General features: G+C 47.7%; 10 protein-coding genes across 14 annotated transcripts in view; 9 read left to right on the forward strand and 1 right to left on the reverse strand.

Moving 5' to 3' along the window:
- The first annotated feature begins 485 nt into the window (after window positions 1–485).
- Window positions 486–3,405, forward strand: RAB34 (RAB34, member RAS oncogene family). 2 transcript variants are annotated; one of them, XM_082678975.1, is made up of 10 exons: window positions 486–633; window positions 846–937; window positions 1,776–1,844; window positions 1,947–2,048; window positions 2,165–2,229; window positions 2,355–2,406; window positions 2,596–2,677; window positions 2,757–2,847; window positions 2,961–3,068; window positions 3,151–3,405. In XM_082678975.1, the coding sequence occupies exons 1-10, from the start codon at window positions 580–582 to the stop codon at window positions 3,216–3,218; spliced, it is 783 nt and encodes a 260-aa protein (XP_082535101.1). In that variant the 5' UTR covers window positions 486–579; the 3' UTR covers window positions 3,219–3,405. The 2 variants fall into 2 exon arrangements, with proteins under 2 accessions (XP_082535101.1, XP_082535102.1); XM_082678976.1 differs by having other exon boundaries at window positions 1,779–1,844.
- Window positions 3,406–10,506: 7,101 nt separating this feature from the next.
- On the forward strand, window positions 10,507–14,664 carry PROCA1 (protein interacting with cyclin A1). Its single transcript, XM_082679109.1, has 5 exons — window positions 10,507–10,702; window positions 10,979–11,065; window positions 13,207–13,342; window positions 13,623–13,778; window positions 13,866–14,664. Exons 1-5 carry the CDS (start codon window positions 10,642–10,644, stop codon window positions 14,533–14,535), a joined length of 1,110 nt encoding a protein of 369 aa, XP_082535235.1. The 5' UTR covers window positions 10,507–10,641; the 3' UTR covers window positions 14,536–14,664.
- Window positions 14,665–15,933: 1,269 nt separating this feature from the next.
- On the reverse strand, window positions 15,934–47,425 carry SUPT6H (SPT6 homolog, histone chaperone and transcription elongation factor). The gene is made up of 37 exons (XM_082679224.1): window positions 47,291–47,425; window positions 38,641–38,782; window positions 37,704–37,862; window positions 37,529–37,605; window positions 37,007–37,199; window positions 36,683–36,767; window positions 35,565–35,838; window positions 34,988–35,089; window positions 34,624–34,740; window positions 34,185–34,274; window positions 33,841–33,983; window positions 33,024–33,172; window positions 32,769–32,867; window positions 32,177–32,306; window positions 31,940–32,090; window positions 31,613–31,767; window positions 31,217–31,412; window positions 30,667–30,806; window positions 30,437–30,554; window positions 29,448–29,524; window positions 29,053–29,188; window positions 28,623–28,760; window positions 28,377–28,544; window positions 27,221–27,348; window positions 25,887–26,094; window positions 25,210–25,357; window positions 24,629–24,771; window positions 23,566–23,706; window positions 21,819–22,014; window positions 21,180–21,418; window positions 20,511–20,624; window positions 20,214–20,338; window positions 18,367–18,479; window positions 17,888–17,965; window positions 17,625–17,791; window positions 16,967–17,154; window positions 15,934–16,707 (listed from the first exon to the last, which is right to left on the reverse strand). Exons 2-37 carry the CDS (start codon window positions 38,747–38,749, stop codon window positions 16,521–16,523), a joined length of 5,181 nt encoding a protein of 1,726 aa, XP_082535350.1. The 5' UTR covers window positions 38,750–38,782; window positions 47,291–47,425; the 3' UTR covers window positions 15,934–16,520.
- Window positions 47,426–47,742: 317 nt separating this feature from the next.
- On the forward strand, window positions 47,743–55,870 carry SDF2 (stromal cell derived factor 2). The gene is made up of 3 exons (XM_082679336.1): window positions 47,743–47,960; window positions 51,622–51,818; window positions 54,955–55,870. The coding sequence occupies exons 1-3, from the start codon at window positions 47,810–47,812 to the stop codon at window positions 55,240–55,242; spliced, it is 636 nt and encodes a 211-aa protein (XP_082535462.1). The 5' UTR covers window positions 47,743–47,809; the 3' UTR covers window positions 55,243–55,870.
- Window positions 55,871–57,962: 2,092 nt separating this feature from the next.
- Window positions 57,963–84,244, forward strand: BLTP2 (bridge-like lipid transfer protein family member 2). Of its 4 annotated transcripts, XM_082678402.1 has the most exons (39): window positions 57,963–58,093; window positions 58,954–59,077; window positions 59,597–59,646; window positions 59,944–60,091; window positions 60,275–60,393; window positions 60,626–60,686; window positions 60,870–61,059; window positions 61,653–61,776; window positions 61,937–62,061; window positions 62,301–62,368; window positions 62,475–62,620; window positions 63,583–63,701; window positions 63,813–63,976; window positions 64,136–64,394; window positions 64,902–65,107; window positions 67,036–68,128; window positions 68,562–68,753; window positions 68,895–69,097; window positions 69,244–69,362; window positions 69,484–69,704; window positions 70,021–70,211; window positions 70,345–70,444; window positions 70,576–70,778; window positions 71,662–71,956; window positions 74,613–74,770; window positions 75,046–75,252; window positions 78,422–78,521; window positions 78,755–78,937; window positions 79,431–79,552; window positions 80,029–80,184; window positions 80,267–80,388; window positions 80,964–81,144; window positions 81,716–81,802; window positions 82,001–82,111; window positions 82,246–82,381; window positions 82,486–82,616; window positions 82,802–82,903; window positions 83,485–83,619; window positions 84,053–84,244. In XM_082678402.1, the coding sequence occupies exons 1-39, from the start codon at window positions 58,026–58,028 to the stop codon at window positions 84,233–84,235; spliced, it is 6,702 nt and encodes a 2,233-aa protein (XP_082534528.1). In that variant the 5' UTR covers window positions 57,963–58,025; the 3' UTR covers window positions 84,236–84,244. The 4 variants fall into 4 exon arrangements, 3 of the variants coding, with proteins under 3 accessions (XP_082534528.1, XP_082534530.1, XP_082534529.1); XM_082678403.1 differs by lacking the exons at window positions 57,963–58,093; window positions 58,954–59,077 and having other exon boundaries at window positions 59,596–59,646; window positions 60,029–60,091; XR_014298285.1 differs by lacking the exons at window positions 82,802–82,903; window positions 83,485–83,619; window positions 84,053–84,244 and having other exon boundaries at window positions 82,230–82,381.
- A 1,011-nt stretch (window positions 84,245–85,255) lies between these two features.
- On the forward strand, window positions 85,256–92,154 carry RSKR (ribosomal protein S6 kinase related). Its single transcript, XM_082678405.1, is given in 13 exon segments — window positions 85,256–85,325; window positions 85,695–85,741; window positions 85,743–85,956; window positions 86,052–86,135; window positions 86,268–86,336; window positions 86,681–86,750; window positions 86,986–87,090; window positions 87,272–87,312; window positions 87,569–87,596; window positions 87,707–87,796; window positions 87,884–87,972; window positions 88,099–88,209; window positions 88,647–92,154. Coding segments are annotated over 13 exon segments (1,230 nt in total). The 5' UTR covers window positions 85,256–85,268; the 3' UTR covers window positions 88,872–92,154.
- Window positions 92,155–96,224: 4,070 nt separating this feature from the next.
- Window positions 96,225–115,306, forward strand: SPAG5 (sperm associated antigen 5; the record flags this gene model as incomplete). The annotated part of the gene is made up of 24 exons (XM_082679799.1): window positions 96,225–96,275; window positions 96,535–96,660; window positions 100,384–101,474; window positions 101,564–101,738; window positions 106,972–107,046; window positions 107,295–107,387; window positions 107,483–107,617; window positions 107,830–107,949; window positions 108,072–108,164; window positions 108,267–108,380; window positions 108,726–108,819; window positions 108,979–109,126; window positions 109,206–109,308; window positions 109,496–109,629; window positions 109,838–109,976; window positions 112,810–112,921; window positions 113,089–113,175; window positions 113,437–113,557; window positions 113,674–113,785; window positions 114,167–114,247; window positions 114,409–114,564; window positions 114,645–114,719; window positions 114,850–114,930; window positions 115,169–115,306. The coding sequence occupies 24 exons, from the start codon at window positions 96,225–96,227 to the stop codon at window positions 115,238–115,240; spliced, it is 3,588 nt and encodes a 1,195-aa protein (XP_082535925.1). The 3' UTR covers window positions 115,241–115,306.
- A 684-nt stretch (window positions 115,307–115,990) lies between these two features.
- On the forward strand, window positions 115,991–119,595 carry ALDOC (aldolase, fructose-bisphosphate C). Its single transcript, XM_082679896.1, has 9 exons — window positions 115,991–116,101; window positions 117,193–117,314; window positions 117,401–117,612; window positions 117,726–117,780; window positions 117,875–118,035; window positions 118,156–118,239; window positions 118,481–118,655; window positions 118,796–118,995; window positions 119,125–119,595. Exons 2-9 carry the CDS (start codon window positions 117,203–117,205, stop codon window positions 119,218–119,220), a joined length of 1,095 nt encoding a protein of 364 aa, XP_082536022.1. The 5' UTR covers window positions 115,991–116,101; window positions 117,193–117,202; the 3' UTR covers window positions 119,221–119,595.
- A 1,772-nt stretch (window positions 119,596–121,367) lies between these two features.
- PIGS (phosphatidylinositol glycan anchor biosynthesis class S) lies at window positions 121,368–132,755 on the forward strand. Its single transcript, XM_082680020.1, has 12 exons — window positions 121,368–121,420; window positions 121,701–121,840; window positions 121,925–122,036; window positions 125,246–125,335; window positions 125,747–125,838; window positions 127,306–127,513; window positions 127,796–127,938; window positions 128,656–128,770; window positions 129,666–129,811; window positions 130,367–130,467; window positions 131,255–131,465; window positions 131,824–132,755. The coding sequence occupies exons 1-12, from the start codon at window positions 121,387–121,389 to the stop codon at window positions 132,097–132,099; spliced, it is 1,668 nt and encodes a 555-aa protein (XP_082536146.1). The 5' UTR covers window positions 121,368–121,386; the 3' UTR covers window positions 132,100–132,755.
- A 1,202-nt stretch (window positions 132,756–133,957) lies between these two features.
- Window positions 133,958–137,174, forward strand: part of UNC119 (unc-119 lipid binding chaperone) — a 5,738-nt gene continuing 2,521 nt past the window's right edge. Inside the window, exon 1 of the mRNA XM_082678342.1 lies at window positions 133,958–134,213. Coding sequence (XP_082534468.1) covers window positions 133,991–134,213 — 223 coding nt within the window. The 5' untranslated portion in view covers window positions 133,958–133,990. The remainder of the gene's footprint in view (window positions 134,214–137,174) is intronic.

Consider the following 137,174-nt stretch of genomic DNA (forward strand, 5'->3'; position numbering starts at 1 on the left):
CAAGTTACAGCGCTTGCGAAGGGAGAGCCGAGTGGGACGCGAGGCCCTGCAGCGCACTGGGCCCCTCGCCCCCTCCTCCAGCAGTCCACCGGCCGTGCTGTGCCGTCCCTGCCCACACTGACCCCGTGTGGCGGGGCCGCTCCGCGCCCCCGGGCTTCTCTGTTATGGTAGGGTCGCCTCAACCCCGAGTTGTCGTCGGGTCTTCACGGCCTCGAGTTATTGTAGGAACTATCCGGCCCCGGGTTATTGTAGGGTCAGCGCGGGCTCGGGTCCCCCCAGACGGGACTCCACGCCCCAACTTGGCGGCCGAGGGGTCTCCTCGCCCCCGAGTCGTCCTGGGGACGCCCCGGGCCCGGGTGATTGTGGGTTCGCCCCGGCCCCGGGTGATTGTCTCATCCCCGTGGCCCGCGGTGGTTGTAGCGTCCCCGAGGCCACGGGCTCCCGTAGGCTCCCCGTGGCCCCGAGTTATAGTCGGGACCCCTCGGTCGCGGGTGATTGTTGGGTCTCCACGGGCCCGGGTCGCTGGGGCGGATCAGGCCTCCGCGCCTTCTCAGGGCGCCCCGCAAGGCCGCAGGCAAGATGAACATTCTGGCGCCGGTGCGGAGGGACCGCGTCCTGACGGAGCTGCCCCAGGTAGGCGCCAGGGCCACGTCGGGCTTCTGGCTGCGGTGGGTGTGGGCGGGGAGTAGGCGGCACCAGACCAGTTACAGGCTTGGGCCCAGCCCTGCCGCCCAGCTAGGCCTGCTGCTTCTGGGTGGTCTCCTCCCCATCCCCCGCCGCGGGCTGCTTGGTTGCGGGAAGAGGGCCAGGAATGGGTGAGTCTCGTTCTCTTCCCTCCCTCTCAGTACCTGAGGAAGGAGGCCGCTTTGCACGTGCACAAAGACTTCCACCCCCGCGTCACCTGCGCCTGCCAGGAGCACCGGACAGGCACCGTGGGGTGAGTTAGAGACACCCGGAACGAAGAAAGGAAGTCCCAGGAAACCTGTAGTCAAAGCAAGGGTACAGAGCCAACATCTGGAGGCTTCGTTTCAGCTTTTACCAGCTATATGGTTATTCCCGCTTTTCATGCCCCTGTGTGCTCCTGTTTCTTCCAGCTAGGTTGAGGCGAGTCCTAAGAGATGGGGTGGGGTAGGAAGGTGGCAGTTTAATTCCTGACAGAGAGAAGGTGTCCAACATGAGGGCGTGGTCGCCAGCTCAGCTTCCCACACACCATCTATTTGAGCTCCAGGGTAGGGAGCAGTCCTAGAGGGATGAGTCCTATTGTGGGTAAAAAAAGGTAACACTGTTAACAGTTGCCACCAGTAATTGAGCATTTACTGTGTGCCCAAGCAGTGTGTTGTATACTATTATTGTCTATTATTAAATGGAAAACACCACCACTTTTAAGATGTATCCTGATTTCAGAGATGTTAGAATGTATGTTTGTGTGTGTGTGTGTATGTCTCAGAATATAGGACATTTATCTCATTTTAACCTTCACAACAACCCAGTAAAATGTATGTTAAATCCCCACTTAACAAAGGTTGAAACTGAGGCTCAGAGAAGCTGAGAAACTTGTCCTAAGTCACACAGCTAGTAAGTGAGAGCTGGAATTCAAAATCATGTCTCTCTGATACTAAAACAAAAACACTCCTCCCCAGCATATCTGTCCAGGCCTGGTGTCTATGGTAACCTCAGCCTGGGTGCAGCTACCTTTGTGGACCTACTAGGGAGCATTGGGACTCCTCTGAGTGAAAGAGCTAGCGCTCACTTTTCCTGCCCACTCTTGTGTCCAGCAGATTTAAGATCTCCAAGGTCATTGTGGTGGGGGACCTGTCAGTGGGGAAGACTTGTCTCATTAATAGGTAAGAGGGTGCTGCAGCTGAGCTGGTCTGGGCTGGGCAGAGTGGGCCCAGGTCTAGCCAGGTGGGCTGGGCTCAGGACCAGAGCATCTGGTGCCCCCTCAGGTTCTGCAAAGACACCTTTGATAAGAACTACAAGGCCACCATCGGAGTGGACTTTGAGATGGAACGATTTGAGGTGTTGGGCGTCCCCTTCAGTCTGCAGCTGTGAGTTCTTCCTCCACTCCTTCCTGCCGTTCCTTCTCCCAGCACCTATCTCCCACCGCAGCCACCAGCACCACCCTGCCCCACACATACCTGTGTTCCCCCCTCTTTCCTCCCAGCTGGGACACCGCTGGACAGGAGAGGTTCAAATGCATTGCATCGACCTACTACCGAGGAGCTCAAGGTAAGGGCCACGGTTAAGTGAGGTAGGTGGGAGCACCTGGCCTCTAGTCTAGGGCTGGAGGGATTGTGGAAATGAACCAGTAGTGTCTTCCCCAACAATCTGCATGTTTTCTTCCACTCTTCCAGCCATCATCATCGTTTTCAACCTGAATGATGTGGCCTCCCTGGAACATACCAAGTACGTGCGCATGCTGAACTATAATGGGGGCTCTGGGAAGAGAAGGTTCAGAAAAGAGAGGGGTCAGGAGCATGGAAGGGAAGGAGAAGAATGTATCCAGGACCAGAGAGAGGGTCCCTGGGCATATAAGTGTCAGCGGGGGGAGCCTGTCTAGCTCCCTCATCCCTTGCTGTCCACTGTCTATGGCAGGCAGTGGCTAGCTGATGCACTCAAGGAGAATGACCCTTCCAGTGTGCTTCTCTTCCTCGTGGGTTCCAAGAAGGACCTGAGTGTGAGTGTGCCAGTGGGGGGAGTTCCCACCTTGACAAGGGAAACCCCACCCCCAGCATCTGACTCTGGCTTTCCCTCAGACTCCTGCTCAGTATATGCTAATGGAGAAAGATGCACTCAAGGTGGCCCAAGAGATGAAGGCCGAGTACTGGGCAGTCTCATCTCTCACTGGTGAGTCAGAGGCGTCCCGCCTTCTGCTGTGGCATTCCTGCCTACCTTGCCTCTCACTCCTACACTCCAGCTGTGCTCATTGACCCCAGGCCTGAAACTGCTCCCTGTGTCAGGTGAAAATGTCCGGGAATTCTTCTTTCGTGTGACGGCACTGACCTTTGAGGCCAACGTGCTGGCTGAGCTGGAGAAATCGGGGTCCCGGCGTATTGGGGATGTTATCCGTGAGTGCCCGCCTGGATGAGGGTGGCAGAGGGCACAGGGACCCTCCAATCCCTGCTTCACATGTTTCTCACCCTTCTTCAGGCATCAACAGTGATGACAGCAACCTCTACCTAACTGCCAGCAAGAAGAAGCCCATGTGTTGCCCGTGACGGGTGAGGGTACTGTCCAGAGACTGCCCAGCCCTGGGGCAGTGTGCCACCTTTACTCCCCCAGAGCTCAACCCCTGGACATTTGCACTGACTGTTTTTCCAGACCAAAGAGCTGCCCTTGGTGGCAGTATCCCCAGAGGTGTAGCTGGGACCATGCTAGTCACTTCCTGCTCCCAGGCACCGTGCCAAAAACTGGATGCCCCTCTCCTCCAGGGTCCTCCAGGTTGCCCAGTGGTAGGGAGGTGGGTGGGCCCTGCTGCTCTTACTCAGCCTGCTGGGCCCTCTGGGTTTGAGGATGCTTAATGGTCCCAGCCTCACACTATGCCTTATGCATTAAAATATCTGTTATTAGCAGGTTAGGTGCTGGAGTCCTTTGTTGGGGATCAGGGATGTGGAATGGGCAGGGCTGTATGGTGATCTTGGGACTGGAGCCTTCTGGGATTCTGGCCATTCCTGGCCTCTGGGCAGGCCTCAGGCAGGCTAGGAGCTCAGGGACCACGTTTGGGGGATGCACCGAACCCTTACTGGATGACATCTGAATAATTTTTGAGATCTTTGAGAGCTCTTTTCCTTCGGTTCCTTCCCCCCAAATGTCTCCTGCTACTTTGTGCTTATACCCAAGTCCACCATTGGATAATATTTTTATTTTTTTTCACCTTCCTCCTGCCTGTCCTTTAAAAAATACTTCTCTGAGGGGAACACAGTGAGAAGTGAATGAGTTTTGGGTGCTTTTTGGGTTGACCAGAAGGCCCAGGAAGGTAAAGGCAGGGCTCTTACTCAGAAGATGTGCTATCTGATAACATCTAACTATATTAGTTAACAAAATTATCAGTAGCATATTCTTATATTTTAAAACAATTAAAAAACTAAATTGGATAAAAAATAAGACATACGGGGACTTCCCTGGTGGTCCAGTGGTAAAGAATCCACCTTACAATGCAGGGGACGCGGGTTCGATCCCTGGTCAGGGAACTAAGATCCCACATGTTGTGGGGCAACTAAGCCCGCGCGCCACAACTACTGGGCTCACGCGACTCAACTAGAGCCCGCGTGCCACAAACTACCGAGCCCACAGGCCCTGGAGCCTGAGAGCCACAACTAGAGAAAAACCTGCACACCACAACCAGAGAGAAGCCCGCGTGCCAGAACAAAAGATCCCGCATGCCTCAACGAAGATCCCGCGTGCTGCAACTAAGACCCAATGCAGCCAAAAAAAAAAAGACATACATTTTTCCCTCTTCAAAAAAAAAACACGTGCTCCAAGTCAGGAGGATCTGCATTTGAATCCTTGCTGTCCATCCTGGGACACTCAGACAAATCACTTATCCTCTGTGACTTAGTTTCTTCATCTCTATTATTATTTTCGGGGGGGCATGCCATGCAGCTTATGGGATTTCAGTTCCCTGACCATCCCTGAGCGATGGCAGTGAAAGCCTAGAATCCTAACCACCAGGCCACCAGGGAACTCCCAGTTGCCTCATCTGTAAAATGAGGTTTCATGGATGAAATAAGATAAATCACTAACATACACAGGAAGAGCTCAAAAACCTTAACTATTATAACAGTTTGGATGAAGAGTGACCGAGAACCTGGCTCACTGTTGGCATCCAGAAAGCCAGAGATTGGCTAGAAGTGTCTCAGATATCTGGGCCAACAATGGAGGGACACATGTGGCCTGGTGTCATCCTGGGAGGTCATGGAGGGTCAAGATTAGAACACAGATCCTCGTTCCCAGTCAGCAGATATTTCTTTGCTTCCATTTTTTTTTTTTAATTTAAATTGGAGTATAGTTGCTTTACACTGCTGTGTCAGTTTCTGCTATACAGCAAAGTGAATCAGCCATACATATACATATATCCCCTCTGTTTTGGATTTCCTTCCCATTTAGGTCACCACAGAGCACTTGAGTAGAGTTCTCTGTGCTATACAGTAGGTTCTCATTAGTTATCTGTTTTGTACATAGTAGTGTATATATGTCAATCCCGATCTTTTGCTTCCATTCTTACCCACTACTCTATTCTGGAAGAGTTGACTTTTCTGCACTCTCCCCCTTCTCCTGGCTTCCCCTCCCCTGCTGTTCTTATTTATTTTTTAAAACTTTTATTTATTTTTATTTTTGGCTGTGTGTGTCTTTGTTGCTGCACACGGGCTTTCTCCAGTTGCGGTGAGCGGGGCTTCTCTTGTTGTGGAGCATGGGCTCTAGGCACGTGGGCTTCAGTAGTTGTGGCACATGGGCTCAGTAGTTATGGCTCACGGGCTCTAGAGCGCAGGCTCAGTAGTTGTGGCACACGGGCTTAGTTGCTCTGCGGCATGTGGGATCTTCCCAGACTAGGGCTCGAACCTGTGTCCCTTGCATTAGCAGGCGGATTCTGAACCACTGCGCCATCAGGGAAGTCCTCCCTGCTGTTCTTAGAGTTCTCTAAAGCTACAGTGGGTCTGGGTGGTGATCCTGCACTCCAGCTGCTGGGTCTTGAGGAAGGTGGAGGTTGAGATCATGCAGAGCAGCAACAGGAGAGGCCCTTGATGGCTCTGGAGAAAACAAAGTTTAAGCAACATCCTTTTCCCTTCTCTCCATCCTTTGAGGCATATCCTGGCTTTGGAGCCTGGTACCAAGAGAAATTGAGAGGTGTGATGTGTGGAAAGTTAGTGATGTGGCTGTAACACTTTTTTCATACTCTCCTGGAATTGTTTTTCCATCTCTGTTCCCTTACAGGACTGTGATCCCCAACTCTTGCCTTACACAGAGTGTATATGTGTGTGTGTGTGTGTGTGTGTGTGTGTGTGTCCTGCACCATAGTACTGTGGAGTGTTTGTGTTGTGTGAAGTGTGGGCAGCAGGAGTATGGGTCTGTGTTCTGGGTGGTGTATGTGAGGGGCGTGTGCATGTGTGCGTGTTGCATTGGTCCGTGTGTGGTGAGTAGATTTTTTTACCTGCGCTATGAGTGTGATACATGCATGTGCAGTGTGTATACTATACTTAAGGGTGAGAGGGCTGTGCGCTGTGAGGGGCGTGTGTAGTAGGTGACTATGCGTGCAGCTTGCCCTGCTCCCCGCATGGGGCAAGCCTATGGAGATACGACATGAGGTTGCAAGAGTGAAATAAAGCACTAACGCACAGGAAGAGCTCAAAAACCTTAACTATTATACTAAATATTTGGGGGAAGAGTGACCACGATTCTTTGGCTCTATGTTGACGTCTATATTGGGCAGTATTGTCTCAATACAGGGTGCCCCATGGGGGCTAGGAGGGGGCGCCGTGGGTGGGCGCCGCACGGGGGGGGCTGCGAGCCGACATCACGTCTTCATTAGCTGGGCTCCAGTGGAGGGGCCTGCGGACGGGGAGAGAGCGAGAGCGAGCCCGGCCTCCCGCCAGGGAAGGAGGGACCTTGGAAGAGCCAGGATGGCTGGTTGGAGTTTAGTGGGAGTAGCTCCCTAGGCAAGCGGGCAGGGGCCCGAGTGTAGATTGGGGGCGGGGCTAAGGGCAGCTGCTGGGTTCCGAAGGATTGGGAGGGGCCCGGAGTTTGCGAGAATGGCTGGGGCGGGGCTAAGAACGGGGTTAGGGGCGGGGCTAGGGTCTGGGGGTAGGACTAAACCTGGAGCAGATCTGGAGAGGAACTAGGGATGGGATTGAGGGCTGGGCCTCAGCGGCCGAGCTAAAGTTTAGACCTGAGATAACGGGGAGGTGCTAAGGTTAAAGTGGAACAAAGAGGGAGAGGCCCGGAATGAACTGGGAGGACCCGGATGAAGAGCGCAGCGGAAGCTCAGACTTGGGCTAAGACAACGCAGCCTAGAGCGGAGGGAGGCGGGAGACTGGGCAAGCACGAGGCGGAGTTAAGGGCTGGACTGGGGCGAAGCTGAGATTGGGGTTTACGTTGGACTCGGCCAAGCTGAGGTTCAGGGTTGGACTTCTGCGAGGAAGAGTCTTGTAGAGACGAAGAACTAGGCTGAGAGATATGTCGGTTAGGACGACACTGAGGACTGAAAGGTGGACTAAGGAAAAAACTGAGGACGATGCCACCTGATGGGACGACAGCAGCACCGGTAAGGAGGGGACGTGGCAGCAGATTAGGGGAGGGCTTCCAGCTGGGGGCGTGGCATGGGGGCTGGCTTGAGAACCCAAGGTGGATGTGGAACCTGAGAGAGCCCGACGAAGGAGGCGGGGTCAAGGACTGGCTGGGGCGGAGTTAGGATCTGGGGGTGGGCTCACGTCGAGACATGGACCAATGATTGAGGACTGGGGTTCTGAGGACCTAGAGAACCGCCTGCGCGTTCAGTTGGGGTGGTCCGGTTGAAGCCAGAGCTGAGGCCTCTGGTTGTAAGGCTGGAAGGCATTGCTGTGCCGCACCGGGGGCCCAAGCCGCTGCCCAAGAAGTGCGGGGCTTGGCTGGAGCCCATGGTCCAGCGGCCAACTAGTCGCCGGGGCTGGGGCGGGAGGTTTCATTGACTCTGGGGCAGGAAAAAGGCTGGAAGTTCCACAGGTGACATCACAATCGCCTCCAGATGTGGGCGGGGCCAGGGAGGCATTTCCAAGGAAACGGGAGCTGCCCTGCCTTGCTCCGTCCTCTTTCCTCCTTCCCTTCCTTGGTTACTCCCTTCCTTCCTCCCTCTCTCCCTCCTTCCCCAGTTCTGCTGCCCGGGTACCCCACCTGAAACCCTACCCCTTGTGCCGCAAGGTCGGGGGGAGCGCCTCAGCTCTCCAGACTGGGAGGATTCTGTACAAATGAGCATCACCTGTGAGTTTTGAGTTAGGCCCCTGCGCCCAGAATAATGCCCTACTGAGAAAGAGACCACAAGCCTCCCTCTTCCTTTTAAGCTATCACTCTCATTCATTATGAAGTCGCCCCTGTGTCCAACTTCAATCACTTCTGCTGAGGAGCTCTGGACTCTGCTTCAGTCGGAAACTCCGACTGAAGATCTGAGGAGAGTTATTAAATCCCTCCCCTTGGCAGAACTGTAATTGTCAGGGCTTCTTGGGGGTGTCAGGGGAGTTAGTCAGTGGACCCTGCATATAAGCCTCTTCCATGGTGACTGGAGAGAGCAAGCAGAGTTTGAATCCTGACTCTGGCTCGCACTCCTCTGGCCTGACCTTAGGGTCCAGGCTGGATATGGGAGGCTGTGGAGTCAGGACTGAGTAAAACCAGAGAGTGAGGAATTGGCTATATTAGAGTTGAAAAGCCGGCGTAATGGTAAGTGATAGCTGGCAGGGCAGGTTTTGGATAGGACCATAAGTAGACAGGCTGAAAGAGCATAGACTATGGAGCCAGGAAAACAGGATTTGAATCCTACCTCTGTCATCTGTTAACTTGTGTCTTTGGACAGGTTACTTACTGTAAGTCTCTGTCCCCACCCATAAAATGGGCTTTGGTGAGGATTTAAAATCAAAGGCATATTTTAAAAGCACCCCCCCCGCCCCGAAATAAAGCCCAGCACAGTGCCTGATATTAGGAAGATGCTCATCCAAGGTCAATTCTCCTTCCCTAGAAAAGTCCCCAGGTTTGAACCCTGAGCAGAATCTCCAATGCCATAGCTTCTTTGTGGCTCCAATAGGGGCTTTATTCTCTTCTACTCATGTGTTCATTCAATCAACCAACATTTACTGAGCACTTTCCATGTTCCAGGATCTATAGATACAGAGGTGGATTAAATATAGGCCTTTTTCTCAAGTTGCTATAAACACATGAAGTACATTGGCGTAGGGTAAAGGGGCAAAAGAGAAGTGTGACCCATTCTACTTGGATAGCATTGTTCTTTCCAAGATGAGCAGGTGTTCCTGGGGAGTGGGAGGCAGGAGAGAAGGAATGGAAAAGGGAGGGGTGGGAAGAGGGATGGATGGACAAGAGGAACTTATAACTGAAGAACAAGGGCCTGGGTCCTGGGGACCAGTTCTGTCCTGATAAGGAGTTCTTACCTCATCCTGAAGGCAGTGGAATGCTATTAAAGAGGAGGAATGTGCTGAACCGGTTTGGCTGCATTGTGAGGGCTGGATATGGGTAGTGAGACAGAAGTCAAGGAGGCCAGGCAGAAGGTTACTCCAGCTGTCTTGGTCAGAGATAATGAAGGTCTAAACCAAGACAGAGGCAGATATGGGGGCAGGTAGGCATGGCAAGACTTGGTCATCAGGTTGGTGAGAAGTGAGGGAAGGAATGATCCCTAGATTTCTAGCTGAGGTGTCTGTTGCTCTCTGAAATGGAAGATACAAGAGGAGGTGGTTCATGAAGGGTAGGGAGAAGATGGTGGGTTCATATGGGACATGCTGGTTTGATGTTTTGGGAATGTCCAAGAGGACATTGGCTACATGCTCAGGAAAGCAGTCTGAATTGGAGACCCAGATTTATGTCATTTTATTAGTGGATGTTGAAACCATGGAAGTGGATAACATCCAAGACAAGCCTGTAGCTTCTTCTGAGAAGGAGACCAAAGACAGAACCTTGGTAATCACCAATTTAAGGGGTACAGCAGAGAAACAGGGGACAGCAAAGGAGTTAGGAAAGAACTAAAAAGCTGGGAAGGAAGAGAGATGAGAGGCGTCTGTCATGGGAGCCAAAGGAACAGTTTGCAGAAGAAAGAGATTGGTCAACAGGGTCAAATGAGATGAGACTAAAAGAAGGCCACTGGGTTTGGCTATTAGATCACTGGTGGCCTTTGCCTGGGCTATTCTGCTAGAGGGGCTGGGATGGCTGCCATGCTGTAGGTGGCTGGAGTAGAAGAGAGAGGTAGAGACTCTGAGCTCACTAAAGTAGGGACTAGGCTTCCTTCACTGGTGCCTAGTAAAGCTAATACATCCGTTAAATGAGGGAGTGAATAAACTTCGATTGAAAAGGAAGAGGGGTGGGATATGCAGTGGCAGAGTGAGAAACAGAGTTCATAGAGTGTTTTGTTTGAAGATGTTCATAACCTGTAGGGAGGAAAAAAACCCCGAACACTAAAGAGGCAGAAGGCGAGAATTCTGGCTGGGACCTAGAGTTCAGGTGCTTGGGCAGGAGGAAGGAGGGCCACTTCCCCAGGCTGGAAGTTGATGAGGGTGGGGACAGCCATAGATAATGCTGGTGAAATTTTGTGCTGAGAGGAACAGAAGCAGGGTAGGAGTTTCCAGGAAAGTGCTTGGAGTTTCATTCATTCATTCCATTAATTTTGAGTACTTCCTGTGCTGTGGAAAACAGAAGGAGCTCACCAGGGACCAGTAGAAGGATGACCGAGTGCCACTGAAAGCCCAGCTGAAGTCCCCAAGCAGTCAGCTACCTTCCTTAAGCAGGATTCAGCTCCAGTACCCCAAAGGACAAAGCTAAGTGGCAGAAAAAGGAAGCGGCAGAGTCTACCCTGTGGTTGCTGATGGAGCTGCTGCCGGTTGGAGTTGTCTTTGGGAACACCCTGGGACAATTCCTGGAACCGTCCCTTCTTGCCTAGACTCTGGCTCACTCCTATTCATGACTCCAGATTCAGCTCCTATTATGCTTCTTCCAAGAAGGTCACCCCATCCCCATCTCAGTAGGTGTCCTTGTTCTGTCCTCCCACAGGCCTTTGTCCCCACCATTTCCCTCCCTATCAGTGTCTGCCGCACACTACTGTCATGCACTGTTCCACAGACCTCTCCTGCCTCTCCCCTCCTCATGCCCTCCCCCAGCCCCTTGACAGCAGGGACTGTTGTGTCGTTCTTTTAATCTCTGCATCTTCTGGGGACTGCACCTGGAGCTTCTCAGGAAATGTTTTTTGAATGAATGGTATGGGGAGGGGGGCTGCTGTTACCTCTCTGTACTCTCTCAGATATAAACAGGTTACCCAGCTGGGAGAGAGGACATCTGCTGGCTGGTGTAGCGTCCAGCACTGACGCATCTACCTTCTCCTCTGAAGGTGGGTCTGTCTGGGGGATCTCTGGCCCCAGGGGTCCCCACCACCCCTCACCTGGTGGTAGGCAGGAGGGAGGGAAGTGTTTGGTCCTGAAGGGGTCACCCAGCTGCCCTACCCTGAGACCCCTCCTTGTGCCAGACAGAGAGGGCCACCCCTTCCTGGAAGCCACAATCACCCCTTTCCTTTGTATGGCACTTTATGTATGGTGCACCAATATCTTTGACACATGTAAACTGAGTCCTCCCAACAACCCTGCAAAATAGGTATTACCGTCATCCCCATTTTGTGAATAAGGAAATGAAGGCTCAGAGAAGTAAAGTAACTTGCCCTAGGTCACCCAGCTAGACTTGGACCCAGGCCTGACTACAAGTTCAGAGCAGTTGCCACCCTGCTGCCCTTTGCTCCAGTTCAGCCGTGCTGGAGAAAGCCCGAGGTGGTGGTGCAGGACTCTTACTCCCCCTGCCTCTTATTTCCCTGAGATGGAGAAAGGGCATGGGAGGAAAGGAAGCAGAAAGGGAGGCCACTAAGTGGATCTGGGGTGTATGGGGGACCCAGGCCCCCCAGAGCCTGGTGGCGGGGGAGGGAAGGGGAGGAAGAATGTAGGGAAGGCTCAGACCAAGCTGCTGTCTCATCTCTCAAGAACTTTAAGGCCACTTGGAGTAACACACCCCCAGCCTGATTAGCTACTAGCTGGTGGCCAGTATGAGGTCTTGCCCCAGTTCCACCCCTTGTAGTGGCTGGATAAAGGCACAGTCCTCCTGGCCTGTTTGGAGGGAGTTAGCCAGCCATAGCACCCCAAGCTGGGCTGGCCTGGAACTTGGGAGTGCCCGCCCCCTTTCTCCAGAGCCCCCTTCCTCCTCTGGGAGCGGGCGGAGCTGGAGTTCAGGGGGAACCTCCAGGAAGGTGCCTTGTCCTCTCGGCACAGGGAATCACTTCCTGGGCTTGTTTTAGATGGTGGCCCAAGGGGAGAGCCATTGGTAGACTGGGGCCTTAGGCAGGGTCAGAGGTGAGGCAGTGAGGGTGGAGGCTGGGAGACACCAGTGTGTGCACAGGGCTTGCATTCAGCTGAGCAGAAGAGGTAGGAACCTTTCTTCAGGCCTTTCCCCTAATCCCCAGGCCTCTCCCCAGCAGCTTCTCCCCTGTGCCCTGGGACACGGTATCTGTGTCGCCTACAAGGGGTGGACTGTTTGAGTCTGTGGCTCTAAGACTGGGGAGAGAGAATGGATGGGGAATGGGAACTTGATGAGTAAAGAGAAGGGAAAGAAACAAGAGTGAGCTTGGGAAAGGGGAGAGAAGTGAGAGTGAGAAAGGTGTCAGAGGGAGAAGAGAGAAGGAGGGAAAGGGAAGAGTCAGCGGGAGCAGCCAAGGAACATGACGCACTGGAGGCTCAGGCCTAGCTCCCCTCCAGGCTTGAGCTGTCATGCTGCAGCAGGCCCTGGGGATGGAGTGGCTTCAGAGGCTGTGAGCGGTCGGACACTGGCCTCCTGGGCCTGTGTGGGGCAGGCGTAGGAACTGAGGATGCTGCTGCTGCCAGGTTTAACTGCTGGGGACTCTGAAGTGGTGCTCCCGTCTGCCATGGCAAGAGGGCCCTCCCTTACCCAGGTACTCTGTGCAGTGGGGTAGCTGACAACTCCGAGCACGGGGTGAGGGGCAGGCAGGAGTCAGCAGAGGGCCCTGGGAAGGAAGGTAGGCTCCCACAGAAGGCAGGGGAGGGGAAGAGGCAGGTGTCACAGGACAGCAAGGGGGACTTGGTGAGACACTGTCCTGGGAGTCTGCGAGGGGCAGGCAGAGTCACACGCAGTGGACTGGGGAGAGGAGAGCGCTGGGCTGAGTTGTTACTACTCAGCAGTAGAAGCAGCTGTGGGGGGAATCCTGGCGGTCCAATGGTTAGGACTTGGCACTTTCACTGTCGGGGCCCAGGTTCAATCCCTTGTTGGGGGAACTGAGATCCCACAAGCTGCATGGTGCGGCCAAAAAAAAAAGAAAGAAAAAAAAAAGAAACAGCTCTGGGGGAGGGAGGGACGATGGTGGCAGCGGGTGAACCTGGTGAAGCCTTTGTATTGAGCTGTGGGAAGGGAGATCCAGGTATGTTGCTGCTGCTGCGCAGTACGACCCACTCTTACCCCAGACTCCTACCCTGTCAGGTGAATTCAAGGACACTGACAGGTGCTGCTGGAAACACAGAAAGTGCACCGGGCACATCATCCATCCCTTCACCTCTGACTATGGCCACCACGACGTGCACCTGCACTGTATCAGCCACTGTGACTGTGATTCTAGGTAAGGGCCCTCCTCCTTGGGAGACCCACAGCCCAGGAGAGACTCCTGGGTAGAGCCAGATCCAAAATTTTCACTGTGGTTCCCTGCTTCAGCTCTGAGCTGGTGCTGCCAGCCCGGCCCCAGCTTCTGTAAACCTGGCTTGTGTTCCAGGAGCCACGGGGAGGTCTTTTGGCAGACTGGGCTGAACCCAGTGCAAGCCTGCTGTCCCTCAGGCTTCTTGCTCTGGGCCCCTGGGGAGTCGTGGAGGCAGGGGAGCCAGCCTGAGTCCCCTGTGTGGCAGGCTGAAGGACTGCTCAGAGAAGACATATAGCAGTTCCGGAGATGTGGGCCTAACCTGCTCCCAAGATGTGGACTCGGCCTGTTTCAACATCATCCAGTGCCCATGCTTTGAGCTCATCCCAGAGGGAGAGTGTGTGGAGCGGTTCTGGTGTGGCTGGTGAGTGCCGGCGGGCCGATGGGGGTCACTGGCCCCCACACTCCGTCAACCATCTTTCCCTGTTCTCCTCTCCCCCGGGTACAAAAGCTACAGGCCTCTCTCTGTGGCAGTGATCCACCATCCCATCCACCGTGAGTGTGGGGCAGATGACCTAAACCAAGAAGAGGAAGAGAAGGAGGAGGAGGAGGAGGAGGAGGAGGAGGAGGAGGAAGAAAGCAAGCCTCCCATCCCGACCCAGGTGGGGCCCCCTGCCCTCCTCACCAACACAGGTATGGGCATGGTCACAGGTACCCCTGACTTAGCAACTCCCATCACCATCTGGCGTTCCGAAAGCCCCACAGGGAAGTCCCAGGGCAATAAGATGATCAAGAAGATAAAGAAGAAAAAGGGAAAAGAGAAAGACAAGGAGGAGGAGACGGATGAAAAAGCAAAGGTGAAGAAAAAAGTCAAGAAGGGCAAGTTGACTAAGAAGAAAAGCCCAGTTAAATCAGAATCACCTCCAGACTTAAGCCAATCGTTAAGCCCAAGAGAGTTGGCCAGGATGTCAGAGTCCAGCCCAGACAGCTGGCGAGATCTGGACAGTTACAATGACCCTGGGCGGGAGGAACCCTCCAGTAAGGATATTGTGGAGTCTTTATCACCCAGGAAGAGAGAGAAGAACGGGGTCCAGGCCACGAAGCCCAGGATGAAGACCTCACCAGTCAAGAAGGTCAACATGAGGAAATATCCCCCAGCATCAAACCCCAATCTCAGCTGAGGCCAGGGCGACCAGGGCGAAGAATAAATACGATCAAACCTGTAGCTGACCCCCTGCTTCTCTCTCCCTCCAACCTATTTCTGGGGGGCGGGGGGGCAGCGTCTGGGCATAACTGGAGCCAAGGGGCTAAGGAGCTGCAGGTGTTTCTGAAGGGCAATCCGTCTTTCAAGAGGAAGCCCAGAGAAGGCAGGTGGGAGGGCAGGGAAGGGGCACAGCCCGTTTCTCTGTAACATCTTAGGTCCAGGGCAGGAGAAGAGCACCTCTGGGTGGGAAGGAGGCTTCCTGTCTACTGGGAGACAGGTCTGTGCAAAATCCACTTGGTGATAGGCATTGTGTGCAGTGATACCACTAATAAATTGAACCTTTTAACCCACTCTGTGCTGCCTTGCCTGGCCTTTCCCTACTCTAAGTGGCCCTGGGGCAGGTGCTGGTGGCATCAAAAGGAACATGATGAACCTTCTCAGCTGGTGTGGCCCTGCTCCTGCTAGGCCCTTCTAGGCCTTTTGTGCTGAATTCCTGTCAGAAGGCCAGCCCCTTCCCCCAACTCTTGCCAACAAACAGCCAAAGGGATCTTGAATGAAGGAAAGCAAGGCGGGAAGCTCTCCAAGTTTGGGCAGCAGTGGCCTTTTCTGACTTCTCTGCTGAGCCCCAAGCAGAGGAAAGGAAGGGGGAAAGCTTTGCTTTCCCAGAGCTGACAGGCAAAGCTCTGAGGTGAAGCCCTAGTGAAGAAACACAGGGAGATCAGTCCAGAACAAAAGAGGCAATGGGGCTGGGGGAAGCGACTAGTCAGCTCTCTTCGTCAGGGCTTTGTGTGTGTGTGGGACCAGGTGAGTGGGGCGCCCATCCTGGGGGAGATACACTTGACTCACGTGGAGGTACTGTCAGAGACCAAGGCCCAGCCGGCAAAAAGGGGAGAGAGAGGTGCAGGGTTCAAGTGGAGACACCCAGATTGACTTGTGGCCTTTCTCCCATGTGCCAGAAAAGACTAGAAGGCACAGTGGATGGGGTGGCTGTGTGTGAGTGTAATAGCAGCTGCTAACATTTCCTGAGGCCTGATGAGGTCCCAGGCACTGGACTTAGCACTTCACACATTCTTTCTTAGTCCTCACAGCTGCCCTGCTGAGCTAGGTATCATCATCTCCATTTTACAGATAAGAAAGCTGGCTTAGAGACAACAGGAACTCGCTCAAGGTCACAGGGCTGGGAAGTGGAACAGGGATGTGACCCTAGGCAACATGGTACAGAAGCCACCTGCTCCTCTCTAAGTCCCTGCCTCTCTGATGGCCTGGAAGAGGGAGTCAAGGGAGCCCTCAGAGCTCCAAACACTGCTTTGAAAGCTCCCCCTCAAGAGCTGGAGACTTGGAGAGAGGCTTTGCCAAGTGCTCTGTAGAAACACTGTTTATTCAAATGACGGGCAGGAAGCGTGGCAGCAGGGGGTAGGGGCAGCCAGGTGGGGCTGGGCAGGTTAGCACTGCTCCCCTACGTCCCTTGTGATCCTGCTTTGATAGCCACCCAAGCTGTTGGTATCGGTCAGAAATACCTTTCCTCCTCTCTCCTGTCCCAAACTGAATAAATAGCATTCATCTCCCCACGAGAGCTGGGGGAGACTCACGTGCTGAGCTGGTGCTCCGTCACAGCCCAGAGTCAGGTGAGAGCAGAAGCTCAAAATGGCTTGTAGGGAGTAGAATACAAAACTGTTCCACTCTCATTTTCTTCTTCCTCTTCTTCCTCCCTGCCACACTCCCTTCCCAGCCTGGTCCCAGGACAGGTGGTCGGTGAGGACCTGGAGTGGGAGTATTGTTGCCTAGCGTACACTGAGCTCAAGTGTGCAAGGTCATCCAGACTGTCACCCATCCAGGCTGACCACCAAGAGAACGTCAATTCACTCCACTTTATGGACAGAAAAGGAGGGGCAAGGAGTGAGGCAATGGGCAGCCAGGCCTCTCCCAGCCTCAGAGGTAACCAGAGTCCTAGGAGCAGGCCCCCTACCGATCCATCTCGTCCAGGAGTGGGGTGGCGTCGCCAGCAATAGACATGGGGGTGCTTTCGATCATAGGGCTGGGGGAGGGCCGAGGTGTCAGCCGCTGCTTCTGTTTCCGCCGTTCTGCCTCCTTCTCCTGCAGCCACTGTTCCGCCATCTTCCCCCAGTCGATGGCTGCATGGCTGTTGGACCTGGGAGGGAGAACAAGGGCCTTTGAGACTGGGACTCTCTAGAAGAAAGCCTTCCCAGCAATCACTGGTGAGCATCCATTCTTGCAGAAATGGACCTCGCCTCTATGGACAGCAGCCATGGCCTGCTGCCACACTGTGTTCTTCCCTCTTCTCCCAGAAAGTAGTCCTCCTGGGACATCACCTGGGCCATGGCTGTCAGAAGATCCAGAGCACCTCCCTCTACTAATAACCTGTTCTGTGCCACCATCTGTATACTTACTTTGGCTGCTGCTGCCGTTGCCGGGAGCTGGAGGAGGGCTGGGGCTGGGGCTGGGCAGACTGAGGGGTGGTGCTGGCCTGTAGCTGGTGGTACTGTGGTGTGGTGATGGGCTGGCTTGGGGTTGTGTAGGAGTAGCTGGGGGTCATTAGTGGCGTGGCCACCGGCTGCTGGGCTGGCGTCGGGAACACCTGGAGAAAGGTGAACAGTTGAATCGGGACGGGTTTTGTGCTTATTTGGTTTTTCTGTGAATTTCTGGCAAGCTGAAAATTTGGGCTCCATCCAGAGCCTTCCAGCTGACCCTCTCCTGAGCAGTGTGTGGTTCTGAGCAGCAGAGGCAGGCCAACACGATGGGACCTGGCACAACAACACAGTGCACCCCTGACCACTTGAGGTTGCTAGAGGCTTGAGGATTCTAAAGATCCCAAAAGACTCTGGAAAGGTCAGAACTTCTCTCATTCCCGTTCCCCTTAAATGGGCCTGAGAAAAAGGAACATCTGCTGGAGACAGTTCCTAATGCTGTGGTAGCATCCTCTCCTTAGGAAGGCCCTCGTGGTGGGCACTGCAGAGGCCAGTCTATGGACACAGGCTGGTAAAGGATGACCGTTCCCTTTCACCCTTCCCCACCCTCTGCAGGGAGCCTCCTCCCCAAGCCACGTACGTGGTAAGCGCTGCTGCCCCCTCCACTGCCGCCATAGCCATACTGGCTGGAGGCCCACTGCGCCGGGGTGGCATTAGGGTTCTGGCCTTGTCCTGTCACGGCAGCAATGGCACTGAACACCTGTGAGGTCATGTTCTGGGGCAGGGCGTTCACAGCCCGTGTCAGATCTGTAAGCACACAGAGGTGGGAGATGGGCATGTTAGAGGTGACAGTCCTTCTAGCTCCATCCCTCTTACCCCCAGTCCCCGGCACGAGCTCCTTACCTGCAAGGTTGATATTGGCTGGGGTAGCATTGATAGAGGCAGGTGTCCGGGTCCTGCTGCTGCTACTGGGGGTGATGCCTGTAAGAAATGGCCCAAATTATGTCTCACCAGAAACCTACTTCTGGTTTTACAACTGGGGGGCTGGGAGAGGTACTGAGGTGGGTGGAAAGAAGGGAAGCTGGGGGGATTCCCTGGCGGTCCAGTGGTTAGGACTCTGTGCTCTCACTGCTGAGGGCATGGGTTCAACCCCTGGTCGGGGAACTAATATCCCACAAGCCACGTGGTGTGGCCAAATAAATACATAAATTAAAAAAAAATAGGGAAGCTGTACAGGCAAAGTGGAAGATGGAATAGGAATTAAGAGAACTACAATGACAGCCTAGGCCCCAGCCCCTCCTGTAGAAGGCTAGTGATTATCTTGACTCAGCACTTAGGTGTCCCTCAACCACACTCCACAAGTCAGAGAGAGTAGAACTCACCTGGTACAGGATCCTGATAATGATCCTTAAACCATCTGAAAAGGCCATTCACAGTTGGGAAGATTTGGCCCCGGTACCGGAATCCTTCTGGAGTCACTGTTACATATTCTATCCTGGGATTTTGGGAGGAAACGTGCATCAGATACCACTTGTGGCCAGCTGTAAGAGAGCGGCCAGAGCAGATTTCCACCATGTGAAGTAGCCACACTGGGTGCTGGGGGAAAGGAGAGATAAAAGAGCCAGTCCCTGACCCTGTAAAAGGAGGCTGCACTCTGGGTGAGGTGAGGAGGGCACAGCAGAGTCCAGGCAACGCCAGGAGTCAGCAGCCCCTGGTGTGCTATGTTCAGGCTGCCGGAAGAAGCCTTGCTGGGGGCTGGGCCACCGTCCTGCGCTGCAGTATGTTGGCAGCACACTGCAGGTGAGGGTTACTGAGATCACAGAGTGTCAGGGTTGGGAGGGGCCTCCCAGGGCAGCAAAGCACAGCTCCCCACGAGCTGGAATCTGGAAGTGCTTCTTGACGGTGGTTGGTCTGCCCTTATTTAACACTTTGCCAGAGCAGAGAGTGGATCAGAGGATGGGCTCTGGGTTCAGACCCAGTCCTTGTTCCAGTTTTGTCTCTGCCACTCATCACCTATATGGCTTTGTACCAAGTTACTAAACCTGAATCTCGGCCTCATTTGTAAAATGAGGATAACAGCACTTAAACCTATAGCGTGGGTATGAGGAATAAATGAGACAACACATAAAGCACTTATCACAACACTTAAAACAGGTTGTGCTCAATAAAGGACAGCTGTCAACAGCCAACAGTCAACGCTAATAAGTACGGCAATGTGCTGACTCATATTAAGCTGGAACCTGCTTCCTAGATCCTCTACCCAACTGCTGTTCATTCTGCACCACAAGGAGTTTGTACCCCTTTCCAAGGGACGCTATCATGTTGCCTCTGCTCCTGGTTAAAGTCCCCTGTTTGTTCAACTGTTGCTCATGGGATAGTTTCCAACCGCCACATGGCCCTGGCTGCCATCTTCTGGAAGCATGCTGGTGAGTCAGAAAAGGCTTCTCAGAAACAAGCACAATATTCCAGAAATGCCCACGATGGTGCAGGGTCCAGAGTCTAGAGCTTCTTGTCCTCTGGCCTCTGAGCCCCTCCTAATAGAGCCCACACTGTGCATCATGTGCGAGCAGTACAGGACTAAGAGCAGAAAGGCACAAGCTGTGGCCAAGGACCAAAGGGAGGATCGGGGAGTAGAGAAGGCTAGTATGGCTATCAGTCTGGGTAAGGGACACAAAGAAAGCAGGCCTAAGGAAATCAGACTTTGTCTGATGCAGGGTGAACAAAGGAGGGACTCCTTTGGGATAGAGGAATACCTAGGAAGGCCAGCCTGTCAGTCATACACAGAAGGGAGCGGAGCAGGTTGATGACTGGAAGAGATGCTTTCCTGACCTATCCCCGTTCAGCACAGGCTCACCACAGCAACAGTGAGCCACCGTGTGCTGAAAAGCCCTGGTGAGGGTGAAGCAGAGAGTGGAAGGAGTGACCAGTGTGTTGGCCCCCATCTTTGCCAGTCAGGTGGAGAGAGTGTCTGGTAATTTCTATCACTCTCTGGGAGGGAGAAGAGGTGAAGGGAACTCCTTTTCACAGGGTTGATTAAAGAACCTTTCTTATTCAGTCTGCCTTTTGCCTCTAAATCATCACCCTCTTTCCCCACCTCCAACCTCCACCTCCACTCTGAACAGATAAGAGGAGAAAGGCAGTCAAGCAGAACCAGAGAGAGTACTGTTTGGGGGCCTGCTAGCCTATCTGTGGACCCCAGTGGCAGCACCTTCTCAGCACCAGTGCTCACCTGGGTTTACCCCGGGGCTGGTATCCCAGTAGGAACTTGCCGGGCAGTTCCTTGCAGGCACAGATGAAATAGGGAATGAAGGTGGGCTTCTCCTTCTTAGTTTTGATGAGCAGCTCCTCTAATTTCTGGGGGTAGAATGAGGGGGAGAGGTTGGGATAGCAGCATGCTTGGTACACAATGTCTGGCTCACACATGATGTACACCTCCTTCACCAGCTGAGCATCCCCTACACTGAAGGGAAACCATACATCCGTAAGTGACTGGGAGGTGTCATCCCTTGCAGGGCCCTGGGCTCACCTTACGGTCCCCACCACTGCAGTCCTGATAATACTTGTGGTTCAGAAGGTCCCGGGCAAAGGACGCCATAGGCTGAACATAGCGGGCAACAATCTCATCCAAGTCTTCAAATTCCTGTGGGAAGAAAAAGGCCCCGACTGTCATATCCAGAGCTGAGATTCAGCCTTTCATCAAATCCACTTGGAAGAGAACCCACTGGAGGGGAGGAACTTCCCAGCCCTGCTGCAGCCTCACTCTGCTGCAAAGTCCCCTCAATTTATCTATCTGTCTGAGTCATGCCCAGATTTATTAGCTTACAAGGCACAAAATCCTTTAATTCATAACTTTAGTTCTCCCTTAGTGCTTGGGAACAATAGGGGGCTTCATAAAATTTCTCTCCACTGAAAACAGGACAAAGAAATTTGGTGTGTGTGTGTCGTGCACAAAGCGCTTGCATGTGTATTTTCTCCTCTTCCTCCAGCGGTTCTCTAGTCTATTTTAAAATCTGGAGAACAGGGAAAGAAGTGCAAAATATACAAAACTGATATCAAATTACTCATTTCATAACCAACCTCCTGTTTTGTTGCTCTGTGTAGCTAAAATACAATGCATACCAGTAACTAAGGTGAAAGTGGTTTGTTTCTGGAAGCAGGAGTGGGGATGCTAGTGCAGGCAGGGGCTGCCTCTCACCTCACTGTTGATCCACAGGGTGGCTCCCAGGCTGAAGGCATTTTCCTTGCCCTCTTCCCGCACATCCACGTGCTGGTATATGCCGTCACTGACCTTCCAGGTCACTGTCAGGTGATTTTCACCCTTGCTGCTCGGTCGGATGATCACGTCACCCTGGTCCATGGTCTCCATCATTTTTTCTGCTTGCTTAAAATTTATATTATGGAAGGACGGGTGTGCAATCACTCGCTTGATATATGCTGAAGAGAGCAGGAAAGAAGTATAGATCAGGTGATGGGACTGGGAGCCAACATCAATGGGACAGGCCATGGCTTAATCTCTGACCCACTACTGAATTCTGAGACTCTTTCACCCTCTCTGGGCCTGGATTCTCTGATATGAACGATATGTTAACCTGGGCCCCTGGGTGCTGAGAGAATGAAGCTTTAAGAGTCACAGTGCATTAGCAAAGAAAATGTGACCCAAGAAGACCCCAGCTTCCAGCCCTGCCAATGGCTCCCTTTTATGATGCCTCTGGGTCTCAGCACCTCAGAGCTGAGCACTCACTCCCACTGGGAAGCTGAGCAGTCAGCAGTGCATCCTGCAGAGGGAGAGCTGCCAGGACTTGGGGTGCACAGGCATGGTCATGGGCACACTCACTGGTCCGCTGCTGCTTCCGTTTCATGTCCTCTTCCTGCTTGTGGTCTGCTGCTTCAGCGTCAAAGTCATAGTAGGTGTCCTTGGGCAGTTTCCACTCGTTGTTCCTGTCCATGAGGTCTGAGGTGCGGCAGGTCAGGTCTGCACTAAACTTCTCGATGTCAATCTTCATGATGCGGCAGTGAACAGTCATTCCCACCTAGATCCACAGAACATTTGAGCTGGAAGGGACAAAGATGGTCTAGCCCGATGCCCTATTTTACATGTGAGAAAAGCAAAGTCCAGGCAGAAAGGTGGAGTGACTGCCCAAAGTCAGCCAGCTACTGAGTGGCAGATTAGCAGGAGTTCAGAGTTCAGTTTCGTCTGCAGACTATAGTCTGTGCTCTGTACTGATGCCTCCCACTCTAGGCAGAAAAACCAACTGAAGCCTCCTGGGACATATTCTGTCACTGGTAATATTCCCTTTTTCTCATAAAGCTGCCTAATTATTGCTGCTAGGATGTGATCCAAGTCTGGCTGCCCTTTCTGGAGGGAAAGCAAAGTAGTAGCTATTTTCTGTACTTTACCCCTGATTTGAGCCCTTCTGTCTAAAGAGTGACAAAACCCAGTCATCTGCATGGCTCTCCTTCTGAAAATCTCCCTAGCTTCATTTACAGGCATACCTTGGAGATATTGCAGGCTCAGTTCCAGACCACCGCAATAAAGCAGATATCACAATAAAGTGAGTCACAAGAATTTTTTAGTTTCCCGGTACATATAAAAGTTATGTTCACACTGTAGTCTACTAAGGGTGCAACACTATTATGTTTTAAAAAATGTACATACCTTCGTTAAAAAATACTTTATTGCTTAAAAATGTTAACCATCACCTGAGCCTTTAGTGAGTCCTAATCTTTTTGCAAGACTAACATCAAAGACTACTGTTCACAAATCACCCTAACAAATATAATGAAAAAGTTTGAAATACTGTGAGAATTACCACACATAAATGTGACACAGAGACACGAAGTGATCAAATGCTGTTGGGAAAATGGTACTGATAGACTTGCTCGATGCAGGGTTACTACCAACCTTAAATTTGTAAAAACAAACAAACAAACAAACAGTATCTGCAAAGGTCAATAAAATCAGGTATGCCTGTATTCGGAATGTCTTTCTCCAGCCTTCCTAAGTCCATAGGCTCAGGGGTTCACAACACTTAGAACCAGAGAATTTGGCAGATGTGGTACCAGCTGTATCACTAACAAACCAGCTGATCCTGGAAAAGGCACTCAAATTTCTCTGAAAAGAGAAAGTAGTATTTCCTTCCCCATCAGGCTGTGAGATTTGAGTCAACATATGTAAATGTCAAGGGCTGGTATCTAGTGTGTGCAGAATAAATGGCAGCTCTGACAAGAGAATACTAGAACAGAAAGGGAGCTTAGCCTTTCTGCTTCACAGCATGTAATGCTGGGCCCTGCTTCCTGCCCGCCGGACTAAACCACAGCTTCCCACGCAGGAAGAGAGAGCCCTCTCTCAAAGGGCCGGCAATTTGATGAAATTTCACAAAGGCAGGGCACAAAAGCTGCTCCTCATTCAGACAGACGGTTCTCGCCCTGACTTCACTCAACTGGTTATAAATCCTCCTGAAATGCTCCCCACCAGGAGCCACTGGGAACAGAGCCTAACTGCTGGTGGGGACAGCCCAAAGCCAGCCTGATTTGGGCAGCTGAAAACTGCACCAGGGGCCTTACCCCAGTCATTCACCTACCTTCACTCGTTCCTCCGGCCGCTTTACCACTTTGTCGCTGAGGAATTTGGTGGGGATGAAGCCAGTGACACCATTGTCTAGCCTTGTTTTGACACCGATGGCCTGGCCTGGGCATGAACCACTGTCAAAGTGGTTCCAGACCTAAAGAGGGCATCAGGAGAGGAGCTTGATCATTAAGATTCTGGAGATCACACATTCAGAAAAGAGCTGCCAGGAGTGCTGTAATTCATTTTACCATTGACACTGGCATCATGATGTGAGAACACAACGACTTAGTCACCCAGCAACACAGAATTTGAATATTCCCAAAGTTCCTTGACTCATAACTCATGTTTGGCACCACTGGCCATCAGACCAATTTTTTATGTTAATCTAATTTATATGTCCCTCCAGCTACAACTGAAGCCCCTCCCTCCCATTCTGTTCTGACCTAGTGGGCATCTCTGTGAAATATCTCTGTCAGTCTCCTCAGAACAACTCATTTCAGTGAACCAGGCACACCTTGGCTCTTTTATAACCTGGACAAATCTCACCAGCTTCTTTTATTGGGTAAAGTTAAGAAACTGTCTACTTTACAGTCTGCCTAAATAACATTTGAGGATCCAGAACAAGCTTTCAGGATGGCTTTTATGAGTTCTAACCATGAGAAAAGCAGATGATGTCTAGAAGAATGTGGGAAAAATTAAGATGTGTGTGGACAATGAAAAAATTGAAGGGAGCCTTACAGATACCTTCTAACTAGCATAGGGACACAGTGCCTAACTACACTGTATGTGAGAAATGCATATATCCTCTTGTCTCTACTCTGGTTGAGCTACATCCTCAGAGAATGGGAAACAAGGATTAAGGGTTGAGCGAGAACAGAAAAAAACACATAGATCATTTCTGACTAGCATACAGAGGGACTTCATGTTAGGCCTATATGCATTCCAGCCCTCTTCCTTTGTGTATTCACTTGGTAAAGTGTCATCTAAACTATCCCCATTCTTGGTTCCTTTCTAGGGCACTGAGACCATTCAATAGAGGAAATTCAGAGTTACCATGGTAACAATGCAGCACGTACCTCGCTTAGTTCAGGGAAATTGTCCTGTTGACAGAAGGGGCACTGCCATAGCCCTGTCTCATCGTTGCGGATTGCCTGGTCATAGCTCTCACCCTGTGGACGCCTATGGGCGATGCCAGTGACATTGCAGATAATGAGCTTTCCTGGAGGAAGGGGAGAGGGGAGAGGAGAGGGAAGGGAAGAAGAGAACAGGAAGCAGGCTAAGAGAACGGGAGAGGTAACTCCTTCCCACCAGCCGTTTAATGACAGAACTTCTGTCCTAGAGCATCTCCACTGATTTCCTTCACATCCTCAAAAAGGGAGATCTTCCCCTCATTTGATGACAGGAAAATGAGGCCATAAGACTGACCCCATGAAGACCCCACAGCAGCAGGTTAAAAGCATAATCTGACCTTGAACTCAGCTTTGACTTCCAGCTCAGGGCGCTATAATCTTCTTAAAAGTTTCCCTGGTCTTTCCCACCTACAGTACAAACCTGCCTCATTCTGCTGGAACTGTTGCTTGGTATGAATGTGTACAGTAAACGCATCCCCTCACCCCTATGTATCCTCCTCCGGCTAAAAAACAGACACAGAATTTACCAATGTAGAAGGTCTCTGGTGTTTCTTTGGTTAACATATTGAAGATTTCCTCTGTGTTGGGAGAGCGATAGGCTGTCCGGAGGTCCTTATACCGACAGCTCAGCTCTGCTCGGATGTCATACAGAGTGATGTGTTTGTCACCATAGCCCTGGGGAAGAAGCCCCCGTCAAGAAGAGCCTTGCAACTGCTCCCCAACTGAGCCATCAGGGGTTTCAATGAAAGAAGTAGGCCAGTTGGCTCCTGTCAGGGTTTCTCTTCTATCCCCCCAACATTTACTAAAGGACTAAAGGAGGTTTTCAAACTTTTTCTTAGCCACGGAACACTGTTCTGATAAAAATGCCTCACGGAACCCCAATGTGTAAAACAGACAAATGCAAAACCGCACCACTGGAAAGGAGGAAAGAGGGCCTAGAAGGAAACCCCGCTACTCACCCCCTCCCAGCTCCCTCGCAATGTGCCCCCAACAATGACTACAGCAGTCTCCGAGACGTCCTCGGCTCCTTAATAAGCAGACTGAAAACTTCCTTGAGAAACCCAGTACAGCACGGGGAGGGAGAAGGATCAGGTCTCCTACACTAACACTATTAGGGCTTCTCTGAGGACTTGCTGCCTAAGTCTCCTCTCAACTAGGCCACTTGGGATAGTTTCTGTGCCAGGCCTTCTACACTGTCACCCACCTGCCTCTCCAGTTCTTCTGCAAAGGCATCCAAGTCCAGGTCCTTGAGTCGCTCTGGGTTTTCCAAGATCTCCTCAAGGGCCCCTGCAGGGTTGGCATCCTCGGCTGATTCATCATATTCCAGAGCATCCACTGCCATCTTCCTGGCCCACTCATAGGTCTCGGGGTGAACTCGGGAACCATCAAGGACTTCAATATATGAGTCAGTGCTGAAGGAAAGGCAGAAAAGGGGCAGGATATATAACGAGAAGCTTCTAGTAACAACCCAGATGTCCACCAATGGGGAACTGGTTAAATAAATTAGGGTACCTCCATACAATGGAATACTATACAGCCATTAAAAAGAATGAGGTAGATCTATGTGTGCTGACATGGAAAGATGGCCACAATATATTGATACGTGAAAAATGCACTGCAAAACACTATGAACCGTATGATCCCATTTTTGTAGTAAATGGGTAGTTAGTAAATGCATAGCAAAAATAAAATTTAGAAAAGTTGTAGTATACATCAACTTGTTATGGTAATTATCTCTGGGGGGTGGGATTATGGGGGACTTCCACTTTCTGCATAATATTTCTATATGTTGAATTTTATATCATGAACTTATATAAGTCTTATAATAAGATAAAACAAGAAGGGGGAAGAAGACCTTTGAGAATTTGCTGACAGCTACTTTCCCCCATAAAGCCTTCCCAGGCTGGTCTTGCCCGTGCACTCACATGGACCTATGTTATTCGTGGAGTGTTACAGCAAAGCTGGGTGGAAAATGAAGTTTTAGAACTTGAAGCCTATTTCCCCACTGATTTCCATTACTGAATGAGGAGCTATGTGCCCGTGGAAAAGATCCTCCAAAGACTGAGTTGATAACTTCTGGAGAGGAAGAGGTCAATAGTGAAGTCCAAAGTCCAAGTGAATAGAACTTTCTCTCAATAACATCATCTCAAAACATACCAAATCTCTCTCCCCCTTCCTTATGCCTCAGACCCCCACACTGCTTCTCCACTGCCCCTTCTATTCCCACCCTTATCTAGCCACAACAAACCATTAACAACAGAACAAGTATGTGTTTACTGAACCAAGTCTTATGTTTTCTGTCCTTAATTTATAAACTAAGTTGGTTCTTTTTATGTTTCTCTCACAAAAAAGCTTCACATAATTGAACTGATCTTTTCCATAGGTCAGAGGCTCTTGACTAAATAAAGGTTCCTCACCTTTGCTTTAAAACATTTCCTAATTTAAACAGCTTGTGGCCCTTTGACAGCCCTAATCCCTGAATCCCCAAAGCAAAGCCCAAGAGAATTCCTCTTGGCCCACCCAGGCAGAGGGCATCACCTGTCCCCCAGGGAGGCCGTGTCGATCTTGAGGAAGCCAGCGCAATTCATGAAGACTTTGGGACCCATGTGGCACATGGTGACCAGCTGGGTCCGGCTCTCCAGCCTGGTGTTGTTCTGTTTCAGGATCTAGAAGAGCAGACTGGAGTAAGCTGGAGCAGTAGGCAGGCCCCACCTCCCAGCCTGCTTTCAGGTCTCTGGGAAACCCTCCATGATGGAAATTTTGCCGCCACACCCCGATATCTAACTGAGCACTACACCATACTAACTGCTACTAAAAAAATTATGTTAAAAGACTACACTATGCCAAGCGAAGATATTACATACCTAACGTATTGCTTCAAAGTTAATGATACAGTCAAGTAGCCACCCCATATTAAGAAAAAAAAAATTACAAATACTCTTGAAGATCACTACATACCCTCCTCTGTATTGAAATCTTTTTTCCACTAGGGAAAAACCCCCCACTATCCTGGGCTTCCCTGGTGGCACCGTGGTTAAGAATTTGCCTGCCAATGCAGGGAACACGGGTTCGAGCCCTGGTTTGGGAAGATCCCATATGCCACGGAGCAACAAAGCCCATGCACCACAACTATTGAGCCTGCGCTCTAGAGCCCGCGTGCCACAACTACTGAGCCCGCGCGCCTAGAGCCCGAGCTCTGGAACAAGAGAAGCCACTGCAATGAGAAGCCCGCGCACCACAACGAAGAGTAGCTCCTGCTCGCCACAACTAAAGAAAGCCTGCATGAAGCAACAAAGACCCAATGCAGCCAAAAATAAATAAATAATACACACACACACACACACACACACACACACACACACACACACACACGTATATACACACACACACATATAAAAAAACAAATAACCCCCACTATCCTGAGGTCTGTGTCTAGTACACTCTCGCTTTCCTCCATCTCTTTTAAATCATGGCTCAGGTTATCTTTTCCATGAGCCACCACTGTACAGTAGTGAAGACCATGACTGTGGCCACCTGGTTTGAAGTCTCTTGACTCTCTCTAGCTTCATGACTCTAGGCAAGAGGTAAAGTGCCTTTACCTCTCTGACCTTGGTCTGCCTGTCAAAGCATATTGGCAAAGTAAAGTTTCAATGAAATAGAACTTTTCTTTTTTTCTGATTCAACCCAATCCTACCTTTAGGAGATGGGTCCCTTTTCGAGGTCCCAGGCCACAGACATACTGAATTAAGGCCTGGCTGTAGGGGTGGGCAATGGCACGGTTGACATCAACTCCAACCTCATTGACTCGGTTGATAAATTCACAGTACAAGGCATTGAGCAGCTCTTCTTTCACCACGTGCTCCTGTCGACACACAGCAGGCAGGGATAAGGTTACTGTGCCACTCTGTCCACTTGGGCCTATCTGTCAAATTCTACTCACCTGCAAGGGGTGAAACTTGAGGCACAGAATGTCTTCATCAGAGCTGCAAACCTGGGCAAATTCAATCAGAGGGTCCTGGATACGCCGGGCCAGGGAGACTGCCTGTCTCAGCACAGGAGGGTAATCCCGGAACTCTGCCTAGAGTCAAACAAGGGTCAGCAGGGCCATAAAGTCTCCTCAGCTCTAACAGCAAGAGGAAATCCAAACCGCCTGGCTTTTTAAGTCAATTTCTCTTCTCTGGGACCATTTTTCCTGGGACCAATTTAATCTCTGGGGCTCCCCATCTGAACCATGACTGGCACAATGGAGAGCCTCTGCATAGGTAAGTGAACAGGTGCAATCCTGTGCCCCCATAATCTTTGTTTCCCCAACTCTCTGGGATTGATAGCTCTTGCCTGTGCAGGGCCTAAGGGTGGGGCTCCAGCATTACCTCTGATTTCTTGCTGTTCATATAGAGAATGGCCAATTCATTGTCAATCAGCTCCACCCCAATAGAGGACAGCTGTTGACCTTGGTCGAGCTCATGCACAATGCGCTTCACATCCTCAATCAACATCTGGGCATCCCTGGAGGAATGAGGGGTGCTGGTCAGGGATATTTCTGGACAGTTTCTCAGGGATGAACAATCTCATGGCTGGGAGTGGGGGAGGAGAGAGCTTTGAAGACAAAGAGGTGCAATATCCCCAGGGATATCCCCTGGGGATGGGGATATTACCAAGGCTCTACACAGGCGCATGCCTACTCTGTAACAGGGACAGAGCAGATTCAACAATAAAGGATGAGTGACTTTAAGCCAGGCCTGGCCCAATCCCCTGGTACCCCTACCTGTTCTCTCCTGCAACTGTCACCACATGAGGCTTTTTGTTCAGGAGGAATTTCTTTAGCGTTTCAATGTCTTGAGCCTGGAGTGAAAGAAAATTGGAGCTGAAGGACTTTGAGGATAGGGAGATTTCAAGCACTTCTCTCTCCCTAAGTAGCTTGAGACCTTACAAGACCACAGAACAATGATGCATCACACTTTGTCAAACTGGAAGACAAAACGAGGGGACTAGGACCTCTAGTTTGAACATTGTACTTCTGTTAATATTTCCTAAGATTATTACACTTCTGGCTTATACTTGAGTTGTGGTTAACTAAACATACTTAGGTCTTTTTTTAACATAAACCACTGCCTGGCAGTCAAGACTATTCTAATCTCCACTTTAAGATTTTTCTTTCTTTTTTTAAAGAGCTGTTTGTTGAAAATTATTTTTTAGAATGGAGCTCTGTCAATAAAATTGAAAGATACCTTTATGCTAAAAAAAAATCAGAAGCATATACACGAGATGAATTCAAATTTCACTTTCCCTGGTAGAAACACAAATGCTAAAGCAGAGAAAAGATTGGCTTAATGCCACAGTGGCTTTCAGCTCCTGGAACAAGCTGACCCAGATGCTGGTAAAAACAGAGGCAGTTATGGCAGCTCCCAGAAGCACATAAGGCCTAGGAACTGGCTTCAAGCCAGAAGGAAATTCTGCACTAGAACTTGAGTGCCATCTACTGCCTACGGAAGTGAGACTTATCCCAGGACTTAAGAGGTCAGGGACCAAGTCAGAGATAATCAGGGTCTTGCACGGGACGTTGCTTAGGCCATAAACTCTTTTTTTTTTTTTAACATCTTTATTGGGATATATTTGCTTTACAATGGTGTGTTAGTTTCTGCTTTATAACAAAGTGAATCAGTTATACATATACATAGACCATAAACTCTTATCCCCACTGAATTATAAGATGTGCTCAAGATGTACACTTGGTAACCTGTCCTAGTCACTTGCCTTCTTCTCCCGTTCTTCCTCTCTCCATGCAGTTCGCCGTTTGGTAAAATGAGGCAGCCGGAGGAAGTCTGTCACTTCTCCTTCACCGTTGACCAAGGCGCAGAACACAGGGTGATCTCTGCCAGCCCAACAGAAAAAGAACCGTGTGATAATCAGCAATATGAGGATATGAGTAAGAGAAGAACGAGACTAGGGAGACAGATAAGGGGTGATGCCAGACAGAAAGTTACCTGGCAGAGGAGAAAGCAATGCCTAGGACTCGGATGCCCTTCCCTTGGTTCTCATCCATAAAGTCATCATCTTCCTCTACCTGTTGATCCGGCCGGTAGGGTGCCACCCTCAACCAGTTGTAGAGCTTCCGACTACAGGCCTGGGGAGGAGGCACACCAGTCACTATGTACAGCAGGCCCGCCAAGTAGGTTAAGGAAACAGATGCAGGCACACATTTGCAAAGGTCATATTTATATGCATGCACATTCCTAGCCCTCAGCACGCTTACAACCTGAAGGCGTACTTTGCTTTTAGAAATAGGAGAGTACACAGAGGCCAGTCGTATAAACAAAGAGTATGTGTATGCAGTGGGGGAGGGAGGGAAGAGGCTCTTCAAGTGGGGAGGTCTTGGAGTGACCCGTGACCTTGTTTGCACTCCCTCTCAGGTTACACTAAGCCTGCCCCCAGTGTTTCCCCATTAGCTACAGGACAGATATTAAGGGGTGCCTTCACTCTCAGCTCTAGCTTGGGGAAATCATGGGACTAAAGATCACGAGCTCCTCTCCTCACCTTTATGACATATTCTTTGGCTTCGGCCAGCAGCTTGTTCTTGAGCTCTTTGGCCATCTGCACGTACAGGAACTGCTGCAAAGCTCGCTCAATGGCCATGGTCCGCTGCCGATTCCACTCCTGCACCTGGTGGCTGAACTCATCTCGGTAGTAAAATTGTTTGATTTCTTCAAAATACGTCTGGTCATTGCCATAGCTGAGGAGAGACAACACTGTGGTGTCAGGGACAGAGAAAAGGTGACGGCCAAATGCCCTTGAACACTGGGAGTGACTGAGCCAGGGACGGTGGCTTGCTCAGTTCTGAAAGTGTGGTTCACATTCCTGAGGGACCCCTCCTTCCAACAGACTACTGACCAAGCCCTTCCCAAAGAGCCCCCAGCCCAGAGCTTTGCTTACCCTTCCACCCCCTTCATGTCTATGCTGATGTCAATGGTGAGCAGCCCTTCATCTTCAGCCAGGCATATCTTGAGGAACTGGTCATCTCTCAGTTCCTTAACAGGCTTGTTCTTTAAGTACTTGAAGGAGTAAGCGTAGTGGGCTTCATCCACATCCTGTACACAAGAGGGAATCATCAGTCAACAGACAGACTGGGCTTGACCCTTGGAAAAAAGACTGACTCTCTGCTCTCAGGCAGACAGCTCAGCTAAGTGTGAAGGCAAGAAACTCAGTTCAATCAAACAGAGCTGGACCACATGCTAGATCAAAGCCCCTCAACTGGCTTACCTTTCTGCCTTTCTTGGTGGGGGTTATATTGAGCTTGGCTCTCTCCTGGAAAGTTTGCCTCAGCACCTGCCGGACAAGGGGCTCTCGGGCAATCTGCAGGGCTACCATGTAGCGGGCACCTTCCAGCACAGCTTCTGATGTAGGGAACTGGCTGTAGGGAAAATGGAGGAGCTGCAGGATGACGACATCTTTGCCCTCAGGTCCCTCCTCCTGCCAGCCACCTACTGCAACGCCTACCTGCAAACATAATCCTTGGCCAGCTCCAAGGGCTCTGCAGGAAACTGCTCTGTCTCGTGCCTCTGGTAACTGTCCCGGAGGTTTTCCCCAAATTGCTCAGGAGTAAGCCCAAACTTTTTGGCCAAGCCATCTAAAGCAAACCAGGAGGGTGGAAGGTGAGCCAACAGCTGGGCCCAGTAACCTCTTGGCTTTCAGTCTAGAGCAGCAATTCTGGGCATTAGACTTTAAAGGGATCACAAATGAGCAGGAGCAGGATGTCTTACAGTGAACAGTGAAAACGCTGACTTTAAATACCTAACAGGCTGTCACAAAGCAGAAAAAGTAGAAATTTTCTATGTGACTACTGGGGTCAGAACTAAGGTGGAAGTTACCGTTTAGTAAAAGAACTTCTCAAAGATAGGATGAACTCCCTCTCTCTGATCGTGTGTTTCCCACTCCTTCAGAAATTATGGGAGGCTGGACCATTCCTGTGGCGTGGGTGTGGGTCATGGTAGCAAGTGTTAAAAGTGGACTGGTGACTCACTCAGAGGTCCTTTAGGTCCTCTTCCTACCTACCAGTGACTACTGGGGAACGTATACAGCTCGTTTTTACCTAGCCCAGCGCTCTGGCAGATGGTGTACATATCTCGGCGGGAAGCCTGCTTGAGCTCTGGCCCTCTCTGTTCCTCATCTTCTGCCTCCTCACCATCACCTGGGAAGAAAACGTGAGTTAGTCTTCTGGTTTCCGGTTTCCAATCACTCCCAAGGATCTGACACATGTAGAGAAGCCCCGAAGTGTAATCGGCCAAGGGGATCCTTGGAAAGGCCATGGCCACCAAGCCTCTAGGTTTTCTTTTCCAACACTCACCTTCCTCATCTCCCTCTTCTCTTACACGCTTTAGCTTCTTGCGGCTGGCCTTGGCGGCATTCTGCATCTTGGGGATGTCACGACCATAATAAAGCAGGAAATGATTGTAGACATCTTTCAGTTCATCCATTGATTGTACATCCTTGAGCCTGGAGGGAAGGGACATAAGACCTCAACTGTCACAGAGGAAGGGTATACCCCAGTTTTGCTACAAGAGGTCCAATTCCCATGAGGCAAGATCCCAACTAGGATGAGTACCTATATTCTCCAATTATTAAAGACATGCATTGGCCCCAGACCATGACTTAACTGCAATCAAGGTATCTTAAAGGAGGAATATGTCAAATAAGTGGTGGCTGGTGGTTGTTAGAAATGGCAACAAAAAGGGAGAGGCAGATGAGGCAGCATGTCTCCGGTTCAGAGTCCTTGAGACAGTCCTTGTCCTTCTTTCCCAGGTTCATGCCGCTGGCCACTAAAATCATCTGCTCCTCTCCCACACCCCTCTCTGATTCCAGGCTCACCAAGTTACTTTCTGGTTGTAGTTTGGTTTCCCATGTAGCTTTTCACACGGGGAACATATAAATAAGCAAACATGACTATCTGATCCTCTTAACCTTTTATACCAAGATGGATAAGTAACAGGAATTTCCCTGTCAGAAAGATCACTTTTGACTTGTTGCTAAGTTGGGATTCTAAGGAACGGGTCCCGTGCTGAGAATTTTGCAAGGTTATGCTGCTCTGGGGTGGGGGTGGAAGGGCAGGGGCCTGGCTTTGGTGTGAGGGCTCCCTGTAATGGAATAAATCCTGCATATGCTACCTCTCCATGTCGGTGGTGTCCAGAGCCCGGATGCCATCAGCAAGGGGCTTGTCAGGGTCAGCAGAGATTTGCTCATACTGATAAGCCTGCATCTTCTCAAACAGCCGTGTTAGGTTCTCCTTACGGATCCTCAGCTGGGTCCACTAGGACAAGACAAAGCAGGAGTAAGGGATGGTATTCAGCCTTGGACACCCAAGACCATGCTGTTCCTTACCAGGAGACCCTGGGGGAAGCCTGACAGGGTCTGGGCTGCCACCTGATATGTACAGGAGAACTTGGGTGCCAGTAGTGGTAGTACCCAGTCCAGCCCTCAACCCCTTGAGGGGCATGGATCCCTATATTACCTTTTCATCCCACTGCCACACCCTCCACAGGTCATTGATATGCAACTCGGGCTCCACGTACTCCTTCCGGTAGAAAGCAATGAAAGGCACCTAGAGGGGCAAGGAGGTGGCAGTCAGCCAGAGAGGAAAGATCTGCAAGGACCCCCTTTGTTAGAGGAATAAACAGCTCCAGGAAATTCAACAGTAGGAAGCTTGGCCTCCCTCACAGCCCCATCAGGACACATGCTCTCCCCCACCCACCCCCAACAGGAGAAGATAATGCTGCAAACGGGGTAGCACTGTTCTCTGGATCGCTAGAGTCTATGGTCCTCACGCTTCTTGAGTCAAGGGACCACTGCTGTGGACAGAAGGGGGCTCCCCACCTGACTTAGGTAGCCACCTTTTCCATCACCCCCAGTTGAAATTCTAACCAGTGGGCGACTAGAGCTTGAGGTGCTACCTCAAAATGCTGATTTCTCATGAAGCCCAGGGCCTCTTTAATCTTCTGAATTGTGCTGGGTCCTTTTCGACTGAAGCTGCTGGTTGGCTGCCCTCGGTCTAGGTAATCACAGCTTTCCTACAGTCAGAAGAAAAAAGAAACAGCAACGACACCATTACTTGCTCTGTCTTACCACACACAAAACTGCTTCTTGTCACAGGATGACCTTCTCAGATTAAATCTAGAAAAATCTCCCTCACATACCCGCACACACATGCTATTCTATACTAGGCCCACAGATGTTTGGAGCAGGGGAGAAGCAGCTCCCCATCCTAATGAAGTAGCTTCTGGTTCATGTCAAAATACAGCATCTTTTTTGGGGTACCTGCAGAGAAATGGTTGGTGTGGCAAAGGCATTCCTGTAGATCCAGTCAGCCTCTTCTTCCAGTTCATCATCTTCAGCCCCCTTGACGGAGATGGAACGGAGCTGCAGGGGATAAGGCATCAGCATGAGACTGACTTTATCTTGTATCTCACGTAGCAAAAACATGCACTACTTCTGGACAAAAACGTGTGCTCCAGAGGCACACGTTTCTAGTACCCGGAAGAGTGTTGTCTGGCAAGAAGTAGGCATGTCGTGTATTTGCTCAAGAAACCATAAGCCACTGGAGAGTCTATGTTGAGCTAGACTTCCTGTACGCCTGGTCAGATGGGGTTCAAAGCCGACTTGCTGTATACCATTTTTTGGTGTTTTTTGGCTGCGCTGCCCCAACGAGGGATTGAACCCGCGCTCCCTGCAGTGGAAGCATGGAGTCTTAACCAGTGGACCGCCAGGGAAGTCCCCCTATATACCATTGTTGTTAAGATTGTTGCTAGATTGTTTCTCTGCTATAACTCTTGTACCAAGGAGGCTCAGGGCAGTTGATGACAGTTCAGCAGGACAGACACTGGTGCTTCCTTACCTGGAACCTCTCAGGCAGGTCAGTAGCTCGGATTTCATTGTCCTGATCTGTGAGGTGGCTGCTTTCCAGCTCACTGGGCTCATACATCTCGAAGATGCTCCTGCGGCTCACACGTTTCTTGGTGGTCTTCTTGGGGCGCACTCGGATCTCGCCCTCAGCCTCATCGTCCTCATACTCATACTCTTCCTCCAGTTCTTCATCATACTCATTATATTTCTCAAATTCGTCATAGTCAAAGTCCACACCAAAAATCTCCTGGGCTTCTTGCAGGGCACTGTGGGTGAGAGCAAAAGGCAGTTGGCCCAGATTCCAGTGAGAGGAGACAAATGCAGCCCCTGCAGAGATCCTGTACCTACCCCAAGGGGACTAAAAAGGTTAAGAGAAATGTAAACAAAAAAAGCATATTCACTGTGGAGGAAAGGCTTAGCTGGGGGATATTTCTGGGGAAACTTTTTTTTTTTTGCGGTACGCGGGCCTCTCTCCGTTATGGCCTCTCCCGTTGAGGAGCACAGGCTCCAGACGCACAGGCTCAGAGGCCATGGCCCACTGGCCCAGCTGCTCCGCGGCACGTGGGATCTTCCCGGACCGGCGTATGAACCCGTGTCCCCTGCATCGGCAGGCGGACTCTCAACCACTGCGCCACCAAGGAAGCCCGGGGAAACTATTATTTATTGAGATTAAAAAGCCCATCTTTGGCACGTGCCAGTGACAAGGATCAAACAGCAACAGGCACATGGTTTCATGTCACACTCAGTAGATCCATCTTCTGCTAAGACATTATAGTATTCCCTCAGGGCAAAAGCCTTCTTCTAACAAAATTATATTTAGAAGACTAATAAATAAACAAATGAACATGGAGCTGCAGGTGGAAGAGAGAGGCTGGATCCTTGCCTGTGTGTGCCTCCACCTTCATCCCACCACGGCCCTTGAATGCTGAGAGAGCTATCAAAGCTTCTAGAAACAGTCCGACATCACTGCCTGGTAAAGGATATTACGGGCAGGGAAGTAAAATGCTGAGAGCTGACTGTTCCATTTTTAGCAGAGGCCTCTGACCTCCTCCTTCCTGCCCGGGTCCACTCAGATGCCCTTATCACCACCTCGCACCAGACCCCACTCACGCATCAGTGTATCCAGGAAGCTTTTTCCGCCACTTAGGTTTTTTCAGTGGTTGTCCATCGTCATCCACAATGAAGTCATCAATGTCTGGATAGGGAAGGGAAAGGTTAGTGCCCAGAGGCAGGGGATGAGCCAGGACTGAATGGCTTTAGTTCCTACTGTAGGAGTGGTCGGTAAGGAGAAGGGGAGACAGATTCCTGAAAAGGACCTTCTTTGTGTCAAATGCTGGGGGCCAGTAGCTGAACAATGGTCTCCCATTCTATTGTTCGGGGTAGGAAATCCCAACACCCCGCCCCAAACTGGCTTCCCTGCCTAATGCCACATACCTGACTCTTCATCATCTTCTTCCTCCTCCTCTGGAGGAGCCATGGGGGCCTCCACGGCCTCCTGCCCTTCTTCCCCTTCCCCATCCTGAAAGATCTCCTCTGCAATAGCTTCTTTTTCATGTTCCTCCTTGCCATATTCCTCTTCGTCATCGTCCTCATCATCTGACATTTTTTTGACACGTCGGTATTTTTGCTAGGGGTGGAAAACCTGCCTCATCAGGGTCTGAGGGAACTGGCATAAGGATCCCTACTCTCCAGTCTCACTCCTATTTTCCCACCCCAGCTATACTGACAAGGGAGATGGGAAAGAACACATCAAGTACGCCCCAAGGCCCACCCTTGAAACTTTGACAAGCCTTTAACAGGCACCCAGAACTGGCTCTACAGCACAGTGATACTGAGCCACTTTCTCCCCGCTGACATTCCCCAAACTGTTCTGGATATGCCTCCTCCCCCCAGAGTCGCTGAATTTCAAGGGCTTCTTCCTTCACCCCCAAGGACAGAGACAAAAAGGGCACTTACTCCTCTTTTGACTTTGACACCCAAATTCTCCTCAATGAGATCAAAATCATCATCCTCCAAGCGGTCGTCAAAAGATGCTAGAGAAGACAGAGTGGTTGCCCATGGTGATGGGGAGGCCCCTTCTCCACTATGACTTAAACCCCATCCTCACCTGACCTAAGGAGAGGCTACTCACTGCGTTTTCTCTTCTTGTGGCCAACATCATCTTCTGAATCACCAGAGTCACTACCCTCATCCTCCTCCCCTTCATCTTCATCGTCATCGTCATTGATAAAGCCCTTCAGGTTTCCTTGTTCATCCTGATCATCCAGGTTCTCCTCCTCCTCCTCCTCATCTGGAAAACATGCATGTTTGAGGCATGCAGTTTGGGAAATAGGCTGGGGCTGGGGCAGGGCCACCTGCTTAACTGTTATTTCTCATCTGCTCTGAACCTAATGACCTGGATGCCATGTTAACTCTTCTGCCTCATCTAAAGATACAAAAAACATGACCACTGACTTAGAGCGGCTTCTGGAAAAGAATATCTCTTTTCCACATTCACCATCTGTATTTAGGCAAGATGAGCTTCCTAATTACTTTGGCTTGTCAAAATCATTACTAGAGGCTTTACAGCCACCAGTAACCTTTGTTTTCCTCTCAGTTTATAAACTCAGTAGCTATATTCCTTCTTTCATCCATAATGCTTTTCATGAAGCTTGCATTTTCCTTTCTGTCTCTAGAGCAATTTCATGGTTGCACTCTGCTGATGATCCTAATGGTTGGATTTGGACAGAGAACTTGGAAAGTGGGTACATAAATACCAACACTGCTAAGTCTCTAAAAGAGCGAAACATTACCTATGTATTTATTTATTGGTTTACTGTCTGTCCCCTCCCACTAATATAAGCTCTACGATAGCTGGGACTTTATGTTGTATTCCTAGTTCTAGGTACAGTGCCTGGCATACAGCAGACAGATGTTCAGTAAATATTTTCTATGAATGACTGAAAATTCTCAAGCTGGTACCTCATGTGTGATAACTTCTGTGCTCAGCCTGAGCCTCTCATCAGCAAGAATCCAACTATCCAAAGCTTAGCAATACTGGGGAGAAGCTTGAGCTGGGGCTTCCTCACCGTCATCCTCCTCTTCTACAAATTTCTTGGTGACCCGGGGCACCACCTCGCCTTCATCATTGTACTCTTCCTCTGACTCCTCGGCCTCGCTTTCCACAAAATCAGACATTGCTGCAGCTTCTCACGGCCTGCCTGAAGATGACTAGGGAAGGAAAGGAGTTGGGGATAAAAAATGAGACAGAGGACCTTTAAACATTGCCACAAAAAGCATTCAGCTACGTGCCACTGATCTGCCCAATCATTTCTACCTGGGAGGAGAGAGTAAGAATCAGATGGCTCCATCTCTTCCATTATCCATTCCTCTCACAATTGCCCCTCTCATGTGTACCTTAAAAAAAGCAATTATACTGGACTGCTCTGTATATACCATCTTGCTTGTCCAAAGAGTTTTACTGCACTTACCATCTGGGGACAGAAATAGGCAAATGAAGAAATTAGTGTAGGAATAATTATATAGGTAGGGATACAGTGTAGTGAGTTTATATGACTCACTCATAAGTTTGGGAAACAATAACTAAACGCCAACTTAATGACAGGAACTTTCATATACACTATCAAAAGGAAAATCCTTTCCGACAGATTAAACAACGTTTCATGAAGTTGAGCCCACTTGTGTGAGTAGTGGTTGGGAGCATTTGGGCAGAGAAGGGGCCTCTTCAGAAACATTAGAACCACAACTCTATTGTGACCATTTACCTCCCCAGCAAAACAAAAACCAAAAACCAAAAATACAAAAAACACTTTGAAAGAGACTTCCATGGCCTACAAATTAAATGCAACATAGCTAAATACAAAAACTGCTGGGCCTAAGAGTAGAGATCAAATCCTGGCCCCACCACCTACTAGGTATATAAACTTAAGCATATTATTGAACGTGCCTGAATATCAATTTCTTCATCTGGAAAATGGCAACAGCACTACCTACCTCGCAGGATAGTTAAGAATATTACATGACGTAGGAGAAAGAACCTAGTCTACTATTTCAAAAAATGCTAACTGAGTTTAAATTTGAATCCTGGGCATAATTTTCCTCAGCATTCTGTAATTTTGTACCAACCAATCCCAACTTTGTCTTCTACTTTCCCGCTGTCAGATGCATCCAAAGTCTGGAAATGGCAGTGGACAACCACAGAACCATGAAATGGAGTTTCCTGGGCTTTAAAACACAGCACTGGGACTTCCCTAGTGGTGCAGTGGTTACGAATCTGCCTGCCAATGCAGGGGACACAGGTTTGAGCCCTGGTCCGGGAAGATCCCACATGCCGCGGAGCAACTAAGCCCGTGCACCACAGCTACCGAGCCTGTGCTCTAGAGCCCGCGAGCCACAACTACTGAGCCCATGTGCCACAACTACTGAAGCCTGCACGCCTAGAGCCCGTGCTCCGCAACAAGAGAAGCCACTGCAATGAGAAGCCCGCGCACCACAACGAAGAGTAGCCCCCACTCGCCGCAATTAGAGAAAGCCCGCACGCAGCAACGAAGACCCCACGCAGCCAAAAATATAAAAAACAAAACAAAGCAAAAAAAACACACAGCACTGATCACACAAACCATAGCATCAAGATTCCACTCTGGAATCCTGAAGCTGGCTGCTGATCAACAGCACCACTCCTCATGTCCTGAATTACGGTCCACTGCATATGTCCATTTTCCCCACTTAGACTATAAGCTTCTGGAAGTCAAAGATGATATCCAATTGAAGGGCTAATAAAAACCATGAAAACATAAACGGCAATATAAGAGGCATTACGTGGTACTTTATTCTGTACCAGATAAGCTGTTTCCCACTAGGTGCTCTATACAAAATAGAAACTGCTAAGTATCTGTTAAATAGATTACTTATTGTTTCATGTCTTCCCAGTTAAAGATGGCAGTGGAACTGGAGAGAGAGGAGGGTGGCTAATGGCTACCTCTAGTGGTCTAAGCTCTAGAAGGAGGCTTAAGTTCTGTGGCTCTAATTCTCCTGAAAATTACCCTTACTGGTATCAACTGATACCATAACCAGTTAAGATTAACTGAGCTCAAGGAAATAAAACTGAAGGTACTAAGTTCTGGTGGAAAGGGAGGGTCAATGACATGGTCTTATGTTCAATTTTAGGCTGAGGTTTCAGATGCCATTCTTTTCAAACTGTACTGAATGCCTACCAAGTACAAACACTCTGCTAGGAGCTGGGGATTTGAAGAGAAACAGGACTGTATGTTCTCAAGGAGCTGATGTCTAGTAGAGGGCCAAATAAGAACCTTAAAATAATTTTATGTATTTTGACATATATGTAGAGCAGACACAGGAAGTGAACTGGAAAATGAACAAACCCCAAAAACCCACCCAAAACTAATATAGGCCTTTCCTGGGTACTTTACGCAATTAAAAAAAATGTGCCCTGAGGAATATTTTTTGCACACCTACCAAGTTCCAGACACTTAATAAATAACCTATTAACCCCTACATTGTCCTAGGAGTTATAGCACACTTCTCTCTCCATTCAGCAAAGGAGGAAATAGACTCAGAGATTAAGTCACTTGTTCAAGGCGACACAACTGTCAACTGCAAGAGGTGAGATCTGAGTTAAGGTCTGTCTGACTCCACAGAAACAGTTGTTTCTATCATATCAGTAGTTCTCAAAGTGTGGTCCAGGGATCACCCCCTCCTTTCTCTCATGAGCGTACAGTGGAGTTTTCCAGAGGTTATACGGCAGACATGTAGTATCACAACAGACTGAATGCAGAAGCAGGTAGGAGAATCCAGCATTCCTCTATTAAGGCAGACATTAAAAGGATTTGCCAAAACCAAAACAAAGCAAAACAACTCAAACCCAAAACCAAAACAACCCCCCCTCCAAAAACCCAAAACCCAAAACAACCCCCCAAACAAAAAAAACCCCCCAAACCAAAAAAAAAAACCCAAACAACGTCACTCTTCTTACTACGTTTTTTATTTTGAAGATTATACTTGTTTTTCATAAAATGTGTTATTTATGCTAAAATGTAGTGGGCTTACATTTTTTCTCAGCTTTATTCATGTACAATTGACCCTTGAACAACATGGGTTTGAACTGCGTGGGTCCACTTATATGCGGATTTTTTACCCAGTAAATATAGTAGTATCTGTATTTTCATTTTACAGATCTTTAAATTAAATGTGGGAAACCGTTTGTGTTTGATTAGAGATCACAATATGTGGAATCAAAAGAATCAGGGTTTGAGTTTTTTTTTGTTTTTTTTTTGCGGTATGTGAGCCTCTCACTGTTGTGGTCTCTCCCGTTGCAGAGCACAGGCTCCGGATGCGCAGGCTCGGCGGCCATGGCCCAGCCGCTCCGCGTCATGTGGGATCTTCCCGGACCGGGGCACGAACCCGTGTCCCCTGCAGCGGCAGGCGGACTCTCAACCACTGCGCCACCAGGGAAGCCCAGGGTTTGAGTTTTGATTCTATCCAAATTGTTTCAGTTTCCTGCCCTTGGGTGAGTCATTCATCAATTCCTTTGTTTTTGAGGCAGAGATAGCCGTATGGGATTGTGAGGGGAAGAGAGGTGGGTCAGCACATCAACCCTGTGTTACCCAAGGGTCAATTGTAATTGGCATATAACATTGTGTAAGGTTAAGGTCTATAATGTGTTGATTTGATATACTTGTATATTGCAAACAGGCTTATTATTATGTTAAAATGAATTAACATTCATCTATTTATTTAGTCATTATTAATTTAGTTTAGAAATTAATTTTAATTTCTAATCTGGTTAACATCTATATGTATAAATCTCAAACATCAATAGATATAACTCACATTAACAAAATGTCTTTGGAATCTTAAATTATCTTTGAGTATAAAGGGGTCCTGAGTTCAAAAAGTTTGAGAGCCACTATACTACACCATTGTATAGGTCCCACAGGGTGGTGATACAGGAAGCCTTGGGTTAGACTGATGCCCTTTCCCCCCCAGGATCTGTATCCTTAAGGTCATTCAGCCCGAGTACAGCCAAAAGTAAATATCTAAAACTTCTGCCGATTAAATGTGGTGCTCTAATTTTAATACTGCTGTCTTTCAGCCCTGAACTAAGTCATTAAAAATAGATTTGGGTACAGCAGCCCCCACAGATAGCTTGCTTTAATTATAGGCTATCAGACCCACAAATTCAGTCTTGTAAGGCCTCAACATCTTCACACTAAATGCCAGTTCCTCCAGACCAGATGCCCTACAGCCTACTTAGCAGAGAGAAACAGACAGCCTACCTGATGAAAGCACAGCTTTATTCTGTTCTGCGGGCAGCTGGTGCTCTGTGCTGCAGGCAGCTTTCTTCCCATTCCCTAGGTTAGCAATGAAGTACATGCTGTGCTATATCTGGGGAATGCCTCCGATCTAACTCATTGCCAAGACTTCTAGTTAAAACAGATTGTGCAAGAAGCAATCCTGATTTGCTGCAACTTGGGGGAGCTAGATGTGCAGAGGGTGCTGCAGCAGCACTGCAGGCTGAGGTTGGCAAACAGCAACTATTCCAGAACAAAACCACTATTTATTAGTATGTGATTATCATTAATATATGATATCTGAGTCTGATGTCATTTGTATTTTGTATTTAGGACTTATGCTCTTGAATTTTCCCCATATTCAGATTGTACGTTAAATTTGCTACTGAAATAGATCCAGAAGGGGAGTGGGGTGGTGAAAAGAGAAGGTTTCTCCAGGCGGAAGCACAGCTGCAGTACAAGATGTGGCTCAAAGGGACAGGCTGGTGGTTACCATGACATTCTCTGGAAGAGCAATGGAGCTGGGATCAGATTGCCACAGGGGAGGCCCTCCACAGTCCCTCCCTTTGAACAAGATGATGTAGGAAGCAATTACAAGGAGACCAGAGCAAAAAGGATGTCTGTTAATTCCCTCCACTGGCAGCTTCAATTAACATTTACAGTTTTGTATTTTTAGGGTAAAGCTCTGTGCTGGGACTTGGGTATATAAAAATAAGTAAAACATGCTTTTGACCCTAGTGTTCATATTCATCTCACAAAAAACTTGTAAATAAAGTTACGACAGGGGCTTCCCTGGTGGTGCAGTGGTTAAGAATCCGCCTGCCAATGCAGGGGACACAGGTTCGAGCCCTGGTCCGGGAAGATCTCACATGCCGTGGAGCAACTAAGCCCGTGCGCCACAACTACTGAGCCTGTGCTCTAGAGCCTGCGAGCCACAACTGCTGAGTCCGTGTGCCACAACTACTGAAGCCCGAACATGAGCAAAGGCTTAGAGGTCTGACAGGGCCTAGTGATTTGGAGAATAGCCCTAGAAGTCTGGTGTGGAGTTTAAACTATAAGATGTTCTGCATTTGATGAGCAAGAGCCTAGGACTACTCCAAAGGTGTTCACAAATGACTACCCAACTTGGAATACAAAATCCTAAGAGTTTAATAAACAAAAGTATTCAGAGTCCACTCAAGACAAGTTCTTTTAAATTTGGGATTCAGAACTCTGTTAGGAAAATCTTAATCACATCAAGTCAAGATGTTAGAATACAGAAAATGTTAATTATACCTATAACTATTTTAACATGCACACTGTATTTATAAGAAATAACAGTCTTAGAATCTTTTCAAGAATCTTTTCAATGCCTGGGCGTAAAAAGCACTATTGTTAATGGTTAACATAATAAGTAATTTTAAAATATTAGTTTTTTCTTCTCTTTCCATGTTTCCTTGGGGGACAAGGGCAAACGAGGTGCAGGAACAACTAAAATATGTAACCAGATTCAGTATCCCTGCAACAGTTACTGAGCCTTGTGCATCACACACTGGGGGAGCAGACAGTTCCTGCTCTAGCACAGAGGGGCTGATCTGCCATTGTAGTACAAAAACAGACATAGACAGTATGTAAATGAATGGGAGTGGCCTAATTTCTTAGTTTAGTAATCCCAGATCTAGAAGTACAGAAGGTCTTTAAAGAATTGATGGCATGGGCTTCCCTGATGCAGTGGTTAAGAATCCACCTGCCAATGCAGGGGACATGGGTTCAAGCCCTGGTCCAGGAAGATCCCACATACCATGGAGCAATTAAGCCCGTGTGCCACAACTACTGAGCCTGCGCTCTAGAGCCCCTGAGCCACAGCTACTGAGCCCGTGCGCGCCTAGAGCCCATGCTCTGCAACAAGAGGAGCCAACACAATAAGAAGCCTGCGCTTGCCGCAACTAGAGAAAAGCCCGTGCACAGCAACAAAGTCCCAACGCAGCCAAAAATAAAATTTTAAAAATTATTAAATAAATGTTAAAAGAAAAAAAAATTGATGGCAAAGGTACCATGGGAGCCTGTAATAGAGGATTCTAACCTGGTTTTGAGAAAGTGACTTTAAATAAAGACCTTAAATAGTGAGGCAGAACTAACTAAGTGGAGGAGCTGGCTTCTTTGGAGATGGTTCGAGAAGTGGTGTTGTTGGAGAAAAGTGCTCCTAGCGCAAGGCCCAGAATATGCTGTAGCAGGAACAGTGAGGGTCAGTTTGACTGGAGAGAGGGTTCATGAGGAGTTAGAGGTGAGGCCACAAGGATCTTGATAGGACAACTTAAGGATTTTGGATTCTATCTGAAAGGTGCTGGGAAGCCCCTACAGGGTTTTAAACCAAGAACTGACTTAGTAATTTACTTGTTAATTAAATAAATATTTATTTAATGAGTGCCTACTACACGCCAGGCACATACAAGACAAACTCCCTGCCCCTAGGATACCTGTATTCTGTAATTTGCTAGGAGACAAACCACAAACAAATAAAATAAAGCTTGCTGTAAGTGCTAGGAAGGAAGTAAACACCCTTACCTTTGAGAGGGTTAGTTTAGGCCAAGAGGTCAAGAATGGGCAGGCTGTGGTATGCAGAGCCAGGGGAGGAGGTTCCTAGCTGAAAAGGTGGGCAAGGACTTGGCATACTGTAGGCAACGTCCTATGGCCAGTGTGACCAAAGAATGGTAAAGGCAGCAGAATGCGAGAGGGAGAAGGGGGCTGCTCAAGTCAGGTTGCGAAGGTCACGGAAAGCCACTGGAAAAGGAAATGACATGATCTGACCTGACCTGATCCTGCTAATGTGGAAAATGGACTGGGAGGGGTTCTGGGTGGAAGCAGAGAAAACTGAAGATACTATTGTGGTAGCTTGGGCAAAAGATGCTGGTGGCTTGGAATAGGGTAGCAGCAGTTGAGATGGAGAATAGAAGAGAGATTTGAAATATATTTTGCAGGTAGAAATGACAGGACTTAATGAAAGACTTGGCGGGGGGGTGAGGGGGGTGTGGATAGTAAAAAAGAATCCAAGATGATTTTCAGAGGTCTGGCTTTGGTAAGCATGTGGATGAGAGTACCACTTAGTAACGTAGGGAAGACCAGGTTTAGGATGATGGGAAAAACCAAAATTTTCTTTTTCTTATGTCAGGTTTGGGATATCTAAGAGACATCCAAATGGAGCTGTTAAATAGGCATTCTGTGTGATTCTTAAACATAGAGGAGAGAAGGCTGGGCTAGAGACTTAAACTCGGGAGTTGCCAACTTTCAGATGGTTATTAAAGCCACAGGACTGGGTCATCTGAAGGAAGCATGCCGAAAACCCAGGATTAAACTCTGAAGGAAATTCAACTGTAATATGTGACTGCACCACTTTCCGATGTGATTAATCCCAGGATGAGATTTAAATCTCTTCGGGAGTAGCAATACCATGCTAATCTGATCTAGTAGCCGCCCAAACCAACTAAATAAGCTTTCAGATGTTTCAGACTTGTACTGGTTGGAGGAACACAAGTCATGCAAAAGGGCTCTAAATTCACAGTTGATGGGGGAGCAATCATACTTTTGTAATCAATACATAAGACTTAAAAATCAGTAACTTTCATATAAAGTTAAACTAAAAAAGATCGAACAAAGCTTTTTTTGTCCCAAGAAATGAAATTCAAAAGTCTTTACACTCTCCATGTTCATTAATAACAGCAGTGTAACTTAATACTCCCTTGCTACTTCTGATATTACAGTGAAGTATTTTAAGAGAGCTGAGGCCTCCTCTATCAGAAAAATAAGTATCAGCACTTGTAACAAACACGGGAAATGAACCGCTCCAGCTGGTTCAAGAGAGTCCCTGGAGAGAAAGGCAGAAACTGGAAGAATATAAAGTTTTTGTCTTAATAGCCCATTCTCATGTGTGTGGTAAGCGTTTGATGAATGTAGCCATCTACAAAAAGTTCTAATTATATTATTCAACAATATGGAAAAAGACGGAATTTGGCATCGCGCTCTAGCCTGATGGCCGAGTTGCTGGAAGCTCCGTAGGTTTCACATCCCCAGGACAAACAATTCGATCACCTGATCCTGACTCGGAAGCCCCAGGTCCCTTCCATTCCAAACCCTACCGCGCGGCCCAGTTTTCAGAAGCTGCGAGAGAAGGACGGCATCCCAGGAAGCCTGTTGACACAACAGGCCACCCAATTCATGGGTTCTGGGTGGCAGAGGGTTGGGAAGAGCCTTGAGACTCTGAGCAACTACCCCGCTTTCTTCCTCCTTCTCTCTCATAGAGCAGGGCAGGCCGGAGGCCCCCTTCTTCCCGCATACGGCTCCCCAGTACCTCGCCCCTTACGGGACCAGGCCCTAGGAGCCTGGCTCCCCACCTGACCCATTCGAGGAACACGCTTTCCAGTCCAAACTTTACCTGCCTGAGGCCCGTCGCTTCTCCGGTGCGCTAAGCCCCCAACGAGGAAAATGGAGTCCTCAAACCGAGACTGGGAAAAGATAGTACGGACCCACGGCACGGTTCCTCCGCCACCACCACCGCCGCCGCCGCCGCTGCTGCTGCTGCGTCAACGTACTACGTCACTTCCGGCCCCCTGTCACTGGGAGTTGGCGGACCAGTGCTTGCTCTCTTCTCCCAACCCGGTCTCCGGGCTTCGCCGGGGGCGGGGGTAGGGTGGGGAGGAAGGGATGGGGGTAGCTGGGCTGGCCGAAGCAGTTCAGGAAAGCAACTCTCATAGGGCCCCCGGAACAGAATAAGCTGAACGAGGAGGTCGGAAGCAACCAGACCTAGCCTGTTCCTCAGGCCGCTCTAGCCAAAGGAACCATAAAGACCAGACTAGAGCTCCTTTCCGTCCTCTCTCTGGTTCCACCCGCGGCTTCCGGTTCCGGGGAGGGGCCGAGTTTTCTTCGAAGATTGGGGCTCCGCGCTACAGATAGGATGGCTGTGGTGTCGCTGCTGTTGTTCGGGGGTTTGTGGAGTGCTGTGGGATCGTCCAGTCTGGCTGTCGTTACATGCGGTTCTGTGGTGAAGCTGCTCAATACGCGCCACAACGTGCGACTGCACTCACACGACGTGCGCTACGGGTCAGGTACGGCCACCCGGGTTCGGGTGGGCTGGGAAGGCCTGGTAGGCTCCGGAGGGGGCGGGGCCTAGAGAAACTCTGAGGGGTGTGGTCTGGGAAAGTTAGTGGAGCCCGGGGGAGGTTCCTGAGGTCTGGAGGCGGAAAGTCCGAGAGTTGAGTGGTCCTTAAGCATCTTAATCGTAATTTTAGTTTCTATGTGGTGAGCTTCGTGCCAGGCACATTACATATTTGTTTTTTTAAGACTTACAACATTCCGACGACGCATAGACTATTATTATCCCCATTTTACAGGTGAGGAAACAGACTCAAATAAATCGCATACTCAAAACCTTGGCAGCTAGTGAATGACAGTGATGGGGTTCGATCCACATCTGTCCAGGGTCAAAGTCTGCTTTCAGTTACTGCAGGCTGGTACTACTCAGTGCAGGAGAGACAGACATGTAGAAAATTACAGTAAGTGCTGTTATTTCTGAAGTCTTCCAAGACCTCATTCTTTGATTATAATCCTCTGTTCTAGCTCTTCTCCATCTTACACTTGCTCTTCAACTCTTTACCTTTGGCCTCTTTTCACTCAGACCTTATCCTTTTTGTAAAGAAGAACTGAAGCACTCACTGGAATTGGAGAGGAAACTGTTTAGGGGGCTTTTTAACGTATGAAACTAAAATGCTTAGCTTGTGGGTTCATTTATAATTCAGCAATTATTTGTGGATTCATTCGTTCAGTATAAATTTAAGGAATCTACTGTGTGTCTAATATTGTTCTAGATACAGGAAATACAGTAGTGAGCCAGTGAGCAAGTTACAAGAAAATGAAAACAGACAGAAAGGAGAGGAAAAAAGTTCAGGTAGTGAGATGTGAGAGACATCTAAGATGACTGCTGGATTTCTGTCTTAGATAACTGATGATGCTATTAGCTAAGAGAGGAAGGAGTTCTCTTAGATGGAGACTGGTCTGTGGTTTATGATACCCAAAACCTGTCTGGCCAGGTAGACTAGGAGAGGAACTGAATTGTCATTGTTGGGACGTCTTAATAATCCTAGCGGTGGGCTTCCCTGGTGGCGCAGTGGTTAAGAATCTGCCTGCCAATGCAGGGGACACGGGTTCGAGCCCTGGTCCGGGAAGATCCCACATGCCGCGGAGCAACTAAGCCCGTGCGCCACAACTACTGAACCTGCGCTCTAGAGCCCGTGAGCCATTAATGCTGAGCCCACGTGTCACAGCTACTGAAGCCCGCGCGCCTAGAGCCTGTGCTCCACAACAGGAGAAGGCACCGCAATGAGAATCCCGCACACCGCAATGAAGAGTAGTCCCCACTCGCTGCAACTAGAGAAAGCCTGCGCGCAGCAACGAAGACCCAATGCATCCAAAAATAAAGTAAAATAATCCTAGCGGCCATTCAGTGAATACTTACTATGTGTCAGACTTATTATATTTTAATATGATCTAGTTTCCTATTTTGGATCTACTGAATCAGAATGTGGGTGGAGAGAGGCTGCCAGTAGGAATCTATAGGTTTAAAAAGCTCTTCAGGTGCTTCTGATGGGCATCCAGATTTGAGAACCAGGTTCAGTCTGGAGCTCAGAGAGAGATCTGTGCTGAGCCTGAGATACAGAGTTAAGTACAACATCATTGTCTGGGTGGTGGTTGAAGATGTGGGGAGAGTAAATGAAATTGCCCAGGATGAACTGTGGTTTGCAATCTGGTGTCAATTTGAGTCACTTGAAAAACTTGTTGAAGCACTTGTAAATGCTTCTGTCTTGATCTCCAACCAGTATTTAAGAATGTATAAGGGCCAAGGATGGAACTCTGGGTAATCCTAAAGTTGAAGAATGGGAAAGGAAGGGAGGGTTGAATAGAAAGTGAAAAGTAGGAGACAGAAAGTGTAGACCATGATTTAGTGAGGCATGGAAGTGAGGACCAAGAGAACTGTAAGGCAGTAACCAGAAGTGAGGAGGGAGGGTTGGTTAGCCTTTTTTTTTTTTTTAAGATATAACAAAATCATTGAGTAGAAGAAGCAAGAGAGAGACACTGGTAGTTTAGTCATAAACATTCACCCAGATAACTGGTACACCGCAGTTATGTTAAGTGGTAAAAGGGAAGTGTCATCAAAAGTTTGTGGTCAGGCAGGGCCAGGGGACTGAAGGGAAAGCTAGGAGGAATAGGCAAGAGTGACTGAGGAAAGTGTCTGGGAAATATGGAGTGCCTTCAAAGAATTGAGTAGTGAATGAGGCCTAGGGAAGAGAATATCCCTTGAGTTTATATGAGTGGCCTATTTGGGGGGACTTAACAGAAAATAAAGCTTTGTAGGAGGCCAGGTGGTAGAGTGGTTAAGAGTGTGAGTTCTAGAGTTGGCCCACTTAGGTTCAAACCCTGCATTGTCTCTTAAGATTATGTGATCTTGGGCATATTATTCAGCCTTTTTAACACTCCAGTGTAAAATGGGGGTGATAATAATAATAGCTATCTCAGAGAGTAGATGAATGTATCAATTAAGAATATTCAAGTAAAAAGCCTGGGTTTGTATCTGATACTCAGTAATTGCTCAAGTACACGTTAGCTGGTTAGCAATTATTATTTGTATATATCCACTTTTTTCCAAGCCTGTAGCTACATGTTTAACCTAGTACCTTGTAACCTGCAAAATCGCACCATTTGTAAGTAGTATGAACCAAATTTAGATGACTTAAGAATACTTTTGTGGGACTTCCCTGGTGGTGCAGTGGTTAAGAATCCGCCTGCCAGTGCAGGGGACACGGGTTCGAGCCCTGGTCCAGGAAGATCCTGCATGCTGCGGAGCAACTAAGCCCGTGTGCCATAGCTACTGAAGCCTGCGCACTTAGAGCTTGTGCTCCGTAACTAGAGAAGCCACTGCAGTGAGAAGCCTGCGCACTGCAATGAAGAGTAGCCGCAGCTCACCACAACTAGAGAAAGCCCGTGCACAGCAACAAAGACCCAATGCAGCCAAGTTAAAAAAAAAAAAATGTTGAAATTGTAAATTAAAAAAAAAAACTTGTAATATGTTGGATATATCACTTACAGGAATTGGAGAGCTGTAATGGCTTGTTGGATTAAAGCTGACAGCAAAAAACGGTCTCATTTTATTTTATTTTTAATTAATTTATTTTTGGCTGCATTGGGTCTTCATTGCTGTGTGCGGGCTTTCTCTAGTTGCGGTGAATGGGGGCTACTGTTCATTGCAGTGTGCGGGTTTCTCATTGCGGTGACTTCTCTTGTTGCAGAGCATGGGCTCTAGGTGCGCAGGCTTCAGTAGTTGTGGCACGCAGGCTCAGTAGTTGTGGCACGCAGGCTCAGTAGCTGTGGTGCATGGGCTTAGTTGCTCCACGGCATGTGGGATCTTCCCGGACCAGGGCTCAAACCCGTGTTCCCTGCATTGACAGGCGGATTGGATTCTTAACCACTGTGCTACCAGGGAAGCCCTGATATGGTACACTCTTAAACATAGTTTGTCATATAATAACTAATACCATATAAATACATTTAGCATTTTTCATATATATTTTAATGTCATAGAAGAAAAAAATATGAAGCATGGGGTTTTCTTCCCAGCCTCAAAACCTATTTTATGACACAGGGCACGTTATTAGCCATAGGAAAGAGAGGGGTCAGGTTGAGCTCACCCTCTTTTCTTTTTCTTTTTGACTGCAGGTAGTGGGCAGCAGTCAGTGACAGGTGTAACCTCTGTGGATGACAGCAATAGTTACTGGAGGATACGGGGGAAGACGGCCACAGTGTGTGAGAGGGGAACCCCCATCAGATGTGGTCAGCCCATCCGGCTGACACATGTCAACACTGGCCGAAACCTCCATAGTCACCACTTCACCTCACCTCTTTCTGGAAACCAGGTGAGGTGGCATCCTGTGGGTCATTGCTGCTCATTACTCAGTTGAGTTGTTTGATATCTTGGTTCTTAGCCCTTTCTCTTCCAGGTATAGATCTTCTCTTTTGTGCAGACCTGAAGAATTGCCTCTGTCTCATAAGTGTGAAGGAAGTTGTTTCTGGTCAAAATGGAGACTACATTTAGATCAAATCAAGAAATGAGGAAAGAGAGAATAGGTATATGTTAGTGTATCATAAGTTATCTTGATAAATCTTGCAATAAAGAAACCCAGTGTTTTCCAAACTTGCGATAAAAATTATTATTTTTTAATGATGCCAACTAACCACATTAGGAAAATGAATTAGGTGTTGTGCCATTTATTTTAAGCCTTGAACTTCTGAAGGATGTGGATCCTTTAATGACTGCTTCCCTCCCACTCCCCCTCTGTACATATTTTTCCCTATTAACATCTTAACATTAGTATGGTAAATTTGCTACAGTTAATAAAGCAATACTGATACGTTGTTATCAACTAAAGTCTATAGTTCATTCTGATTTCCTTAGTTTTTACCTACTGTCTTTTTTCTGTTCCAGGATCCCATCCACATCACATTTAGTCGTCTCCTTAGACTCCTCTTGGCTGTGACAGTTTCTCAGATTCTCCTTGTTTTTGTTGACCTTAATAGTTTATTTTTTATTTTTTATTTTTTTGGCGGTACGCGGGCCTCTCACTGTTGTGGCCTCTCCCGTTGCGGAGCACAGGCTCCGGACGCGCAGGCTCAGTGGCCATGGCTCACGGGCCCAGCCGCTCCGCGGCATGTGGGATCTTCCCGAACCGGGGCACGAACCCGTGTCCCCTGCATCGGCAGGTGGACTCTCAACCACTGCGCCACCAGGGAAGCCCTGATAGTTTATTTTTTATAAATTTATCTATTTATTCATTTTTGGCTGCGTTGGGTCTTTGTTGCTGCATGCATGCTTTCTCTAGTTGTGGCGAGTGGCGGCTATTCTTCGTTGCGGTGCGCAGGCTGTTTATTGCGGTGGCTTCTCTTGTTGCGGAGCACGGGCTCTAGGTGCATAGGCTTTAGTAGTTGCGGCACGCAGGGTCAGTAGTTGTGGCTCGCGGGCTCTAGAGCGCAGGCTTAGTGGTTGTGGTGCACAGCTTAGTTGCTCCGTGGCACGTCGGATCTTCCTGGACCAGGGCTTGAACCCATGTACCCTGCATTGGCAGGTGGATTCCTAACCACTGTGCCACCAGGGAAGTCCTGACCTTGATAGTTTTGAGGAGTGCTAGTCAGGTATATTATAGGATGCTCCTCTGTTGGAATTTGTCTGATCTTTTTCTTATGATTAAACTGGATTTATAAAGGTTTTGGGGAGAAGACCACAGAGGTGCCATTTTCATCCCATCTATAAAGGGTACATAGTATCTTATGATTGTTGATATTGATTACTTGGCTGAAGTAGTGTTTTTCAGGTTTCTCTTGTAAAGTTATTCTTTTCATTTTTTCCCTTTACATACTGTACTCTTTGGAAGGAAGTCACTGTGCACAGCTCATACTTGAGTTGGGAGTTATGCGCCTCTTCCTTTAGGGTAGAATAGTTACATAATTTATTTGGAATTCTTCTGCATGGAAGATTTGTCTTTTCTCTATTCAGTCATTTATTTTCATTGGTATGGACTCCTGGATATTTATTTTATACGTTGAGTTATAATCCAATATCACTGTCTTCATTATGTTGCTCACATTTTTCCAACTTTGGCTGTTGGGAGCTCTTTCAGTTGTCTCCTGTGTCCATTTGACCTGCTCCCATCATTGTGTATGCGTGTGGCTGTGTTTTAACACTTCCTTACTTTCTGGCAGTAAAAGATATTCCAGGCTCATCTTGAATATTTCTTGCCCCAGTCCTAGAATCAGCTATTTGCCTATGGAGTCCTGCTTCCTTTTATTGGAAAAGGGTATTCTTAAACCAAGATCTAGGCCTTTCATGAGCTTGTTGCTAGGGGGTTTTGTTTCTTTTAGGCCCTCTCACCTGACAGAGCAAAGAAATATATGTATGTATGTGTATATACTCATATTTATTGTAAGTGTTCACATATGTAACCATCTATATCTATATTAAGTTAAACATGAGTTCTTACTGATGCCTCCAATTCTAATCCATTGCCACATAGACCATTTTAGCCTCCTCCCTTTGCTTATTTGTGAATTCCCATTCTGACAGTGAGACACCAGGCTGCTCACACTGTCATCCATTTACTTACTTGTTCAGTTCCAGTGTACAAGTATTAGTAGTAGAATTGTTAATTATGTGCAGTTTCTTTTGCCTTTAGTCTTACAGACTTTATTTCCAAATGACTGATTTTTATCATCTAAAATTTTATAGCTCTTAATGTATATTTAAATTGTATGTGTCTGGTAGTGGTCATTTTGTAACGTATAGAAATATTGAGTCACTGTGTTGTGCACCTGGAACTAACATAGTGTTGTAGGTCAATTATACTTCAATTAAAAAAAATTATGTATGTCTGAAATAATCAGTTACTTTTAAAATTGTGATAGAAACTCTGAATTTTTGGCCTTATGGGGAATGGGATTAGAATACGAGTGGAAGATAGAATCTGCTATACTCTGCTCAGTTAATATTTATTATTTTACTTAATTCTCACAATTATTTTGTAAGGTATTATTGTCATCATTTTATAGAGGAGAAAATGAAAGCCCAAAGGAGTTACACAGGAAGGGACAAAGCTGACATTCAAGGTTTGCCTTTTTCCAGAGCCCATCCCCTTTCCAACTTGTGTTTCTCACCACGTCACTTAATGTCTAGTTAAGGGAATGAGGCAGGAATATTTAAAGTCAAATAACAAGAGGTAAAGTATTTTAAGACTATAATAGAAAATATAAGGCAAATATAGGAATATTTTCAAAGTAAACGTTTGGACCATAATCTTATGGCAAGTGATTTCATGTCTTTGGTGTCTTTTTATCTTTTTTCCACAGTTTTATTTTATTTTATTTTATTTATTTTTAAACAACACTGGAAAGCCTCTTATTTATCACTTTTGGATAGTCTTAGTTTTATTCCCATTGCCTCCCTCCCCTTTTCAGGCCTATGTGTCAGCTATACTAATGTCGCTACCTATCTGTGTCTTCCAGGAAGTGAGTGCTTTTGGTGAGGAAGGTGAAGGCGACTATCTGGATGACTGGACAGTGCTCTGTAATGGGCCCTACTGGGTGAGGGATGGTGAGGTGCGGTTCAAGCATTCTTCCACTGAGGTTCTGCTGTCTGTCACAGGAGAACAATATGGTCGACCCATCAGTGGGCAAAAAGAGGTGCATGGCATGGCCCAGCCAAGCCAGAACAATTACTGGAAAGCCATGGAAGGCATCTTCATGAAGCCCAGTGAGTTGTTGAAGGCAGAAGGCCATCACACAGAGCTATGAGTCTGGAGGCTGTGAGCCACTGTCACCACACAGTGTTCATAGACATCTGCTGCTCCTTCACCCTTTGGATCCCTGCCACAGGTGACCATGTCACCACTGAGATGAAGATACATGATAGGAAACAGTGGATGTGTTTGGAAGCCTCAGCCCTTCACACTTGAATTGGTTGTTCTCCCAGACTTGGGTCAGTTATTTCTGAGTACAAGACTTGTTGGTGAAGGAGCAGATGCTTTTTATTCATATTAATAAAACAAAAACGGAGGGAGGCAGCCCTCCTAGCTGGGAAATTTTTATTCCTCAGAATCTTGGCATCATGGATTATTAATGTGTGTGACTTTTCTCCCACTTTCTCCAGAATGATAAAAAAAATTTCACTGTTAGTCACTGTATTGTCATTTATTAGGCATGCTATGTCATAATCTGATTAATCCTTGAGTCCTAAGAGTCATTGCTAGCACTCTTTTGAGATGATGGGAACCTTTGGTGTGGGCCCTTTTGAAAGCCTTACTTGCATCCCACTTTTTCTATCTTTACTTTTACTTCTCCCTCAGCACCTCATCTTTATTAGTTTTTTGACTAATTATGGCTATAGACCCTTAATAAATAGCCAATAAAATGTTTTACTTTGGATATGTTAATTGTACTTGAGAGAAAAAAGGGTAGGGGTGGAAAGTGGAACCAACATTTATTTACTGCTTGCTAAATACTAGGCACCATATTATAGATCTTACCTCATTTAATCTTCACAGATATGTTACTGGGTATATACTACGATTTTACCAATGCAGAACAGAAAAGTTGAGTAACCGCCTGAATTCTTAAAGCTAGTAAATAATTTGAAGACAAGAATTCATTTTTTTACTGCAGTACAACTGTGTTTAGTTCTTGGATGATAACTATACTTTTTGGACAAATGTAGATATCTTTCTCTGAAAAGGGGATTAGAAAGCTTTTGTCCTCTACTCACCTCACTTCTTCCTTTCCTCTGCTTGGCAGTTCCAGGAAGTTTGCTTCTGTCCTTCAAGGATGGTAGTGGTGAACAGAAGTGTTTGTCATCTGCTGGAATTTCAGTGACTAGCAGGCCTTTTTATTTTTAGAAACTTCTGGATTTTTTCCTTACTTGCTTTAGGGAGTTAATGTTGAACATTTGGGGGTACCAGGTCTGTGCCAGACGTGACCTGTAACATTAAAAGACTTGATCTCTTTTACAAGGGCTTGTCTCAGTAAGCTGAGACCAGGAACTAGTTGAGCTCCATCTCTGCCTTCTTCCCTCTTTTTCCACTTCAGTTGTATTGCTCCATTGAGAGCTCTCCAGAAAGAAGTAGACAAGTGATAAAATCAACATTTCATGCCATTGAGATAGTTGGGAGTAGGGTGGTTAACAGTCTGGGGAGAAAGAAAGGAAGTGATAGAAACAGCTGAGTAAAGGGATCAGCTTTCACAACATGAATGAGAGTAGGGAGTTGTGTTGCAAGTACCCCTTCGTGGCTTGGTCAGAGTTTTTACTCAGTTGTTGGGCCTTCTCTGAAGGTTCACAGACAGAACATACCTTGAAGCTGCAGATTACAAGGTGGATGGCGGAACTATAGCGCCCGAGAGATAAGTACGAACTTGAAAAAAACAGTGGTGGAGCCCTTGGGAAGATTTCGTGAAATGACCAATAAGAGGCTTAGATGAGGAAGGAAACCAGCTGGAGGGGTAAAAGCAACTCTGGGTAACCTAGGCGAAAGCTGAAATGGTGCTTTATCTGAAGAAGTGAAAAAAGTCTCCAAGAGAAATCCTGAAGGATGTTTATGGAGATTAGGATGTCAGAGCAAAGGGATATGAAGTACTTATTTTGAAATAAGTATGTCAAAGAATCTGAAGCTAAAGAATTCTTTTAGCTTATACTGTATTAACATCACTGTACTAGGGTTGGAAGGAATCTTTGTCCAATGACTTCACAGAGAAGGAAATAGGCAAAATAAAGTTGGCCCTGAATTCTCTATTTCATATAATTATGTTTGCTTCCTAGATAAATTGTTGCTGAAGAGCAAGAACAATATTCTTTACTTCTGTAATACCCCCTGGCCCAGTGCCTGGATTGTGCTATTCACAGTAGAAACTGAAAACTGCAATGAGGGGTCCAGAATGGTGCAACTCATTCCTTTGTGGATGGAATGAGGTGGGATTTTTGAGGCCTTTTAATTACCGCTTGGTTTCCTCCTTAATGATGTTCAGACAAGACTCGAATAAGACATGATTACTTCGTGTGACCCAAGGGTATAACTTCCGCAGTAGCCTCAGCATGAGCCCTAGGTGGCCAAGCAGACTCTATACTCCGGGAAACTGCTTTGAAAGTGGAACTCTCCGTGGCCCAAACGACCCAGCCAAGTCCACTGCCAGCCAGGCAGCGGGCTCAGGCCCAGGTCACTGACAAACCCCAGGTTCCCTTTTCCGGGTCCCGAAGGGTGCGCCCGGGGGCGGGGCCTGTGTGTCAGTCCGCTTGAGGGCCGCTCCCCATCGCTCCCCATCGCTCTCCTTCCGGAGCCACGCCTTCACTTCGCGCACGCAGCCGGTCGGCCCCACTGGATCGCGGGCGCCGGGCGGGGCGCGGCAGGGAGACAGCTGGCTGGCTGGCGGGCTGTGGGGGGGGCGGGGCGCACGCGCGCCAACGCTTCCTCGCCCAGCGCCATCCCTGCGCGTGCTGCCGGTCGGCCCGCGGCGGCCCAGCTCGGAGCCGGCGGGGCGGGAGGGGCGCCCCGGCAGGGCGGGGGCCGGAGCCAGGCTGGGCCGGGGCCGGAATGCCCCTGTTCTTCTCTGCGCTGTTGGCCTTGCTGTTGGTTACGCTTAGCGCCCTCTTCTTAGGCCGGTGAGGGGATCCCGGCTACGGCGTGTGTGGGGGGGATGGCGGGAAGGGAAGGAAAAGAGACTGAGGGGTGGGCGCGCGCTGGAAAGAGGCGCGCGGGAGGGGGAGGGGTCTTGGGGGAGGTGGGCGGGCAGCGGAGGGGGAGGGGCCGAGGAGGGGGCGCGCAACGCGGGGAGGGGTCGAGCCGGGGCGTACGACCGGAGCTGGCGCGGAGGAACCGAGAGTGGGGGGAGACTGAGCAAGCGGGCGAGGCCTGAGAAGATGCTGAGATTGGGGAGCGGATAGGGGTGTGAATGAGGGGGGCCCCGGCTGGCTGGTTTTTCTTTCCCCATCCACATGCCCCTGAACGTCCCCTTCCCCGAGCGCGAAGGGCACCTGCAGCCTCGCCCTGGGGAGCCGGAACAGGTTTGGCTGCCCAGGGAGAGCGGCATTTGAGCCGGGCTGGTGTGAGCCCGCACTGCCTTCCCGCAGACACCTGTCTGGAGGGCGGAGAAGGAGACCTTTTGCGGGTTATGTGATGGCACATCTGGCACGGATGCCTGTACTTCGACTCCTGTTGGGGCCTCTTCTCTCTACCTCTGGGGTTCCTGAGGATTTGAGGGGTTGCCTTCTTTTGTCTCCAACTTAAAAGGTGGAGTTTAGTTCGGCTCGTTTCATCTGGGTGGAGGGGACACTCTGGGGCTACGGTCCTGATCAGCGTGGCTGAATGTATGTGACAGAGTGGTGTTTTGGGAGACAGGAGGGTTGCCAAGAAGATCCACCTCCAGTTCATGTCCCTTTGCATGGCCTTCTAGGACCCGCAGGGGGTGAGGGAGGCAATAATTGGGAGAGGGTCCTATGAACTCACAAGGATTTTTCTGCAGGTGGCTTGTGGTCCGGTTGGCCACCAAGTGGTGTCAGCGGAAGCTGCAGGCAGAACTAAAGATTGGCTCCTTTTTTTGGATTCAAAATGTCAGTCTTAAGTTTCAGCAGCACCAGCAAACAGTGGTGAGTCCTAGGAAACTTCCTGGGAATGTATTTGGGTTGATCCAACTGAATTTCAACTTTTAATTTCCTTTTTTAAAATATTCTGGTGGCTTTCCTAGTTAACCCCGGCCTTGCCATCCCTTTGCCAAGATGATTTTAGAGCTAGTTTAGGAACACTGGAATTGATGCAAGTTCTTTTATAAATGCTTATAAGGCACAGGGTGTCCAGGGCATGTAAGAAAGATACAGAAGTAAAGCACAGAACAAAGATAACAGAAAGTAGAAGAGCTTACTGTTCTAATGTAAGAGGGGAAACAGGACAACATATCCATAAAAGAGAAATACTAAACAAGTTCAATCAGTGTCATTAGAGGAACAGGATATAGTGTCGAGGAGAGAAGCTGGTGGAAATGGGATAGAGAATATTTAGTGGAAGGGCTATAGCACGTCCTCCTCTCCTTAGACCCCTTCCTATCTTGTCACGCTGCTCTTGGCTTGCCTAGCCGCTAGTGTACAAAGCTTCTTCCCACACTGTTTTAGGAAATTGATAGCCTGTGGATTTCCAGCAAACTCCTTAGCCATGATCTGCCGTGAGTACCCTATCACCTCACTCTCCTCCTGGGGAATATTTTGGGATTGTGGTTTGCAAAATGAGATTCTGTTACAGAGGCCTCACAGCCCAAGGAGGGAAGTGGGTTCTTGCTGATGTCTCTGGATTAGCCTTGAAGCTATTGTTTTGTGGGACAGATATTGATAACTACTATGAGACTATCTTCCATGATTTGAGCTACATTTTTAGGGAGGATGGGAAGGTGAATGTGAGGGAGGGGAAGAGACTGCTATGGAAGGGATGGACATGATGGCAGTGAGATTTCTCTTCTGGGCAGACACTATGTGGCCTTGTGCTTCGGCGAAGTACGTATCAGAACAGACCTACAGAAGGTTTCTGGCCTGTTTGCCCCATTCTCCCAGAGTACTGGGGTGCACCAAAAGGAGCTGTCCTTCAGCCCATCCTTATTGAAGATCTTCTGCCAGGTGAGACTACTTTCCCACTTTGCTGGACTGAAGTAGGAATGGCTGGCTGTGGAGTCATGGGTGGATTTTTTTTTGCTGTATTTGAGGCATAATACTAAGAGCTGCCTCTTATTCTTTTTCCACTGGAAAGGAAGGACGTTGCCTTGATGTTAATTATCGTTCATTTTTGCATCTTTTTTTCAGCTGTTCTCCATTCATGTAGATTCTATAAACATCATGGTTCTCAAGGTGGCTACTTCTGAATCCTTGTGGCATATTCAGATCAGAGATAGCAGTTTTCTTTTGGATTGTGATGGGAAGAGGTAAGCACTGGGTAGAAGGTTTGCTAGTCCCTTTCTTGCCTTATAGTTGTTTTAGGGTGGGTGGATGTCAGGGCTTTCTTATCAAGGTGTCAAGTTCTCATTCTGTGTAATTTGAGGAGAGAGTAAGATTAGGCACTTAATGCTTGCCTTGTGCCTTCCAGCCCACAAAGCCTGATTGAAGGTAAATGGTGAGGAAAGGGGCCAAGTGCTGTTAATCTTTTTCCTTTCCCAGGCTGAAATGTGAGGTGAGCCTAAGTCAGATCAACAGCAAAGTTCTAAAGAGTGGCCAGTTGGTGAGTATGCCATGGTCATTCAGATGCCTTGTTTTCTTCTGGGCATGAGGTATGAAGGAGCTTAGGGCTTACATTCCAGATTCTGTGTGCTATGGGGTTCCCTCAAGGATGTGTTCCAGATCACAGCATTTTGATCCCAAGCTCCCTACGCGTTCACACCTTAGAGGAGTATCTTCCCTATAGGAGAACACCTGTCTAGCGGAGCTCTCACTTACCCTAAAGCTGTGTCTAGAGGTGGGCATCAGAAGCCGGCAGCTGAAGGCGATCACTGTGGATGTGTGGACACTCCATGCTGAACTGCATGAGGGCCTCTTCCATAGTCAGCTGCTGCGCCAGGGCCCAGGCCTGGCATCCAAGCCTGTTCCCTGTTCAGGTAAAGCCCCAGTCAGTGAGCTTCTTAGCTTCCCTGTTCTCGGGTTAGTTTGGAAGTAGAAAAGAAATAGTGGTCTCACCGCTTGTTCAGGTGTGATTTGTTAGTGCCTTGGCCTTTGACCCTGGCCTTTGAGGATAGCTAGAGGAAATAGGGCATTTGCTTGTGGTGCGTGAAAGAACTAACATTTAGTGGGTAATTATCATGAATTAGACCTGTACTTTGTGTTTTGTGTATGTTCCTGTACTAACTCCTTAACATTTCACAAATGAGGAAACTGAAGCGTAGGAAGATTAGATAGGTTACTTGACTGAGATCACCTAGCTAGTCAGTAGTGAAAATGGGGTTTAAATTATTTGGCCCGAAAGTCCATATTCTTTTCATTGTAACAACCTGCTTTCCATACTGTTTTTTAGACTCTGGGGAAGGAAGTACAGCAAGTCCCTGGATCTCTGGGATCTTTGTGTTATGACCTAAGATTGGGTGTTTGCTTAGCCTACTTTATATGGGAGGATTTGGCCAAAGAGGGCACAGCGTGTTGGGAGACTTGAGTGTTAAGGATTGATGACTCTTGTCTTATTCATTCATGTTTTCAGAGGTGATAGAGAACTTGGCTGAGCCAACTCTGCCTGGCCTGTACCTCCTTCAGCAGCTGCCAGACCAAATCAAGGTGAAGATGGAGATCACAAGTGTGGTGCTGTCCATGAATAGTCAAAAGAGGTGAGATCTCTCCTGACAGAAGTGTGGAGAGAGATAGTCGGAGCTATGTGCTGGGGTCTCCATAACCAGCCTAGTAGCTGCACTGAGCTTGTCTGAGGGGATAAAGGGAGTAGGAATAGCATCCCACATATTTCTAAGCCAGAGTCTGTCTCTGGTCCAGGCACCTCAATTGGACACTGAAGCTGCTGCATTTCCTGTACCACCGTGATGAGGATCAGCTGCCCCTTCGAAGCTTCACAGCAAACTCTGATATGGCACAGATGAGCACTGAACTCCTTCTGAAAGGTCCATGGGTGGGGATACTGGTACTGAGAGAGAATGGGAGGACCAGACACACTCTTCCCCAATGCCCCACTTGGTCTTCTTAATTTAATATCACTGTAACCGAGGAAGGGGAGGTGGCAACATACTGAAAGAAAATAGTGTTGGTGACCTGTTCATCTCCTTGCCTGCCTCTTACTCTCTCCTAGTCTTACCTCTTGCCCTTCCAGTGTTTCCTTCTGATCTGCCCTTTGCCCTTACAGATGGGTTGTTGCTGTCCCAGAGCCGCCAGCGCATTGTCTGCCTCAACTCCCTCAAAGCTAGTGTGCAGGTGTGTTGACCAAGAATCATTCCTTTTCTTCTTTCTCTGTGCATCATCGCATCATGAGCTAATGAAATTAAACCTAAGCCCACAGTTCTGGTGTTCTTATTTCCAGGTGACCACCATTGACCTCGCAGCCTCCCTGGTTCTGAACACTTGTATTATTCATTACCGGCATCTGGAATTCTCTCACTGGCTGCACATGCTAGCCCTGGAGACCCAAGAGTCTAGTTCATCTGTTATTAAGCAAACGAAAAAAAGGTCAGTGTAATCTTTTTCAGCCACCATTTTATCAGGTGGATTCCTGGATTTTTTGGTCTAAAGTGGCATTTTGTGTTAAATATGTATTTGATTGTTTGATCTTTTTATTTTTTATTTTTGGCTGCGTTGGGTCTTTGCTGCGCTTGAGCTTTCTCTAGTTGCGGCGAGTGGCGGCTACTCTTCGTTGCGGTGTGCGGGCTTCTCATTGCGGTGGCTTCTCTTGTTGCGGAGCACGGGCTCTAGGCGCACGGGCTTCAGTAGTTGTGGTGCGTGGGCTTATTTGCTCTGTGGCATGTAGGATCTTCGTGGACCAGGGCTCGAACCCGTGTCCCCTGCATTGGCAGGCGGATTCTTAACCACTGTGCCACCAGGGAAGTCCCTGATTGTTTGAGCTTTTTAAATCTCAGTTTCAGTAGCTCAGACTCGGTAGCAAACCTATTTTATATATCTTCCCTGTTAGACTAGACTCTGGTGGTAGAATGACATCCTCTTTGCTTTTATGTCCTCAATGCCCAGCACAGTTCCTTGTTATACGAATTGAACATTTGTTGAACTGAACTTAAATGATAACAGTATCTCGTCTGCCTTAGATTATAAGGTGACAGATCATGTCAGCAGTGCCATGACTCTGTGTAGTACTTGCATTGTGTTGGCATAGAGAACTTAAGGTCAGTTCGGAAGCGATGCTTTTGATTGTAGTAAGTTAAATCATAAGATATACTGATTTCATCACATTCGATCTACGAAAATGGCAGTTTCATCTGGTTCAACCTAATAAGTCTCTGGATTATCACTGGGAGTGGGAGCGAACTGATGAATTCAGTCTGTTTTTTTCTAGTTGCCTCCCATCCTGAGAATCACAACAAAACTCACCCTGTCTTTTGAGAGATTCAGGAGTCTGTTACATAGTAGGAAGTTGCAATTCTTTCCTTATCAAACAGTGATGTCTTATCCCTATGCAGAACCTTCCCTCAAATCCTGGCTCCTATCATCTTTAGCACCTCCATCTCCAATGTCAACGTTTCCATTCAGCTTGGAGATACACCACCCTTTGCCTTGGGATTCAATTCCATCTCTCTGGGTAAGGCTGTGCAATGGAAGAGGAACAAGAATCTGTTCATTAGTGGAGCTCGGCCCAATTGATGGCCACTGTGGCTCCAAAGAACTCCTCTCTCCCACCTTCTTTTTTCAGATTACCAACACCTGAGACCACAAAGTATCCATCAGCGGGGTGTCCTGACTGTGGACCACCTCTGCTGGCGGGTGGGCAGTGACTCCCACATTCAGCGGGCACCCCACCCACCCAATATGCATGTTTGGGGTGAGGCGCTTGTCCTGGACTCCTTCACACTACAGGTAGGTGGGGACTTTGGTGAATAGTAGCCGGTGAAGTTTCCTCATCCTACCATGCTTTAGAGCACTGAGCATCTTTTTTTGGCAGCAGACGATGCATCAGTGCGTTACAGAACTGTGTGTTGGCATGCTTCTGATGGAGTCCTTCTGCTTCTTTTCTAGGGTAGCTATAACCAGCCTCTGGGCCTGTCCAGCACTCAGTCAGACACCCTGTTTCTTGATTGTACCATCCGAGGACTGCAGGTAGAAGTATCAGATACCTGTGCTCAGTGTCTTTCTCGGATATTGTCCTTGATGGGCCCACAATCTGGGAAGTCAGCTGTCTCTAGGGAATCTTCATTTGGGGAATCTGTGTCGTTACTGTGGAAGGTGGACTTGAAGGTGGAGGACATGAACTTGTTCACCCTTTCTGCCCTGGTCGGTAAGTGGGACAGGAAATCTGTACTGAAGTGGGTGGCTTGTAACCTAAGCAGATTATGCTGCTCCTTCTCACTTAATAAGACCAATTATATGAAAATTTTCTAAATTAGAGGCATGAAATGTTGGAAGGTCTTGCATAACTATTGGGCTTCTTGATGTTTCTTAAGGGTTTACAAATAGCAAGGTGCATGAGAAAAAGACAGCTTTGATATCTGATCAAGAGAATGAGATGCAGTTAGTTTTTTATTTCTTTGTGTATCTAGTTCTAGAGAGTAACTGATATACCTCTGGGGAATTGGTAGGAGTTTGGGAACTTCTTTGGCCCTGCCAGATCTAGTTAGGTTAAAATGGGAGAGGAAAAACTTCCCTAAAACATGAGAAATGAGGTTAGGAAGGTGTGGGGAGTAAGGATAGCTAGAGTGAAAGGAATAAGGAAGGAGGGAGAGTGAGGACTAAAGTTGCCATTTGAGAGCTGAGAACCAAGCCTGACATGGTTTCTGGATGTTAGGTGCTTCAGAGATCCGACTGGACACACTGACCGTCCTGGGAAGTGCTGAAACCTCCACCTTGGGTGTTCAAGGACTTGTGCTTGCGCTGGTAAAGTCGGTCACAGAGAAGATGCAACCCTGTTGTAAGGCTCCTGACATCCCCACTCCAGTGCTCAGCCTCTCCATGCTCTCCATCACCTATCACAGCAGCATCCGCTCTCTAGAGGTAATGCTTCTGTGGGGAGGTGGAGTCAGGTTGGTTTTTTCCTAGGCTTAGAGCATTTTCCAGTCTTGAGTCATGTTGTGAAACTCACCTATGAGAAATATAACACCTCGTGTTGGGTGTTGGGTGTTCGTAGCTGCGCGTGGGCTTTCTCTAGTTGTGGTGAGCAGAGGCTACTCTTCGTTTCAGTGCGTGGGCTTCTTATTGCAGTGGTTTCTCTCGTTGTGGAGCACGGGCTCTAGGCGCGTGGACTTCAGTAGTTGTGGCATGCGGCCTCAGTAGTTGTGGCTCACAGGCTCTAGAGCACAGGCTTAGTAGTTGTAGCACACAGGCTTAGTTGCTCCGCTGCACGTGGGATCTTCCCAGACCAGGGATTGAACTCATGCCCCCTGCATTGGCAGGTGGATTCTCAACCACTGCGCCACCAGGGAAGCCCTTGTTCTGTACATTTTTAACTGTTAATGTGGAGTTTAAAATATATATAAAACTAGAGAGAATATACGAACTTCCATGCATCCATATCCAGCCTCAATAATTACCAACTTACGACGAGCTTCATTTAGCTAAACTCTGAGCAGTCATCCCTGCCTTCTTCTCTGGGATTATTTTGAAGCAGAAACCAGACATATAATTTCAACTGTAAAGATTTCAGTGCATATATCTGAAAAATATAGGGCTTTTAAAGGTCACGATCTGGTATCATTTTACTGAAGCACTCAGCTCATCAAAAGACTGGAAGAGATCTGAAGATGGGGGCACTGGAAAGTTTTGAGAGGCTTCCCAATATCTTTCTCCTCAGAGTATCAGACAGATGTAAGGCCCTCTTGAGGGGAGAGTGGGATATGTTCCTGTTCATCAGACTTCAGCTTCCTTTGGAAACTGAAGAGTTTCCTTTTCAGAGATTGGAACTCAAAGGAATTTTTTTGTCTGGGGATTTAAATTTTCTCTGCTTAACTATTGAGAATTGACTTTGTTTTTCAAGCTGACAAGGTCTTTACTCCCTTGTTTGAGGCATACTTTCCCATAGGTCAATTGCTGTATTAACTTGTGTGACCAGTACTCTTTATACATTTTAAGAATTAAGTCAAGGTGCAATCAATGCATGAAACATTTTCCAGTTGATTGTTGCAATGGTTATTTTACAGAGTGTGGTTGTTATAGAAAGATAACTCATGAGCAGAAACATAAAGCCAAATAACTTATTGAGTACATGTATATATACTGGATGTACTGTGGTAGATACCAGAATTAAAATATGTGGCCTCGGGACTTCTCTGGAAGTCCAGTGGTTAAGACTTCACCTTCCAATGCAGGAGGTGTGGGTTTGATCCCTGCTAAGATCCCACATGCCTTACAGCCAAAAAACCAAAACATAAAACAGAAGCAGTATTGTAATAAATTCAATAAAGACTTTAAAAATGGTCCACATCCAAAAAAAAATGTTAAAAAAAAATAATAAAATACATGGCCTCTACTCTCAGACAATTTAGAATCCAGTTGAGGAGGACTTAAAAAGTGTAAGTGGGGCTTCCCTGGTGGCGCAGTGGTTGAGAGTCCGCCTGCCGATGCAGGGGACATGGGTTCGTGCCTCGGTCCAGGAAGATCCCACATACCGCAGAGCGGCTAGGCCCGTGAGCCATGGCTGCTGAGCCTGCGCGTCCAGAGCCTGTGCTCCGCAACGGGAGAGGCCACAACAGTGAGAGGCCCGCGTACCGCAAAAAAAAAAAAAAAAAAAAAAAAGTGTAAGTGCTTGTAAGTATAAGTTAAGAACTGTTAGCTCAGTTTATTAGTGCAAAGAGGAGCAAAACAAGGGGGTAATTAATGTGATGACTCAGGAGAGACTTCTGAGTGGAGATGGTTCTTGAGCCAGGTGTGTCTCTTGTGTTCTGGGACATTGTAATTGATAGATCCTTTTCTCTTGCTCTCTAAAGGTTCAGTGTGGTGCAGGGCTGACCTTACTCTGGAGCCCTCCAGATCACATGTACCTGTACCAGCATATCCTGGCCACCCTGCAGTGCCGAGACCTACTAAGAGCTACTCTGTTTCCTGAGACTGTTCCACTTGTTGCACTAGAGACTCCAGAGACTGCCTGTGAGCCAGAAGGCTGTCCCCCTGAGCCCTCTCCCCCAAAGCGGCTGCTAAACCTGACTCTAGAGGTGAGCACAGCTAAGCTGACAGCTTTTGTAGCTGAGGACAGGTTCATTACCCTGGCTGCAGAGAGTGTGTCTCTGAGCCGGCACGGGGGTTCACTGCAGGCTTACTGCCCAGAGCTGGCTGCTGGGTTCGATGGCAATAGCATCTTCAACTTCAAGGAGGTGGAGGTGCAGCTGCTGCCTGAGCTGGAGGAGATGATCCTCCACCGGAACCCCTTCCCTGTGCTGCAGACCCTCCGGAACCGTGTTTGGCTCCTCTCCGTGGGTTCAGTCTCAGTGGAGTTTCCTTATCAGTATGATTTTTCTCGAACTCTGGATGAGGCTGTGGGAGTTCAGAAATGGCTGAAGGGACTGCATGGAGGAACTCGTTCTCAGGCTTCTCCAAGCTCTGCCCACCTCCCACCTGATCTACTCTTGAAGGTTCAGCACTTCTCATGGGTTTTCCTGGATGATATTTTTGAGGTGAAACTTCGTGATAACTATGAACTGATGAAGGATGAAAGTAAGGAGAGTGCCAAAAGGCTGCAGTTGCTGGATGCCAAAGTGGCTGCTCTTCGGAAGCAGCATGGGGAGTTATTGCCTGCCCGCAAAATTGAGGAACTCTATGCCTCTTTGGAACATAAAAACATCGAAATCTACATCCAGCGCTCCCGTCGTCTCTATGGCAACACACCCATGCGCCGGGCACTGCTCACTTGGAGCCTGGCAGGGCTAGAGCTGGTGGCTCTGGCAGATGCCTCCTTCCACGGGCCTGAGCGTGTGGTAGAGCAGGTTCGAGAGCTTGATCCAGGCAGCCCTTTTCCTGCGGAGGGGGTAGATCTTGTCATCCAGTGGTGTCGTATGCTCAAGTGCAGTGTCAAGACATTTCTGGGTAAGTAGTACTTCCCTATTTGCAGGGCCTAGTGTTTGCCCTTGTCCAGGGAGGTCTTTGAGTGATTACAGAGGAGCTCAGTTATATTGGGAAATGTGGCTGTTTTGAGGTGGGTGGAGTGGGATGGGTGGACTCCTCTTCCCTTTCTTTGTTCCTGAATTTCACCCTGAAACCGCTTGGCTAAACACAAAGGTACTAACACAGTCATCTTCAGGGTTAGTGCGGCTCTTGGGTCTCAGTGTTATTCCCCTCACTGTCTGCTCAGGGTCTCCGTGCACTTTTTCAGTCTTGCTGCCGACTGCCAACTCTTATTCTCTCAGTTGATCTTGTAAAATATCAATAGATGGGTAAAAATAGTAGCGGGGGGGAAAGTGCCCGAGAGTGCTAAGACAGTTTCCTGAGTAGCTGGTGTGTATCCTCCCTATAATAACAGTTCGGATAAGAGACTATCCCCGGTACTTGTTTGAGATCCGTGACTGGCGGCTGATGGGTCGACTTGTGGGCACCGAGCAGAGCGGTCAGCCTTGCTCGCGTCGGCGTCAAATCCTGCACTTGGGGCTTCCATGGGGTAACGTGGCAGTGGAGAGGAACATGCCCCCACTCAAATTCTATCACGACTTTCACTGTGAGTAGAGGAGGGCAAATGATTTGACTGAGATGTTGGTGATGGCTGGGGTGGGAGATGAGCTGAAGCCTTTCTGGAGTGAAGGGAGAAGAGAGGGATGAAGTTGTATAGCAGGCTGTGCCCTTTGCTCCTCTACCCCAGCGGAAATCTTCCAGTACACAGTGGTATGGGGCCCGTGTTGGGATCCAGCCTGGACACTGATTGGCCAGTCTGTGGACCTCTTGACCAAGCCCTCAGCTGACCCCAGCCCACCCTTGCCCTGGTGGGACAAGAGCCGTCTTCTGTTCCATGGGGACTGGCACATGGACATTGAACAGGCAAACCTGCACCAGCTGGCTACTGAGGTGAGGGGTCCAGAGGAACTGTTTTCTTATTAGGATGGTATGGTTGGGGCTTGTACAGCACATGGGGGAAGAGAGAAAGGTACTGATTTGGGAGGTGAAGGTGATATGTTTATTCATATCTGACCAAGTTTTTGGGGTGGTTATAGGATCCATACAACACAACTGAAAATATGCACTGGGAGTGGAACCAGCTGTCTTTTCATTGGAAACCTGGTCAGTTTGTGTTCAAGGGTGACTTGGATGTCAACGTGAGAACAGCCTCTAAGTGAGTGGGGTGATAGATGGGGCCTCAACAGGGTGTGGGACTCAGGGTGGGGGGAGAGGGGAAGAGCCGAGGGGCTGCAAGTGACCAGGGCACTAAGGGCCAGGGCTCTGTTGTGAGCCAGGTATGATGACTGCTGCTTCCTTCACCTGCCTGACCTCTGCATGACACTGGACCTGCAGTGGCTATGTCATGGGAACCCCCATGATCACCATGGTGTCACTCTACGGGCCCCAGAGTTCCTGCCTGAGGTGCCCTTGGGCCAGCTTCATGACTCCTACCGGGCCTTTCGCTCTGAGAACCTCAATCTCTCCATCAAGATGGATCTGACTCGGCACAGTGGAAGTGAGGCTTGGATCTGGGGCAGCGGGGAGGAAGGGCTTGGGAGGATGAACTTTAGACACCAAGGACTTCAGCTGACCCTCTGGAGAGGGGATAGGAAAAGAGCAAAGGAGGGTTTGGGTCAAGATGTTTTTTTGGAAGAGGATTGGTGAAAGTAGGGAGCTTGGGTCTTTGAAAGGAGAGGGTGTTGGGGATATTGAGTGTGAGGCTTGAGTGCTGTTTGGGTTTTTAAATCTCTAAAACCTGAAGCTAGGGAAGGATTTAGCTTCATCTCTGTGTTTTAACCACAGCTAGGAAATGTCTGTCGTTTCCTTTGCAGCAATATCCCAGCCCCGAATTCTGCTGTATAGTAGCACCCTGCGCTGGATGCAGAACTTCTGGGCAACTTGGACTAGTGTCACAAGGCCTATTTGTAGGGGAAAGCTCTTCAATAACCTGAAACCCAGCAAGAAGAAACTTGGCCAGCACTACAAGCAGCTTTCCTATACTGCACTCTTTCCCCAGCTGCAGGTCAGCTTTGACGGTGCTGCTGACATCTGCAGTTCTGTTCCCCTTCTCTAGTTTTCTTGTTTTCTCTTACTGGGTCTCTGAATCGTCTCTCTGATGCCATCCTTCATTCAGTGTTATGCTGTCTTGTTGCCAGGTGCATTATTGGGCCTCATTCGCCCAGCAACGTGGCATCCAAATTGAGTGCAGTCAGGGCCACGTCTTCACTCGGGGAACTCAGCGGCTTATGCCTCAAGGTAAGATCAAAGGCTCCCACCACTTGTCCTTGCCTATTCCTTGTCCTCTTTCTCAGTTCCCTTCCCTCCTCTTTCTGTCCCACACTGTTCTGTACTGGTTTGCATGGGCTCTTTATGCCTCTTTTTCTCAGCGGGCACGGTGATGCGGCGCCTCATCTCTGACTGGAGTGTGACCCAGATGGTTAGTGACTTAAGTCAGGTGACTGTTTACCTGATGGCCTCGCCCACTGAAGAGAATGCTGACCACTGCCTTGATCCCTTGGTAACAAAGACCCACCTACTGAGCCTGTCCTCCCTTACCTACCAACGGCACAGCAATCGCACAGCTGAGGAGGTACCGCCTGACACATTCTCTTTACTGCCTTTTCTGTATCAGTAGGTGTCTTAGTCGGCTCACGCTTCCATAACAAAATACCATAAACTGAGTGGCTTAAACAACAGAAATTTCTCACACTTCTGGAGGCTGGGCAGTCCAAAATCAGGTGCCAGCATGGTCCTGGTGAGGACCAGGTTCCTCCAGTGAGGGCTCTCTTTCTGGCTTGCAGATGGCTGCCTTCTCACTGTGACCTCACCTGGCAGGAAAAGCAGGAAGCTTTCTTATGTCTTTTCTTATGATGACACTAATCCTGTCATGAGGGCCCCACCCTCATGACCTCATCTAAACCTAATTACTCCTAAAGGCCCTATCTCCAAATACCGTCACATTGGGGATTATGGCCTCAACATACGAATTTGGTGTGGGTACACAATTCAGTCCATAGCAGTAGGTTTCAGGCTAAGTCCCTGGTGATGTTCCTAAACTACACTCTAATTATATATGTTGTTACTTTATGATGCACTCACTAGTATCACCATCCCTCTTTTTGAAAATTCCTTTCTTTCCCTCTCCTTGTAAAGATAGTCTCTTGCTCTTCAGGAAATAGAGTGAAACTTTTTGCTTCTAGTGCCTTATTTGGTGGTCCCCCCACCCCCACACACACAATTAAGGAAGGATTTTAGTTGAAATTCTCTGAGTCATTTAAAATACAGTGGATATAGTCAGAGTGTAATCTAGTGCACACACTAAGACCACTTAGGTTTTCTTTCTCTAGGGTTGTCTTGTATCCCTCAGAACAGGTCTGTTACTCAACAAGCATGTTTTTTATCTCTGCATTTGTGGTCTAGGAGGAATGTTGGGAATTTCCATGCTACTCTGAGGTTCTTTTCCTGTTTCTTAGGAGCTCTCTACTCGAGTTGGGGATCCTGCTTTTCACACACATCAGCTGCACTTGGTAGATTTACGGGCTTCTTGGACAACCACCAATCGGGACATTGCCTTTGGTTTATATGATGGCTACAAAAAGGCAGCTGTACTCAAACGTAATCTCTCTACTGAGGCTCTGAAGGGGTTAAAGATTGATCCCCAGATGCCAGCCAAAAAGCCAAAGCAGAGTGTTCCGACCAGCGCCCCAGCCCCACCTCCTGTCAACACTCCCAGCTTTAGTGGACAGCCTGATAAGGCGTCTTCAGGAGGTAAGCTGGGGGAGACGAGACTCCATAGGGTTAGGTTTAGAATATGTATGTGGGCTCGGACAGGAGTTTGAGAAGGACTAAATTATGACTGGTTCGATCTGTGTGTAAAGATGAAACTTGTTTTTCCATATTAGGCCACCTAAGTCTTATATAGCAGTGATGGGGGGCATTAAAGGGTCTGGTCCATGGGACTTCCCTGGCGCTCCAGTGGTTAAGACTCCACGCTTCCACTGCAGGGGACACGGGTTCAGTCCCTGGTTGGGGAACTAAGATCCCACATGCTGCGCTGTGTGGCCAAAAAAAAAAAAAAATTGTCTGGTCCTTTGGCCAGGAGAAGAGGATCAGGAAGGAGTGATGACTTACAATGACTAGGGAAAAGAAACAAAGGATTAGAGAATTGTTTTGTGTTTTGATGAATTAATTTGTTCAGTCAATAAGTGTTTATGGCGTACTTAATAGGCACAGAGCACTGTGCTGGGTTTAGTGAGAGATACAGAATATATGATATTTTACTTGACTCAACAAGTTTATCGTCTCTGGATGAGCTAAGATTAGTTCATTCATTCACTGACTCAATCACTCCAATTCATTCATAGATTCACTTTTTAGCTTTACTGAGGGTTTATAATGTACCAGACATGACCGTAGACATTAGGGATGTAAAGATGAGGGGGAAGCTCTGAAACTAAGAGTCATGAGGGACTTCCGTGGTGCTCCAGTGGTTAAGACTCTGTGTTTCCACTGCAGGAGGCACGGGTTCGATCCCTGATCAGGGAACTACGATCCTGCATGCTGTGCAGCACAGTTGGGGGTGTGTGTGGGGAGAGTCATGAAGACGCTTTATAAGAATGTTCAAGAAGAAAGTATTTAAATCAGCATAGGGAAGTCTAGAAAGGCTTCACAGAGAAGATAATATAATTGAGATGGGTCTTAAAAGATGAGTAAGAGTTTGATAGACAAAGAAAAGAGGGCGTTTTAGGGAGAGGGAACAACAAGTACAGAGGAATGCAAGTTCATGGTGAATTTAAGAACAAGGTGAAAAATGATAAATGCCGCTAGAGAGAAATTAAAGAATATGTGAGCTGTTCTTGACTGTAGTGAAGGAGGGACTATAATCAGAGAAGGGTTTATTGAGGAAGTAGCATTTGAGCTGGACTTTGAAGGCTTAGTATGGTTTGAACATGTGGAAATGAGGAGCAAGGGCATTAAAAGCAAAGGGAACATCCTGAAAAGGAGTGGAGTTGGTCAAGCTCAATGTGTTCAGAGCAGAGTGAACAGTCTGTTTGGGTTGGCATAGAGTAGAGCTACAGGTGAAGATGCTGGAAGGGAAAACTGCAGGTAGACCATCAAAAATACAAGGCTAAGGAGTTTTTGTTCTTTATTCAGTAAACAGTGGTGAACTACTGAAGGTTTTTGAATAGAGGTGTGTCATTAGAATCTTACTTTTAGGAAGATAAATCTGGCAATGGAAAGACGACTGGAAAGAAACTGGAGGTGGGGGAGACAAATTAGGAAGCTATTATGGTGTCTCAGCAAGAGGAAAGGAGAGCCTGAATTAGGTAGAGGCAGTGGGAATAGAGATGAGGGGATGAATAGAAATGTTATTATGTGTATAAGAGATTTGGCAGCTGGTGGGAAGAGGGAGTTAAAATAGGGATAAAGTGATAATGATTGAGGTTTTGAGCCTGGTGACTGGCCTGATGGTAACTAGGAGAGCCAGAGGCTAATAAACAGGTTTGGGGAGGTATAGGTTTGTTAAGTTCGTATTTGGACATGCTAAGTTTGTGGTGTAAGTAGTACCTCTAGGTAATGTCTAAAAAACAGGTGGAAATGAGGATCTAAAAGCTTAGGGCTAGAGGTAGAGACTTAGGAGTTTCAGCATAGAACTAAGAGTTAATGCCAAGGAGATAATAGTTGCTTACTGTGTGGCAGGTACCCTGCGAAATACTTTATGTATTATTATTCCATTTAATTCTCTCAACAACCATATTAGATAGTTAGTGTTATTTTACACACGAGGAAACTGAGACAGAGGTTAAAGCAAGCAAAGTTACAATCAAGTAACTGGCAGAGATAGGATCTTGAACATAGGCAGACTAGTCTAATTCTGTGCTCTTAACCACAACACTGTTGGACAAACTCTAGAAAAAAGAAAAGGGAACAGGCCAAGGACAGACCTTAGGGGATATACTTATCTCTAAAACCTGGGAGAAGGTAGAGGATCTAAAGTCATAATCAGAGAAAGCAGTAGAGCTAGAACAGTGACACTGATGGCAAGGGAGTGGTTTATGTGGAAAGGAGTGGTCAACAAACAAATAGCATTTAAAACAATATGAAATGAAAAGGAGAAGGAACAAAATGGAAGGAAAAAAGATCCTAGAGTAATTCAGAGGTGGATATGCCTAAGAGAAAGGATTGCTACCACTTAGATAGCATTTCTAAGTCTCTCTTGGGAATCTGTTACTTTTATTAAAATTGAAGGACAGTGAAATGACAACCCTTACCCAGGGGTCAAGGGGTGGAGTGGGCTGGGCTGGAGTTGCAGGTTGGGGAGAATACATTCTAGAGAAATTGAAGGAAGATCAGTTTGGCCCTGGATGTGTTCTCTATCCCTTTGACTCTGTGGCTTTTCCCCCACTTCATATTTCTCTGCCAGGTGCCTACATGTTGCAGAAGCTGATTGAAGAGACAGATAGGTTTGTAGTGTTCACAGAAGAGGAGTCAGGTGTGAGTGACCAGTTGTGTGGCATTGCTGCCTGCCAGACGGATGACATATATAACCGAAACTGCCTTATTGAACTGGTCAACTGCCAGGTACCTTCTCTTTACTAGAGCACCTAAAGATAGGGCTAGATCATAGTCATATGTGTTTACCTTCTCCCACCTCTAAATAAGAATAGGTGGGTAGAGCTCCAAAAAATTGTTCTAACAGGTATCATGGATAATCACTTCCATTACTAAAAACCAGTAGCGTGCACTCAGTAAGCCAGAATTAGACCCAGCTGCAGTCATTGGTACAGGCCCTTTCACTAACCTTCCATATTCTTTGTGGCCCTGGTGCTGTGACTCTGCTTCTGTCTCTGGCGTAGATGGTTCTTCGTGGAGCGGAGACAGAAGGCTGTGTCATTGTGTCAGCTGCCAAAGCCCAGCTGCTGCAGTGCCAACACCATCCAGCCTGGTATGGTGACACATTGAAGCAAAAGACATCCTGGACTTGCCTACTGGATGGCATGCAGTACTTTGCCACCACTGAAAGCAGCCCCACTGAGCAGGATGGCCGACAGCTCTGGTTAGAGGTTAGTCAGCAGGGCTGGGAAGGCCCGTTGTATCTCCAGTTTTCCATAGTTGGCCCCTTTCGCCAAAATAGCTTGCAAGATCCTTGACAGTACCTGTTGCTACCAGGTTGGCAGAATAATGAGGCTGATGATAACACTTGAATGGAGAAACTGTTGGCAGTCTCTGGCCTGTGATCTGTGAACACATAGTGCTTTTTCTGTTTTTTAAATCTCATACTATTCTATTTCATTGCAAGGGAGATTCTCAGTTCCCTACATGAGAATAAAATGGGTTAGAACTTTTTTATTTTTGAGATTGCTGACCCCTATTAATAAGATCACACTAATCAGCAGGCAGCCGAAAAAACAGGCAGTAAGTCAGAATTTTAGATAAGCTCTCTATCTGCCCTTTCTCTCATCTCTCTGATGAAGATGATTGGTCATTTCAGCAAATCGGTAAGGTTGAGTAGAAAGACTGCTTGTCTAGGAGGCAGGTTATTATGTGAGTTCTGATTTCACCTTTGCTGTTTTAGTAGCCATGAGCCCTTGGGAAGTCACCTTTATTTGTAAAATTGAGTTAATACTTCACTCTCAGAAAACTGTTGAAAGGATCAAATGAGAACGTACTTTGAAAAATACAAAGCTTCATTCAGATGGAAAGTAGTCTTATTTGTTTTTTTTAATTTATTTATTATTTATTTTTGGCTGTGTTGGGTCTTTGTTGCTGCGCGCGGGCTTTCTTTAGTTGCGGCGAGTGTGGGCTTCTCATTGTGGTGGCTTCTCTTGTTGCGGAGCACGGGCTCTAGGCGCGCGGGCTTAGTAGTTGTGGTTTGCGGGCTCTAGAGCACAGGCTCAGTAGTTGTGGTGCACGGGCTTAGTTGCTCTGCGGCATGTGGGATCTTCCCAGACCAGGGCTCGAACCCGAGTCCCCTACATTGGCAGGCGGATTCTTAACCTCTGCGCCACCAGGGAAGTCCCAGTTTTATTCTTTTAAGTCAGTATGTTTGAGGAAGCCTTAGTGTATGTCAAGATAATGTTTTTGTTAGAAGGTGAGATTGTGAGCAGTTGGCAGGGACTAAGCTATAAATTTTCTTTTCAGCATCTTGGTAAAACTAAATTTGTACTATAATTTCTGTGATATAATTGCATCAGATTTATTGGGAGATCTAATGGTTATGAGATGTACCTAGCCAATATTCTGCATTGTGGTTACTTATTTAACAGGTGTTAAGTGTCCGCATTGTGCTGGGCATGGTACATTCAGATGAGTTACTGGATCCAGCTACATCCGATTAGGACCAATGTGAATACTTCATTTTTCATCCTACTCAATGGGGATAAAGCTAATCCCTCTTCCCTCCTCCCTGGCTGGTACTTCTTACTCCAATGACCTTAAGGCTCAACCCCAAGTATAAGTTATATGAGTTATATAAGTAATAAGCATTTAATCAGATGTCAAGCCAAGTAAGGGTCAGGTTGTTGGTAATATGAAAGGTCCTGCTGGTATATTACAGTTGTAGTTCAGGCAAGCAGTACCCTTTACCAGTAGTCTCAGGAGATAGGCACAGAAGGTGGTAACTACTCACGCAAAGATAGGCAGGATGAACTATAGAAGATCTGACATTTTCTGGGCCTCTGCTTCTTTTAGGCATGCGTTCTTTTGCAAGTGAACTCGTTTTTTCTCAGGCTGTGATATTAGCATTAGAGTGGAATGTCCTTGGCTTAGGTGGGAAAGACTTTGATCTTGCCTTTCCTATATGAATTTTTTTGTGACTTGACAGATTGTTTATGTTCTTCTCATATCACTCATTCTATTCACTTTGACTTCAACGTGGCAGAGAGTGTCAAAAGAATTCAGTTCCGTTCCCCCATGGCAACAGTGTCACAATGGTCTGAAGACAGAAAACAGCAAGAACACAAACACACGAATACCAAAATGGGTGGGAAGTCATTGGTTTCGATGAATTTTTTTTGCCCATGACATGATTTGATTTTTTTCCATTTTTGAAAATTGTGATAACATATACATAGTATAAAATTTATAAACATTTAAAAAAAAAAGAAAAGAAAAAAGGGACTTTCCTGGCGGTCCAGTGGTTAAGACTCCGTGCTTCCACTGCAGGGGGCAAGGGTTCCATCCCTGGTTGGGGAACGAAGATCCTGCATCCCACGCAGCGTGGCCAAAACGAAAGAAATAAACTTAACATAAAACTTATCATCCTAACCATTTTAAGTGTACAGTTTAGTGGTATTAAGTACATTCGTAATATACAACCATCACCACCATTCATCTCTGAAACTATTTTTATCTTGAAAAACAAACTATACCCATTAAGCAGTAACTCCCCACTTCCCCTTTCCCCCAGGTCCTGGCAGTCACCATTCTATTTTCTCTCTCTGTGATTTTGACTACTCTTAAATACCTCTCTTTTATATATATATATATAAATTTTAGGTGTCTCATATAAGTGGAATCATATATATTTGTCCTTTTGTGACTGGCTTATTCACTTAGTATAATGCCTTCAAGGTTCACCCATGTTGTAGCATGTGTTAGAATTTCCTTCCTTTTTAAACCTGAATTCCATTGTATGTATAATACCACATTTTGCTTCTCCGTTCATCCACTGATGGACACTTGGGATACTTCCATATTTTTAGCTATTGTGAATAATGCTGTTATGAATATGGGAGTACAAATTTCTCTTTGAGACCTTCCTTTCAATTCTTTTGGGTATATAACCGGAAGTGGAATTGCTGGATTATACAGCAATTCTGTTTTTAATTTTTTGAGGAAATTCCACAGTGGCTGTATCATTTTACTTATCAACAGTGCACAGAGTTCCAATTTCTGCACATCCTTGCCTTATTTTCTAATTTTTTTTGGTAGCCATCCTAATGGGTGTGAGGTGGGACATGATTTGGTTTTAACCTAGCTTGTATTTTTCTGGCCTGAGGCCTGGCAAAACGTGCATGTAACTCAGTTGGGTTTGGAGAATTGGGTGGTTTGGGTCAGGAGAGAGGGACATATGTCCTTTACCCTGGGAGATTCTTCAAGCTATTCCAGGCAGTGAAAATCTAGATAGTGTTAAACTTGTATAGTGGATATAATGGAGATATATAATGGAGCTTGTGCAGGACAAGCTACTGGTCCCCCAGGAGTTAAAGATGCCTGTATCCCTGTCTTCAGGTAAAGAATATTGAGGAGCACCGGCAGCGTAGTCTGGACTCTGTGCAGGAGCTGATGGAGAGCGGGCAGGCAGTGGGAGGCATGGTTACCACTACCACAGGTCAGTTCTCACCTCTTCCCCCATTACGTGGTTAGGAGCAGACATGCATCCTTAAGGGGCCTCATTTCCTTACCTGTTTGTAAGATTAATGTATGTGGAATAGGACCACTTTGTGTTAGGCTATGTGGAAAGCAAGTGTCTGGAGTTCCCTAGACATCACGCATAGCTGGGAGGCTCTCACAATACCTCTTCTGAGAATGTCTTTCTCTTACCTCTTTCCTACCTCTTCGCAGATTGGAACCAGCCAGCTGAGGCGCAACAAGCCCAGCAAGTCCAGCGGATCATTTCACGCTGCAGCTGCCGAATGTACTATATTAGTTACAGCCATGACATTGATCCTGAGCTGGCAACTCAGATTAAGCCACCTGAGGTTCATGAGAACCAGGAAAAGGAAGATCTCCTAAAGAAGCAGGAAGGTATTCAGGCTTTGAAAGGCTTTTAGGAGAGGACTAGGGAACTTGTGAAAGCAGTTATTTCCTTAGTGGTTTTGAGGCAGAAGTGTTACTAAGAGTCCCAGTGTGCCTAGGGCATTAACATTTCACTTTGCTTTACATTTTTAAAGTTCTGTTAGGAGAGAATAGAACTGGTATAAATGGGGGACTTCCCTGGCGATCCAGTGGTTAAGATTCCGCACTTGCACTGCAAGGGGTGCGGGTTGGATCCCTGGCTGGGGAACTAAGATCCCACATGCTGCGAGGGTGAGGCACGGCCAAAAAAAAAAAAAAACTTACTGGAATGAATGGATATTGTTTGACTCTGAAATAAGCACATGTTTCTACCCATGAGCATATCTCACCAAGACCTTTTATGGGGTTAAGTAACATAAGTGGTTCTAGATATGGGTTAGGAGATGGGGTAGACATTTAGGGAGAAACTGAGTCTCTTATTTAGCTGCTAACAATTACCTAGGGGCTGTGGATACCTTCACCCTCATCCACCATGAGCTGGAAATCTCCACAAACCCGGCTCAGTATGCCATGATCCTGGATATCGTCAACAACCTGCTGCTCCATGTAGAACCCAAGCGGAAGGTGAGTATGGGCCCTTATAGAATGCCAGTTAGTCTCACAGGAATCACCAGACCTTGTGCTTTATTTGGGGTCCAGTAAGAAAAGCCATGCTTCAGACTGAAAAAGGGCTTTGTGGTTAGTACATCCTCTTTTAGTCAGCAGCAGCAGTTGAAATTTTAGTTATTTAGGAAAGGTCTGAGTGTCCCTAAGACTGTAGAGGTGTTTACTTGTTTTTCTTGGTCAGTTCTTTACTCAGTCACTTACATACCTCTGAAAACAAACTACTTCCCACTTCCCACCTCTACCCCTACCCTGTGGGACTGGCTTATTGTGAAATCCACATTGTCAAATCTTCTGCATTGGCTCACCCCTTACTCTCACTAATGGTGAGAGAGAAAGTTGAGCTTTCCAGAAGAGATCATCATTTCTTGTTCCTTTCTCTGTTTTACTTTACTACAAGACTTGTCTATTGTTCATTTCCTTTTGCATTCCTTTAGGAGCATAGTGAAAAGAAGCAGCGGGTCAGGTTCCAGCTTGAGATCTCTAGCAATCCTGAGGAGCAGCGCAGCAGCATATTACACCTACAGGAGGCTGTGCGGCAGCATGTGGCCCAGATACGGCAGCTGGAGAAGCAGATGTATTCTATCATGAAGGTAGTCTCCCGGGCAATCTGAGGACAGGGAAGTCTCCTAGGACAAGGGAAATCTCTCAGTTTCTCCTTATCTGGCTCCCTAGTCTTTGCAGGATGACAGCAAGAATGAGAACCTGCTTGACCTGAACCAGAAGCTTCAGTTGCAGCTAAACCAGGAGAAGGCCAATCTACAGCTGGAAAGTGAAGAGCTTAACATCCTCATCAGGTGCCACAGCATTCTTTCCAGCCCTTTTCCAGTGCCCCAGCTGGAGTCGATTTCTTTTGCCTGTGTTCTGATAAGTCTTTAGGTCTAGTGTGTATTATCAAAGGCTGATGTAGTAGATTCAGGCACCTTTTCCTGAATGCGTCTTGTTGGACTTGGCCAACAGGTTGAGAACAGGAGAGCCCTTTCTTAGGATCCTTACTAGAGTACCGCCGGGGAAAGGAGAAAAACAGGTAGTTCGGAAAGATCATTTTTGTTGCCTTGATACTGTGCAACTAAACTAAAAATAAAATGTCTTGAAGTTGATCAGTAAGGAACACAATTGCAGATACAATCATAGGGGTTACTAGTAGGAACAGACTACTTTTTCAAGAAGCTGTAGAACTAAAGATGGGATTTGTGCTCCCATGGCCCAGGGTTTGAGGAGCAACAAATCCAGTGAAAAAATTTAGGGAATAGCTGTTCTAGAATAGGTCCATCTCTGGGTTTACCTCCTGCATCATTCTAGGGCATTCCGCCCCACCCCTAACCCAAATGCTGTTGCCCTTATTGGCTTTGACCCTCCTATCTATTTATAGGTGTTTTAAGGATTTCCAATTGCAGCAGGCCAACAAGATGGAGCTGCGAAAGCAGCAAGAAGATGTGAGTGTGGTCCGCCGCACCGAGTTCTACTTTGCTCAGGCACGATGGCGCTTGACAGAGGAAGATGGACAGCTGGGAATTGCTGAACTGGAGCTGCAGCGGTTCCTCTACAGCAAGGTATTGGGTGTATACAGTCACACAAAGACAGCTGTATTGAGAGGCATTGACCTTTCTCAGGAGTCTTAACTCACAAAAAGAGATAAACAAAAAGGGACTGATTATTATATGACTGTTAATGATGGTATTAATGGTTATTAATAATGATAGAAACATGAGCAGAGAGTGCCGCTCATACACATTTGCTTGTAATATTAAATAATATATAGATGAGCTTGATCAAATGCTTCCCTCATTGAATAAGGTTATCCCTAGAAATGTGGCTCAGAGGGAAGTAATCTTCCAAGTCCAGCTTAGAATAGAATCATTAATTCTATATTGGCATTCAGCTTTCCTGCAGTTACCCATGGCGTGGAGGACAGGACATTATTCATTATTCTTCCAACCCCCCAGGGCCATTTGGAAATAAGTCGAGACCAGTTTTGAATGTCACAGTGACTGGAAAGTACTGCAGGCACTTAGTGCCCTGGCCATGAAAACAAATGATATATGTAGCAGTACTCTAGCAAGCTCCTGAGAAAAGCTTATTATAGTGGTTTGGGGGTGGGGGTGGGGGAATCTGTCTTTATAGGTGAATAAATCTGATGACACAGCAGAACATCTTCTGGAGTTGGGCTGGTTCACTATGAACAACCTCCTCCCCAATGCTGTCTATAAGGTAAGTCTTATTTCCCTATTCCTAGCCCATTCCCATGCTTCCTAACACTGGGCATTTGCAGTGACCCTTCCACATAAACCTACTGTGGGAAACAATGGGATCTGAGATGGTGGAAGCTTGCCCAGCTTAGCAAGACCATTGCTTCGTCTCTCCTCTGCAGAGGATTTGTGGGTTGATTTATTACTCTTTATTCTACAGGTAGTCCTGCGGCCCCAGAGCTCCTGTCAGTCTGGACGACAGCTAGCTCTTCGCCTCTTCAGCAAAGTCCGGCCCCCCGTTGGGGGTATTTCTGTTAAGGAGCACTTTGAGGTTAGTAAACAGTCCTTTGGGGACCCAGGAACAAAAGGCAGTTAAAAACTATCTGTGCGTTGTTATGTTAGGGGTAGGTAAACAGAGGGATGATGTCTGAGCTTAATTGCTTCTTCAGCCTTTTTCCTCTTTAGGTAAATGTGGTGCCTCTCACCATCCAGCTGACACACCAGTTCTTTCATAGAATAATGGGCTTTTTCTTTCCTGGACGAAGTGTGGAAGATGACGAGGTTGGTGATGAAGAAGATAAGTCCAAACTGGTGACTACTGGTGAGAACTTTAATGGTGGAGCTCCAGAAGACTGAGGTAGCAGCCCCAGAGACAGCTGAGGCTTCAGCAAGAGGACAACAGCTAGTGTACTTGCTTTTTTATAGGAATACCAGTGGTGAAGCCTCGGCAACTGATTGCAACAGATGACGCAGCACCACTGGGCCCTGGGAAGGGTGTGGCACAGGGCTTGAATCGGAGTTCTGGGGTCAGAAGGTCATTTCGCAAAGCACCTGAGGTATCAGACATGCCCCTGATGATAGAAAAATGGGAGAGTCTTGGGGTACACTGTTTGGCCTGGCTGGGGATTTCTTTCTGTTTCCTTTGAGTCTATTCCAGGGGTGAAAGGAGATGGAGATGTTTGGGGTCCTGAGTTTCCTGTGATGGCTTCAGGGGCACACTCTTCTTTCCTTTCTTTCCTAGCACCCTGTGGATGATATTGACAAGATGAAAGAGCGAGCTGCCATGAACAACTCCTTCATCTACATAAAGATCCCACAGGTTCCACTGTGCGTCAGCTACAAGGTCTGCCCTTCCCCAGCACTTTTTAAATTTCATTTATTTATTTATTTATTTTTGGCTGTGTTGGGTCTTTGTTTTTGTGCGAGGGCTTTCTCTAGTTGTGGCGAGCGGGGGCCACTCTTCATCGTGGTGCGCGGGCCTCTCACTGTCGCGGCCTCTCCTGTTGCGGAGCACAGGCTCCAGACGTGCAGGCTCAGTAGTTGTGGCTCACGGGCCTGGTTGCTCCGCGGCATGTGGGATCTTCCCAGACCAGGGCTCGAACCCGTGTCCCCTGCATTGGCAGGCAGATTCTCAACCACTGTGCCACCAGGGAAGCGCCCCCAGCACTTTTTAGAACAGTATGGGAACGGCACCGCATAAGATCAGAGATTAAAAACAGAGATAGTTCAGCTTGTGAAGCTTGTCTGTGGGTGATAAATCTGTTCCCTCTGCTGCCCTCAGGAATCAGTACCAGACTGAGATAAGGGGAAATAGGTATCTGTAGGTTGCTGCTGCAGGAAGGTACTAGACTTGGACTCACTGGCTTGGACTAAAACTGGCAGCTGATATATTTTTTTCTCTTCTCTTCCCTCCCCCTCCTGCAGGGTGAGAAGAACAGTGTGGACTGGGGCGACCTTAACCTGGTGCTGCCCTGTCTGGAGTACCACAACAACACATGGACATGGCTAGACTTTGCCATGGCTGTCAAGAGGGACAGCCGCAAAGCCCTGGTTGCCCAGGTATCCCGGCAGAATTCATGGCTGTTTGGTTAGCAGGGGCTGGCAAGCAGATCCTCTGCTCAGGAGCATTTCATTGTAAGATGCATGTATTAACAAGCAGCCTTGGGAAAGGGGCAGGTGAATGAAGTGAGTGACTTTTATCCCTGTCCTCTCCATGACTTTGCTCAGATGGTTAAACTGAATGTTTACTGACTGCTGTATATATGTTAACTACTGTTGATTTTTCGGGAAGTGAGGGCTGGCACAACTTCATGTTTAGAGTGGGTTCTAATAGACTGTAAGCTTCTTGAAAGCAGAGATCATTTTATAATTTGAATTGCCCCATTGTGCCTTCATGTAAGTTTGATAAATCTTTACTGACTTGGTCCACTTGATTTATTTTGCCTGTCTCATTAATATTTACCTTCCCTTTTACTCCTCTCTAACCTATCAGGTAATTAAAGAGAAGCTAAGGCTGAAGCCTGCAGCAGGGTCTGAAGTCCGGGGAAAGCTGGAAACTAAATCGGACCTCAACGTGCAGCAGCAGGAAGAGGAGGAGAAAGCCCGGCTCCTCATCGGTTTAAGTGTGGGCAACAAGAATCCTGGGAAGAAGTCCATCTTTGGCAGGCGCAAGTGATCCGGCAATTCAAGAGAGGCTGCAGTACAGGATCTGACTCTGGCTCAGGCCACAGGGACTTGTGGGGTGGGAGGTGCTTCCCTTCATCCATTAGGATTTGTGGGGGTCAGGAGCCCACAGGGTACTGTGGATAGAGGCGCTCCTCTTTAGCAGCTGGCCTGTTCCTTGCAGAACATGGTGGATAATAATTCTGAGTTCTACCTCACACTGATCAGCAGGCCCAGGGCCAGAGAGGCATCAAGAGAGCAAGGCCCAGGGAATGGCCCCACAGCTAGTATCTGGTTCCCTTGGGTTCAACTGAAAGGGTGGGGGGACAGCTCTGATCAAGTGTGATAAATTTTTATAAATAGACATATATAAAAAATATATATATATTTGTAAGTGTAACTGCTCTCCCTCTGTGCCAGAAAGTGGAGGGGAGGGGCTGATCTTCTGTTCCTCATTCCACTGCCTTATATGAAAGAGGTATTAGTGCTGTGGGGGGAATCAGCCCCTCCCCAATCTGTGCCAAGCTCACTTGGGAGAATGGCAGTAGGAGACACAGCTGGCTATGGGTCCCTCTCCCTGGGGTATCCCCTGAAAAATGGTAAAAAAAAAAAAAAAAATCATTTAAAGAGAAAAAATATATTTTAAATTTGATGCTGTTTTTTTTTTTTTTAATTGTATTGAGTGCGTGGTTTCAGCCTGTATCCTTTTCTCTCCATCAGTCCAAGACACCTAGCTGCCACCCTAATGAGGGTGGCTTCTTCCCTCCTGCCTGAAGCTGTGTCACAGATACTTCCCAGCTCTGACGTGACATTGGTCCCAGGCTGATAGGTCTCTGCACATTTTAGTCCTGGCTATAAGCCATTCTTAACCAGGGGTGATAGCATTTGGGGATAAGGGTGAGGTTTGGCTGCATCATTTGCATCTCTAGTCATGAACAACAAGGGAAAGAGGCGGGGCTCATGTGTAATGCAGCACCAGGGGAGGAACTGCTTATGTAACTGGGACAGCAGATTTAGCGGGAGAGAGGAGGCGCAGAGGCTTGGGGATGGGAGCAGTGAGTTGTCGGAAGGGGCAACATGCCCAGATGGCTGCTCCTCATAAGGTAGGGTGTGGGGCTCTGGCAGCTTGTTTAGGGGAGGTGAAAGGCATGAGCTTGAGGCCTGGGAACTGGTAATAACAGTGTTGTCCACTGTGGGGGTGGGGCAGGGAGGTGTTACCATCAAAGTATTTGTGGTAGGTGCAGTACTGAATCTCTGATGCCTTATCGGGAAAATATCCAAGTATTACTTTCCTAGAGGATTTTAATTGTGTGCAGGAAATCCAGACCTTGGCGTGAAGCAAGGACAGTAGCAATTTTGCCTGGGGTTCAAATTTACATCTCTAGGGTTGAGATTTGAGGGAGCGTCTGCTAAATGGGCAGAACCTGTAATGCCCCAGGGGCAGCAGGTTTAGTGGCTCCCTTGGTTCTCAGCAGGGTGGCAACATCCAGGGCCCCTGGGTCCCCCTGGGTCCGAGGCTAGAAGAGCCTCTGGCCAGGTGTGGGGACCACCAGGTCAGGTCTGAAAGAGTTGCTGTGGGGACTACAGGGGCATCAGTTCCTGCACCAGGAGCCCCTGGAGCCAGCCCCACTGCTAGTAGAGAAGCCTCTGCCTGAGTGGCCAGTGCCTCAGTTCATCAACCTCTTTCTGCCGGAGTTTCCTATTAGGCCCCTTAGGGGGCATCAGCAGCTGAAGGTAGGTCAGTGGAATCCCTGGAAGGGGTCTCAGTCTTGGGGAGAAATCTAGAAACAATCAGTCTCAACTGCCCTGTTCTCCACTTCTCTGTACAGATTTTAGGCCTTGTGGCTAAAGGCTCCTTTGGAACTGTCCTCAAGGTGCTAGACTGTGGCCAGAAAGCAGTATTTGTGGTGAAGGTAGGGACCTAGATACTCTTCCACATTATTCTCTAGTCCCTGCCTCCAATCTTTATTCCAGAAAGGTTGGGAGGAATAAACAATTTAATACACTATTCCCCACTAGGAGTCATCACTCCTCTCCTTTTATAGGTGGTGCCCAAGGTAAAGGTCCTACAGAGGGACAACCTGAGGCAGTGCAAAGAGGAGGTCAGCATCCAGGTATGCACAGAGCCCTGGAAAGGATCCTAGGAAGAACCAAACCACAGGCGGAGAAAGCACCTTTCTTGTCCAACTGTCCTGCTTTTCCTGACTCTGACCCCTCCCTCTGCTTCAACCAAGAGATCCCAGGAAAAGTAGCTATCAGTAGAGTAATTCTAGGTACTGCCAGGGAAATCTCTCCAGCATGTCCAGTGTGTTCCTTAGTACTGGGATTACCAGGCAGGCAACCTGTACTGAGAGGTGGGGCAACAGCGTCCTTTCTGCACAACAAGGTAAATCCTGACTTCTTGCCTGCCTTGATCCTCAATGACCCTGATCCTAACTTCCTGTTTTCTTGTCCATAGCGACAGATCAACCATCCTTTTGTACACAGTTTGGGGGACAGCTGGCAGGGAAAACGGCACCTCTTCATGAGTGAGTGACTGGATTCTCTCCTCATTCCCAGGGGTCCTTCTACCATACTCCCCACCTGAGATTACCCATCCCTTTGGCTTGTTCTGCCTTTGCTCTGTTCCCCTTTTCATAGTACTTCTCTCTCCCAGAGGGAGAGGGAACAGCAGGTGGCATCAGTTTGGGCAGGAGGCATACGATGCCTTGAGCCCAGGCATAGTAGCCCCCAAATACTGCCTAGACTTCTGTTACTTTGCAGTGTGTAGCTACTGCAGCACAGATCTGTACTCCCTGTGGTCCGCTGTTGGCTGCTTTAGTGAGGCTTCCATCCGCCTCTTTGCTGCTGAGCTGATCCTGGTGCTATGTAAGTGAAACAGGAGTGGTAATAGAAATGAGGGAAGAATTAAGCAGGGAGGGAGGCAGAAGAGAATTGATATTAACTCTGGAGGTCAAAGAACAGGGATAGGAATGAGGTGGGAGCTATCAGGGAAATTGGAAGGACAGGAGAGCCTCAGCACACACCCCACGCTTGCTGTCATCCACAGGCTATCTCCATGACTTCGGCATCATCCATCGAGATGTGAAGGTAGTTAAATGCTTTTTCTTTTTGTTTAAGGAGGGACTTCAGTAAGATGTTCCAACAGGTCCAAGAAGGCGGGAGGAGTTGCTGAGAACAGTTGACCTTGGGGCCCTCATGGGTGTTAAGGATTTGGGCAAGGGCCCTCCAAGTATAGACGTGGATGCTGAGCTAGGGCATCTTCTTCAGCTGGGGGGTATAGTATACATGATGAAAGAGGACTGAAAGGAAGAGGATGAATAACTTCTCACCTGTGATTTTTCAGATGGAGAATATCCTTCTGGATGAACGAGGTAAGTCCTTTTCTTTTCCTAGTCCCAGAATGAGAGGTACCTCAGTTTGGAAGTAAGTCATGGCTGATGAGGGTTGGAACAGAGTGGTGCTGATGGCTTGCTTTTCACAGGCCATCTGAAACTGACAGACTTTGGCCTGTCCCGCCACCTGCCCCAAGGAACCCGAGCCTATACTATCTGTGGCACTCTTCAGTACATGGGTGAGAGAGAAGCTAAAGCTGGTGGGTAAGCATTGGGCAGGAGGATAGCCAACAGATATCAGTGACAAGTATCTTTCATATCCGTAGCCCCAGAGGTCCTGAGTGGAGGGCCTTACAACCATGCTGCTGATTGGTGGTCCCTGGGTGTCTTGCTTTTCTCTCTGTCAACTGGAAAGGTGAGAGAATGGTAGTGATGTTGGGCAGAGAAGATAGGAGTTGCCCTGCGGTGGGAAGAAAGGCCACCTTGGGAAGCCTTGCCTTATTTTTACTAAGCAATGACACCTTCCCACCCCTTAACTCAGTTCCCAGTGCCCGCAGAGAGAGATCATGTGGCCATGTTGGCAAGTGTGACCCACTATGACTCTGTGATCCCAGCTTCTCTTAACCAGGGGCTCTCACTCCTGCTCCATGAGGTAAGGGTGGGCATGACTTTCCTTCTTGACTACAAAAACCATTCACTTCTCTCCCTATCACTGAAGTGATACCCCCCATTCCTCTGATTAATTATTAAGGGGGGATTCCAACTTGATCAAGTACTACCTCACTACTTGCCTTCTAACCAACACTTCAAATTTTATTCGAGTTCCTGGTCCTCCAAAGCTCGTCCCCTTCCACAGCAGGTCACTTCTGAGAGAGTGGGCTAGTGCTGCTCTCTTACCACTACTACTACTTTATTCCTACCTTTGCCCCCAGATTAGCCTGTTTCTCCCACTTTTACATATCCTCTACTCTTTTGGGTTCTTCTCCCTGCCCTCCACAGATCCATGAACTTCTTTCTCCTTTTCCAGCTTCTCTATTCAGTCCCTTTCCTATCCCAGTCTCTCATCCTTCATGCTCTATTTCTCTTCAGCTGTTATGCCAGAATCCCCTCCACCGTCTACGTTATTTGCATCACTTCCAGGTCCACCCTTTCTTTCGGGGTGTGGCCTTTGACCCAGAGCTCCTACAGAAGCATCCAGTGAACTTTGTCATGGAGACACAAGCTACCCAGCTCAGTCCATCACCGGAGTCCACGTTCTTCAAGGACTTTGACTGTAATCTGGAGTCCTTCCTGGTGCACCCCAGCCTGGCTTGAGCTCCTCTACTGTAGTTGGGGCTCATCTGGGAACCTGAGGACCTCCTCTGCTGCCAATTCAGTGTGACCACCTTGATGATTCAGTTTGTTTTTATGCTGTAGCCTCTTATCATTCTGTTCCTCTAGGTGTTGGACCAGAGTTCACACTGGGCATTCTGTGGTTGGTAGTCACAATGCCCTAGTCCTTACCCCATCATACAACCCATCTCTCAATTCAACATCTCAGATCAGAGTGTGGACCTTTTCCTTTGTTTCATTTCTCCAGTGTTTATACCCTGCAGTTTTTAGCCAGAATTTTATTCCACTTTTCCTTCTCCTTGTTTCTGTGCCATGTTTCCTTTTGTGAGCAATAACAGCATTTCATGGGTTCCCAAGGTGCTGCTATTTATGTGTTTAATAGGCTTGTCAGAAGCAGTATGAATGTTTTTCAGAGTTCTCAAAAGCTGGTATTTGTTTCAACCCCTAAATATGCAGGTAAAACATATGATCTGGGGGCTCAAAGTCAGTCTAACTTTTAAAAATTTAAAAAGTGAATCTAATAGCCTACTGTGAGGAAGAGAATAAGAAGTGAAACATGAGTGGGTTAAATGTCTTCTCTAGGGGGTAATTGGAATAGCTATACACATTTTTTCCAAAATAAAACCTCTTTGAAGGACACAAGGATTCTTAAACTGATCACTTCCCTAGATGGCCCAGGTTTCAGTTGGTGATGGGCAAACCAAGGGATTAAGAGGCATGATATCAACCTTGGGATTTAAGATCAGAGATGTAACTCAAGAACCTTTTCCTTTAGGAAAATCATCTGGACCTTAAATCTGTATACATTTCTGGCCTTTGTGACTTCTTTTCATTTTTCTTAAACCAACTTCTTAAAAGTTTCATTTTCGTTATTCTTCAGTTATATCTGATCTCTCTTTCCAAACCAAAGAGAGTCTGGGAAGTATTCTGAGTACTATTTATTAATTTTGTCCCTGGATTAAGCCAGATTTGCCCTGTACATAGCTGGCATTTTATTGGCCTCTGCAGAACTGCTTTTTCTGAATTGTACTTTGGCAATCCATATGAAAATCCCTATGAAATTTAATTGCTGTGGATACTGCAAAGGGTGTTTATCATTATAATTCATAATGTTCTATATAAGGATGCATGGAAGAAATTTTCTCTGAACCCAGTTATTCTTTTCCTGAATTGCTGGTTGGTTTTTACCTTAAAGACAGTAAATATTCAACTGACTCTATTTTTCTTTTCATATTGATGCTAGACCACTTAGAGCCCAGTTTGTGGCCCACTTCCAGCAAGTGTTTAGGACCTCATGTTATGTTTTGTATGCTAGCCACATTCTTGGTTCCATCATCTTCCTTTTTGACCTTTACTTTCCTATTCTCTTCTCATTTTTCTGTTTTAGTCCTTTTTTTTTTACATCTTACTAGATTATCTCCATCTTTGTAAGCCTTTTAGAATGAAGTTGAGATATAAATAAATAATGTATCCTTGATCCTTTTGATTATCTCACTTGTTTCTCTTTAGAGACTTTTTAGGCTTTATTACATATTTTTAAAGTTGTAATGACCAGAACTGCCACATTGGATAAAAACCAATACTGGGGGCTTCCCTGGTGGTGCAGTGGTTAAGAGTCTGCCTGCCAATGCGAGGGACACAGGTTCGAGCCCTGGCCCGGGAAGATCCCACATGCCGCGGAGCAACTAAGCCCGTGCGCCACAACTACTGAGCCTGCGCTCTAGAGCCTGCAAGCCACAACTACTGAGCCCACGTGCCACAACTACTGAAGCCTGCGCGCCTAGAGCCCATGCTCCGCAACAAGAGAAGCCACGACAATGAGAAGCCTGTGCACCGCAACAAAGAGTAGCCCCTGCTCACTGCAACTAGAGAAAGCCCGTGCACAGCAACAAAGACCCAACACGCCAAAAAATAAATAATTTAAAAAAAACAAAAAAACAATACTGAATACTAGAAATGGGAATCAATGGCTTCTAAAATAGTAGTTAAGAGTATTAGATTGGGGCTTCCCTGGTGGCTGGGCCCGTGAGTCATGGCCGCTGAGCCTGCGCGTCCGAAGCCTGTGCTCTGCAACGGGAGAGGCCACAGCAGTGAGAGGCTCACGTACCGCAAAAAAAAAAAAAAAAAAAAAAAAAAAAGAGTATTAGATTGGAATTTAGGAGACCTGGTGCCTAGACCCACCAATAAATATTTCGGTGTCTTTATACAAGTCATTTTAACTCTCTGGACCTAGTTTCCTAATGTATACAACCACTGGTTCTTCATTGTGGGAGATAGGTTTCAGATTTCTGTGATGCTTCTTCAAAGGGCAGATGCAGATGATTTTATGATACTGTGTATCTGGCCCAGTGTTAATTAATGTTCAGATCGCCCAACATTATATAGCGTCTCTGGTCACAGCAGCATATTGGTTTAAGGTCTTTAGGACATGGTTAACATAATGTCACTAGGGTCCCTTTCCTGGGTCATGTTAGATAGCTTAGAGACCAGGATCATGTAAGTATAGTTTGAATCATTTCTTATCAAATGAGAACATTTTTAACATACTCTCTTCAATCAGTGGTGCTTACAGCAGTGTTTCTCAGGGTAGAGTGGAGGCAGTGACGGAAAGTTTCACAAAGTATAATTTGAAAAAGCACTGCCTCCACCCCATACCTACCCCAGTTTTGATATGCTCATCCCTGGAAGGCATTCTTTCCTGCCACCCTCAACCCCCATTTGGAATCACTGACCTAAAAATAAATACCTTCTACTTATTCACATGACATTCATTACAAAAATTTTGTTTTATATACAACCTGAAATGATCTTTTAAGTTTAGCCCTACATTTTGATTTTTCATTACCTAGAAGAAATCAGATACACTTTTAAGTATGGATATTTTGCTCTGTACTCCCTTCTATCTTTTCTAAGAATTTAAGATTAGTCTTATAAATAACAAGGACCTACTGTATAGCACAGGGAACTATATTGAATGTCTTGTAATAATCTATAATGGAAAAGAAACTGAAAAAGATTTTATATATACACACATATATATATATACCTGAATGACTTAGCTGTACACCTGAAACAACACTGTAAACCGACTATACTTTATTAAAAAAAAAATTAAGTCTTAACACCAAACCTTATATTTTTCTTTTAGAAAAGTGTCCTTTTAGTTCTACTCATTGTTTCTTACCTCTAACCTAAGTTACTTTATCATATATTGACCAGTTCATTTGTTCACTTGTTCATTGATTTAACAAACTGGTAATCTCAATTCCTTGGCTTACTTCTTTAAATAGAATCTTCAATGTAAAAGTCTTGTCAAAGCTTTTTTGAAAAATTAAATAAAATCATATTCACTGTATTATTAGCCCCTGTTACAGGCTGAATTGTGCCCCCTCCCCATTGATATGCTGAAATCCTAACCCCTGTACTTCAGAATGTCATGGTATTTGGAGATAGGGTCTTTACAGGTGTAATTAACTTAAAATGAGATCTTATGGGTGGGCCCTAATCCATAATCCAATATGATTGGTTTCCTTATAAAGCGGGGCGGGGGGGGGCGCGGAACTTCCCTGGTGGCCCAGTGGTTAAGAATCCGCCTGCCAATGCAGGGGACACGGGTTTGATCCCTGGTCCGGGAAGATCCCACATGCCATGGAGCAACTAAGCCTGTGCACCACAACTACTGAGCCTGTGCTCTAGAGCTCGTGTGCCACAACTACTGAGCCCTCGTGCCACAACTACTGAGCCCTCGTGCCACAACTACTGAAGCCTGCACGCCTAGAGTCTGTGCTCTGCAACAAGAGAAGCTTCTGCAATGAGAAGCCTGCGCATGGCAATGAAGAGTAGCCCCCGCTCGCCCGCAACCAGAGAAATCCCGCGCGCAGCAACGAAGACCCAACACAGCCAAAAATAAAAATTTTAAAAATTAAAAAAAAAGAAAACATTTACATAAAAGATGAATGAATCAATCAAGATAAGAAATCCAGATGCTTTGAAAGGAAAGATAACATCTTAACCTCATAAATGTTTTATCTTTGTATAGCCAAAGATACCATTAATAAAGTCAATGGACAAAAAATAGATCTAAAGAAAAATATTTGCAATGTGATGGCAGTTAATGTCTAAATACAGAACTCTTACAAATTAGAAAAAAGAAATAACCTATTTTTTTAAAAAGGACATGGAATATGAAGTGATGAATGAGTTAATTAGATCTATATCAGTTGACTTAGAAGGCTCAATACAAGACATTGAGTGGGAAAAAAATGCAGAAGTGTAAGAAATGATGCCATTTCCGTAGACGACTCTCAATGCTTACTTCCCCTCCGCGCGCGCGCGCGTGTGTGTGTGTGTGTGTGTGTGTGCGCGAGAGAGAGAGAGAGAGAGAGAGAGAGAGAGAGAGAGAGAGAGAGAGAGAGAGAGAGAGAGAGAGAGAGAGAGAGAGAGAGAGAGAGAGAGAGAGAGAGAGAGAGAGAGAGAGAGAGAGAGAGAGAGAGAGAGAGAGAGAGAGAGAGAGAGAGAGAGAGAATGAAAAAGAGAACCTGGGAGGGAGAGGGGAGTAATGCAAATGTAATGAGAAGAGGAAAAAAAAAGGCACTAGCTCTCAATCCCAGAGACCCCAGTCTGCACGTCAATTAATTTGGGTAAAAAAAAAGCGTGTGTAAATAAAAACAAACAAAATCCTTGCGTGTGTGTATACATATGTTGTTGTTGTTGATTTTTGGCCGCATGGCTTGTGGGATCTTAGTTCCCTGACCAGGGATCGAACCCCGGGCCCATGACAGTGAAAGCGCCGAGTCCTAACCACTGGACCACCAGGAAATTCCCTGCATATGTTTTTATAAAGGCATACACACTATTCGTTACCTCAGGCAGGTAGAATGGATGGGGGAGGCTGTGCCTTTAATATGTCTTTGCATTGTATTGTTTCACTTGCTACAACGAGCATCTCTTATTTTTTATAATTTGAAAAACGCCAAATGAAAAATATCATGCAGGGAGTTCCCTGGTGATCGAGTGGTTAGTTAGGATTTGGCACTTTCATCTCCGTGGCCCGAGTGCAATCCCTGGTTGGGGAACTGAGAGCCCACAAGTCACGGAGCATGGCCTCCCCCACAAAAAAAATTCATGCAAAACAACACCAACAAATTAATTCTGCTTATGTTGCCTATTTACAATAGTATTGTCCCTCTCGTCTACCCTCCATATCCCTCCTAATTTGCTGCTGGAAGCACTATATCTCTTTGGTTACTCACCTGGTATCTGACATACCAACTGCAACAAGGACTAAGCATTCCAAGTCACACTTTATATAATACAAGCTTTTACTACTGGCACTTAAGAGTTTTCTGTCTTGGTTTTTCTGCCCCTTTCACCCTTGTTTTATTTGTTGGACCTTTTTGATTGACCAGAAGTACATATACCTTGGGATTCCCTCTGCTAAGTCTGGGGGAATCCCAGGCTCAAGTCTGTGTTCTGTTGTCTTTCTCCCAGTTTTCCAGTCAAGCAACTGTTCTCTCTAGCGTCTTTAGGTTGCACCATTATGTTTCTAAAGCGGTGTTGTCCAACAGAAATAATGTAAGCCTCATAAGTAATTTAAAATTTGCTAGTAGCCCCATTAAAAATTAGGTAAAAAGAAACAGATGAAATTAATTTAATGTATTTTATTTAACCCAATGTATCTAAAATATCATTTCAACATGCAATCAATATTTAAAATAAGATATTTTATTCTTTTCTTTTTTCATACGAAGTCTTCAAAATCTAGTTTGTATTTTACACCTATAATACATCTCAATTTGGACTAGCCACATTTGAAGTGCTCAATAGCCACATGTGGCTAGTGACTATGGTACTGGACAACACAGTTCTAGAAAAGCCCATCCCCTGAGGGCCCTGAAGTTCGTAACATTATAGTTTTTCCTCTCTGGGTTATTGCCTTTTCCAAATTCATTATGACTTAAGAGTGTAAATAAGGTGCCGTGAGCGTTCAAAGGAACATACTTCATCATAAACTAACTCTGGGGACTTCCCTCGTGGCACAGTGGTTGAGAATCCGCCTGCCAGTGCAGGGGACACGGGTTTGAGCCCTGGTCCGGGAAGATCCCATATGCCGTGGAGCAATTAAGCCCATGTGCCACAACTACTGAGCCTGCGCTCTAGAGCCCACGAGCCACAACTGCTGAGCCTGAGTGCCACAACTACTGAAGCCTGCGCACCTAGAGCCCGTGCTCTGCAACAAGAGAGGCCACCCAATAAGAAGCCCGTGAGCCGCAACGAAGAGTAGCCCCCGCTCACCTCAACTAGAGAAAAGCCCGCACGCAGCAAGAGACCCAAGGCAGCCAAAAATAAAATAAATTAATAACGTTTAAAAAAATTATATTAAAAAAAGCCTGTAACTCTGAATACTTAACTTTAGGCTGTTTCCAAAAATCAATCCCACCTCCAGTAGCTAATTTCCCACACAGAGGGGTTTCAAGCGAGAGGAGAATGCAGTAGTCGGTAGTATGGGTGGCATACTTGACTCTGCCATTTTACTACCTGTGGGCATTAGGCAAAAGACATTATCTGTGACTCGGTTACTACGTCTGTAAAACGGGGATATTTACGGTGCCTACTTCATATGCCCTTTTGGGGATTAAAGGAGTTAAGATATAAAAGGCATTTGGAAGAGTGCCAGGTGCCTAATAAATGTTCAATACTTGTGAGCTATTATCGTTCCAGTAAACTTGTTGCGGACCCTGAGTTAAGTCCCAAGAAAAGTCCAGAAATTCTGAAGAGGCTAAATGACAGCGCAGGCTGAGAACCACGTCTCAGGCCATCACGGACGCAGGACCTATGCGCGGACCGAGCAGCCTACGTAAAAAACGCTCCACTCACCTTCCCTTCTATACCCCCGACCGGCTCCTGCCGGTCAAGGCTGAGATAGCTGAGGGAAACCCGAGGAGAAACTTCCTAAGGCCAGGCCACGGGGACAGCTTTTCCGACAGGGTGTGAGACTGGCCTACTCGAAGCAGGAGGGATGGACTCCTCAACTGTCCAACTTCCCGGTCACCCTCTCGGAGGTGAGGCCGAAAGGCTGGCTTTCAGGCTGGAGCACGTCCCGGTGGGTTGGGGGTCGGTTCGCAGAGCGCGCGCGCACAGGGGGCCGGGCGGGGCGGGTCCAATACAGGCCCCGCCCCAGCCCGCCGGGCTCGAGCCCGGAGCGGACGCGCCCACCTGACGCACTGAGACTTCGCAGCCAATCGGGAAGCGCGGAGCAGGTTCAAATAAAGACGGCGGGTGAGCATGGCGTCGCCTCTTGCGTGTAGGAGGTGATCACCCTGTGTTGTTTTGAAGATGTGGCGGGTGAAAAAACTGAATCTTAGCGTGTCGCCTTCGCCCCAACCGGTGAGCGGGAGGGCCTCATGGAGAGAGAGAACTGGGCCGGGGTTTTGGGTCGGGGTCGCTGGCAGTGCCGGGCGTCGTGGAAAGCAGGGTCGAGCCTGGGGACGGGTGCATGTGGAGTCTAATGCTGGTCCTGATGTTCAGAGGACTGGGGTTCGGGCCTACTCTTGTTATTGCTCGTGAGCTTCTTAGGGAGGGAGGGGAGCTTCTTAGGGCAGGCTGGCAGAGCCCAGGCTTTCTCACATTCTCTCTTCTGTTTTAGGGAAAAGCAGCTATGAGAACGCCTCTCCGAGAACTTATCCTGCAGCCTGGTGCCCTCACCAACTCGGGAACAGGGCCCCCGATAGCCTACTCGTCCACCTCATCACTGTGCAAGCTAGGGCTGCAGGTGAGATTCGCCTGGCCAGCCTCTCGACTGGGCTCTTTGCCGAGGCGGAGAGCTCAGAGGAACAGAGGGCCAGGGTTGGAACGTAATTAATAACGATAATGAAGTTTCCTTCTTCGGTGACATCCATTTACAGCTATTCAGGCCAACAGAGAGGTACCCTAGGGTCGCTAAAGGAAGTCCACTGAGAACCCGCACCTCTATTTAGCTGTTAGTTTTTTTTATCACCACCTCCCCCGTTCAGTCTTTACCAAACGTCTCAGAAATAACTATCACTTTGGTTAGTGGTCTCCCTCTTTTTTTTTTTTTTTTTTTTTGTGGTACGCGGGCCTCATCACTGCTGTGGCCTGTCCCGTTGCGGAGCACAGGCTCCGGACGCGCAGGCTCCGGACGCGCAGGCTCAGCAGCCATGGCTCACGGGCCTAGCCACTCCGCGGCATGTGGGATCTTCCCAGACCGGGGCACGAACCCGCGTCCGCTGCATCGGCAGGCGGACTCTCAACCACTGCGCCACCAAGGAAGCCCCGAGTGGTCTCCCTCTTAATAGGGACTCACTTACGGAGAAGTCAGTCAGTTTTAAGAATGAGGCAATGTCCATCCATTCCCAGAGGTAGTCAAAACTCCCCTGGGATCAAGTTACACCCCTGAACCACCAGAGTTTAAACTAGCTCCTTGTAGAACTGCCCTCACTGAGCTGTACTTTTGTGAAAGGTCTTGAGAGACATAGCTATGTAGAAAATGCTTTTCAGTTCAAATAATGAGGATTGACTGTATACATTTCTCTGCCTGTTGCTTTTCTCATTTAACAATGTGGTTTAAATCCCTCCATGTCAACTAGTGTAGAGCTAATTCATAAGATACTGTGGTATGCATCAATCATAATTTAGTCATAAATGGTCATTTATCTTTCCACTTTTTTTTGCTAATGCAAACAATGCTAATGTAAATATCTTTGTACTGATACGTTTATTTCAATGAGATACATTTTCAGGAGTAGGATTATTCGTTTGAAGGAAAGATATTTTTAATTTTAAATTTTGTCAGATTGCTATCTAAGATAGCTATTACAATTCATATTCTGTCCAGCATTGTATGACGATATCCATTTCCCCACATCACCTCTTGTAGTAGTTGTTAGAGATCTTTAAAATTTTAGCCAGTCTGATGTGGTATCTTATTGTTACTTTAATTTGCATTTTCCTGACTACTAGTGAGTGTATCTCTTACATGTGAATTGGTTATTTGTGTTTGCTCTTTTGTGTAATGCTTATTTATATTATTTGCTCACTTTTCTATTGGGTGGTTAACTCTTTTTCATCATTTTCTAAGTGTATATTATAAATAGTCATCATTTGTCATGCTTTTTAGCTAATTTGTAATTTTCTTTTGATTTTTACCTTTAATCCAGGGGTTATCTAGGAGGGGTTCTTAATTTCCAAGTGCTTAAAAGCCATTTTGTGTCACCTTTTAAATTTATTTTCTTGCATTATGATCAGACTGTAATCTGTTGTCTTTGTAGCCAAGTATAGGATGAATTTTTCTGAGTGTTCCATGAACATATGAAAAAAAGCATATTTACTATTCAAAGGATGTCACATTCTATCATATCCAACAACAGATAGTTAATTACTCTGTCCTTGCACTTTTTTTAGTCTGCCAGATCTGTTGAGTTCTGTGTTGTCCTTGTCTGGTTTTGGTATCAACATAATTTTGGCCTTGTAAAATGAGTTAGGAAGTATTTCCTTCTCTTTCTTTAATTTTTTGGAAGAGCTTGAGACAAATGGGTATTAAATCTTCTTTGAATTTTGGTAAATTCAACCTGTGAAATAATCTGGTCCTGGACTTTTGTTTTCTGGGAGGTTTTATTTTAAAATTAATTAATTAATTAATTTATTTTGGCTGCTGTGGATCTTCGTTGTTGCATGTGGGCTTTCTCTAGTTGCGGCGAGCAGGGGCTACTCTTCGTTGCGGTGCGCAGGCTTCTCATTGTGGTGGCTTCTCTTGTTGCGGAGCACAGGCTCTAGGCGCGCGGGCTTCAGTAGTTGTGGCACGCGGGCTCTAGAGCACAGGCTGAGTAGTTGTGGCACACGGGCTTAGTTGCTCCGTGGCATGTGGGATCTTCCTGGCTCAGGGATCGAACCCATGTCCCTTGTATTAGCAGGCGGATTCTTAACCACTGTGCCACCAGGGAAGTCCCTCCTTTAGCACTTTGAAAGAAAACTTGAAAATTTGAAATAAAATACATGAAAGTACATAAAACATTGAGCCTAACAAATTTGTATAAAGCACACATCGTTGTAACCTATACCCAAGGACATTGCTAGAATGTCAGAAGTTTTAGCTCAACTTTATGTTTTAAAATTTCATCCACTGCTGTAAATGAGAAATTTCATGTAAGTCTAATTCTTTTTTTTTTTTTTTGTAAATAATTGGTCTTTATAATCTAACGCTTCTAAAATAGTTTTGTTGTTCTGATAGTTCAGAAATTTTATCATTTTTTGTCAGTCCTGCTTGGAACTTGGTGAGCCATTTTAATATGCAAACTCAGATCTTTCTTTACCTTAGAGAAATTTTCTTCTAATACTTGTTAATCAGTGCCCCACCTGTATGTGTTCTCTTTTCTCCTTGAACTTCTTTTATTCACATGTTAGGTTTGCTGGATTTATCTTCCAGTTCTCTTAGCTTTTCCCTCAGATTTACCTTTCTTTGTATTTTTGTCTTTAAGATATGTCTTCCACTTGATTGTCCAGGCCAGTAATTCTTGTCTTAACTCTGATCATCCTCTTTCAATGCATATTACTAAAATTTTTTGTTTAAAAGTAATATTTATTATTTCCAGAAAGTCTTTGTGTGTGTGAGTTGTACTCAGATCTTCTTATGTATGCATATATTTTTTGGTGCAAATTGTTATCTGTTTCTTCCGTCAGCTGTATTTTGGTAGGACCTACCTTTCCTAACTATCTTAGGGTTTGTCCCTTCTCTGGCTACTGGATCCACATAAGTACATTCATATTGTCCTTTTTTTGTTCATTGAGTCTCAGGACCAGCAGCCCTGCAAGTGGTAGAAAGTGCAGTGGTCTCCATCCCTATGAACCAGCAATTGGGAGGTTGTCACTCCCTTTTCAAGGCACCAGGAAGAGTCTTTCTGCTCTTCATTCTCCTTTGCTACAAAGGCTAGAGCTCTTCAAATCCCAAGGATTGAATGGCTTCAACCCATGTGTTCAGCATACCCTCAGTTCTTGCGGTCAAGGAGACTAGGTCACTGGCACAGGTTGATGTTGCCCTTTCTTCCTACGGTACATGGATTTCTGTGGGCCAAGTGCTCTCTCACTCTAGTCCCCAATTTCTCATCTGTTCCAAAAGGACTAAAATCTTATACCAACTGTAGAACTTGAGCCAGGGATCCCTCCTACCCTAGAAGTGGGTTGGAGTTAGGATTGGAGAAGAGTGGGGTCACTTTCAAGCTACCATCTTCCCATGACATGGATAGATTATCTTAGCCTTGTTTATACTGTAACCTGGTTCACTTGGAAGGACCCAGAATGGCTTCCCAGCTTTTCTACTGGGTCTCTGTAGTAAGTAGCAAGGCTTAGCCAAGGTCTTACCTAAGTAAAGGTAATGAGAACTCTTTCCTTTTTTGAGTTCAGACAGTATCCTGCACCCATAACTGTATATTGGGAACCAGAACTGACTGTATTAGTCAACTACTTTTGTTTCCTTTGGCAGGAAGGCAGCAACAACTCATCTCCACTGGATCTTGTCAATGCTAAGAAGACAGACTCCCCTTCAGAACAGTTCAGCCATCCCTCAACATGTCTAGAAGCTTGTCAACATGAATCAGATGAGCAGCCCCTAAATCTGATTCCCCAAACCAATTCTACTCCCAGAACATCTGAGGAAGCAGTAGACCCACTGGGCAACAATGTGGTTAAAACCATGGTCCTTGTACCTTCTCCAGGGGGGCAGCAGCAAAACATTACAGTCGAGGCCCATCTAGATACCATGGCAGAGACAAACAGCTTCTCTCTAGATGAGCCTTTGAGGACAGGAGATCTGCTGAGAAAGGGCGTGGCCCCCTGCATGGAAGACAACTTTTCAGAAATTGTTCCTGCTATGCCTGAGAAACCTACATTTCAGAATCCTCCATCCCATCTGTTGGAGTACCCACAAAATTCCTGTTCTAAGCAACAGCTACACTGCTCCAGGGAAAGCCTGAAGGACAGTAGGACTGAGGCTGTGCCTGAGGACCTAGTCCTTTCTGAAAGTAATGCCTTGTTGCCTTCCTCCCCGCTCTGGCTTTCCCCTTCAACTGTCTTAGCAGCAGACTTCCCTGTCAGTCTTGTGGACCCAGGGGAGGAAATTTTAGAGCACAGAACTACAGAGGAGAGAGAAATGAGGTTTCCCACATTCCCTGAGGAGGCTGAATTGGGAGATCAAGCACTTGTCTCAAATATGGACGATATTCCATCCACAGGCCTGACCCCAAATCCAGGAGAAATGGAATCCCAGGCAGCTCCAGGGCCAGCAGTAGAAGATGCTGGGAGCATTCCCGTCTCTGATATGGGGCCTTGGATGTCTCCCCTGGCCTGGTTGGAAAAAGGTGTAAATACCTCCGTCATGCTGGAAAATCTCCGCCAGAGCTTATCTCTTCCCTCTGTGTTTCGGGATGCTGCGATTGGCACTACCCCTTTCTCTACTTGCTCGGTGGGGACTTGGTTTACTCCCCCAGCACAGCAGGAAAGGAGTACAAACACATCCCAAATAGGCCTGGTGGGCACCAAGGACAGTACTTCTGAGACAGAGCACCTTCTATGGGGGTAAGTATCCCTGTATCTTTGTGCTCCTGGACCTGCCACTCCCATCCCTTTCCCTCTCTTCTCCTCATGTTCTTCTCTTCCTACTGCAGCCGTCCTCCAGATCTGACTGCCTTATCTCGACATGACCTGGAAGATAACCTGCTGAACTCTCTTGTCATTCTGGAGGTACTCTCCCGCCAGCTGCAGGACTGGAAGAGCCAGCTGACTGGCCCTCACCCAGAAGTTCAGGACAGCAGCACACAGACTGACACCTTTTCCAATGGGGTAAGAAGGTTCTTCCCAAAGTGTGGAGGATCCCAGTGGGCCCTCTTCCTTAGAATATGTATAAAAGCTGAGGATCTGGAAAATCCCTTAGAGCTGTTGGTACTCACTATACCCCTGGGGTACCTCAAGACCTTCCAAGGGAATGCAAGCAAGGAAAGTTTTAAAGGAATCGGTTTCTAGATCTTCATCTTCCAAATGCACTCTTTACTAATTTGTTTTCTTTCCTACTTCCCCATTCTCAGTTACCCTTGCCCAATTTACTAACTTTACTATAAAGAAGAGCATATTTACTACCTGTCCTGAATCTTACATTGTCAAGAGGCAGCATTCAAAGGACAAATAGAAAATATTTGTGTACGTGCTGAGAAGGCAAATGACTGCAATGATTATGTAACATGTCATTTTTGTGTGCTTTCAACAAAATTGAAGGAAGACTTCAGTTACGTCAGTGGATGGAAGTTCACTGTGAGATTTTCGGCATGTATCTCCAAAGGAGCTCCTAGAATTGGGTGGCATGCCCTTCTTCCCTTCTTTCATTCCTACTTATTCCCATTATTTATGTGAAGAAATTTTCTCACAGAAATCTTTTTTTTTTTGGCCGCACCACATGGCTTGTGGGATTTCATTTCCCCAACCAGGGATCGAACCCAGGCCTTTGTCAGTGAGAGCACAGGGTCCTAACCACACGACCACCATGGAATTCCCTCACATAAATCTTGTATCTGTAAGAATGGAAAATAGGCATAAAATTCTTGCTGAACTACGTCTTATTGTAGGAATTATAGTAATCACAGACACATGAACTAATAAGGGGAGGGATGCTCCATCTATTTCATTAGTAGATGGATCTCCAGTAAAATTTTACTGGATATGTTTATGATTTTAATTAAAAATTACATTATTACAGTGATTAGTATACAACTGATGAAAATATTTCTCCATCCAAAAGAGAGTTTTCTCACTTAAAATCTTATGTGGGCCTTCCCTGGTGGCACAGTGGTTAAGAATCCACCTGCCAATGCAGGGGACACGGGTTCGATCCCTGGTCTGGAGAGATCCCACATGCCACGGAGCAACTAAGCCCGTGTGTCACAACTACTGAGTCTGTGCTCTAGAGCCCACGAGCCACAACTACTGAAGCCCGCACGCCTAGAGCCCGTGCTCCGCAACAAGAGAAGCCACTGCAATGAGGAGCCTGTGCACCGCGACGAAGAGTAGCTCCCGTTTGCCACAACTAGAGAAAGTCTGCGCACAGCAACAAAGACCCAATGCAACCAAAAATAAATAAATAAATTTAAAATCTTATGGTCAGAGGAATTAAAATTTTTTTTTAATTTATTTAAATTTAGATGAACTTTTGTTGTCGTTGCAGAGATACTAATAGAGTTTAAAGTGTAAAAGTATGTTTTATTAGGATAAAATTCTGAGAGGAGTAAAAATAGAGGTTCAAGGAGAAAAAGGGATGATATAAAATTTCTGTTAAAGAAGAACTTTGTGTATTTTTTAAAAATTAATTAATTTATTTATTTTTGGCTGCGTTGGGTCTTTGTTGCTGTGCAACGGGCTTTCTCTAGTTCCAGTGAGTGGGGGCTACTCTTCGTTGCAGTGCGCTTCTCTTGTTGTGGAGCATGGGCTCTAGGCGTGTGGGCTTCAGTAGTTGTGGCACGTGGGCTCAGTAGTTGTGGCTCGCGGGCTGTAGAGCACACGCTCAGTAGCTGTGGCACATGGGTTTAGTTGCTCCGCAGCATGTGGGATCTTCCCGGACCAGGGCTCGAACCCGTGTCCCCTGCATTGGCAGGTGGATTCTTAACCACTGCGCCACCAGGGAAGTCCCCTTTGTGTATTTTCTAAAGGTATCAAATAGGTATTAAATCATTATGGTTTATAAAGCAGAAACAAACACACCATTGTAAAGCAATTATACTCCAATAAAGACGTTAAAAAAATCATTATGGTGTATGTAACATTTATACCATTGGGTATATTTAAGACTGATGTAACAGTTTTATTTCAAACTGTCAATGTTTATAAGGTCGTGGAAATTACAGCCTTTGTAACGATTTAAACGTAAGGGTACTCCAGCTTTCAAAATTACTGTAGGAGATATGAGAGGAAAACAGTTTAAAGACCATTGTTCTAGAGGAGTCTTGCTGTGAGAGCACAGGCCGAGGAAGTAAGGGAATGTGTCAGGGAAGGAACTGAGGTCCTTAGTGTTGTGCCTGTTGAGGTAATAGGTGGCTGCTGCTAAGAAGAGATGGTCTCGGGAATTCCCTGGTGGTCCAGTGGTTGGGACTCCGCGCTCTCACTGCTGAGAGCCGGGGTTCAATCCCTGGTCGGGGAACTAAGATCCCAGAAGCCGCGCAGTGTGGCCAAAAAAAAAAACGATGGTCTCTAAAACTCCAAAGACCTCCTTTGAGTTGAAAATATTCTCAAAATAATGACTTTTCTTTTTGTCAAAATCCTGGAAGCCATAGGCTCATCATTCCTGTATTTTCTTATTTTTGTATCCTTTCCTCTCGTCCTTGACCTTGTTCCCCATTCCTGAGTTGGCCTTGTACCCTCTTTCCTTGAAGCTTGCCAAATCCTTTTAGAGACCACTGGAGCAGAACCAAAGAGAGGAAATGACAGTGCCTTCAGCCATTCCCCATCACAGTGCCATGTCCTTGCCGCTTGGCTGCCTCATTCACACTAATCTCATCACCTGCCTGACTGGCCAGCCCTGAGCAGTATGTGTGCCCTGTTCCAGGGCTCCAGGGGTAACTCTGTGCCTTACTGCATGATGCAGTCGGGAACAATGTCTGCTTTGCTGGGGAGGGGAGCGATGAACTCCAAGAGATCTGCGTCCTTATATCCAGGCTGCTGCAGCATCGTGACTCAGCACTGCTGCTCCAGCACTAGGCTTTTTCCTAGACGATGGCTGCCTTGCAGCAGTAATGAAGGTTCCCCACTTTTCTCTCAGAACTTCAAAGTTTCTCTACGGCTCTGCTGCCTTTGAAATCATACTTATCTACTCCACATAGCACACTAAGATTTTCGTCTGCCTCAAGATAATGAACAGACCATTAGAGATTAAGAAAATTAAAATGAGTAGTAAATAAATATTTGAGAAGGTTACCATTACTGGTAATCAGAGAAATGCAAATTGCAACATGAGATGCTATTTTCTTCTGACAAAATAGCAAAGAATAAAATAGATAATAGTGGTAAGCATTGTCCTGTCGTCAGTAGGGCATAAATTGGTTCAATCTTTTTTTTTATGCTTTAAAACAGTTATATTTAATATTACATTTAAAATTTTTTTCTCTTGTTTGAACATTATGCCTTTAAATGGGTTCAGCCATTTTTGAAGGCAATTTCAACTGCTCAAAGCAGTTCAAACTTTTTGATCCAGTAACCCCACTTCTACGGTTAAATCCTAAGGGGAAAAAAAAATTCTGCATAAAGATGATAACTTAAAAAAAATGAAAAATAATGAAAAATAATGGTACATCCATAAGATGGGATATCCTAGTTATTTAAAAGTATATTTATGAAGAGTTTTTTTTTTTTTTCCAGCCATGCAGTGTGGTATGCAGGATCTTAGTTCCCCCACCAGGGATCAAACCCATGCCCCCTGCAGTGGAAGTGTAGAGTCCTAACCACTGGACTGCCAAGAGTTTTTAATAGTTTAATAAGTTTAATGTTCATGGTTTTTAAAGAAAGGAATTCAGAATCCGCCTGCCAATGCAGGGAGCATGGGTTCAATCCCTGGTCTGGGAAGATCCCACATGCCGTGGAGCAGCCAAACCTGTGCGCCACAAGTACTGAGCCTGCACTCTAGAGCCTGCGAGCCACAACTACTGAAGCCCACACACCTAGAGCCAGTGCTCCACTGCAATGAGAAGCTGTGCACCACGACGAAGAGTAGCTCCCACTTGCTGCAACTAAAGAAAGCTCACGCACAGCAACGAAGACCAAACCGTAGCTAAAAATAAATAAATAAATAAGACCCCACAAGCCCCATGGCCTAGCCAAAAAAAAGATACCTAGAGATCAACATAAATAAATAGATAAATAAATAAATAAAAAGAAGAAAAAAAGGAGTTCAGAGTTCATATAACCTCTAAGAGACTTTGAGGTGAGGTAAAATATCAGCAGAGGTTAAAAATGAGTGATGCTCCACTTTGATATGTCTCCCTAAAGCACACATCCCAGTCTCAGGCTCTCAGTGAGGAGAAGAAATGTAAACTCAGGGCTAAATAACATGAGTATAATAAAATTAAGTAAGAAAAGCAGGACCCCACATTTATTTATATATTATAATCACAATTGTGGTTTTTCTTAAGCATTACTGTCTTTCATCAAATCTAAGATACTATCAATATTGAATGCATACCAATGTCAGTGGTGTTAAAATGTAAAAAGACAGGGACCTCCCTGGTAGTTCAGTGGCTCAAACTCTGTGCTTCCAATGCAGGGGGCACGGGTTTGATCCCTGGTTGGGGAACAAAGATCCCACATGCTGCGCAGTGCGCCAAAATAGAAAACAATTGTAAAAAGGCAATCATCTTAGAATTTATTAAATATAGTTCTATCTTTTTTTCTCTTTTTTTTTTCGGTATGCGGGCCTCTCACTGTTGTGGCCTCTCCCACCGCGGAGCACAGGCTCCGGACACGCAGACCCAGCGGCCATGGCCCACAAGCCCAGCCGCCCCGCGGCACGTGGGATCCTCCCAGACCGGGGCACAAACCCACGTCCCCTGCATCGGCAGGCGGACTCCCAACCACTGCGCCACCAGGGAAGCCCTAAATATAGTTATTTCTTTGTAAATCAGTAGTCTACTACTTTTTTCTCCCCCTGACACCTGAGGGAGGTAACATACTCATCAGTTACAGCAAATCCCTATAGCAAGGAAATCTGGTGTGGAGGTATATTGAAATCTCTTGAGGTGGGTACTGTACTGTTGGTTGAGAATCACTGCTCTAGGGGTGAAATTGATAATGATTCTTTTTCCATTTTATTCACTTTCCTATTTCCAAAATTTTACAGTAAACACATAATCAGAAAAAAAAGTTATTTTAAAAAGTAATTTTTTTACCTACCTCTGGATTTTTTCTGACTTGGCTTCATCAAGCTGTGAGCCTTGCTCCTGATTTTAATGGGAAAGGTTCCTGTATCTCGGTGGGAGGGGGAAAGAGCTGCTGGTGGTGCATGTTGCCTATGCAAGAGGGGCAACTCTGTTTCTCCAACTAGATGAGTAAGAAACCTCAGCATCTTCAGGAGAGCCAGGAGATTGGACAGGCTCTGCGGCAGGCCAGGAATGTCATGGTAAGTGTTGACTGACCTTACACCATTGCTGGGTCTCCTGTGAAGATCAAGAATGGCGACTCCTGAGCAGTTAGCAGATGATGGATGGTACTCAGCCATGGTAGTGAAGGGAGGTTTCCTTTTGTTAAGAACATCTCTTCCTTATTGGGAGCGTGAAATTGGGGTTGGTGGCTTCCTCCTCAGTGTCCCAGCTTACTTCCTGCTTAATGACTTTATTTGATCTAGCCTAACCATCTCTCCCTCTACAGCAGTCATGGGTGCTGGTCTCTAAAGAGCTGATATCCTTGCTTCAACTATCTCTGCTGCACTTAGATGAAGATAAAACTGCTTTGAGTCAGGAGGTAAGCAGCATGCAGATGGAGGCAGAGGCCTTTGGTGGGATTGAAATTCAGCCAAATAAAGAAACCAGACACAGTATATGATTCTTATCTTATAGTCTTGGCGTACAGAAACCTTGGTGTCCCGCTGTTTTGATGTGTTGAAGAAATTAAGGGCAAGGCTCCAGAGCCTCAAAGCAGAAAGGGAGGAGGCAAAGCACAGAGAGGAAATGGCCCTCAGAGGCAAAGATGCGGTAAGGTGTCAGGCTTTTGTTCCTGGATGTAGGAGGTCTCTTCCTAAGGTTCCTGCAGGAACATAAATTGACTTGAGACACAGATGGGTGGCCTGAGAACTGCTTGCCCTGGGGAATAATGAACTAAACTGCTGGTGTGATGGATAGTTATGGCTTTTTGTGCTGTATCCTTCCTCTGCCCGCAATGTCCTCTCAACCTCTTCTCTAAACAGGCAGAGACAGTGCTAGAGGTTTTCTGTGCACACGCCAGCCAGCGCATCAGCCAGCTGGAACAGAACCTGGCATCCATGGGGGAATTCAGAGGCCTTTTGAAGGAAACCCAGACCCAACTGGTAATTGAAGACATATTCTTTCCTGGGATCCATACTGACACACTGGGAGGATGGTCATGTACCCCTACTTCCCTGTATCCACAGGGAAAGGGCTACCTCCATTGACAATCCTTCTCATGTAGGTCGGGCTTCACACTGAGCAAGAAGGGTTGGCTCAGCAGACAGCAAGTCTTACTTCAGCCTTGCAGCAGGACTGGATATCCATGCAACTGGATGTGAGTATTTGGGGCCATTATACTGCTCCTTTGCTCACAGCCAGCCCTGTTAGGAGTCTTGTCTCAAGGGTGCTCTTCTGACCTGCTTGCTTCCCCTGGTAGTATGTAACATGGACAGCTCTGCTGAGCCGGTTTCAACAACTCACAGAGAAGTTTACAGCCAAGAGCCGGCAGACCCTGCAGGAACGTGATGCTGCAATTGAGGAAAAGCAGCAGGTACAAACCAGGAGTGGGGACTGCTTAGGCCTCGTTTCCTCCTTCTTCTCTACAGAAGGCCTTTCTGATGAGTGGTGTCATTAGCCTCTTCCCTGGGACCTATCTTCTTTCCATCTGTGGGTTTGGAGACCAGCCAGCCCCTTTGCTATAAGATGGCCTTCAGCACCTTCTTCAGCAACTTTCCTCCTGTTTCTACTTTTTCCTGAGGATCAGACTCATTTGCTGCAGTGTTTTTGCCCAGGAACAATGTGGTTTATTGTCCTGTCCAGAAAGAGAAACTGGACTAAGTCTTGGGACTCTTGATTCAGGAGGAGCTGTGGGAAGAAAACTGTCTTTTTCTCCTAGGTTTCCAGGGAGCTGGAACAAGTCTCTACCCATTTAGAGGACTGCAAAAGCCAACTAGAACAACTGGAGTTGGAAAACAGTCGTCTGGCAACAGGTGTGCGTGTGTGCATGCGTACAAGCAGTTGTACCCTGCTGAGGCTTGGGGTGTGGCAGTGGCGTAAGAAAGTGCTCTAGGGCACTTGTCTTAGAGCAGAAGTGTGGGGACGTTTGGGCCTGGTGACCACATGGTGTCATTAGGATAATTTTGGTCTAGATCTCCGGGCTCAGCTGCAGATTCTGGCCAGCATGGAGAGTCAGCTAAAAGAGCTACAGAGTCAGCATGCCAATTGTACCCAGGACCTGGCCATGAAGGATCAATTGCTCTGCCAGCTTACCCAGAGCAGTGAGGAGAAGGCTGCTCAGTGAGTTCCTCTCAGGTTATTGTGGCAGTAGGCATCCAGGATATGGGACCAATGGGATCTAACGTAAGGTCTCTGGCAGATGGCAAAAGGAAGAGATGGCATTAAAACATATGCAGGCAGAGCTGCAGCAACAACAGGCGGTCCTGGCCAAGGAGGTGCAGGACCTAAAGGAGACCCTGGAGGTAAGGAAGATGGCTTGGGGCAGGGGAGCTGCAGGAGTGTGACTCTTCCCTGATGGTATTGAGGTGAGGTTTGAGACTCTGGACTGGAAAAAGCCTCTGTTCCCAGGACTCTAAAATTTCCCACTTAGATGCATTTTCCCCCTCCCTTCCTTTCTCCTTGCCTTCCTTTCTGCTCCTGTCTCCCCAGTTTGCAGAACAAGAGAATCAGGTTGCTCACCTGGAGCTGGGCCAGGTTGAGTGTCAGTTGAAAACCACCCTGGAAATACTCCGGGAGCGCAGCCTGCAGTGTGAGGACCTGAAGGACACCATGGAGAACCTGAAGTAAGACCTCTACCTTTCTGTGCTTCCCTGTTAGTGTTTATCTCAGGACTGCTTCTAGAAGCTAAAGTCTCCAAGAAGGGAATTGTGACAGGGTCTGAGAGCCTCTTGTTTCCCCTCTTTGAACGCAGTTCTGCGTGGGGATTTGGAGAAGTGTTCAGGGAAGGTCACCTGGTGTTTGGCTGTCTTCTCTGTTCCTTCCTTATTTCAGGGCTAAACTGGCCAGCACCATGGCAGAGAAACAGCAGCAAGACCTGGAGAAGACACGCCAGTATTCCCAAGAGCTAAGGGTGCTGACTGAGCAACTCCGGAGCCTGACCCTCTTCCTACAGACAAAACTGAAGGAGAAGGTAGGGTCCGGGGTTTCCTTCTCTTCCCTTACAATTGTATCAATATCTTTGAATAAAGACGGTTTTATTTCTTCCTTTCTGAACTGTATACCTTTTATTTCCTTTTCTTGTCTTACTGTGTTAGCTAGAACTTCCCCTATAGTGTTGAAAAGGAATGGTGAGAGGGGACATCCTTGCCTCGTACCTGATCTTAAAGGGAAAGCTTTGAGTTTCTCACCTTTAAGTATGATGTTAACTGTAGGCTTTTTGTAGATATTCTTTATCCAGTTGAGGAAGTTCCCCTCTAATCCTAGTTTACTGAAAGTTTTTCCACTTGTATCCTTATTGTATAGAATGGTCTTCCTAAAATTCTACTCTCGTCCCATCTCTGTGACCTTCAGTGATTTTCAGTTGCCTACAGGATGTCTTCAAGCTGTCACTCAAACTTTTCTTCTTCTGTCTCCTACCTCCCTGTTATGAACCCTTTACTCCCATAGACTGCCTACGTACTACACACACGTCTCATCCCCATTTGCACCCAGATGCGTGCTGTTACCACGTCCGTTCTCTTCTATCTTCAAACTGGAAATACCTTTTCCTTCCTATTAAAATCCTCCCTGGTTCACCTTCTTCTTTGAAATGTTTCCAAACATCAGTGGACTCAGTGATCTCCTGCTATATTCCTCATGAATTTACTCTCCTTTTGCACTTGTATTAATTTTCCTTGGATGTTTGGTCTCTTCAACTAGACTGTATTTAAAGAAAGCAGAAATTTAGCCTTGCTTCTTTGGCTTCCCCACAGTGCACACTGAACAATAAATGGATATTTTTTAGAATGCAGCGTTAGTTAGCTTATTCAACAGTTAAAGACACAGCCAGAATCCTGAAATCGAATTGCTTATGATCTGACCCCATTCCCCAGTGTGTGCCAAGCACAGGAGTCCAGTCTTGCAGGGAAGACAGACAGATGTAAACTTGTCATCTTGGCTTGTGATTATGATAGAGGTTGCCTGGATGGCCACTGAGGGTTGCCTGGATGACCACAGAGAAAGGAGCATCAGTTTTACCTTTGAGAGTTAAGATGTCTTCTCAGAGCAGGTGACTCTTGGTCAGAGTCTTGAGGTTAGAAGTTTGTAGGGCAGGGTTGGGTATATAGGAAGGCCCACCAGGCAGAGGGAATAGTATGAAAGTCATAGAGGCACTATGGGTACTTTTTGTAGTGTCTACCTTGTAACAAGACCTGGGTTAGGTGCTGGGACTACAGGTGAACAAGGCCAAGGCCCTGCTCATGTGGAATGTGGTGAGTTTGGGAACTGGGAGGTAGCTCTTTATGATTGGATTATAGGAGCTATGTGGGGCAAGGATGATAAGGAGAAAAGGCTGGAGAGCTAGGCAGGAGGCCAGATTTTTGAAGGTTTGAACTAAAAGGATATGGAGGAGGGGATGAATTGGATGAATTGAATACATATTTAGGAAGTAAAAGTAACAGAATGGGGACTTCCCTGGCGGTCCAGTGATTAAGACTTCTCCTTCTAATGCAGGCGGTGCGGGTTTGATCCCTGGTTGGGGAGCTAAGATCCCACATGCCTCGCGGCCAAAAAACCAAAACATAAAACAGAAGCAATATTGTAACAAATTCAATAAAAAAGACTTTAAAACTGGTCCACATCAAAAAAATCTAAAAAAAAAAGTAACAGAACGTGGTGACCAGTTTGATATAGGAGTGTGGTGGAAGAATGAATGATGATCTCTAGATTGCTGGAAAGATGGTGACACTCTAGAACTGGGATTGGCAGACTTTTCCTGTAACGTGCAATATGATAAATATTTTCGGCTTTGCAAGCCACATGGTCTTTGTCTCAACTACTCAACTCTGCCTTTGTAGCTCAACAGCAGGCATAGAGAGTATATAAATAAATGGATGTGGCAGTGTTCCAATAAAACTTTATTTACAAAAACAGGTGGCAGGCCAGATTTGAACCACAGGCTGTAATTTGCTGCTCCCCTGCTCTAGGATCTTAAATACAGATGGAGGAATAGATTTTTGGTGGGGTGGGACAGGAAAAATGGTTAGCTCAGCTTTATACACACTAAATTTCAGATGAACTGTGGAGCAATCTGGTAGATTTTTCACAGGTAGTTGAGCCTTTGGGCCTGGAGATTGGGAGAAGGTCCAGTTGAGAGAGACAGATTGAAGGGTCATCCATGTAGAAGTGGATGTTTTTGTGGAGCTCCTGAGGTGAGGCCACCTGGGGAATGTAAAGGGTCAAGGATGAACCAAAAGGAGCCCACAGTTAAAGAAAGACCTGTGGATAGAGAGAAGAGATAGCCAGAAAGGTATGAGTCCTACCTGTGAAGGAGAGAGAGTCATGTCACACAAGTGAAGAAAATGAAGTTTCTAAAAGAACATGGTCATTGGTTATCACATAGGTCAGGTAAAATAAGACCTGAAAGGTGTCCGATGCCATCGGTGTACCAAATAATGAGAATTTTTGTGGAATGGTCGGGCAGAAGCCTGAGTGTAGTGGGCTAGGGAGTCCAGACATGGTGAGAATTTTAGGCAAGAAATGTAGGCTTTTCTTTTCTTTTCTTTTTTTTTAATGGAAGGGAAAAGAAAAGGCAGTAGCTAAAAGCATACTTAAGGTAAGAAGAAGGGTTTTTGTTTTTTTTTTAATTGTTGTTTTAGTGAGAGAGAATTAAGTTCAGGGAAAGGAGCTAATGGAGAAGTTGAAGATAGAGAACAGAGGTGACATATAGAACAGCATCCCGAGGAGATGGCCGGTGAATACCTGGAAGTTCAGGGAACCCACTATCCCTGAAAAGCAGCTGACGTTTTTTTTTCCTTTGCCCTTAGGCTGAACCAGAGACCCTCCCGATAAGCACAGCCTGTGCTCCTTCCCAGGAACACCCTCTGCCCAGTGACAGCACCTTTTTGAGAAGCACCCTGACAGCAGTGGCAGATGAAGGTTAAAGGCCCTGGGATTTAGGGGTGGGAAAGTTGTGGCGCTGCTCCTGATATCTTCAGCTGTTGAAGATGCCGCCAACAGACCCTGTCTCTCCCTGGCTCCCCTGATGGCCGACCCTTGACTGGGTCACCCGAGGGGCCCTCTACCATGGTTACATTTTGTTTTAGAGCCAGAATCAGCTCCTGTGCCCTTGCTTGGAAGTGACAAGAGTGCTTTCACCAGAGTAGCATCAACGGTTTCCCATCAGCCTACAGGTTAGGATGGGCTCCAGGGATCCTGCCTCATTTCTAGATCTGGTAGTGATGATAAAGACTAAAGCAGTGAGAAGTGCTTTGCTCTAAAAACCTCAATTTTACTTGGGCTCATTTCATTTCTGCCTTTTGGGATCGGTAGTGTTCCAGACATTCAGATCCTGTGGGTGGGGAACATGGATAAGAGTTGTGGAAGTGATAGCTACACACTCCTTCCTTCCAGAGCTAAAGGGCTCTACCTCTATCTAGTACTTTGTCTTTCAGAAACCCCAGGCATCGAGAATAGCCTGGCAGAAATGAGTACTGTGACTCTGGAGCTTCAGAGCCTGTGTTCCCTGCTGCAGGAGTCTAAAGAAGAGGCTGTCAGGACTCTGCAGCGAAAGATGTGAGTGGAGTGCAGTCTTGGTGAGAGGGGGCAGGTCAGGTGAGCAGCCCCTTATGTTAAGGGCCCAGGCAGCCCCTGGGGGGACCGGAATAATGCTGAATTCTTCCCTCCCCTAGAGGTGATCTGCAGGCTCAGCTGCAGGCCCAGGAAGAACAGCATCAGGAAGCCCAGAAGGCAAAGGAAGCGGACATAGAGAAGCTGAACCAGGCCTTGTGCTTGCGCTACAAGGTGGAGGAGGGGCCTGGAAGTGAAGCGATGAAGAACTGGGGCAACTGTGAGGGCCCACTGGGAGCTGTTGTCTCTCCAGGAATCTGGGTGGTGGAGATTTTCCAACCATTGCCCTAGTTTTGCCCTTCCTGGGGTCAGACAATTCACATGTTTGGGAACCAGCTAGAGACTGACCCATCTTCCAGGCTGACCTAGAACTCCAGGAGAGCTCTCTCAACAGGGAAATGTGCCTGGCCTGACGTAGCCCTAGAGGAAGAATTGGAGTGTTATCAATTGGTATCACCTGGGCTGAGCATGGTCCGGCACCAAATCCTATCTCCTGGCAAGGGCTGCAAAGAAGCCAGCTCTCCCACTGCCTTCTTACCTCCCTTTTCCTCACAGAATGAAAAGGAGCTCCAGGAAGTGGTACAGCAGCAGAATGAGAAGATCCTAGAGCAGATAGACAAGAGTGGTGAGCTCATAGTACGTTCATCATGATGCCCAGCCTCTGCCTTCTATGTCACTGGTAGCCAGGGTCACAAATGTGGGAATTGGGTCCCCTGGTCTACCCTTGCTCACCACATGGGATAAGGATAGAGAGGACCTTTGAGGGCTACTAGATACCTCTCCATTCTCATCCCCAGAGGCTTAGAGAGGAGGTGACCCAGCTCACCCGTTCACTTCGTCGTGCGGAGACAGAGACTAAGGTGCTCCAAGAGACCCTGGCAGGCCAGCTGAACCCCGACAGTCAGCCCATGGCCACTAACTGGATCCAGGAGAAAGTGTGGCTCTCCCAGGAGGTGACTCAGAGTTAACAGAAGAGCTGGGCAACTGGTGGGAACCCTAGGCTGTGCCCCTACTGATCTGAACATATCTGTAGGTGGACAAGCTGAGGGTGATGTTCCTGGAGATGAAAAATGAGAAGGCAAAACTCATGGTCAAGTTCCATAGCCACGTAAGAATTTCCATGTCATTCTAGGGCTATTTCCTGTCACCACTAGCAAGTGCCCTGCCATATTTATCTTTCCCCACAAGCTATGTTGTTCTTTTAAGCATAGAGCTTATGCATCCTATTTGCTTTTTAGAGAAACATCCTGGAAGAGAATCTGCGGCGCTCTGACAAGGAGTTAAAGAAACTAGATGACATTGTTCAGCATATTTATGAGGTAAAGGAGGGAGGGAGTGGATGCAACTAAGGCACTTGGTATAAGCCCTGGCCCAGGGGGTACTGATGAGTATAGTTGTGGTTCCCAGCCTTTGCTGAGAGCTGGGCCTGACTCACTATTGCAGCCTTCTCTGTGGCTTCCATTTTCGCCCCTCTAACTCAGTGGGTGCTTCTTGGGGCTGGGAGCCTTGGGCCTTTGGCCTGTGACCCTGAGCTGCCTTTTCTGTATCTCTTGCCAGACTCTGCTGTCCATCCCAGAGGTCGTGAGGGGTTGCAAGGAGCTACAGGGATTGCTGGAATTTCTGAGCTAAGAAACTGAAAGCTGGACTCTGTTTCACCCCTTTTTACCTGCAGTACTCCCTTACCCCAACACCAGGACCAATTGGCTTAGAGCCAGCTCTGTTTAATGCTATTTAAATAAAGTATATTTAATGTATTTCTTCAGGCTCACTGAATCTTATTTCTTGGGTAGGAGGTGGGTGGATGAGGTCAGGGGAGAGGCAGCTTGGCCCTCTTGCCTGGGCATCCTCCACACACCCCTCCCACTGCATCCAGAGCCAAAGCCAGTCTCCCCCCACCACCCCGACGCCTTTTCTTCCCCAGATACTCTGGTAACTGGACTGCTTGTTCCCTGGCTCACTGCCTGTAGCCCTGGTGAATAAGGGGGTGAGGACAGAGAAACTCAGTTCCTTACTCTCTGCCCTGGACTCCCACACTGTTGGTGCCTGTGTCCCATCTAACCCAACCGTTGTGATTGTTTAGGTGACCCTCCTTCACCAGACCAGGCTTCGTCCCCAACAGCCATCACAGTGCTCTGCACATGGTAAAGGCAATTGTGGCAGAAATGAGGCGAGGCCACTTCCTGCCCATGGGGCCTTGGTGGCTGGCCCGCGAGGTGGGAGGGGGACAGTGCGCAACCACCTCGGAGATCCCAGCAGAGTAGTCACTCCACCTCGTCGCCCCGCCTCTGTGGGCGTGGCCTCGCCGCTGACTCCAGTCCTGGGAGAGGGCGTGGTCAGGGCGGGGAGGTGCTGGCCCCGCCCTCCGGGGGAGTCACGTAGCTCTGCAGTCGCCACAGCCTCATTTACAGGAGCCGGGCTTGGAGCCACAGCTGCTGCGGACCTGAACCCGAGCTGCTCCTGTGGCTGCCGCAGCTAACTCGCCGCGCACAGGTGAGGCCCGGGACGAAGCGGGAGTTGCTCAGCATCTCCGCTTCCTCTCCCTGACTCTTCTTTCTGCCTTCCTTACCCTGCTCCTGGGGGCCCCTGGATGTGCCTTCTCAGCTCTCTCCTTACATTCTCTCTCCTTTCTGTCCACTGGAAACCCCCCACCACTGCTCAGCTTCTCCCACACCACTCCTTCCTCTTAAGCTCTTATGCAGCTTTTCCAATCCTAAATCCTCTGCCTACTGGATTTTTCCTTGGGGTTAGCCTCTCTCACCCAGACCATTTTAATCTCAGCCTGCTGCCTCTCCTAGGCTGAGTTCCCTCTCCAGTTCTCCTCCCTTCATGGTCCCCCTGGTCTAGGTCCTTCCACCTGACTAGTTAACCTGTCTCACCATCATCTCCCCACAAGTCTCCTCCCTGCTGCTACTGCATGTCTCCCTCTCTCTCCTCTCAGGCTCTCTCCTCATTCCTTTCAACCCTGATCCTCTGCTCCCATTCTCCTGACTGCCTAGGCAGTTAGGTTCAGGGAATGGAGGAGAGGTTATGGAAAACACGGAGGTGGCCGTGTTTTGTGCCACTCCTCCTCCCTACCCCCACTCTTTTCCTCCAGAAGCTGAGGGAAGAGGGGTGATGGGTAATTTTGCCTCATTCTGAAGCCTCTGAAGTAAGTGCATTTTCCCTCAGGGCCCTGCTGAGGATGAGAAGAGGGAAGGTGGAAAGGCCAGTGCTTACGCCCACCTGAAGAAGGGGCCAAATTCAGTGAAAAAAGGGTTGGCATCTTTATTTGGGCAGTAGTTTCATAAGAAGACCTGCAGCTTTGGGGCTGCTCACCTCCCCACCCCCACCCTGGGGCTGGGAAGGGTGCCCAACAGGGACAAAAGGAGATGTGGGAATTGGGGCCCTGAGCCTGCTGGCTGTCAGAGGGATTGGTGCCATTTTAATGCCCAGGACCCATGCCAAGGACTGCTGCTGCCCTGTTCCCAGGCCCTCCTTGTTGGGGTGGAAGGAAAAGGCCATTCCTCTCCATATGGACAGGAGAGGAAGCAGAGGAGGTAGTGGGTGGGGTCCAGCTTTTATACCTTGTCTCCATTCCACAGAACTGTCACCATGCCCCACTCGTACCCAGCCCTTTCTGCTGAGCAGAAAAAGGAGTTGTCCGACATTGCCCTCCGGATTGTGGCCCCAGGCAAAGGCATTCTGGCCGCAGATGAGTCTGTAGGTAGGTGGGGGCCTGTGGTCAGGTGGGGAAGAAGTATCCAGGGAGCCCTGGGGATGACCTTCCCACCCTACTTCGTTTGCCCCCAGGCAGCATGGCCAAGCGGCTGAGCCAAATTGGGGTGGAGAACACAGAGGAGAACCGCCGGTTGTACCGTCAGGTCCTGTTCAGTGCCGATGACCGTGTGAAGAAGTGCATCGGAGGTGTCATATTCTTCCATGAGACACTCTACCAGAAAGATGATAATGGTGTCCTCTTCGTCCGTACCATCCAGGATAAGGGCATTGTCGTGGGCATCAAGGTGCAGCCACTGGCCCTGGATGGGGGCTGAGCGTGGAAATAGGTGTGTGGGTGTGAGGGGTGGCAAGCGGAATCCTGCCTGGGTTCAGTTCTGTGCCTGTGTTTCCCCTTCAGGTTGACAAGGGTGTAGTGCCTCTAGCCGGGACTGATGGAGAAACCACCACTCAAGGTACAGAAGGGGTGGGCTTCAGGACCACAGGGTTGTTGGGTGGTTGCTGCTGGCAAAGAGGAGCAGAGTAATGAGGCTGGCACTATGCCTGCAGGGCTGGATGGTCTCTCGGAACGCTGTGCCCAGTACAAGAAGGATGGCGCTGACTTCGCCAAGTGGCGCTGCGTGCTGAAAATCAGTGAACGCACGCCCTCAGCACTTGCCATTCTGGAGAATGCCAACGTGCTGGCCCGCTATGCCAGCATCTGCCAGCAGGTGTGCCTGTGTGTGTGACGGGGGTCAGATGGGTGCTCTGTGCCTGGGGGTGAGAGGGTTACATGGCTTTCTTCCATCTTACCTACTGCCCATCCCAAGATACTCTGCTCTTACCTGCAGAATGGGATTGTGCCTATTGTGGAACCTGAGATCCTGCCTGATGGAGACCATGACCTCAAACGTTGCCAGTATGTTACAGAGAAGGTGAGTCCACACCTGGGCACAGACATATACCACAGAGAAAGCCTGACAGGGAGCCTGTTCCCCACAGTCCCTGGCTCAGATGCAGGCACCTTCCTCAAGCACTCTTTTACTTGATCCCAGAATGTACCTGTGAGTCTGACCTATACCCACCCTCAGTCATGCCCACCCAGCCCTAGACAGGGAACATAATGTAGTGAGTGGCAGGGGCCCAGAACCTTAGTAAACCTCCTCTGATCCCCAGGTCCTGGCTGCGGTGTACAAGGCCCTGAGTGACCATCACGTGTACCTGGAGGGGACCCTGCTCAAGCCCAACATGGTGACCCCTGGCCATGCCTGTCCCATTAAGTATAGCCCAGAGGAGATCGCCATGGCAACTATCACTGCCCTGCGTCGCACTGTGCCCCCAGCTGTCCCAGGTACCACCCCGCTTCCAAACCTGTTCCTTTCCCTAAGACCCATTCTCACGTTCTTCCCCCGTTCTTGTGGCCTCCAGGGGTTCCTTACCCTGGAAAAATAAGGAGTGATCAATCAGTTTGTCTTCTCTTCTCCATCCTAGGAGTGACCTTTCTGTCTGGGGGTCAGAGTGAAGAGGAGGCATCTCTCAACCTCAATGCTATCAACCAATGCCCCCTTCCCCGGCCCTGGGCCCTCACCTTCTCCTATGGGCGTGCCCTGCAGGCCTCTGCACTCAACACCTGGCGAGGGCAACGGGATAATGCTGGAGCCGCCACTGAGGAGTTCATCAAGCGGGCCGAGGTTGGGAGCTAGAGGTGGTGGGTGGGGAGGTGGTGTGTAGCCAGGCAGGGTCAGCACCCAAAGGCTGTAGTCTGGGAGGGTTCAGCACCTGTGGACTGGGTCAGCCTACTTACCCCCTTCCTTTTGCAGGTGAATGGCCTTGCGGCCCAGGGCAAGTATGAAGGCAGCGGAGAAGATGGTGGAGCGGCAGCACAATCCCTCTACGTTGCCAACCACGCCTACTGAGTACCCACTCCATACCACAGCCCTCGGCCCGGCCACCTGCACCCAATTTTGCCTGTAGTTACGGCCAGGGCCAAGTAGCCATGAAGAGTGGAGATGCCTCCACCCAGCACTGAGTCATCTTCCTTTTTTCTCCTCCCCTCCCCTCTCTGATTGTTGCACCTGGGACCATTGGATGGGAGGATAGGGAGCCCCTCATGACTGAGGGCAGGAGAACTTGCTAGAAGTCAGAGCAGGATGCCTGGGTCTCCCCCGTGCCTCTGCCAGCCCCCACAATTTCCCCATGATGGGGTTGCTTCTCCTTGGGCTCTCCTTGCCCACCCTCTCTCCTGGGATCAGAGGGTAGGGCACCAGAGCTGACTCATGCTTTGGGTACATACCACATAGCAAATAAATGGTAGCAAAGCATGCTACTTTGTCTGTCTTCTTTACACATCCAATTCCCACCTCCCAGTTTCTGATCTCTGCTGACTACTGTCTCTGAGCCCTCTCCGACTGTGGAGGTGGAGAGGGTGGGTTTTGAGTTTTACTGGGCTTTAAGTTTGGGGGGGCAGGGGCACACCCAGTCACCATTCTCAGCTCAGGCTCTTGCTGTTGATGTCCGAGGCTGGAGCGTGGCAGTATGGAGGGCTGTGAGTCTTTCGGGAACTGCCACTTCAGAGGCACTTGGCAGCAGGTGCAGAAGGATGGAGTGAGGCAGGACTCAAGCTACTTCTGAACGCAGCTTTTGCACATGGCCCCAAACTGGGATAAGAGGCGATGGGAGGAGTCTCTCACCTCTCGGCTGTGTTAAGCCCTAATGAGGCTTGACACATTTCACCAGGGGGAGCCACTGCAGAAGGAGCACCTGGGTTGCCCAACAGGGAAAATCCCCAGGGCTCAGCGATGCCCGACACAGCAGGTTATCTAGCAGGTTGCCGAGAGCTGTTGCTCACGCCCAGTTGGGATAGATAGGGGCACAGAGGGAGCCAATTTAAGGGTCTGGGCAAGAGCAGACCTGGTGAAGTCTCATAATGAACTTTGACCACTTAGCTTGGACGTGGGGCTGTAGGTGGAGCACCTGGGTCTATCTGAGCAGATGAAAAGATGAGAGAACCTGCTGTGTGTTCTGTGTGAACTGGGGAGGCCATGCTCTGTGTGAAGTGCACAACCAATGCTCCGCCCAGCTAATTATGGCAATATGGGAGTGTAGGCCGATTGTGGCCTGATCTTGTATTAATAAAAATAGCTCAAACTTACATAGCAGTCTCCTGCCAGGCCCTATTCTAGTCACTTTACAGTTGTTAACTCATTTACTACAACAATTGTACATAAAGTAGATACTATTGCTATCCCTATTTATTTATTAAAACAATTTTATCTTTCTTGGCCACGTCACGGGGCATGCGGGATCTTAGTTCCCCGAATCGAACCCACGCTGCCTGCAGAGTCCTAACCATTGGACCGCCAGGGAATTCCCTGCTATCCCTATTTTAATATGAGGAAACAAGCACAGAGAGGTTAATAAACTTCTCAAGCTCACTCAGGTAAAGTGGTGAAGCTGGGATTTGAACCCAAGTGATCAGGATCATCCAGAATTCTGTGCTCATGAATTTTCAAGAATTTTAAGTGAGGTATTCAGACTTTAACAAGTTGCAAATGAATTCAAATGAATTTTAAAAATATTACATGAGCTAAATATCCTAAAAACGTACTATTAGCTTGCTCCTCCGAAAGAGGAGCTCTATAATAGGGATGATAAACAATGATCGTGATAAGCGACTTTCCGTGTGCTCTTTCCATGAATGACCTCGTTTTAGTCAAGAATCTCCATTTTTCAGATGAGAACACTGAGACTTACAGCTTCCCGTGGTCTCCCGGCTAGTATTTAACAACTGCAGAGTTTGCGCTCTTATTCCCTGGGCTAGGAGTGGGTTCCACAAGGAAGCGCAGGGTGTCTTCCAGCAAAACCGAAACCCGCACAGCTCCTCAATCGCCGTGGCAGCGTCCTTTCAATCTCTGGGAGAAGCTCTCTGCGCACCCCGCCCACCCTTCGTCGGTTTTCGTCTGGAGTGCCGCTCGTGATTGGTCGCGATCGCTGCCGTGGGCGCGCCCACTCCTTGCGGGTTTCCGATTGGGGGAGGCCTACGCAGCTCCTCCCTTCGGCAGCAAGAGTGGTTGGAAGCGAGTATGGCGGCCCCGGGGGCCGCAGCTACAGACCTAGGTGCGGCGGCTTTCGGGAGGGGGCTGCGGCTCGCGGATTGCGAGGGAGGAATGCGGGGGTGGGGACTGTGTTGTGCCAGAGGTCCCGCGGATGGGGGTTCGGGGTTCGTCTCAGACAGCATCCCTTCAGACTAGGGTCCGGGCCCCTCGCCGGGGAATCCCTTCGAGTGCGGGCTGAGAGGTTCTGAGTACAGCTTGCCGGGGCTCCTCCGCGTCGGGGGTGGGGCCGGCACCCGAGCCCACCTCTGGCGGCGCCTCAGTGGATCCCCCCGTGTCCCCAGAGGTGGTTCGAGGCAAGCGCGCCGCTCTCTTCTTTGCCGCGGTGGTCATCGTGCTGGGGCTGCCGCTCTGGTGGAAGACCACGGAGACCTACCGGGCCCCATTGCCTTACTCCCAGATCAGTGGGCTGAATTCCCTGCAGGTAAGACCTCGGTGGTGGAGGACCACGGGACAGCCCACCGGCAAGATGGAGACTCACTGATGGCCCTGATGCTTCTTCCCGCAGCTCCGGCTCATGGTGCCGGTCACTGTCGTGTTTACCCAGGAATCAGTGCCATTGGACGACCAGGAAAAGCTGCCCTTCACCGTTGTGCATGAGAGAGAGATCCCTCTGAAGTGTGAGTTCCTGATCAGGGCTGCCTTTCTGGTCTGAGTTCAGTCCGCAGATAGGTTGGATAGGCGGAGCATGGGTATCCCGTAAAGGTGATTACAAACTTATTAAAAGGCCACTTTGAATGAACAGTGTGTTTGCTAAGAAAAAAAGCAGCTTTAAATTCAGTATTCACCATTAAAGGGGCAGTTTTATTCATAAAACAGTTGTGCTACCTGATCAGAAGTAGGTGATGCTCATTACGGGTTAGGGGAGGATGTGGGATGTAGTGGAATGAACACAGGGTTTGGAATCAATTTGGACTTACATACAGACCTTATTCAGTTTAACATTAAATACTTTACGGAGTGTTAGGCACGTAGGTATCAGGAATTTGGGGATGAATAAGAAATTGATATTGGTTTCAAGAAATTCATAGGTAGGGGAGAGAGACAAAGAAATCTCAGAAGTATATAAGTATATAAGAAACAGAGATTGTACTTAAGAAAGAGACTATAACTGTCTGGAGGAAAGAAAGGTAGAGAAGGTTTTGAGAGCTGTAATTTTTAAGCCAGATTTTTAAAGGATATGTAGGAATTCAAGTTAAATAAGGAGGAGAGGGAAGGATAACACTAGTTAGTAATAATGATAGCTAATATTAGTTGTTCATTATATGCCAGAAACTCGGTGAAACACTTTACACGTGTTGCCTCATTTAATCCTAACATTATGGTCCCCATTTTAAGTCTCTTGTCTCTTTTATTATATACCAGCTCTCCCTACCCCATCCCAATATACTTGTTTTCATTGATTTGTTGGAGAAACCAGGTCATTTGTTTGATAGAACATCTCACATTCTGGATTTGGCAGATTTCTTCCTCTTGGTTTCATTTAATTTATTTCTCTAGTCTCCATATTTCTTATAAACTGGTAGTTAGATCTAGAGGTTTACTTAAAATCAGTTTTTTAATTTTTTAAAATTTATTTATTTATTTAATTTATAATTTGGCTGAGTTGGGTCATCATTGCTGCTCGTGGTCTTTCTCTGGTTGCAGAGAGCGGGGGCTACTCTTTGTTGTGGTGCAAGGGCTTCTCATTGCAGTGCCTTCTCTTTTTGCGGAGCATGGGTTCTAGGTACACAGGCTTCAGTAGCTGCAGCACGCGGGCTCAGTAGTTGCAGTGCGTTGGCTCAGTAGTTGTGGCTCGAGGGCTCTAGAGTGCAGGTTCAGTGGTTGTGGCGCACGGGCTTAGTTGCTCTGCAGCATGTGGGATCCTCCCGGACCAGGGCTCGAACCCGTGTCCCCTGCATTGGCAGGCGGATTCTTAAGCACTGCGCCACCAGGGAAGTCCTAAATTTATTTTTTGGCCGCACTTTGTGGCATGCAGGATCTTAGTTCCCCGACCAGGGATTGAACCCGTGCCCCCTGCAGTGGAAGCACAGAGTCCCAACCACTGGACTGCCAGGGAAGTCCCCAGGTTCAGTTTTTTTTTTTTTTTTAACATCTTTATTGGAGTATAATTGCTTTACAATGTTGTGTTAGTTTCTGCTGTATAACAAAGTGAATCAGCTATATGTATACATATATCCCCATATCCCCTCCCTCTTGCATCTCCCTCCCACCCTCCCTATCTCACCCCTCTAGGTGGTCAGAAAGCACTGAACTGATCTCCCTGTGCTATGCAGCTGCTTCCCACTAGCTATCTATTTTACGTTTGGTACTGTATATAGGCACATATATACAATGGAATATTACTCAGCCATAAAAAGAAGCGAAATTGAGTTATTTGTAGTGAGGTGGATGGACCTAGAGTCTGTCATACAGAGTGACGTAAGTCAGAAGGAGAAAAACAACTACTGGATGCCAGCACATATATATGGAATCTAAAAAAAAAAAAAGTGGTTCTGAAGAACCTAGGGGCAGGACAGGAATAAAGACGCCGACGTAGAGAATGGACTTGAGGACATGGGGAGGGGGAAGGGTAAGCTGGGGTGAAGTGACAGAGTGGCATGGACATATATACACTACCCATGTTCGGTTTTTTAGGCAAGAATACTTCACAGTTGGTGTGTTGTACTTCCTATCGTGTTATATCATGTAGTGGCCTGGTTGTTTCACTTTGGGTGATGCAAAGATGATTATTTAGTTCAGATATTGTCAGCTTGACTTCTGTATTTTAGTTCTCGGTCAACCTTTCACCTGATGATTTTAGCATCTGTTGATACTGGAATCCATTTCATTAGGTTGCAAAATGGCAATTTTTAAATTCTGCCATTTCTTCTGCATTCTTCTGGAATTCTGTAAAGAAGAACTTTCCCAATAAATTTTAGGTTCAGCTTGTCAAGTTCCAGGTGGCGAAAAAAATCCCTTTGGGATTGCCTTACATGTTTAGATTAACTTGGAGAGAATTGATATTCTGAGAATATTTAGTTTTTCCATCTAGGAGCCTTGTATGTGTTTCCATTTTATTCAGATCTTCTTTTATGTCATTGAGTAAAGTCTTGGTTTTTTTTTTTCTTACAGTTTTGTACATGTATTCCTGGATATTTTTATATTCTTTATTGTTACTGCAATTGGGATTTTTAAAAATATTGCTTTTTTAATTAGATATTGCTGGTATTTATTAGAAAGCTACCCATTCTTGCATTTTCTTATAATAGTTTTTTAGTTGGTTCTCTTTGATTCCCTTTGAAAATAATTATACTACTTCAAAAAGTGGCCATTTTGTCTCTTTCTTTCAAATATTCATGTTTCTCTTTTTTCACTTATTGCATTGGTCAGGAACTTCAGGAAGAACAGTGCTGAATAATAGGGGAGATAGCAGGCATCCTTGTTTTCGTGCTAATTTTAATGGAACTATAGTGTTTTGTCATTAAGTGTGCATCTTATTTTTATCAAGAATGTTCACTGAGTTTATTTTGAGACATCTATTGAAACGATCATATGGTTTTCCTCCTTTTACCTACTAATGTAATGAATATTGTAATAGATTTCCCTGTGGGGAGGGTACTTCAGGTTGAAGGTGCACAGCGAGAGGCAAGAGCTGGGCAGGTGGAAGAGGTGGAGTGTCATGTATTTATATCATCCATGCAGAAATCATTAGAATTGGCTGTTGCTTCTTGGTATTTCTCTGCAAACAATCATCTTGCTCTCCTCGGACACTGGACAGCATTAGGGCTGGAAGGGTGGGCAGAGTCTGACATTTGCTCTTCTCATCATGCTTCTTTCTCTCTCTAAGACAAATTGAAAATCAAATGCCGTTTCCAGAAGGCCTATCGGAGGGCTTTGGATCATGAGGAGGAAGCCCTGTCATTGGGCAGTATACAAGGTACTAGGAGGGGTGATCATTTTAACAGGAAGCCCTCTTTTTCCTTCTGATCTCTAAGTGTGTAGTTTCTATATCTTGTCCTTTTTTTGGGGGCCTGTGCCGTGTGTCCTGCAAGGATCTCAGTTCCCTGACCAGGGACTGAACCTGGGCCACGGCAGTGAAAGCCCGGAATCCTAACCACTAGGCCACCAGGGGACTCCCTCCATAACTTGTCTTAACTCCAAAATCTCTCTGGGAAAGCTGGGAATGAGATACCTTGTGTCTCAGCCTGGGCCACCCAGGGCCAGACCTGGCCACAGTGTCAGCTGGGTGTGAGCGGGAGGTGGAGTGATGGGTTAGGCACCGTGTGGGAGCCAGAGGGAGAGGGAATGGTGTTTGCGCTCCTGGTACACCACCTGTTCTTGTCCCCAGAGGCAGAAACCATGTTTGCTGAGCCATCGGAGCAAGCAGAGGGCTCCCTGACGGTGTACGTGATCTCTGAACACTCCTCACTTCTCCCTCAGGTAGGGTGAGCAGAGAGGCTGCGGACATGCCTTCTCCCTTCAGCTTGTCCTCTCCTAAGTCTCCTTCTTGCAGTATTGCTGCCCATTCCTTCCGTTTGCTACAGAAAACTCTCCTCAAGTATTTTTTAAAAAGAATGCAAATAGGGATTGTTTTCATTGACTCTGGGTCTTTCTAAATCCAAGGCTTGTATGTGGTTAAAGTTCCCTTTTTTAAAAAAATAAATTTATTTATTTATTTATTTGGGCCGCATTGGGTCTTCTTTGCTGCACGTGGGCTTTCTCTAGTTGCAGTGAGCGGGGGCTGCTCTTCGTTGAGGTGCGTGGGCTTCTCATTGCAGTGGCTTCTCTTGTTGCGGAGCACGGACTCTAGAGTGCAGGCTCAGTAGTTGTGGCACACAGGCTTAGTTGCTCTGTGGCATGCGGGATCTTCCCGGACCCGGGCTCGAACCCATGTCCCCTGCATTGGCAGGCGGATTCTTAACCACTGCACTATCAGGGAAGTCCTAAAGTTCCAATTTAAAGTGGAAAAAAAATCAATAGAGTTAAAGAAGCTGGTTTGAATGGGCTGTGATGATAATATGAGCAATACATTGACCTTTTCAGTTTCTGAGCAAAAGGTTTGGTGGGAGCTGTACCAGCTACCATTTTATTTTTTAATTTATAATGAAATATTAATTATTACAAAAAGATGAAGGAAAATTTTAATAAACATCCATGTACCCACCCCTAGCTTGCAAACTATAATACAGCCCTGTGCATCTCCATGATTATATCCCACTCCCTTGCAGCCAAAAGTGACCATAGTTTGTATGTATCATTTTCATATTTTTCTTTCAAGTTTTATCACATATATCTCTATAAACAATATGTTTAATTTTATATATTTTTGAACTTTATATAAATGCCGTAATGAAGCGCATGTTCTTCTCTAGTTTTCATTTTGCTTGACCTTTATGTTTGAATCATCTATGAAAATATGTCTAGTTGAATCTAATACATTCATTTAAAATTCTGTCTAATGTTTCATTGTATAAACATATCACAATTTATCCATTCTGTTGCTGACAGGCATTTGGATTGTCTCCAGTTTTATCCTATTACAAATAATGCTGATGTGAAAATTCTTGTACTTGCCTCTTTGCCATTTGCCATTTACTTATATCAAACTTTCCAGTTGTTTGTTTATTCTTGCTCAGCATGCCGTCTCTTAGTTTCCAGCCCATGAAGATATAGCTGTTGCCTGCACCTATGTCATCTGGGAAGGAGAAGGGAACTGAAATGAATGAAAACACTCATATATACCCATAGCTCAGAAATGTTGACATAAGAGTTCCCAATGAGTCTAGAGAGAGGTGCAGTCCTGTTGGTCGGTGGCAAAAGGCCAGATTCTCAAAGACAGGAGCCAGAGTGCTCTTCTGCTTTCTTCCCTGAGCCGTGGGCATTCTGTCCCTTGCTTGCCCCTCATAGGACATGATGAGCTACATTGGGCCCAAGAGGATGGCAGTTGTGCGGGGGATAATGCACCGGGAGGCCTTTAACATCATTGGCCACCGTGTAATCCAAGTAGCCCAGGCCATGTCTTTGACTGAGGACGTGCTTGCTGCAGCCTTGGCTGACCACCTCCCAGAGGACAAGTGGAGCTCTGATAAGAGGCGGCCTCTCAAGTCCAGCTTGGGTAGGGTGACCGGGCTGTGCCACGGGAAGGGAGAGGGAAATGAATTATGTGGAGACGGTGGGGCAGGAGGGGAATCTGCATGCAAACGCTTCACTCCTTTCTTCTGTGGTTTCATCTTTTTCTTAAAGCACTCGGTGTTCCTCATCCCAGTTTTATCCTCCCTTTGCGTCCATGATGGCAACCAGCCCCATTTCAGAGGAGAACCAAGTTCAACTCAGCCAGGGGTACAGGCTGCCTTTGATCCACAGATGCCTCTGGCTTCCCTGACTCCTGTTTTTATAGGCTATGAAATCACCTTCAGTTTACTCAACCCTGACCCCAAGTCCCATGACGTCCACTGGGACATCGAGGGGGCTGTCCGGCGCTACGTGCAGCCCTTCCTGAATGCCCTCAGAGCTGTGGGCAACTTCTCTGTGGACTCTCAGGTGAGACTGGGAGCAAGTTGAGGAGCCCTTTTCCCCGCTGCACCATCCTTTCCCAAGTCCCTCCATATTTGGCATTTACAAGTGTAGTCTGTTCTTCCAGCTCTTTGAGCTTGCTGATTTGCCAGGAAATTCCTGTGTATGTATATGGTTCTGGGGTCTACTTTTCCTCCTTGGTGTCCAGCTTGGGGAGTTTTGTCAATGCTTGTTAAAAAAGTAACTTCCTTATGGCTCCCTCTGGAACTGTATTCACCAGTTGTGCCATCCTAAAAATTTATTAAAAGACAAACAAAAAAACTTCCTGAGATATGTTAATGTAGTAACAACAAAGATGTGATGAATGTAGTCTTCTGAATTACACAGTGTCCTTTTAGGGAAAAGGTGGGAGAAATTTTTATCAGGTCTTGGTAGTGGGAGAAATTACTGCTGAATAACTGATTTGATTTGATCTTGTGGACACTGAATTATGCTATTCTTTGTTTAGGCTGTGAGAAAGCCTGGTAAAATAACGTGGTGTTCAAAACCTGGATTTAGTGTGTTAACTTTACCCTTGGCTTTGTTATTTTTTTCCCTACTCCTGCTTTCTCTCGGCCTTGATTTTTGTCTCTTATATTTTGCCCTGCCTAATGGTTATCTTTTTAAGGCACCTCAAATCTTTTGGGGGGACAAATTGGAATATAGCTCAGTAGACAAATAGCGTGCTCCCTCTTTGCTCTACAGATCCTTTACTACGCAGTGTTGGGGGTAAACCCCCGCTTTGACCCAGCTTCCTCCAGCTATTATCTGGCCGCACACAGCCTCCCCCATGTCATCAACCCAGTGGAGTCCCGGCTGGGTGAGTTCCTGACCATGAGGGTCTTTCTGCCAGGCCCGGGAAGGACCCTGAAGGCTCAGCCTGGGGTGGGAGGCGGGTTATATATAGCGATGGCTCCCAGGTTGGGTTGGTCCAAGGGCGTTGAGGAGGTGCTGGGCATTTAGGTTCCTTTTCCACGATAGTCTGTTGACATCTCCATCTCCACACTGTCACATCCAAAAGCATTGATTAAACATTCCCAACACTTTTTATAAACAAATGGATAGGCTGCGTCTCCCTCCCTGCAAGCCATCCAGGAAAAATATGGCCACACGTGTAGGAAAGACAGCAGCAGAAATACAGGAAGGCAGAATTTGAATCGACAGTTCTGCTGATTGAGGCTGAGGAACCTTGAAGCTGGGGTTCCAGTTTTTCACTTTGGCGCTGGTACCTCAGAAGAGTAGGTAGTACAGTACAGTAGAACTGTAATAGAGGCAAACCAAAGGGAGTATATCACTAGTTGTGGAATTTTAGGCACCAGGGTTAGGCCAGTGTGGACCAAGGGGTATGGGTGGGGCAGCACATGAGGCCTTGGTGAATTCCTCCTCCCTCCCTGCTTCCCTCCTTCCCTCCCTTCTTTCCTACAAGGTCCAAGGGACTGCTTTATGGCACTGCCGAAAAAGGTGGGAGGCTGTTGGAGGAGAGGCGATTTGGGGGCAGTTTGAGGCTGAGGACTGCACTTCATGTATGTGGCACATCTCGGGAGAATGCTGAGGTTGTTTAGCACAGAAACCCAGGCCTGGAGGATATCCTAGTGATTATCAGTTGGGGAAAATGAGGCCCAGAGTGAGTGACCAGCAAGTTAGAGGCTGACCTAGACCTAAGATCTAGACCCAGCGTGTTTGGTGTGCTGACTCCCCTTCTCTTTGTGCCACAGGATCTAGCGCTGCCTCCCTTTACCCGGTGCTCAACTTTCTACTCTATGTTCCTGAGCTTGCCCACTCCCCCCTGTACATTCAGGACAAGGATGGCGCTCCAGTGGCCACCAACGCCTTCCACAGCCCCCGCTGGGGTGGCATTATGGTATGGTCACACCACGGAGACCCCAGAGCCCAAACGTCAGGGGTGTTCGTTGAGACTGTTCTTCTGTTGTTCCTCTGGTGTCCTCTGTGGCCCAGCCTGGGTTGGGGGGTGGTGGTGAGGTGCTGTGAGCTCGTGCCCCCCACCGCCCCCCACCAGCCCCACTGCTTCTTATTTCCATCAGTGTTTATAGTAGGACGCTTTTGCACTTGCAGTTTGCGCTGACTTAGGACTATTCTGTGTATAACTTAGATCTTGGCCCTGTTTGTGGGAGTCTTAACAAGGTTGGGAATGTTGTCTCCCCTGTTAGATTGGAGTTTCTCATGGGTAGGAACTTTAAAATGGAATTAAAAATATTTCTTTAACAAAATTTTTGAGGGAGTAGAGGAGATAATTTATATAAAGCTCCTAATAGCAGGTATTCCAAAAATATTAGGTTTGTAATTTTTAAAGAGCACAGAGTATGTCTTCCTTTCCTCTCATGGCCTCCAGAGTGTCTAGGGCAGAGCTGTGCATGGTCCTGGCGTGATGTTGAGGCACCCTTATTTCCCCCTGCAGGTATACAATGTGGACCCCAAAGCCTACAATGGCTCGGAGCTGCCGGTGAGAGTCAAGGTGGACATGGTGCGGGTGATGGAGGTGTTCCTGGCTCAGTTGCGGTGAGGTCCTGGGGGATCCACTTGGGGGCGAGGCCACTGAGACTGACCACAGTCTCCTGGGCTGAGTGCAGTAAACCCTCACTTGGCAGGGACACCTTGGCTGTGCCTGGAGCCCCAAGGAAACCAAGAAAGGTTTCCAAGGATCACTTCATCCTTCTCTTAAGAAAGACTAGTTGTTGACAAAAAGCGTTTTAGGAAAAATAGGCTCATGAATGTCAGGTCCATAGGCTGTGATTAGGGATGCTTAAGAAAATAGCTGTTAATTCTTGTGCGAACGGATCTATTGATAGTGGCTTCCTGATGCCCTGTGTTGAGTATTCTAAGGCTGTGTCTGGGCTCATCAGGAAAGAGGATTCTGATTGATTAGCAATGTCTGCCATGGTGCAGGGATAGAGAGGCACAGCACGCATGCCTTGTCAGAGGTGGTCCTGGATCATCCCTTAACTAAGGCTCAGGGGCCCCATTTGTCCAAAGAGAGGGTAGACAGGGTGAGGGGATTAAACTAGTTGGTGTTAATTAGAAATATTTTAGCCATGGAACCTTTTTTCACACAAGATCTTATAATATAGAAACAATATAGAAACAGGTAAAAGTGAAAAACCACTAGTTAAAGTGGGGCTTGGGGCTCTGTGTTACTTAGTGTTGCTGCTCACCCCCTAAGACGCTAAGGCACTTCCTACAACCCCTGTGGTTCTGGGTGAGATCGAAAATCCTAATAGTTATTCTAGGAATCCTAACCATCTTCTCCCACCTTCTGCCCCTCTGACCTTCTTTGCTGTTCCTACAGGCTACTCTTCGGGATTGCTCAGCCCCAGTTGCCTCCAAAATGCCTGTTTTCAGGGCCTAAGAGTGAAGGGATAATGAGCTGGGAGCTGGACCGGCTGCTCTGGGCTCGGTCAGTGGAGAACCTGGCCACAGCTACCACCACTCTCACTTCCCTGGCCCAGCTTCTGGGCAAGATCAGCAACATTGTCATCAAGGACGATGTGGCATCTGAGGTAAGCAGGCAGGGGATGGATTCTGTGGCCTAGGACTGGAGTGGCCAGCAGGGCCCAGGGTGTGGTGAAACCAGAGAGCCATTTGAGGTCCAGAGGATGTGTGGGCATGCCATCCTTGAGTGCCCAGGCTTCCTCTAGAGGTCAGTGCCAGCTCCCTAGTAAGGAGTCTAAGTGCGGGTGTGAGGTGTTAAGCAGGCACTAAGAAGATACCCCCTAGCCCTTTTCTACCGGCCTCCACATATCCTGGGCGAACTCCAGGCAACCTGCCTGGTAGACGGAAGACACAGTGAGGCCCTCTCCCACCCTCCCCACCAACCGATGCCTAGGACGTTTTGGTAACTCCCTGCCCCTTTCCTAGGTGTACAGGGCTGTAGCTGCAGTCCAGAAGGCAGCGGAGGAGTTGGCCTCTGGGCACCTGGCTTCTGCCTTCGTTGCCAGCCAGGAAGCTGTGACATCCTCAGAGCGTGCCTTTTTTGATCCCTCGCTCCTCCACCTCCTCTATTTCCCTGATGACCAGAAGTTTGCCATCTACATCCCACTCTTCCTGCCTATGGCTGTGCCCATCCTCTTGTCCCTGTTCAAGATCTTCCTGGAGACTCGCAAGTCCTGGAAAAAGCCTGAGAAGATAGACTGAGCAGGACAGCATCAGTAGGAAGCCTTCCTTTCCAGCCAGGAGGGGAGGTGTTAGATTGAGAGGCACATAATGGGGCCTGCCACAAATGACTTGTCTCCAGCCTGCTCTGTTGCTACTCCAGCAGTCAAAGTATAACACTCCTTCCCGTTCTTCTGACTCAGGTCCCTCCCACTCTTCATCCCCCCACCCCCCCACCCCCCTATCCTCAAAAGACACATCATCTGGGCCTCCTTACCCGGCCTGAACTTGAAGGCCCTTTTCTGTCTCCCTCTGGAGCAGGGGCAGCTTGTGCTTCTGCCCTGTTCCTCACAGTCCTCTTGCACTGAGAGGGAGCATTAGGGGAAAGCCCTGGGTTGGATTCTAGGGCCCTTCTCTCCACGCTTCTCTCTAACCCCTCAGGGAGGGCCCTAGCACTGCTCTCATAGAAGGGGCCAAGCACCTGTCACCTCTGGGACCTTCTCCTTGACTCCCCTCCCTCCTGGCTGGCTGTACCTGTTGTGTGCAGCCTGATGCTGGGTGTGGCAGAGGTTCCCTTCACCCTTTCATAGAGGCAGTGTGGTGAGCGGGGAAAGTTCTGGACTTGGGATTAAACATGCCTGAATTCAAACCCTTGCTTCTGTACTTATCATCTGGGGAGCTTTGAACAAGCCACTTTATCCTCTCTGAGCCTCAGTTTTTCATTTGTTAAAATAGTACTAATGATACCTCCCCTACAAGGTGGTTGTGAGGATTAAATGTGATGAGCCTGTGATAGTATCTGGTATATTCTGGGCTCTCAAGAAACATTGGTTGAATGTGAATTGGAATGATATGAAGTATGAGCATACCTTTCATTCTTCATTCGTGTGTAAGTAATGGTTTCCTGGTGTCTGTCCTCCTGGGCTCACTGGTCCATTTTGCTTCCACCTGGCCATGTGCCCTTCTTGCCTCGATGTCCTGGAGGGCCCTGTGGTGGCTGGACATTGTAGGCTATTGTCCTTCGATATGTCCTGGGTTGTCTAGCAGGGGGTCTGGGAGAGAATAGCTTGTACCAGTGTAAGCCCTCAGATACTAACTGATTCATAAATTCAAAAAAAGAACATACAGTTGACGCTTGAACAACGTCGGGGGTGGGGTGCCCACCCTCTGTGCATTCAAAAATCAGAGCATAATTTATATTTGGCTCTGTTGATCTGCAGTTCCATATCCAGAGATTCAGCCAACCCATCGTGTAGTACTGTAGTATTTTCTACTGAAAAAAATCCACAGATAGGTGGACCCACGCACTTCAAACCCATGTTGTTCAAGGGTCAACGGTATTGAGCACAGGCTGCACGGGGCACTGTGCTAGGTGCTGGGTATTATAGAGAACAAAGACAGGATCTCCACTTTCACTGAACTGGTCTTTTAGGAGGCGGAGGCAGTGAGCAAATGAAACTAATTTCAGATAATGCATTAGAAAGAAAAAACAGGCTGATCAGATAGTGCCTGGGGGTGTTTGAGAGGGTCTCTGAGCAGATGACATTTGAGCTGAGACCAGAAGGACAAGAGGAGGCCATCTGGGGGAAGAGCATCCCAGGCAAAGACCCTGAGGTGGGAACTTGCTTGCGGGCAGAGGGAGGGGCGGAGTGGCTAGAGTACAGCGAGTAAGAAGGAAAAGGTAGCCAAAACCCCTTAAAATCCCTATCGAAAAAATGAAAGAAGCCCAGGGCGGGCCGCCTCCCTGCCCCGGGTGAGTAGCCCAGGTGGGCGGGAGGTGGGCGGGGCCAGTACCGGGCCCACCCTGGGGGCGGGGCGGCACCTGGGGCCCCTGCCCGGCCGGGGGCGGGGCTGCGGACGCTCCCCCTTCCCTCGGCTCCAGCTGGCGCAGGCAGCCGCCGCGGCAGCAAGCTGGCTGCGGCCCCGGGAGGCCATGAAGGTGAAGAAGGGCGGCGGCGGCGGGGCCGGGACGGGGGTGGAGCCCGCTCCAGGGGCCTCGGGCCGGAGCGTGGAGACCAAGACGGAGCTGCAGGCGGAATCCGAATCCGGGTCCGAGTCGGAGCCGGAGGCAGGCCCGGGGCCCAGGCCGGGGCCGCTGCAGAGGAAGCAGCAGATCGGGCCGGAGGACGTGCTGGGGCTGCAGCGGATCACGGGCGGTGAGCACCCGCGAGGGAGCGCCGCCCGCGGGCGGGAGCGGGAGAGCACGAGAGGGGGCCCTCGAGGCGCGCGGAGCCCGGGCCCCCGCCCCCTTTCCCGCCCTCCCCCCGCCTCCCCTCCCCCACCAGAGTCCCCCTCCACGTCTGACTCCAGGCCTGAGATCTCATGTTCCCCCTTCCCTTGATCTCTCTCTGCGTCCCTCTTGTCCCTTTAGAGATTTATTTCCACCCCACTCCTTCCTTTTTGAGGAGTCCATCCCCCTTTCCCAGGTGGAAGTGGAGCAACACCTGCAACTGTGACCCCCTTCCCCACAGAGCCTTCAGAGCCCTTTGAAGATTTTCTCTGCAATAATGAGGAAGGGGGCTGAGTGCAGTCTACCCTCAGTCTCCTCCACCCTGGAGGCTAGGTGGAGGCTGAGTTACTAGGGTGGTATCAAAACCCTCAGTTCTCCCCGACCACTAATGCCTTCACCCTGGACACCCCAGGAAGTCTGGGGCCATCCCCCTCCCCAGGAAAGGACCTGAGGAGGAAGCTTCAGTGGGTTGGCTCTGGGCGCTCTCAAGGGAGTGGGTTAATGCCCACCCTTAGCCTGGACTAGGGCCTGTCCTGTTTTGGGAGGCCAGGTCTCCACTGTGGTTGAGTTTCTGAGCTGGACTGCCTAAGTTGAAGTTCCAACTTTGCCATGTTATTGACTGTGTGACCTTGGGCTAATAACTTCACCTCTCTGAGCATATTCATCTGTAAAACAGGGATAATGATACCTACCTTGCAGAGCTATTGTGAAAATAAATCCTCTGATTTTGCACCATGCCTGGCATGCTGTGCATGCCCTGTAAATAGGGCTCTTTTATCAATAGTACTGAGGGCCCCACAGGACTGCTCATGGCTGCTGCCTAGAGGCAGACAACTGGGCATTCAGGGCAGGGGAGGGGGTCACCATAGGCAGGGAACAAGGACTGGAAAGTCTCATGGCAGAGGCAGTGGCTGAGCCTCAAAGAACAGAAGGCGTTTGGAGTGGCCTACTGCCTTGGCCTCATTGATTAGTAACCCTGCCGCAGCTCCCTCTGAGAGAGCAACTCTTGGGGCTCCCCTGTGGGGGTAGGGGGCAGATGCTGGGGTGGAGCTGAGCTCTGGAGCTGCAGGAGCAGCAGAGCCCAGGGCTTCCAAACAGAGCTGTGGAGGAGACCATGGTGGCGGGTCTAGGCCTGTGCGTCTGGGTCCTCGGGGGACCAGCATCTCCCGTCTCTCTGAGCCAGGCAGCAACCATTCTTGGCTAGGCCCCCAGAGCGCTGAGCTGCCTTACCCAAGCAGGCACTGGTAGAGGGAGGGGGCCCGGGCCAGTCTGATGTTGGTGCCAATTGGGCTGTAATTGGCAACAGCAGCATTTAGGATTCAAGTTAGCTCTGGGGCAGAACTTACTTATAGGGTGTCTAACTTGTCCAGGTCCTAGGTAACTTTAGAAGTTATTTTGCAACTATGGGGGCTTCCAACCCATGTACGACCGTGTGTCTCTGAATTTGGAGGAAATTTATAGCCCTTAGAGATGCGGCATCTGCTGTAGATGAGCAGAGGAAGAGTCTTCACAGGAGCGCTTTCTTTTGTAAAAGTTGAGAACAGGCCTCCAGGACTCTCCTCACTGACACCCCTGCCTGGTCTCTCCTGACCTTAATCGCACAGGTCTGAGGTTTTTTGTTCCTGGATTACTCAGCCCTGAATCCAGCTTAGGAAGCTATTTGTGGCTGAGGGGAAGAGAGCAGTTGTGTTCTGAGCCCTCGGCCAGTCTGCCCCTTATCTGGCCTGACCCTCGGTCCCAGGCCTCATCCTTCTCTAGCAGAGGGAGGGAGTGGAGGTGGTGTCCTGAGCCATGGGCCTCTCCTGTTCCTCACTTCCTCTAGGGACAGAGGAGTTGATAGGTTGAGTTTGCGGCAGAATAGACTGAGGTCATACTGCAAGTTGTTCTCAAATGAGAGGAGAGGCTCCAGAAGTTAGAGAATGGGGGAAGAAGGAGGACTTTATGCGGAGCTGGGAGTTGGGCAACTAGGTTGCTGTTCCCAGTTCTGCCACATCCTCTCCTTATGCCCCGCACCCTCCTTCTACATCTTTGGATTAGTGCTTACTTTCTGTGAAAATAAGGTGTGTACAGCGTGAGGTAGGAGTTGCCTACTTCCATTCCTCCTCCTCTCCTCTCACCACCATGGGCTGTGATGGGCAGGCCAGGGCTCAGGCCCCTCCACAAGCCCTATGTAGTCCCTGCTGGACCACAAGGTGCCAGGTGGCTACCAGGAGGGCTTCCTGGAGGGGGCTGCCCCAGGCTTGAGGGAGAGAGAATGACTTTACATTCACTTCCTCTTCCTGCCCCAGAGGAATAAGAGGTGGTCTAGGGACCTGGAGGGTGATTTCCGGGCCTCTACGTGGAGGATGTGATGCTATGCAGGCTGATAGCACCAGAGCCCCCACTGCACTTCTCTGTTCCTTCCTATTTGCTGCCAGGGCCTCCTTGAGTGCTTGCAGTTGCTGCTGCACGAGCGGTGAGGGTTGGATCAGGCCCTGCTATTTCTAAGCTTCCTCAAGCAGGGCCCACCACTATTCCTGGTTCCTCTTCTGGGCTGGAGGACTTCCCTTACCCCGTGCACACCCCCGATGCACCTGCCACACCCTCTTACTGGCCTTGCCTGTACTCTTCTCTCTGGGGGTGGCTCAGCATCAAGGCTGGATGGATGACCTTTGAGGGGGTTCCCTCTGTTTGCTAAGGCCTCCTCCTGCTTGAAGATCAACAGGGATGGGAGCAAAGGTGGCTCCCTTCCCCCCAATATTCCAGGCTCTGGGCTTGGGTCAGCAGAGCTTTGGCTAAGCTGCTTAAGGGAGCTGGGTTGGTGTAAGCCTCTTATGGGGAGAGGAGGGGCCGGGGTGGGGGTGAGGAGGGATAGGGAAAGGGTTGTTCGCTTGCCCCAGCACTACCC

The sequence above is a fragment of the Grampus griseus genome (assembly GCF_964374135.1).
Source record: "Grampus griseus genome assembly, chromosome: 20".
Classification (NCBI taxonomy): domain Eukaryota; kingdom Metazoa; phylum Chordata; class Mammalia; order Artiodactyla; family Delphinidae; genus Grampus; species Grampus griseus.

Coding starts and splice junctions, on each gene's coding strand:
- RAB34 (XM_082678975.1), top strand. CDS start 580: ATGAACATTCTGGCGCCGGTGCGGAGGGACCGCGTCCTGACGGAGCTG. Junction 1,845..1,946: donor AAGACTTGTCTCATTAATAG/GTAAGAGGGTGC, acceptor GTGCCCCCTCAG/GTTCTGCAAAGACACCTTTG. Junction 2,407..2,595: donor GCCTCCCTGGAACATACCAA/GTACGTGCGCAT, acceptor TGTCTATGGCAG/GCAGTGGCTAGCTGATGCAC.
- PROCA1 (XM_082679109.1), top strand. CDS start 10,642: ATGACTCCAGATTCAGCTCCTATTATGCTTCTTCCAAGAAGGTCACCC. Junction 10,703..10,978: donor GTCACCCCATCCCCATCTCA/GTAGGTGTCCTT, acceptor GTACTCTCTCAG/ATATAAACAGGTTACCCAGC. Junction 11,066..13,206: donor ATCTACCTTCTCCTCTGAAG/GTGGGTCTGTCT, acceptor CTACCCTGTCAG/GTGAATTCAAGGACACTGAC.
- SUPT6H (XM_082679224.1), bottom strand. CDS start 38,749: ATGTCTGATTTTGTGGAAAGCGAGGCCGAGGAGTCAGAGGAAGAGTAC. Junction 34,275..34,623: donor TGAGAAATCAGCATTTTGAG/GTAGCACCTCAA, acceptor TTGCCCCTCTAG/GTGCCTTTCATTGCTTTCTA. Junction 17,155..17,624: donor GGGGCAGCAGCGCTTACCAC/GTACGTGGCTTG, acceptor ACCTTTCTCCAG/GTGTTCCCGACGCCAGCCCA.
- SDF2 (XM_082679336.1), top strand. CDS start 47,810: ATGGCTGTGGTGTCGCTGCTGTTGTTCGGGGGTTTGTGGAGTGCTGTG. Junction 47,961..51,621: donor CGACGTGCGCTACGGGTCAG/GTACGGCCACCC, acceptor TTTTGACTGCAG/GTAGTGGGCAGCAGTCAGTG. Junction 51,819..54,954: donor CACCTCTTTCTGGAAACCAG/GTGAGGTGGCAT, acceptor TGTGTCTTCCAG/GAAGTGAGTGCTTTTGGTGA.
- BLTP2 (XM_082678402.1), top strand. CDS start 58,026: ATGCCCCTGTTCTTCTCTGCGCTGTTGGCCTTGCTGTTGGTTACGCTT. Junction 70,445..70,575: donor TCAGCGGCTTATGCCTCAAG/GTAAGATCAAAG, acceptor TCTTTTTCTCAG/CGGGCACGGTGATGCGGCGC. Junction 81,145..81,715: donor AGCGGTTCCTCTACAGCAAG/GTATTGGGTGTA, acceptor CTGTCTTTATAG/GTGAATAAATCTGATGACAC.
- ALDOC (XM_082679896.1), top strand. CDS start 117,203: ATGCCCCACTCGTACCCAGCCCTTTCTGCTGAGCAGAAAAAGGAGTTG. Junction 117,315..117,400: donor GGCCGCAGATGAGTCTGTAG/GTAGGTGGGGGC, acceptor GTTTGCCCCCAG/GCAGCATGGCCAAGCGGCTG. Junction 118,996..119,124: donor AGTTCATCAAGCGGGCCGAG/GTTGGGAGCTAG, acceptor TTCCTTTTGCAG/GTGAATGGCCTTGCGGCCCA.
- PIGS (XM_082680020.1), top strand. CDS start 121,387: ATGGCGGCCCCGGGGGCCGCAGCTACAGACCTAG. Junction 121,421..121,700: donor GGCCGCAGCTACAGACCTAG/GTGCGGCGGCTT, acceptor CCGTGTCCCCAG/AGGTGGTTCGAGGCAAGCGC. Junction 127,939..128,655: donor ACTTCTCTGTGGACTCTCAG/GTGAGACTGGGA, acceptor TTTGCTCTACAG/ATCCTTTACTACGCAGTGTT.